We start from the raw sequence: 107,862 nt of genomic DNA on the forward strand, positions 1-107,862 counted from the left end.
TTTTGTGAATAGGACTTACGGTGTCATATCCAACAACACCATGCCTAGCTTTGTATCCTGGTTTCCTTGTAATATTATTTTCTTCTGGAAATTTTATAGATTTAGATTTTACATAACATTTTGAGTTACTTTTTTGCATAAGTGGTAAGTTTATATTCACTTTAAAAGACATATCAAAATCCAACTCTTCCAGCATTGTTTGTTGAAAAGCCTATCCTTTCCCCATTGATTGCTTTTGCATCTTCGTAAAAAGTGTCAGCTGGTTACATCTGTTGCACTGATCTATGTGTCTGTTCCTTCACCAATACCACACTGTCCTGGAATCTAGAAGAATGGTACAAATAACATTTTTGCGGGTCAGGAATAGAGATGCAGACGTAGAGGACAGATGTGTGGACGTGGGGGGGGGGGAGTGGAGTGCGGGATCCGGGTGTAAAACAGACGCTAGCGGGGCGCTGCAGGGCAGCTCCGGGAGCTCAGCTCGGCGCTCAGAAGGATGGGAGGGTGGGAGTGGGGTGCGGGGCGGTCCAAGAGGGCAGGTATGTGTGTGTATGTGGCTGATTCACTCCGCCCTACAGCAGAAACGAACACAGCATTGTAAAGCAACTAAATTCCAATTAAAAAAATACACTGTCCCAATCCCCGTAGATTCATAGGTCAAAATGGATATTGTGACTTTTCTAGCTTTTATTTTTCTGAGCCAAATTTGTTTTAGCTATTCTAGTGCCTTTACTTTTCACATAAATTTTAGAATCAGGTGGTTGATATCTACAGGAATTTTGATTGAGATCACGTTGAATTTAAAAGTCAATTTGGGGAGAGATGACGTCTTAATAAATATTGAATCTTCTAATTATGAATGTAACTCTTCACTTAGGTCTTTGATTTATCTCATCAGTGTTTTATAGCTTTCGGCATATTGATTTTGCATATATTTTGTTAGGATTTATACATATGTAGTTCACATTCTTGCTGCTATTATAAATGTGTGCTTACTTGCTCAGTTGTGTCTGACTCTTTGTGACCACATGAACTGTAGCCCGCCAGGCTCCTCTGTCCACGGGTGCTCCAGGCAAGAACACTGGAGAGTGTAGCCATTTCCTTCTTCAGGGGATCTTCCCAAACCAGGAATCTGCATTGCAGGCAGATTCTTTACCATCTGAGCCACCAGGGAAGCCGCCAATATAAATGGTGCTATTTTTTAAATTCAAAGTTTCAACAGTTTATTGCTAGCATATAAAAATAAAATTTGTGTTTGTAATTCTGTAGCTTGTAATAACATATAATGGAAAAGAATCTGAGAAAGAATATACATATATGTGTGTATTCATATATATGCATATATAACAGTCACATTGATGTACACCTTAAGCATAGTCAACTGTACTTTAATAAAACATAAATAAAATGAGTGTACATTATCATTGCACTCTGCAGGCTTGGTTAACTCGTATTAATTATAGTGGATTTTTGTGATATTCATTCAGAACTTACTGCCTTTTGCGCCATTCTTCTGTTCTGATCTGTGCACCTCCTTTTTCATTTCGCCTTACTGCCCTGGTCAGGAGCTCCACTATCTTGCTGAATAGGGGTGATGAGAGAGGGCATCCTTGTCTTGTGCCCAGTCTTAAGCGTTAAGTCTTCACTTTTTGCTGTTAAGTAGGATGCTAGCTTGGGCTTCCCAGGTGGTACTAGTGGTAAAGAACCCGCTCGCCAGTGCAGGAGACATAAGAAACGGGCTCGATCCCTGGATCGGGAAGAGCCCCTGGAGGAAAGCAAGGCAACCCACTCCAGTCCTGCCTGGAAAATTGCACGGACAGAGGAGCCTGGCGGGCTGCAGTCCATGGGGTCACAGAGAGTCAGACACGACTGAGTGAGCAGACACGCACACACACACACACACACACACACACACACGATGTGACCTACAGACTTAGTGTGGACACACTTTACCATGTTAAGGAAGTTATCCTCTACTTCAAGTTTTGATTAGCAAGAGATATTGGATTTTCATCAAATGCTTTTTCTGCGTCTATAGAGATGATAATGTGATTTCTCCTTTGTTAGCTTAATACAGTGAATTAGAATGATCAGCTCTTGAACCGTGCTTGCATTCCCAGGATAAACCCACCTAGGTCATGGGGCATCGGCCTTTCTGCGTACCCCTACATTCAACTTGGTGAGATGCAGTGTATGTTGCGTGCTACATGGCTTCGATTGTGTCTGCCTCTCTGTGACCCCATGGGCTGTAGCCTGCCGGGCTCCTCTGTCTATGGGGTTCTCCAGGCAGGAATACTGGAGTGAGTTGCCATGCCCTTGAAGTGAAGTGAAGTTGCTCAGTCATGTCCGACTCTTTGCGACCCATGGACTAATGTAGCCCACCAGGCTCTTCTGTCCATGGGGTTCTCCAGGCAAGAATACTGGAGTGAGTTGCTATGCCCTTAGTGAGATGTTATTGAGGGGATTTGTTTCTGTGTTGAAGAAGGACATTGGTCTATGGTTTCATGGAATGTCTTCATCCGGTTTGATTATGAGGTAACGCTGACCACGTGAAAGGACTTGAAGTTGCCTGGGCTGAGGGTGGAAGTACGCTGGGCTGGCGTACCTGAGGGCACCTGGAGCTGCTGAGACGGGTGCAGCCAGTGCTGAGGGAAGCAGGTGGATGCTCCCGCGATAAACACCACCTGGCACCTCCCACCCCTCAAGGCTCGCTCTCCCCTCTCTACCTGGCACTGGGAGGCGCGTGCTACCTCCAGACATGCTGGACAGCTGTCCCTGTGGCTAGTTAAGGCCCCAGCAAACAGAGCAACACATGAATAAAGCCGAGCAGGGGCCCATGGGTCTGGTGTTGCATAAAGAGCCATTTTATTTCTTAACTGGACAGAGCTTAAGTGCACACACATGGGCAGGAGCCAAGAGCCTAACACTCGGGTTCAGGACACCAGGGAACTAGTCGTTACATCAGGATGGCGGTCACGGTGCAGGGGCCACACAAGCACATATGTACAAGCCACGGGGGACTCGGGGGACGGCTGGCCGCAGGAGGCCTGGGTCTGGGGAGAGGCTGCAGCCTCGTGTCTGTCCCAGGGGATGAAGGAGAGGGCCTCTGGGGTTCCCGAGCTGGGGAGAGCTGACGGGGACCGGCATGGCAGCCCCATTCGGGCCATAACATCGGCGACGTTCAGGGACCCTCCTTGGGTGTCTTGCCTCATCCGGCCCAGGGGTGCCGAGGGGGTCCAGGACTGACGGGAGATCACCGCAGTCAGCGTGCTGGGTGTGTGTGCATGTGTGTGTGTGTGTATGCGTGTGTGTGTGTGCGTGCGCATTGTCAGAGAACGAAATGCTGGCATCTTAAGAACAGTCACTCCGAGCACAGAGGCCTTGAAACTGACAAGTCTCTCAACACCTGCCCCTGACACCCAGCCCACTCACCAGGACCCAGACTCTCCCGCCCGGGGCTCTGCCCAGGGCCGCCAGAGTGCCCCCAGGGGGGCCGAAGGCGTGCCCCCCTTCCTGGAGGGGACGCGGGGACACCCCCAAATTCACAGCAGCTGCAGCCCGAGCAGCCTCAAGCACCGAAACAAAGCCCGTCCGAGAGGTGGCTCCCTGCATCCTTCCCGCCCCTCGGGGATGCAGCACGACCCTGCACCCAACCTTCCCGTCTGCGCCCACCCCCGGGCCTCCAGACTGGCCCCCCATGTCACCAACGGGACAGGGTCCCGGACCCCCTGTGCTGGCTCCCACAGCACCCGGCCCGGGACAGCGGCTTTCCCGACACACAGACGGAGCTCTTGGGCCCAGGCCGAGAGGAGGAGGCGGAGATGGGCAGGGACACCCTGAGCACCACGTCCCCGCTGGGATGGCAGGACGCAGCAGCCGTGGTGGCCCCCGTGGCCGTGGGGGCCCCGGACGCGGGCAAGTCCCTCAGGCCCGCCCCGCGCAGCAGGGGCTCTGCAGGCTGGCTGGCCCCAGGCACCCTGCCCCCAGACAGGGCCTCGGACCCTGGCGAGGCCGCGGCCTCAGGCTGGCTGACCTGAGGGGCCATGGCCGGGCCCTGCGCCCCAGTCTCCCCGCAGGACAGCGGGGCACTCGGGACTGACCCCCAGAGCTCACCCGTGCGTCCTCCCCCTGCCCGCAAGGCCGGCTCAGTGTTGGTTCCGGAGCGGCCCTCAGCCTGCTCTCTGCTCTCCGCCTCCACGGACCCCGGGGCGCTCGGGCCTCCGGTTTCTGGACGGTGTTCGGTCCTCGTCTAGACCCTCCACCTCTGCCACCTGCTCTGGGTGCCGCAGAGTGGACGGGGCTTGTGCTGTGGCTGCTCTCCCCTGAGCTGAAGAGGGGCCGGGAGAAGGAACAGCTCCCCGAAGACCCCAGGCCAGTGGGTTCCCCGACCAGACCCTCAGCCCGGGCGACCCTCGGGCACAGAGTCTGAAGAGGGGACGAGATGGGTATCATCATGAGAGGCCAGACCAGACACGGTGACACCCTCGGGCACAAGAAAAGGCTCCTGGAAGACAGATGACCCAGCGCTGGCACTGGCCACCCGCACCGGCTGCCAGAGTCTCCCCCGGGACCCCCCGAACACTCCTCTCCTGGCAAGAGAGGGGCCCACGGCGACCTGGGGCTCACGCTGCCCACAGCCTCTCATAGACCCAGCCCCGCCCCCGGCTGGCCGGGACACCGGGCACCACCCTGACCCTCTCACCCCAGACCGGGCGCCTGGGCCCCCCCACCTGCTCCCAGGGATGCGCTGCAAGTGTCCCCCAGCGGTCACGGCTCAGGGGCTGCCGTCCAGGTAAGACACGCGTTCTACTCCTGGTGCAAGGACACACCTGTGCTGCTCGGCCTTCAGGCAGCACACCCCCGACACACACGCACACACGCACACACACACAGGCCCCGGGACCAGGCCGGCCCCGCGTGCGTGGGGACAGGCCTCAGCTGCGGCCGCGGCAGCACATCCCCGGGGCCATCTGTCCAGCTCCACGTCCCCGTGGCCCCCGGGGAGCCGCCCCGACACGTCTGTCCCCGAGAGGCTTGGGAGGTGTGTGTGGGAACAAGGGGGCGGGTCCATCTGAATCCTACAGGTCTACGTGAAGGCGTTAGAAATAAATACTTATAAATAGAACACAGTCTTATTGTTAATGTCTGAGAGAACTGTCTCAACGTCACTAACTAGCGTATATTAATTATAAGTCTGTCTATGCTTAAAAAAATATTAGAACGGCGGCGACGCCCCGTGACTGCTGCCCCCCCGCCTTTCTGGCGCCTCCCAGCTCCTCCCACCCGGGGCGCCTCCTGCAGAAAAAAAGGATGACACGTGCGGCCTCTGCTGGGACAGGTCGTGTGGCAGGTCCCCGGCGGGGCGGGCATCCCAGGAGGCGGGCGGGGCTGGGCGGCGCTGACACAGACGGTGACGATGACGGGACGCGGGGCCGGGCCTGTGGGAGGCTGGGCTCAGACCCGCATCTGGGCAGACCTCCTCCTGGACAGCTTGGACCTGCGGGGCCGACAGGAGCGGCGGTCAGAGGGCCGTGCCCGCCTGCAGGCTGGCATGAGGGGCATCACGGGCACACCCCTGCCTCCCTGACTGCCCGGGAGACGTACCCTCTGCCTCTTGCCCCTGGGACTCGGTGGGAGCAGCCCCCCACCCCCACAGCCTCCTTTAAAAGGTCCCCCGCCAGGGGCGAGGCTCGGCCACCCAGGGCCTGGTGGTCCCGACGCAGAGGTGCCCTCCCGCCGGCCGACCGTGGACCCTGGAGGCCTCGGGGACCCACACACGGGGCGGGCCGCAGGCGACGTACCGTATGGTCCCGGCCAGCAGGGGGTTGAAGGCGTACAACCAGTCGTGCATGTCCTTGTCGCTGCTGGCCTGCAGCAAGATGCCCCGGTGCTCCGTGCACACGGCGAACGTGTTGGGGGGTCTGCAGAGGGGGCCGCCGTGAGGGGCGCCAGGCCTCCCGCGCTCAGCCCGGGGCAGCCACTGCTCCTCGGGGGCCGGGGTGGGGGTGTCGGAGAAGGGGCAGCGGTGGAGTCCGCGGGAGGGTCGGGGCAAAGCTGGGGGCAGGAGGCTGCACCTCTGGGCCCAGCGCCCCGCTGGCCTGCAGGGCTCCTGACACCCTCTGTGGGTGTCTCTGGAGGAGGGACTGTGTCATGAGCCATCAAACGGGGCATCCTTGGGATCCACGCTCGCCCCACCCCTCACTGCTGGTCATCACCAGGACGGCGCGCCCCATGGCTGGGCAGAGTGACCCCAGAACACGAGAGGCTGAGGCCCCTACCCGTGCCGTCCAGTCACACGCCTCGGCCATGCGGTGAGGGGACGCGGCCCGCGGGGGACTGGGCCCTGCTCCCACCCTCCCCGCCAGCCCGTGGCGCGGCGCACCTTCAGCATGGCCTGCTGGTCCTCACTGTACTCCACCTGGGCGGTGGACAGGTTGAGCACGAACCGCTCCACGGCGTCCTTGTCGCTGTTGTACATGTAGGCGTAGGGCCGCCGCACCACCACGAAGCGCTTGGCCCAGCCAGCCGTGTGCGGCTCCAGGAAGTGCAGGTAGCCCTTCTTGGAGACGATGGGGCTGCAGGGTGGCGACGTGTCAAAACTACCTCCCCACGGCCTCCACCCGGCCCCCCGCAGCCTCCCACCGGGCCCCCCCCGCAGCCTCCCTCCAGGCTCCCCCCCCTCCCCCCGGCAGCCTCCCACCGGGCCCCACCCCGGTCCAGGCTCTGGGCCACCCACCCGTCCTCCACCTCAGCTCATTTTCCACCCCTGCCCTAGGTGTGGGGGGGCTTGGTCTTCTGACTACAGCACAGAGCTGCCCCTGCCCCACATCGAGGGGTGGTCTGCAGGCACCCAGCACTGTCCCAGGTCAGGGGGGCAGTGTTCTGACCCCCAGAACTGCCCCACATGGGGGTAGCAGTCTCCTGGCCTCCAGAACTGCCCCTAGTCAGGGGGCAGTCTCCCAACCCCCAGCACTGCCCCAGGTCTGGGAGCAGTGGTCTCCTGACCTCCTGCACTCACCCAGGTCAGGGGGTGGTCTCCTGGCCCCCAGCACTGCCCAGGTCGGGGTGGCTGCCGTCCCTGCAGAAGCAGAGCTGGGGTCCTCAGGAGCCGGCTGGGCGGGGCCCCCACACACCTGACGCGGATTTCCTGGATGTCGGGCACCAACAGGCGCTGGGGCTCCTTGTCGGCTTCCGCTGCCCGTGCAGGGGAGGGGGGCTTCTTGGCATCTGCCTCGGGCAGGGGCTCAGGCTCCGGGCTGGCCGGCCGGGAGCAGGGCTGTAGGGTCCTAGGGGAGCAGAGTGAAGCTGCTGCGGTGCCAGGACGCCCCTGGAGGGCCCGGGAACCTCGGTGGGCTCCTTGGGGCCAGCATCAACCCCCGGGGCCGTCGGGGCACCCGACTGGGTCCGCCCGCCACCGGCTCCTTCTCCAGGGGCGTCCTGGCCCCCCACCCCGGAAAAGCAGCTCCTGGTCTCGACCGAGGCTGACTCGGCTTCCTCAGGGACCATCTGCGTGGAGAGAGCGGGCGGTCTGCGACCTGGCCCGAGGGGCCGACGCGCTGGCGGAGGCGGCCTGTCTCAGGATGGGGCCCAGAGGGCTTCACGCCTTTCTCAGTCAGAGGAAAGAGACCCCGAGGAGCTACAAGATCTGGGGGTCAGACACGGGTGGTGTCAGCAGGGGGCCCCCACATCAGCAGAAGTCAGTGGACCCAAAGGGCCCCGAGTCTCTGCTTTGTCACCGCTTTTCCACTATTCCATTTGCCACTGGAAAGGCCTTTCGTTCAGTGTTTTGACCTGTTCCCAGCCTTATAGAAGAGCACAGTTTAAATTTACGCTTTAGCAGAAAGTGGCCCAGGACAAGCAGCATGAGCCCTGCCCCGCTGCATGCCGCCCCCAGACGCCCCCCACCACCCCCTACACCCTGCCATTCGCTCCTGTAGGCGCAGGCTGTGCCGGCCCGGCCCGGCGCGCACGTACCTTAGGTCAGAGGCCCCGTACCGGCCCTCGACCAGGGAGGGGCAGGTGGAGGAGGGGGTGAGCGTGGCGGCCCCCAGCGGGGACATGGACGGGTCCCGCAGCAGTGTGACCGACATCTCGGAGAGCTGCGGGGGAGACGGCATTCTCTGGGCCAGTGTGGGGCCCCCGTGGGGGGACACCCCCCACCCCTACTGCAGGCCAGACCCTCCCTGCCCGCCCCACCCAGGGCTTCGGGCTCTGCCTCGGGGGAACGGAGGACCCCTGGGAAAGGACTGAGGAAGGTGTAGCCTCTGAGCCCCGACATCAGCACGTGTGGCCCCACGGCCACAGCAAGAGGAGCTCTGGGCAGAGGGCAGAGGGCAGGTCGCCCGCAGGGCCGAGTGAGGGCGCGGGCAGGATCCCCTCCGGAGGCTGTTTGGAGGGCAGCACAGAGCTGGGGGACAGGCCCGAGGCTGCTGGCCCCGATGGGCCCTGGGTGAGGACGGAAACCAAGGAGGAGCTGGACTCGCCCAGGACAGGTGCAGCGGGGTAAGGCCAGGTGGGACGGGGCTGCTACTGGGGACAGTGGGCAGAGGAGGGCGCCTCGCTTCTGCCCTGCACGGGCCCTGGCCCCCAGCCCTGAGCTCGGAGGCATACCCCTGGGCTGGGAGAGGGTGCCCCTGCCCCGTGCCCACCTTGCTCTCGCTGGCGCTGACGCAGACATGGCTGTGGGTGTACTCCCTGTTGAAGGAGTGAGTGAGCAGCCGTAAGCACTGCGGGGAAAGCAAACGCCTGGTCAGGAGGCCCTGGACCCGGCTCGGACGCGGACGCGGGCGGCTAGACGGAGGGCCGGGCGCTGCAGGAGGACTCCCAGGGGAGGGGGCCATCTGAGGAATCCTGTGGCAGGCTGGGGCCTGGGCAAAGGAGGGGGTGGGGGCACACAAAGTGCAGGAGGCCTTCCCTGTGGCTCAACCAGTGGCAGAAAGGGCCGCCTCTGGTGGAGGTGGTGAGCTCCCTGTCACTGCAAGTATTCAAGGGGGGAGCAGGTCACCGCTTGGGGGAGGAGGCTGCAAACAGTGCCCGAGTCCCATTGTGGGTGGGATGGGGTGGGGACGGGGTCAAGGTGACTCTGGGACCCTCGTCCTCCCAGGTCCCAGTGGTTGCCGACACCGGGAAGGGCCGGGAGGGTGGCCACCCACCTTGACAGCCAGCTCCCGCTGCCTCTCACTGGGCGCCTCCAGGGATGCCGGCCGGGCCTCGGCCGTGAGCGGGGAGGAGGCGCTGGACGAGCCATGGGCCTCAGAGTCCTCGCTGGAGGCAGGGGATGGCGCCTCGGGGCCGGGCCGCTGGGCCGTCTCCAGCTTCTCCCGCAGCAGCAGATAGTGTCTCGTCTTCTCCACCTGCGAGGAGCGCGAGCACGGCCTCACTGCGCCAGCCGGGCGGGGAGGGCGCGGCCGCGCTGAGCCCCTGGCCCTCGGCAGGCCTGGGAGAGCCCGCCGCTCCGCCGGCCATGGTGGGCGACCTGGAGCCTGCAGACCTGCCCGCGCCCCAGTGCGAGCGGACGGGCAAGCTCCAGGGGTGCAGCCTCGGGAAGGGCCCAGAGCGTGGACGGATGTGGACCCCAATGCCCTCTTTCCACCCGCTGCCCTGGCCGGTGGTCAGTGCCCGCCGCTGGACACGGGCTGTCCTGACCGGAGCCACCAGAGGGCCTCGCCGCCACCCAGTTCTCCTCCCAGTGTCCTTCTCGTCTCCACTACACGCCCCCCAGTCTGAGGCTGGACCAAGGACGAACGTTCGCCGGAAGCCGGGGGCCATTGTGAGGCCCTGAGCCCCACGACAGGCGGGCGTGCGAGCGCGGTCAGGGCGGGGACAGGGGTCCGGGGGGCGCCGGGAGGGCCCGGCCCTCACCTCCTGCAGGAGACTCAGCTTCTCCAGCTCCCACTGGTGGTCCAGGATGAGGCTGTCGCTGCGCGGCCTCCAGCCTGCCAGGTTCTCCTCGCCGCGGACGTAGGCCACGGACGTGTCCAGCACCCTCCGGCGCCGCCGCTGCATGCCTGCACGGGCCGCGGACGTGGCGCACCCTGGGGGCCACGCCCGCCCCCACCGTCCCCGGCCCCCAGGGCCTCCGCGTGAGGGGCTCCCCGCACGGCAGCGTAGCCGGCATCACCCAATGTGCCCCGGCTCCCTTCTCCCTGCCCTCCGTCGGGGCCCCGCCACCCCGGGGCAGAGGGCGCAGGGCAGACGCCTACCTGGGCTTCCCGCGTCAGCCACGTGGCACAGGCTCAGCTCGTACACGCCCGTCACGCGGTTGCTGTGGAGAGGGGGGTTGTCACCCACGTGGCAACGGGCTGGGCGTTGTCACCCGCGTGGCGACGGCCGGGCGCCCGTTCACCATCACGTGCACTCTGGGCACAGTCACATGGCCCGCACGCCAGGCAGTGGGGGCTGGGGGGTCAGGGTCCCCGACCCAGGCCCCCGCTGGCCCCCTTTTTCTTGGGGCCGCTGACTCTGCCTAGGACACCCCACTAACCCGCTCATGGAGGGGGGCCCGTGGTCCCAAAGTGACCTCCTGGACGACAGGGTCACAGGGTCATGGCCATCCAGGACCCCCACGCTCTTTCCTCCTGGCTGTGCCCCCCGGGGCAGCCGCCCACAACACGGGGTGTGTGAGCATCACTGAAGGTGACCAGCAGGGTCCTGGCACCCTGGGTGTCCCCGCTCCTGGGGCAGGGTCCCTCCACTGCCTTCCTCCTCTCCCCCAAGAATGCAGAAGAGAACACTGGGCCTGGGGTCCAACCCCCTGGGTGCCGGGAGGCCTGGCTCTGCACATGTCCCTGGGGACGTGCCGTCCAGGGTCCCTCTGCCCCACCTCCCCCAGGGCCCAGCAACAGGGCCCCGCGGCTGCTGCGGAGGAAGGTCACCCGGGCCACCCACAGGGACCCCACAGTGGACACACAGGCCTTCCTGCTGCACCTGGCAGGCAGACCCCAGCTCTCTCCCGCCCCCCCAACACAACATCCGCATCCCCACAAGTGCGCAGAGGCCTCCTCCAGTGGTGCAAGCGAGACGGGCCGGAGAGCACTCCTGGCGGGCTCACCTCTCCGAGGCCCGCAGGCTCCCACTGCCGAATAGGTTGCGGATGGAGCGTGAGGCGGGCAGCTTGGCGTCGCGGGAGTAGAAGACCATGCAGAAGTCCTTGGTGACCACAGCCGGCTGCGTGCAGTTCTCCATCTGTGGGGGCGGGGCGGGTGGGCTCAGCCCAGGCACGCCCGGGCCAACCCAGCTGGGGGGCTGTCCTCTGTCCTCTGCAGGTAGGCCCAAGAGCCACACCGCCCGCAGCCGCAGACCCTCCCCCTCCCCCGTCCCCGGGGCAGCCCCAGTCCAGGAGAGTCTCTGCCCCCACCTTGAACCAACTTCTGTTGGAGCTGCCGGGGGCCAGGGGCCAGGTGTCCCTGCAGGACACCCCGACATCCCAGACATGGGCCTCAGCCTTCTCACCATGAAACTGGGATGACACACTCCCCAAAATGTTTGTGAGGATCTGACCGGACCCTGTCTATGCGCCCACGGGTCAACCCTAAAGGCCACAGGAGATCACTGCCCAACGAGCGAGCTGCTGACTTAAACAGCAGGTTCTTTGGTTTTCCTGAAGCTCCAGGCTGACAACTGACAAAGCGGATGTGTCCTGGGATCCTGGGCAACATCCTACCAGTGTTTGCTCAGCTGAGCAAACCTCATCCCGTGGGGCGGTCACACTGGTCCCCATGTCACAGCCACAATAATTAGACTCTGGGGGTAGGGAGCGAGGGAAGGTGGGTACTTCAGTCTCTACCACCCCGCTGGCTGTCACACCAGCAAGAAATGCCCACACCCCCAGCCTCCTCCTGGGCTTCCAAGCAAGTCACAGCCAGAAACCCTTGGGATGGGGAAAAGGAGGCTTCTGTTCTTGTGCTGTCTGGAACATAGATGCAATGTCTGCTGGTGCTGCAACCCCAAGGACAAACCCACACACTAAAGATAGAGGAATTGACTAATTCTGAGCACTCCCACTAAAAGCACACAGATTTAACTGAAGGACTCAAGAAGCCCTCTGAGAAGACAACAGGGTTGACCGTGGTTGTGTGGGACTAACAAGCATCCTTATTGTCCTCTGGCCAGCAATTCAGGCTGGGGAGATGGGTGATTTGGGGGAGGCTCTGGGCACAGGTTTCTTGCCTCGATATAAGCAGAGAGGGTCATGTAGATCTTCTCTCGGTAAGGGGTGACCCGGTTCAGCAAGAGGGAATTGTGCATGGAGCTGTCCCACGCAGCCTCAAACTGGTAAAAGGTTCTAGAAGGAAGCAGAGATGAGGGAGAAAGATGACGGAGCGTGGTGTGCTCTCGGCGGGGATGGGGACATGCAGACACACAAAGACATACGGACGTGTGGGCAACCTGCAGGGCGAGCCGCTGGGGCCGGAGTCCAGGGAGGACAGACCCCTCCTTACTCAGGACCGGCCTGGGCTGGGGGCTCTGGACGCCCCACCAGGAGGAGCCCTGGAGCGCTCTCAGCTCCACCCTGGGGGATGGGAGGTTTCAGCCGGGGACTCTGGAGCCGAGGTGGGGATGGGAGGGTGGAGGGGAGAGGGGCTGTGACCACTGGTGGGAGAGGAGAGGCGAGGGACCCCCTGAGCCTGAGTAAGGAGGCACACGGTCTCTCCCTGGACCCGAAGGGAGCCTGCGGGTCTGTAGAGCTCTCCGCGGCATCTCCTCCCCAACTGACGGCCCTGGGGAATGATGCTGGGGGTGGAAACCGGGGCAGCCCCCCAAAGACAGCACAGCCCCTGCGGCCACGGCTGGGCCCCACAGAGCACAGAGCAGGCGGCGGGTGCTTCTTTCTGTCCCCAGGCTCTAAGTCAGGAAGCAACGACCGGGGCATGAGCGCCGTGGCCAGGAACCCACGCTGCGGGCGGCTTGGGGCAGCCTCAGGGGCCAGACGAGTGGTGGCCGCCACTCTGGCCGGCTTTCCTGTTACTCGACAGTTTCTGCTCTCAATCGTTCTAACCCCTGCCTCAGTCCCGGGGTGAGTCGAGGACTGTCACTCATGAGATGGGAATTTGCCTCAAACCCTAGCGTGGCTGCTCTGCGAGCCCTGGCAGCCCCAGCTTCTCCGGTTTCCACCCAGCATCCCCACGAAGACGCGGCAGAGAACACGTCAGCGCAAGCGGGGCGCCGCACACGCACCCGCACGGCCAGCCCCGCCCAGGGGAGTGGACGGCAGGGCGGCGAAGGCGCCGCCCCGTCTCCACGGCATCTGGGCCACGGGAGAAGCAGCGGACAGGGCGGGGCCAGTGCCGGGCACGACAAGGAGGCAGACCCAAGGGGAGGAGGGGAGGACAGCAGGGACCGGAGGGCGGGTGGGGAGCGGGGCGGACATCAGACGGGAGAGGAGACTGGAAACCGGAGAGGGCGGGCCAGCGGGCGCGGAAGAGAAAAGTGAGCTGTACCTAGTGTCACTTCCAAACGAAACGCTAAAGGCGGAGGCAGCCAGGACACACGTACACACACAGAAGAGACCACATGTCAGAACGAGCACCATCACCCGGCCGGGTACAAGCTGACACGGAGCAGGCGGGCGCCGCACCACGCTGCCCACAGGGCTGTCGACCACCGGCCCGGGGCCCAGACACAACCCGGGGGGCCCACTCTGAGCACAGGAGGGTGGGGGGCCCACTCTGAGTCCACGAGGGTGGGGGGCCCACTCTGGGCCCCGGGGGGTGAAGGCCCACTCTGAGTCCACGAGCAGACACCCCATTCCCCGTGTCCTTGGGTCCGTCCCCAGCAGAACCAGCTGGGCATGCCTGGAGCTGCCATCCAGAACCAGAGGGATGCCCTCTGTCCCGGGGGCCCCCAGATGCTCCAGCTCTGAGGGTCCAGGCCCGTGGACAGAGCCAGAGGCCCACTGCAGCCCAGCTCAGAGCAAGATGCCACTTCACAGCACATGACCTCGGGCTGTCAGCAGACACGCCACACCCTGCCTCCTGGTCAGATGGTGGCGGTCACTGTCCTGCCTCACTGAGCCATCCTGCCGGCTACGTGAGCCGGTGTGGAGCAGAGGACAGTGCCTGGGCAGCATGGGTCAGGACTAGTCCTCACCCCAGACGCTCCCAGTGGCCAGCACCTGGCTCAGTGCTGCCCTGTCCGCCTGCCTCAAATTTCGCTGAAGGACACTGCTGGATTCCTGGCAAGTGCTGGGGTGCGAGGACTCAGCCCACCCCAGAAAGGCCAGAGAGCGGCCCATGCCCATGTGGGACCCAGGCAGTCAGGTGGGGGCCCCTGAGCTTGCTGGATGGGGCGTGGGGGCCACTGACTCGTGCCCCGTTGATGACATGGCAGGAAACTCAGACCCAGTGGGCTCAGAGGGAGCCACGGTGTACCCAGGCGGCAACTGGGAGGCGGGGGGCCCCCCGGGACCCCACACCCCAGTAGGCATCAGGTCACTCGGGAACTGCCCCCCCCAACCCCTGCAGCACCACTCCTTCTGAGCAACACTCAGCCAGACCCCGTGCCGCTTTTAAGGGGGACGGGTGGCCCAGACATGGGGACTCTAGAGCCACAGGGTCCGCTTCACTGAGAACTGGTCAAGAACGCAGATTCCAGGGCCCTCGCACCCACAGAAACAGAGATGCCGCGTGGGGCCACCTCGAGGGCAGAGAATCGGCAGTTCACAGTCAGCTTGGCCCCAGCATCCTGCGGACCCTCTGCACCCAGGCATCCTGGGGAAATGGGCCACAGTAGGGCCAGCCCAGCCGCTGCCCCGGCGAGGCCGTGGGGCCTAGTCTGTCCTGCCAGCCACGCGCCGTGCTCCGGACTCCACTTGAAAAGGGGCAGGCACCCAGGCTGCACCCACAGCAGAGCCCCCCAGGCTCCGGCAGGGGGAGCTGGCCTGCACACTCCCTGGCCGTGCGGAAACTCATCGGCACAGTCCTGCAGCCCTCACACTCCTCTGTCCACGTCCAGGAGGCTCGGCTGACTTCCTGACTCCAGGTGAGCCCTCCAGGCGGGGAGGAGGTCCTGGATGAGGGGCCCTGCCGAGTGGCCTAAGGGGTCGGGCAGCAGGGGCCTAGAGACAGGACCACCAAGGTTCAATTCCGGGACAAACAGTGTGAGGCTCAGACAAGCAAGGACCCACATGGGGAAGACTGGGAACTAGGGACTTCCCTGGTGGCCCGGTGGTTAAGGCTCTGAGCTTCCACTGGTTTGACCCTAGTCAGGAAACTAAGACCCCACATGCTATGTTGTAAGGCCAAAAAATAAAAATGATTAAAAAGAAAAAGTTAAAAAAAAAAAACAAAAAACTTTGTTGACAAAGAAAATGTCATGTGTTGCAAAACATCCTTCCCGTCTCATTTCTTGTTCAAACAGCGTGACCTTGTGGCCAGGCAGGGGTCCTGCCAGACAGGGATCCTTTCTCCCAGGTCTATGTCAGGGAAGCCAGCGTTAGTCCTGCCTCTGCACCCTCTCAGCATGTTAAAAAGCAGAGATATCACTTTGCCAACAAAGGTCCGTATAGTCAAAGCTATGGTTTTTCCAGTAGTCGTGTATGGATGTGAGAGTTGGACTATCAAGAAAGCTGAGCACCGAAGAATTGATGCTTTTAAACTGTCGTGTTGGAGAAGACTCTTGAGAGTCCCTTGAACAGCAAGGAGATCCAACCACTCCATCCTAAAGGAGATCAGTCCTGGGTGTTCATTGGAAGGACTGATGCTGAAGCTGAAACTCCAATACTTTGGCCACCTGATACAAATAGCTGAATCATTTGAAAAGCCCCTGATGCTGGGAAAGATTGAGGGCAGGAGGAGAAGGGGACGACAGAGGATGAGATGGTTGGATGGCATCACTGACTCAATGGACATGAGTTTGAGTAATAAACTCCGGGAGTTGGTGATGGACAGGGAGACCTGGAGGGCCTTCCATGGGGTCACAAAGAGTCGGACACAACTGAGCAACTGAACTGAACTGAACTGCACCCTCTCGGGGCTGCAGGAGGCCCTGGGGTGCTCAGAGGCCCAGGGGCTGCCCAGGGGGAGGTAAGAGAATCTCAAGGCTCCCAGCACGACCCCCTGGGCACTCTTTGAGTGTGACCACTTCCCCTGTTGCGACAGCCCGACAGGGCTCATTCAGACAACTTCTGAGAAGCGTCACAGCCGTGGGCGCCCATGGGCAGGCACAGTGGGCAGCCTGGTGCAAATGGGTCTGCTGAGAATCTGCAAATGAAGCCCCTCCCTTGAGGTATCAACCAGAAGTGCCTTAGACTCTGGGAAGTACGTTTCTTGACAATGTCACCTTTAGTAGAAGTGGCCTAGGAATTCAGGGAAGGTGATCTGAGCCCCCTGAATTGCAGCCAGGGCAGCCCTCCTATCCAGTGGGGACCAGGGTCACAGGGTGCAGCCACGCGGCTAAGAGCAGGAGAGCGACCTTGAACCTCACAGACTCAGCTCTTTGCACAGCCGAGCGGCGTCTCCTGCCACGCAGAGCAAGCACTCTGACCAGACGGATGGAGGGAAGGGAGGATGGAGGGGTGAGGGGACAAATGAACGCCTCACCGGCATCTGAGCTTCCTGGAGACAGACTCCTCCTGTTTAGTCTTTAATCCCCCTTTTGAACAATTGCAGAAGAAGGCTCACATGTGATGGATGAAAGAATGAATCAGTGGGGTTGTGTCCCATGTGATGAGTGAATGAATGAGTGAGTGGGGGTCAGATCCTGTGTGACGGATGAGTGAATGAGTGAGTGGGGGTTGTGCCCCGTGTGACGGGTGAATGAATGAGTTAGTGGGGTCCTGTCCATGTGAGGGATGAATGAATGAATGAGTGGGAGTCGTGCCCTGTGTGAAGGATGAATGGATGAGTGAGTGAGTGGGGGTCATGTCCTGTCGATGGTGCAGCAAACAGGACAGAGAGGAGACTCCACAAGTTCCCAACCCGGGCCTGTCCCAGGGAGGCTGGGGCAGCCCTTGGGGCACCTGAGCCACCTGTCTGGAGAAATCTGATCCTGTGCCTGGTGGGAAGGGTGAGGGTCACTGTGGACCACCGACCTCCCCAGCCTCAACGCCACCTTACTTTAGGGTCACTGTGGACCACCGTCCTCCCCAGCCTCACACTGCCTTACTTTATAGGGTCTCGTGGCCCCTTGCTGCCCCGGGCACTGGGAGCCCGGGGCAGGAGAGTGAGCTCAGGTAAGATGCACGGACAGGGTGGAAGGTGGAAGGTCTGACCTCACTCTTCGTGGGTCAGGCTGGGTCACCACCTCTCCTCGCTCCCCACTGTGAGAGTGAGACCCCTGCATCTCAGCAGGGCTCCTCTGGAAAATGGGTGTGGTTAGCTTTTTAAAAACTAGGCTCTTTGCTGAGGAGGTTTGTGCTTTAGGAGTACTTCAAATTAAATGCTAGGACTCTAGAGAGTCCCCTGGGTGTCAAGGAGATCAAGCCAGTCCATCTTAAAAGAGATCAGTCCTGAATATTCATTCAAGGGACTGATGCTGAAGCTGAAACTCCAGTCTGTGGCCACCCGATTTGAAGAACCAACTTACTGGAAAAGACCCTGATGCTGGGAAAGACCGAAGGCGGGAGGATAAGGGGACGACAGAGGATGAGATGGTGGGATGGCATCACCGACTCAATGGACGTGAGTTTGAACAAACTCTGGGAGATGGTGAAGGACAAGGAAGCCTGGCGTGCTGCAGTCCCTGGGGTCGCAAAGAGTCAGACACGACTGAGCGAGGGAACAACAATGCCGGACACAACTGAGCAACTGAACAACAATGTAGCAGTGAAAATAACCACACTACACACATTAATAAGTTCTGCGTGCAAGGCCCCTCCTTAGAGCTTGTCCCATTCATCTCATTTAGTCTCGCACACTGAGGCAGCCCTCAGAGTCCCGGGCCTAGGGGACAGACCACAGGCTCCAGAAGATCCTGCCACACGTGCACGTTCGCACAGCCAGCCCGGCCAGCCGGTGCAGCCCCCAGGCCCCACCCCACCCCAGACATCAAGACGGCACCCTCTGCTCATCCCCAGAACCTCCCAACACAGCAGTTTCCTGCTGCGTGAAGCAGGCCCTAGGCAAGGCTCGGGGCTCTGACCCCTCACCCTTCCCAGCACTCTGGGCCTCCTCTTGTAGGCCAAGGCCACTGGGGGCCAATGAGCCCAGCTCTGCACCTGGGGGCTGGGGTGAGGCCCTTCTGCAGCCTGGGGGCTGGTGCAGAGGTCCTGCTGAGTAGGAGCCCCACCCCCACCCCAACCCAAGGCCCTCTCCTTCTGGCCACAGGGAGTGTTTCTATTTCATGATGTATCTGCAGGGGGTGTACTGGACCAGCCTGAGCACACCTCTGTCACACCAGGCTGGTTGTGGACACGCAAACTGGAACAAAATGCCCATACCCCTGTGTGATCATACTGATGGACTTATCAGGGAAACAGGCCCGAAGTCGGGTCCCCTCCGGGGATGAACCCTAGAGCTCTCTGAGAACAGGCGGACTGCAGGCTGCAGCTGCCATGGTGGGCCCAGTTTGCTTCCAGGACCAGCTGGCAGGCTGCCACCTCCAGGAAGCCCTCCAGGCTACCCAAGAGGGGCAGGGCCCTGCTCTCTGGGCCCCGCAGGGATGTGACCCTCCTCTAGTGCAGCTTCACCGCAGGTCTTCCTTGACAGAGTCCCCCCCACAGCCAGCTGCCTGTTCCCAGGGAGGACCTGATCCTGCCTCGGGTGCGCATGCCCTGGGGACACGCTGATGGGAACTACAGCCTCTGGCCACCCCTTGAGGCCTCAGCTAGAGCTGCCCAGGGCACATTCAGAATGACCATCCGTCCCAACACATCGCACCAGACCTGACCCCGCCCTCTGCCCTGGGCCCCACCCTGAGAAGGGGCAGGCACTGCCCTGCGCCCTGCGCCCCCTCAAGGACCAGGCGTCCTCACTGGAGGCCTTCTGCTGCCCCCTTCCTCTTTCAGGGTGCCAGGGCGCCCAGCTCTGGCCACAGTCCACACAGGCCCAGAGCAGACCGCGGCCTCAAGGACAGCGTCCGTAACAGGGACTGCGAGGCCGTCCACCCCGGGGCCTCCAGGACCCTGCACCGGGTCGCCAAGGCCAGAGCTCAGGTGGGGAGGGATCTCCGTGCCCGGCCCAGGAGCCCGTGACTCGGGGGCTGGTCCTGGGACCAGCGAGTCTGGAGCCCGGGCCCTTCGCCCCTCACCACCCACCCCCTTCCAGAAGGGTGTGTGGTGGCCTCGCCAGGAGCCTGGCTGGGTGAGGGGCCCGCACCTGAGGCAGCGGGGCAGAGCGGGGAGGGCTGGGCTGGGCCGTGCCTATCTGCCCTCCGTCCTGTACCCACTATGCACCTTTGCTCTCTCACTGTGTGGGGAGGGGGCCGGCCAGCCTGCATGCGGGCGCCTGCTCCTGCTGGGGCAGGGTGGGGCACGGGCAAGGCTCGGGGGGCAGAGGGGAGCGGGAAGCCAGCCATCATCTACAAGGGCAGAAACTACCGAAGCAGCCAAGATCGAGAGTGGAGGGCGGGGGTGCTCAGCCACGGGTGAGGGGGGTGGGGGGGGGTGGAGGGCAATGGGGAGGAAGCGGTGTGACGGGGAGAGGAAAAAGGAAATAAAACGGGAGGAGAAGACAGCAGAGACAGACAGGGAGGTGAGCAAGTGTGGAGGGGCCCGAAAGCTGGAATGAAATCTCGGGGCTGTGGAGTGGGGGCAGGCTGAAAGAAACCAGGGGCACGGATGGTACCTAGGCATGTCCGAATCAAGAAACTGCCTGCAAAACACAAACAATCACAGGTTAGTTGGGGGGGGCTGGGGGCGGCAGCAGTGGAGCAGGCGGGGCAGCGCGCAGGTGGCCCAGCGGAGCCGGGAGGCCGCACAGCGTGGGACCCTGAGCGGGGGTCGGGGGGCCAGGGCTGCGGCGAAGCAGGCGGGCAGCCGAGGCGCGGGGCCCAAGGCTGGCCCGGGTCTCCGGGTGGGGAGAGGGCCTGCCCCGTCACCCGCAGAGCTCTGAGGACGTCAGCCAGGGTCCAAGGGACAGAGGGTCCTTGGGGGAGCTGCTGGTTGACCAGCCAAGCCTCTGCATGCCACCCACCTGGGGCTGCTCGCTGAGGGGGTCCCCGAGACTCTCCCCAGGGCGGGGCTCGGGTCAGGGCCGTGCTGGAATGAGACAGCAAGGAAGATGGGGAGCCAAGCAAGGGCTAAAGCAGCTGCGGGCAGGGACTCTGGTCTGGGGGCTTCCTGGAGCCCCGGGGGCCCTGACCTCCCGCACTTGAGTTGGCCTCTCGTCCCATGGTCCCCAGGGCACAGGCCGGGCCCGCCAGCGATGGATGCTCTGACTTCCAGGAGCAGGGTGAACCTTTTCAGCCAAAGCCCCACTGACCTGAGGTCCAGCCCCCTAAGCTCCCCAGGACGGAGCCCAGGACGGGGCTGGCCACGTGTCCCACAGCCACTGTGCCGGCTGGAGGTCAGGAGCCCAGAGACACGGTCCCAGAGGCACCCGCACCCCCCTCCTCTCCCCGGTCCACTCCCCTTCTAGCCCAAGAATGGAGGCGTTGCCAGGACAAAGGGAGGGTCAGAGATTGGGTGGACGCTGAGGTCAGCCTCCCTGGTGACACGGGTCCCCTCAGCCCCACCCTTGGTCTGGCCTCAGAGGCCTGTGTCCCCGCCGGCAGACCGTGAGAGGGTGCCAGGCCCTCCTGCTGGGTCCCCAGGATGTCCCCACGGCGACGGGCCTACCCGCACGTGCCGCACCTCCCTTCCCGTAAGCCCGGCCTGCCTGTCATGGTGCCCCCACCCTCGAGAGAACACCCCCCAGCATCCTCATCCAACCCTCCCTCCTCTGGACACAGTGCAGCCTGCGTTTCCTCCAGAAGGTTCCAGGGCAGGGCTGGAACAGAGCCACGCCTGCCCCTGCGGGGTCGCTGCCCCCTCTCTGGGGAGCCTGCGAGGAAGCCCAGCTCTGTCTGGACCAGGACCCTTTATCCTTATGGATCCCGCTCCCCTGGCAAGGGGGGCCCCACCTGCTCCAGCGCACCCAGCCCTCAAGATACTTTCTGCAAACACGGCTCAAGAGCCCATGGAGATGCCCATGGCTGGAGCTCGGGGTCAGCTCTTGGCTTCTGCCCTTTGGACCAGGTTGAGCCTTTGGGACTTGGGAGCCCCCTCCTCATGTCCCCACACCCCCAGGAAGCAGCGTCTCAGACAAAGCCAAGCTTACCAACATCCCCCCAGGAGGGTGGCTCTGGCAGGGAGCTGTCCACCCCAGCCTGGCCCCCAGAGGCCTCTCCCCCAAAACCCCCGAGCCCAGCAAACCCAGTGAGGAAGAGCGTGTGCCAAGCCATGCCGTTGGGCACACCCCCACCCCGGGATGCCAGACCACCGGCCGGCTCAACCCTGAGCTCCTCCAGGACCCTGGGCCGCAGGGAGGATGCCTGCCAAACAGGACATGTGCCTGCAGCAGCGTGGCTGGGAAATCCGGCCGGTTCATCTGCCCACTGCCCCATGCTGCCTCCCGCCCACGAGAGTCCTGAGGACAGGACCCGGCTCCTCCGCCAGCCACGCCCACGTGCCCCTCCATCAGGTGAGCGAGCTCGCCAGGGGACCACATGGCCACGGGTCCCTCCCTGCACCACCTCCTGGAGGGCCAGAAAGAAGGCCTGGAGAGCTCAGGGCCCTGCGCAGCCGGGCAGGCCAGGTGGGGGGCTGAGAACACACCCCGGGCCGACTCAGGCCCTCCTCCAGAGAGCACCGACCCCGAGCGGACTCACCGGTCGTCCTGGGCTGGGCAGATGTATCCGGACGAGAGGATGCTGAGTGACAAGATGTTAGGGTCTATCAGGGACTCGTCCGTTTCCGGGGTGTTTCGGATGCGACCTGCGGGAAGGGGGGTGGGCCGCTGGTCACTTCCCAGGAGGGCAGGTGGGCGCCAGGTCCCCGCTCTCCACCTCTGCCTGGGCAGGAGCTTCCGGCTACGAGGCCGTGCCATAGGGCTGCCCACATGGCCACAGGGGCACCCAGCTAAAGGCAACACTGAGAGGCGCAGGGAGGCCCATGCAGGCTCTGCAGTTGGAATCCAGACTGCTGAGAGAAATACCAACTACCTCAGATATGCAGGTGACACCACCCTAATGGCAGAAAGTGAAGAGGAACCAAAGAGCCTCTTGATGAGGGTGGAAGAGGAGAGTGAAAAAGCTGGCTTGAAACTCAGCATTCAAAAAACTCAAGATCATGGCAACTGGTTCCATCACTTCATGGCAAATAGATAAAGAAAAAGTGGAAACAATGCAGATTTTATTTTTCTGGGCTCCAAAATCACTGTGAATGGTGACTGCAACCACAAAATTAAAAGACGCTTGCTCCTTGGAAAAAAAGTTATGACAAACCTAGACAGCGTATTAAAAAGCAGAGACATCACTCCGCTGATAAAGGCCTATCCAGTCAAAGCTATGGTTTTCCCAGTAGTCATCTATGGACGTGACAGTTGAACCATAAAGAAGGCTGAGCACCAAAGAATCTATGCTTCTGAACTGTGGTGTTGGACAAGACTCCTGAGAGTCCCTTTGACAGCAAGGAGAACAAACCAGTCAATCCTAAAAGAAATGAACCCTGGATATTCATTGGAAGGACTGATACTGAAGCTGAAGCACCTGACATGAAGAGCCGACTCTTTGGAAAAGACCCTGATGCTAGGAAAGATTGAGGGCAAAAGGAGAAGTGGACGACAAAGGATGAGATGGTTGGATGGCATCACCAACTCAATGGACATGCATTTGAGCAAGCTCTAGGAGATGGTGAGGACAGGAAAGCCTGGCGTGCTGCAGTCCACGGGGTCACAAAGAGTCGGACACAATTTAGTGACTGCTGCCCATGGCGCTGCCTGTCAGTGGACGTCTTCTCGCAGCCCAAGTTCAGAGCTTCTCAGTTTCTCAGCCATAAATAACTTGCAATATCTCCCCACCCCAGTTGATAGGTTCCAATCACCCAGCCTGGAACCCACAGGCCCTCCTACTAGTTGGAAAAGGACATCTTAGCAAGATGAGAAGGAAACAATGTTTCCTCTCTTTTTATACTTAAGAAAAAGAAGAGAAACACTGAGTCAAAAATGTCTCCTTGCAAGGGCTATTTCCAGCAGAGCCCTCTAAGATGCCTGTACTTGTGGTGGGGGCACGGGGTGACTCTGTCTATAAAAGGCACCAGAACCGCCACGAGTCACGACTCCCTCCTGGTGCCTCCGTTACCCACTTCTCGCCCCTGAGTGCAAGTGCTTAGTCAGACAGGCGTGTCCGGCTCTGTGCAACCCCATGGGCTGTAGCCCGCCGGGCTCCTCTGTCCGTGGGATTCTCCAGGCAAGCATACTGGAGTGGGTTGCCATACCCTCCTCCAGGGGATCTTCTTACGCTTATAGTGATGGTTAATTTGATCACTCTGCCTCCTCAAGGAATAAACAAGTAGTACTGAGTTTTCTTTGTTAAGTCAGAAAGGAATCACTGGGCCTCTCCCCCAGACCACATCTGCAATAGGGGTGTGTGCGTTTGTTCTGCTGTTCTGATTTGTGTGGAAATAAGACACGGAACATCTCAAATGAAACGTTTGTCCTGGGGCCGTCAGAACCCCGCGATCTACGATCCTAACCGAGTGACGCAGGACTACGGGCCCCGTCACATCCTTGCTGCTACCCGCTCAGAGCCACTCCCCAGTCCCAGGGACACCGTGCTCGAGCTGATGCCCTTGGCCACAGCAACGCCCGGGGCGAGGCCTCGGAGGTCCCTTAGCTCCAGGGCAGTGGGGTGGGGAGGCGGCTTCACGCTAAGGACGGACAGTGGTCCATCCTGGGAGGGATGGTGGTCCCAGTCTTTGAACAGAACCTGGGAAAACAGATTCTTCGTAAAGAGTCAGCAAAGGGAACATTTCCAAGGTGGAAGAGTTCACGGCAGGAAGTTACAGATGGAAAGCATCTAAGACCTGGCACTCTCTGGGAGCTGAATTGGGTCCCCTCAAAACAACATGTTGTGGTCCTGACCCTCAGAACCTCAGAACGTGACCTCGTGTGCAAACAGGTGCTTGGCAGACGTGAGGAGGTGAGACGCTGTCATGCTGGACTGGTGGGCCCTCATCTAAGCATCCAGGCCCCGTGAAGACAGAAGTTTGGGGTGACGCGTCCACAAGCTAAGGGCTCCCCACAAACCACCAGAAGCTGGAGAGGCGGAGGAAGGACCTCCCCTGGGGCTTCAAGGAAGCATGGCCAAGCTGCTGACACCCTCATCACAGGCCTTATCCACAACCACGACAGGACCAAGTTCTGGGCTTTCAAGCCATCTGGAGTGCGGGACTTCCTTACAACAGCCCTAGGAAGCTAACGCGGTGATTAAATAGAAGTCTGGAATCATCGCCTGAGTCCCTGCGCTTCTCTTCAGGTGAGGGGTGAGGCACAGAGAGGTTAAGTGACTCAGCCAAAACCACACAGCAACAGGGGCAGGGCCGGGTCTGGGGCTGAGCCGGGCGCCTGCGCTGCTCCCACCTGTGTGAGCCCTCACTCACCCACCACCAGCTCCCGCACTTCCTTCCAGCGGATGTGGCTGCCCGTCTCGTGCAGCAGGGTCACCGTGATCCGTCTCTGGATGCCCTGCCGGGCACAGGCGGAGACCGCACGGTCAGACAGCGAAAGGCCAGGCGAGGGCGGGGCTCGGGGCGGGAAGGGGCATGGCAGGAAGGGGCGGGGCTCGGGGCGGGTCAGGGGCGGGCAGGGGAGGGGCATGGGCGGGGCAGGGGCAGGGGCAGGGTGGGCGGGGCAGGGGCAGCGAGGTCTCCGCACCTGGTGGAGCAGGAAGGTCCCCATGCACGGCATCCCGCCGCGGTGGTCCACCACTGCCGGGATGTAGCTGGAAGAGAGGCGGCAGGGCTGAGGGCGTGCCCAGCCCCGCCCCGCGCCCACAGCACAGACAGGGTCCCACAGACCCCGGTCCCGCCCCGCACGCACTGCACAGCCGGCCGGCCCCCCGGAGCAGAGCAGAGGGCAGGGGAACACCACCCGCTGCCCCAGGCCCCTCCTGGCCCCGCACTTCCCGCGGACCCCTGCCCCACCCCGCGCGGGCAGCACAGGCTCGGGACTCACTCGCCGTTGGCCTCCAGCTCGCAGATCTCGAAGTAGACCAGCAGGTCGTACTTGCAGTGGCAGGGCCCTGGGCAGGGCCGCGTCAGTGTGCTGAGCTTGGTGGCCGGCACTGGGGGGACAGAGAGGAGATGTGGGTGCAAACAGGCCACTCGTGGGTGAGGCTGCGCAGAGGAGGCAGGGAGCAGACCCCCAGCAGCGGCAAGGACACCGCCCTCCACGGGGAAGACTGGCGGGCTCCACCCCAGGGCACAGACAGGCCTCGGCCACCACCCCTGGGGGGGCGGGCGTGACTGCAGGCTTGTCTGTGCCAGGCGGGAGGAGCCCGAAGCCCCAGTGGCTGGAGCCACGCCTGCTCTGAGGCCCCACGACCTGCCCGGGACCCCTCGGCCACGCCAAGCACCTGCTTCCAGCACAGAGGCCCTGGACCCCACCGCCCTAGACGTGTGGCCACTCCCAACACACAGGCTCTGTGCCCCGTGTGCCCAGCCACCTCTGCCCACAGCCCCTCCGCTCTGGGTGCCAGGCGCAGCTGACCTCCCAGGGCCCTTCCTCCAGGGACCTCCTGGGCTCGCCCACCTCCAGCCTCCCCCCCAGGAAGCAGCTTCCGAGCCTGCCTCCTCTCAGACAGTGTCTGTCCTGCAGGTTCAGTTCACAGGGCCCAGCCCCCCAGGGAGCCCCCGGCCCTCATCCCCAGCCGCGGGCAGCCTCCCAGATGTCCCTCTGTGGCCCCTGCTCTGGAAGGGAGCCCTGACTCTGTGGGTGCCCCAGAGGGCCAGCGGGGGGGGGCAGGGAGGTGCCAGGAGGCTAGGGGGCAGGGACGCCCTTGCAGGACTACACTTGGCCAAGCAGGCCCGGCCCACACGGGCACCCTGCGCCAGGGAGAGCCCCGCCTACCTGGCTTGGAGAGCGGCATGACCCGTGGGAAGTGGCGGCGTGAGGGCCTCAGGGGGCTGTGGGGACAGAGATGGGGAGAGTGACCGTGAGTGACCAGAGGCCAGTGCCTCTCCCACGGGGCCTGGGAAAGGCCTGACCTCAGGCCTCCGCCAGCCGGGGAAGGGGCACCCTAGAACTCAGGACCCCCCGGGAGGCCCCACGAGGCCCCAGGAATCCAGGCAGGCCTCTCCCCTCCCCAGGACAGGTGAGCCCTGGAACCAGCCCCTCCGGCCTGCTCTGCCGACACTCGCCCTGGGTCCCGCACATCAGCACAGAGGGCGCCTGGAGGTGGCACTGCCCCCAATCCTCTGGGCTGCTGTCCCCACACGCGGGGGGCTCAGCGGGAACCCACCTTGAGAGCCCCAGGCAGGGGAGGGAGCAGGGCCAGTCACCCCCATCCTGCCTGGGGGGGCGGAGGACTCAGGAGCAGGGCAGGGGGTCGCCCCCGCCAGCCCCGCGTGGCTTCCCTGGGCTCTGGAACACGGCCAGGCCCAGGTTCTGACAGTGACCCTCTAAGACCCCTCCTCAGCCCCGCGGGGCCGTCTCTGACCGCTCCATGTCCGGCCTCAGACAGAAGGTGTCGGGGGGCCACAAGGCTCCACAGCCAGCACACCAGGCCCGTCCAGGGTGCAGGTCAAGCCTGCCGGCCCGGAGGCGAAAAGCCCCAGCCCGCTGACCTGAGCACGTCCTTGCAGAGGGGCGGGAACGGGTGCTGCTGGTAGTGCCCGAAGACCTCGAAGACGAGGGGCTGGCTCTTGATGTATTCGATGAAGGACCTGGTCACCTCCACTGCGATCTGGTCGGGGGGCGGCACAGGGAGTCAGGAGGGGAGAGCTCGGCCTCCACGGAGCACCCGGCACCCCAGGCCCAGACCGCAGAGCCCGGGGCTGACCTCGCCTGGGTCCACCCAGCCTGCTCCTCCACACACCCTGTGGACCAGCCACTGCGGGCCGGCCTGCGGGCTCTCCCACAGGACTGACGGGCTGAGGGCCCCTGGGCTCAGCTGCTCTTTCAGATGGCAGAGCTGCAGGACGGGCCTCTGCGACCCGGCCAGACCGCGCTTGGGCTCTCGTCCACTCGCCCGTCAGTGTGGGGTGAACTGTGTCCCCCACCACCCACATCCCACGTGTTGAAGCCTGACTGTCAGCACGTGTGTCAGAGAGGGGTCTCCACAGAGGCGATCGAGCTAGAATGAGGCCACTGGGGGCCCCACAGGCCCAGTGTTCTCGTAGGAAGGGGACACTTGGGCACAGGCCCGCACGGGACGTGACGTGAGGATACCGGGGAAGGTGGCCATCTATGAGCCAGGGAGAGAAGTGGCAACTGGTTCTCATCATGGCCTCAGAGGGAGCTTGGAGCCCACCGGGCTCTCGGACTTAAGCCTCAGGGGCTGAGAGGCAGGCAGCCCCTGGTTAAAGCCCCTGGGCTGAGGGGCCCTGCTGGGCTGCCAGGGAAGGAACCCACGCAGCGCCCTGGCAGAGCCGGCCCTGCCTCCCTGGCTTAGAGATGACCGGAGCCCCTCGTCCCCGAGGGGCAGGATGGGCCACAGTCCACAGGGCCCTGCTGAGCCAGGCCGGGGTGGCTGCTCAGGGCACAGCCACAGCTCAGATCCGACTCACACTTGCTGGGTCCCCGAGGTCTTGCGACCCAGCGGCTTCCGTCAGGGCCCTGTTTCCCCACCTCACAGCAGACAGTCCCCTGCTCTCCTGACAGCCTGGCTCGAGTTGTGGGTTGAACCGTGTCCCCGCCGTCTGCCAGTTCTTCCCGGGCTGGGGGTTCCCTGGCCTCTCCGACTTCTGCCTGGGCACCCCACGGCCCTCCGCACACCCTGCCCCACCTCATCCCCAGGACCAAGCTAGGGTGGCCTCCCTGGGCCCCCAGACCCTTCACATCCACATCCGACCGAGGCTTGCTGCAGGGGTCCTCGGTGGGGCTCTGGGCTGCTCCCACCCCCAGCCTTAAGCTCCCCAAAGCCCCTACTGCCCAGCAGGAGCACACTCACCCCCACCTGGTGCCCAAGGCCCTTGTCCTCACGCCCAGCCCAGGGCTGGTGCTCAGGAGAGGGAGAAGGTGTGACCGAGTGAAAGCACCTCGGGGGTTTCAGGGAGGCCAGCAGAGCTGGGGCCCCGGGAGGGGCGGGTCACGGCAGGGGGACGGGGGCCCTGAGGACGTACATTTTGGACGTGGTAGAAGCCCAGCGGGGGGCCCCTCCCTGTGTTCTTCAAGGGCTCTGTAGAGAAGGCCTCATCATGGCGATGGATGAAGCTGCGAACCGGGAGGAGATGCTTGGTGGGTGTGGGACCTGGGCACGGGCACCCCAGCCTCCAGGGGGCCACCAGGTGCCCTGCGCCCGCGCCTTGCCAAGGCCCACCCGCACAGCCTGGGTATGAGGCTCACTTGAACTGGCAGAAGATGTCGGCATATTCAGCAGAGATGCTGGACGCCTGCAGGACGGTCACGCGGAAGGTGAAGGTGCTGCCCAGGCCGAGGTGGTCCAGGGCGGCGTCCAGGGGCCCGTCCAGGGCGGCTTTCTCGGGGCTGTCCAGGAGGCCCTCCGGGGTCACCGCTGCTGGGAGCCAAAGGCAGAGGGGCGTGGAGGGACCCAAAGGGCTGAGTGTGGGCTCGGGGACTGGCCTGCAGCACGTGTGCCTGCCAAGAGGTGGGCAGCAGGGACCCACCTGAGCAGGTGTTGTTGTTGACCTCGTCGGCTGAGGGCCCAGAGTCTGCGGCCTGGCCCTGGCCTTCCACGATCCGCAGCTCCTCTTGGGAGGTCCCTGAGCGGGACATGCCCACCCCGGGGCAGGACTCGGCCTGGAACTGTGCAGGCGGGGGCGGGGTCGGACAGAGCACGGCCAGGGACCCTGAGCGCCCACCAGGCCCGCCCCTGCCGCGGGCGGACTCCTCCCTAGCCCTAGGTTCCCCAGGCTCTGAGTGCCTCTGTCAGTCTACGCAGCGGGAAAGGAAGGTGGGACACGACTCTGGGCTTCAGCTCCGCCCCCACCCCAGCCAGGACCCCTCTCTCAGCTCCGCCCCCTTCCTCAGCTCCGCCCCCTGCCCCGCCGTAGAGACTCTCCCAGCGGCTTTCAGGGCCCAGCCAGGCCCCCTCACCGCCCCCACCCCGGGCCCTCTCTGCTCTGCCGGACGCCCCGTGCCCCTCCTGTGAGGCCCAGCACTGACAGCCCCTCTGAGAGGGATGACTCGGGGGTCCTGGGCCCAAGGCCTCAGAGCACAACGGTTCAGGCAGAGCCTGGGAGCTCCCCGCTCAGGCCTGCCGCCCGAGAGCAGGAAGGGCGCCTGCGAGGAAGACGCCGTCCTCCCCCACCCCGAGGCCCTGCCTGGCTGGCGGCCCATCCGGTGGCATCCGTGGCCACCCCACTACCTTCTCGAAATGCTGGTCGTCAAAGGAGATTTTGGCTGTTCCAGACTGGCGGACGCCGGAGCCGTAGTCAGGGGCCTCCTCGTCGGCTGAAACAGGACGGAGCAGAGGGTCAGGCCCAGCGTGTCCCCAGGTGGGACAGGACGTCCACTCTGAGTGCTGGAGGGGGGGATGCGGGAACCAGGTGCGGCTCCAACCCGCCTGGGGGATCCCAGACATGGCCGAGCAGTCCTGAATGACCAGGGCATGTCCCGGGCACCCTGATCACCGGCCTCCGCTGCCCCATGGCCCAGCGGCAGCCATGTCGTCGGCACGGCCACGCCGATGGGGCCGTGAAAGCCACCTTGTCAGGGCTAAGCTTTCTACCTCTGCCCCCCCCCCCCCGCCATGTCCTGACCCCAGACTCAGCCGCTGCAGCAGAACCCAGGCGCCTCTGGACCCCCCCACCCCTCTCCCCTCCCCCCGTCACGCAGCTGGACACTCAACACCCCACATGCCCTCACACCCGCTTCTCCCCGGTGTCCAGGGTTGCCTACCATCTGGGACAAAACCCAAACCCTCTCCCGCCGCCTGAAGGCCCCCAGTTCTGCCCCCTCCAGGCCCCCAGCCCCCAACTCCAGCCACTCTGGCTAGGTGCCGCTGCAGGAGACTTCACAGATGCCACGTGGCTCTGACCCTCTGTTCTGGGGCCCTGTGGGGGTGCAAACACCACCAAGGCATCCACCCCGGCTGCCCGAGGGCCCAGGGCTCTACCCCACCACCGCTCAGGGCGGCCCAGGGCAAGTGCGCAGGAGGGCCCCTGCCATTGCGGGGGGACAGGGGCAGGGGTGGCCGTCTCCTCCAGCTCAGCCACCACACGGGGGACGTCGGGTCCGGCCCAAACAGACAGCACCAACCTGTCTGTCTATGAAGCGGCCGGCCAGGTGGGACCCGCTGTACAGGGGCCGAGGGGTCAGGAAGGGCCAGGAAGAGACCGGGGAGGACAAAGCACCCAGAGGGCTTGGGCCCCCCTCGGGGGAGGAAGGCAGCAGTGGATGCCCCAGCATCGCTGTCACCTGGCTCGTTCCTAAAGCCAGCCCACCCCAGCCTCCCCCTTCTCAGCCGCATCCCCAGGGGCCGAAGCACCATGGTCACACAGCTGGAGGAGCTGGGGAGAGTGCTTGGGATCATGGGGAAGCGAGAACCCGGCACAGGGGTCCAGACATCCAGAGTGCACACACACGGGCCACCCACTGGGAGAGCAGGCCACCTGCGCTGCTCACGCTCCGCACCTCCCTGTCCCAGCCTTGGCCCTCTGCAGCCGACACGGGGCACCCATGGTGCCCAGGCCAAGCCTCGGGAGCGGAGAAAGAGGCCCGAGGAGGCGCTGGGGGCTGGAGGTGGAGAAGGGAAGACTGGCTATTGCAGTAGAGGGACCCTCCAGCCCAGCAGTTCCCCATGAGTCCTTCAAGTATCTCTCCACACTCCTGTCTAAGAAGCTTCACAGAGGACCCACTTTCAGAGGGGCAAACCCAGCAAACCCGATGCCCTCCCTTGGGAGGCTGCCCCCAAACCAGAGGGGCGGACGGGAGGGGACTGGGCAGTGAGGGGCATCTGCCTCTCAGTGGGGGGCTGGACCAGCTGGCCAGCGGTAGGGAGGGGCTCACGGCCTCTGGGGACACAGGTCAGCACCCGAGCAGCCATGCGCTCCAGAGGGGGCCGTGCTAGGGACTCGGGAAGGCTGGGGGACCAAGGGCCGGAGTGTGCGCACCCCTCCTGGGGCTGAGACTACGGTGGGGGCTTGGGGCGCACTTCTGCACTAGGCTGCATCTGCAGGCCGCCTGGTGGGGGGCCCGAGCCAGAGGGGCCTCAGACAGCCCCCGGCTCGGCCTGCACGGCCCTGGAGGCCCCAGCCGACCAGGAGGAGCCCCGGGAGCCCGAGCTGAGCGCCGGGCAGCAGGGCTTCTCTTGCAGGGAGAGACGGAGGAGGCCGGGGCTGTGGGGGAGGCTGCCTGCACGCACCTGAGATGGCCTGCACGGCCACGCGCAGGAAGCCCTTCACCTCGCCCTTCTCGCTGACGATGGCCACGCGGTGCACCAGCGGCACGGGATACAGCAGGTTGCTGAGGTACACGAAGGCCCTGGGGGAGGAGAGGCCGTGGTCAGGGCCACCCGCCGGGCACCTGGCAGAGGCGGCAGGGCGGGCGCAAGACACGACACTGCAAAGCAGAGGGGGCGGGCAGCCAGGCGGGGGCAGCCAGGGCGGGGGGCAGGCAGGGGCTGCACAGGGCAGGGCGGGCAGCAGCGGACAGGGCAGAGGGGTGGGAGGACGCGGAGGACAGCGAGGAGGAGGGTTCAGCCTGCTTCAAGGATGACGACCGGGGACCGCCTCGCTGACCTACAACCCTCACACTGGTGCCGATGCCCCCCGTCTCCCCTGCCCGTTTCCCGGGGGCCCCTGACACTCGCAGACCCCACAGAGGGCCTCAGATGGCGAAAGACGGCTCAGGGCTCCCTGTGAGCCTCTCCAGGAACACAAGCGGTGACAGCTCCATGACGTCAGCCAGGGCCCGGGAGGAGGGCTGAACGGAGCCCCAAGGATGCCCCAGACACTGCAGTACTGCCTGGCACGGCCCCACCAGCCCCAGGGCCCAGAGCCCCCCTCTCCCGGCAGCTCAGCTGTGCGCCCAGCTAGTGCCAAGACAGGCGGGCCAGAGGCCACGTCACCCGTGGCACCCCCTCCCTGAGCCGGCCACCCTGCAGGATCTCACGGGCCGTGGAGGACGGAGCCTGTGCTGCTCCGCGGGTGGGCAGGCTGGCATGAGCACCACTCCCTTCTGTTCAGGAAGCCCTCCTTGGGGGTACACCCCCTCCTGGGGGAAACACCCTCCTTGGGGACGTGCCCTCTTTGGGGTATGTCCTCCTGGGGGGGGCCCTCTTTGAGGGATGCCCTCCTTGAGGTGTGTCCTCCTGGAGGGAGCACCCTGGTTTCCAGCCCTGCTCTGCCCTCCACTCCAGCCCAAAGGCACAGACCCGGCAACCCTGAGCTCCGGCATTGGGGGAGTTCTGGGTGTGGTCCTGGGGGAGGGGCAGGATTTGGAGCCGGATGGTGGGAGGTGCTGGGGAGGAAGTGCAGGGGGGTGAGGGGGCCCAGGTGGGGACAAGGTGTGGTCAGTTGAGGTGGCAGTCTGGGCACTGGTTGGGTGGGGTGGGGGCGCTGGGGGATAGGAGGAGAGGTGCGTTGTCCGTCGCCCCGCCCCTCATCCAGGCTGGAGTCCCTGCTCTGGATGCCCCATGGCCGCAGGTGGGGGCGGGGCTGTCCCCAGGGCCCTGACTCCAGGCCCTGTGTCCCCTCTCCGGTCGGCTCCCAGCCTGGCCACCGCCGGCCTTCCCCCGCTGCAAGGCAGAACTCTGCACGCCATCCTAGCCCGTCCCTCAGCTCTGCCTCGAGACTCTGAAACCCATCACCAGCCCATCAGCCCTGGCCTCCCGCCCTCTCCCCCTGCACCACCCCCACCCCGGCCTCCACGGCTGCCAGAGGGGACCTGAGACCCGAGCAGGCCCCACCCACCTCGGCCTCCAAGCTCTTTGCATCCAACAGGTGCCCCAGCCCCTGCCATGGGCCCCGCCCCGTTCTGGCCTCACGCCCCCGTCTGCTCCCATCTCTGTGCAAGGCTACCACGTCTCAGCCTCTGGGCTGCTGTCTGCACAGCTCTCCCCGTTGGCCCAAATTTACCAGTAGGCCCAACCTCTGTTGACTGGTTTTGCTTTCTGGGCCCCCGAAGGCTAAGCCAGGCCCCAGGAGCCCCAGGTGGGGCCTCCCAGGGCCTACCACCGCGGCCCCCTGCCCTCCGGCAGGCGGAAGCCCCTCCCCAGCAGAGCACCATCTCTGAGGGAGCCCCACGGCCCCTCCCTTCGGTGCTCTCTCCCCCGACGGGGGCGGGCGCCAAGGCCCACTGCCCCCGGCCACCACACAGGCGAGCAGAAGCCAGCAAGAGATGCTGGAGCCCGAACAGAAGGCCTCGCCCACATCGCAGAGGGCATCGGCCAGCACCCACCTCGGGCGGGACGGTGGGGGCCTCCCCTCCCCGGCACCTGGGCTGCTGGCCCAGCTTCTCTGATGGAAACTGGGGGTGGGAGGGGGCAACTGTGAAATGAACCAAGTCATGGGGTCCAGAAGGGGAAGTGCAGGGCCAGGACTCGAGCTATGGGGACAGGCACAGAGCCGGCTCCACTCCCCCGAGGCCCAGCTGCCCTCCCCTGCCCCAGAGGGCTGAGGGGGCTGGGTGAGGCAGCCCCCAGCTGCGGGGCCCAATCAGCGCTGCCCTCAGCCCTGCCAGCCCCTGGGCACCGCCTGCTGCAGAAAGCAGGGTCGGGAGACTTCTGGGAGCCCCAGGCGCCAGGGTGGGGGGCAGGCCTGCCCACCCCCTGCACCCTGCAGGGACCCACAGGAGGACCTACGGGGAGGCATGCCACCTGGGTGGTGGGCTACTGAGGGCACGATGCCTTCCCGAGGCAGAGTGTCAGGCTGTCCGAGGGCCACCAGCCAGGAGGGCCCGCCAGGCCCGGGGCTGCTTCCTGAAGGCTCAGGGGGCAGTCCCTGGGCGCTGGCTCCCGGCTCCAGTGGCTTCTCGCAGACCCCTGCAGGGGACCCAGGACCACCCCGAGGGGCGGTGAGAGGGGGAAGGAGGTCAGCCCTCCTCCTTCCTGCGCCCACGGAGGCCAGGCCCTAGGCAGTCCGAGGCACGGGGCCGGGCCAACCCAGTCACAGCAGGCCCGTGGCAGGCGAGTGTCCCCGCTCCCCCAGGGCCCCGCGGCTGCACATGCCCACTGCGGTCTCCCGGGGCGCCTCCTGCCACGGGGCCCACGCATCGAAGGGGGCCGCACCCCATGAGTCCTAAGGCTCAAACCACCCCGCTGGCAGTCTGCCACTGAAAGCTCCAGGGGAGAAACTGCATGACAGCCCTTGCGAGCCCACCAGGGCTGGCGCTGGAGCCCTCAGCACCATGCGGCAGGCAGCCGGGGTCTCCTCTCCTCACACCTCAACACGGACGCTGGGGCTCCCTCCCCAGCGGCATGCCTCAGCTGGACCAACGGCTGGAACTAGGGGCTCAAACACAGCGCCGGAGGTCTAAGCGGGGGTGCTAAGGCTGGCGAACCACGGCTTCCGTGCCCCATCTCACAGGCGGAGACGGAGGCCCGAGGACAGCAAGGCTGGGAGCAGACGCTCGGCTGGGGCGGGACCCCAGGCTGGCTCCAGGACAGCTCCCAGCTGTGGGCACGGCGCCCCATCGCCCAGCGGCTTATTTAAGGTTCGTTAGGTAAATCAAGTCTTTCCCGATCTCACGGGATTTCCTCATGTCGGAAAGGAAAGAAAACCCACATGCTTAGGGTATCGTAAACAGCAGGGCTGGGGGCTTTGAGGGCCCCCGTGGTTGGAGGTTGGGGTTTTACAAAGAAAAAGACGCCTGGAGTCCACGGCCACACTCGCCGCCCTCTCTGAACCTCACTGCCGGCCGTGGGAGGGCTGGTCCCCACACCCCCAGGGGCACCAGGCGGGTTCGCACACAGATCAGATGCAGCCCTGGGCGAGGGCTTCCAGAGGGCATGGCGGCCTTGCGGGACCCTCTGTCCTCCTCACTGCCCCTCGCCCTGTGATGATGACACCGCCTTCACCCCGAAGGGACCCCCGACCTGGCAGCCACTGCCCCTGGTGGCAGCACCAGCCTCGAGGGCAGGGGGCGGGAAGACCCCAGGCCCACCCCGAGTGACGGGGACGGGAGAGGGTGGGTCCAAGGGGTAGAGGCTGGGCCCTCCACACGCCCAAGCGGACAGCAGCTCCCACCACCCCGGGGGCCGGAGCAGCCCAGCCCTGTCAGGAGGCCCCGCCGGCCATGGCACGCCCACCCTCACACGGTGGCCCAGTGCCTTGCTGGAGACGATTTGTGCTGAGCGGCTTGGCCCGCAGAGCACACCCGGATGGGGGCTGGGAGCTCGGCCTCGCCGGCCCAGACAGCGCAGAGCGACACGGCGGGTCAGTGCTTTTCCACCCAGCGTCCTGGATCCTACACTCGGGGGGCACCTGTCCTCCTTCCCCGGGACCATCCATCCCAGATGGTCAGCCCCTCACCCTCCTCTCTCTGCGGCTCCCCTGCCCAGCCCCCTTCTGAGAGCCAAGGTCCAGGCGGGGAGGACCATGGGGGAGACTGAGCCCACAGGCCCACCTCCTCCCCCTGGGCCGGCCCACCCCACCCCCCAGCGCAACGGCACACAGGCTGACCCTGGACTCGGGGGAGGCCCCTGCCGGGACTCTGTGCTCGGGAGCGAGGGCACCTTGAAGCAGGCTGAGACCCGCCGGAGACAGAGGGGGCGGCAGAGGTGGGGGCCGGGGCGGAGCGTGGGGGAGCGGAGGAGGCAGCGCTAACCACGAGATTGGTGAGGTGCAGACGCATGCTGGGGCCACGGAAGCCTTTCCGGAGGGAGGCAAGAGTGGGAGCCCCAATTTCGCTTAAGCTTTGGAGAGAGAGCCAGCGGCTACCAGAAGGATAAAGGGAACCACACACGGGTCCTCCTCGGGGCTGGGCCTGCACAGCTGCTGCGCGGGAAAAGCCAATTCTTGCCAAACCAGAAAAATCAGGACGTTTCCAAATGAAGCCCCTCGCAGACGGCCGCGTGGGGAGCTGGACTCTCGCGCGGCTTTGGTTTTGGTTGTTTTCGTAACATCCCAGATCACAGGGGGAGTGTCGGAAGGACCCAGCTCTTTCTGGCTGAGACTGCAAGAGCCCACCCCCGTTTCTCCCAGTGACCCCACGTCTGCCTGACACCCGGCAGCCCTGGCCTGCGTGGCCGGGCTTTCTGAGAGGCCTGTGTGGAGCCAGCCCCAGGGGTCACACCTTCCCTTAGGTCGTTGGGGCAGGAAGCTGGACTGGGGCATCTCAGGAGAGAGCCAGGGGGCCAACAGCCCCCGCTCAGGGAGACTGAGTCAGAATAAACCCACGATCCCCTCGAGAGAGCCTGCTTCCTTCCCAGAGGAACCAGAGGGGCTTCCACTCCAGCAGCTGCACCCAAGGGCTCCCAGAACAAACCCCGTTATCTGGGGGCCAGCCTCGGCACAGCTTCCAGCACTGGTGCTCCAAGGTTAAGACTTCCAAAACCTTCCCTCGGCCTAGCCCAGGAAGCAATCCCAGGCTCCTACAAAGGTTGCCGTTAAAGCTCACTTCCACCTTTGCAGACAGAATGTGTAAATTCAGTCTCTGTGAGCCAAGGTTTCTACTTCTACAGCTAGGTTTCTAGGTCTTTCTCTCTCATCTCTGTCCCACGGTGATAAAAACAGACAGACTATACTTGGCCCATCTGCCTGCAGGGCGAGCCCCGCGCCCCCTCCTGGACCTGGTCTGCCTCCTGTCTAAAACCGTTAATCACTGCCTCCCCTCCACAGAGGACACCTCCCTGGAGGGCACAAGGCCAGGGGCGCTGTCTCCAGTGTTGATGGCTTGAAGGCCAGGACGAATGAGGTGTTCTCTATCTTAGATGGAGACTGGCTCGGAGAGAAGCCAGGCTGCCCAGGGCTTCAGAGGGAGGCCCTCCCACTGCCAGGCTCTGCCCTTCCTTCGTCCCCCCTGCTGTCCCCCAACGGCTTCCTCCAGGTTCTGCTCCTCTTCCCACGATGGGGGACGGGGGCGGCACTGGGAGCACATCCAGACCCTCCATCTCTTTTGGAAAACAGCAGAAGGAGGGACAGCGGCCTCGGCTAGTGGGCGAGGGGGTGCAAGGATGCCTGCCACCACTTTTCCAAATCATCCTGAGGCCCCTGCATGGGGGTGGGGGCTCTCCTTGGGGTTCCGGAGGCCTCTTGGCAGAGACAGGCCCCCCTGTGTGGAGCCTGTGCCCCGGGGCGTCCTGCCTCCTCTGTCACTGGGCCCCCACCCTCCCGGGCTGGGCCTCCCCAGGACGGCCAGGGGCGCTCTCGCTGCCTCACTCGCTCCCCGGGGGAGGCCAGCCCCTGCCTGCCCCCTGCGCCAGGGCGGCGCCCTGCCGGTGGTCCACCGTGCCCACAGCAGTGCTCCTGTGCAAAAGAGCTGGTTCCTTCCCAGCATGCCGTCCTCAACCTCACCAACCTTCCTACTAAACTGAACAGGGGGGGCCGGTCGTAAAACGGGTCCCGGCCGTCGCACAGCACGTGCTCCGGAAAGACGTCGTCCTCCAGGTCCTCCTCCTCCTCCTCCTCCTCCTCCTCCTCCTCCTCCCCCACGCTCTGCTCCTCGGCAGGCTCGGTGGCGTCGGAGTCGGGGCTCGAGAAGGTGGGGGAGGGGGTGAGAGCAGCCATGCGCTCGCTCATGCATGTGTTGAGAAGAGGGTAGCTGTTGCAGCCAGAGACGACTGAACTGGGGTTAGTGCGACAAGACAGAGAGAAGTTAACACCGGCTCCTCAGGGGCGGCGGGGCGGGCGGCCGACACACAGACCTCCACGGGCACCGCCTCCAAAGCCGAGGTGGCCCAGGGCGTGCCGTCCCCAGGCGTGGACACACACGCACGCCCGCCCATGGGGCCAGTGTGCAGCCCCGGAAGGTTCTGGAAGGTCCCGGCAGGTGTGGTCCTGGCCGGGTGTGGCCGAGGCCGTGGTCATGTTGAAGCCTCAGAATCCACGCCCCGTGGGGGGCAGGGGCTGGGTGCAGCCCCCCAGCCCAGGAGCCAGGGGACAGCAGGCACAGACTCTGGGCTCTGGGAGCACTCTGCCCTGCCTCCCGCTCACGCCCCACCAGTGGCCCAGAAGGCCTGACCAAGCCTCACACTCTCACCCGTGGACAGGTGTCGCCTGAGGGCTACAGCCCCGAAGCGGAGGTGGGTGGCAATGTGGAGACCCCCTCCCCATCAGGGCCCGCTGGTGTGTGGAGAGGATGACGGGGGGACTCAGCCCAGAGAGGACCAAGGCAGGGGATTCGGGATGGAAGAGGGTCAGCACCCGCCTCGGGTCAGGGCCAGGGCCCAGGCCCTCGCCACCCACCAGCCTCCCAGTCACCCACCAGTCTTCTCCCAGCCTCTCAGCCCGGTCCGGAGGCAGACACCCACCTGCCCACCAGCCGGAACCAGGGGAAGCGGTCATAGAAGGGGTCTCCTCCGGTCACCACGTTGTCACAGTCCTCGATGACGCTGGAGGGCACCTCGGCCGCCCGGTCATACATCTCCCGCATCAGGTCCAGCCGCTGTCTGCAAGGCAGAGGTCAGCATGGGCCCGGGCAGAGCGTCCTGCTCAGGGCTGCCCTCAGCTCAAGTGGGTTTGCTGGACATTCCCTCCATGGTCCTTAGAATCGGCTGACCATGAGCAAGGGGCTTGCAGTGCAACACACATTCACCACACACTTCTCTTAACCCCAGGGACAGCTGCAGGGTGTCAGCAGGGGACAGGGCTGGGACCAGCCAGGGTGGGGGGGACCCGGATTCAGGCACGGAGCCCTGGGAGCTGGTGAGCGAAGGGCAAGTTGTGACAGGACACAAGGAAGAAGGCATTTCCGAAGTTATCACCCTGGAAAACCAGCAAGCTGTGAGAGAAACACCTCCGAGGGAAATATCCCTCGGGGGCCCAGGTGCAACAGGAAGGACCTGGGGGGACATTCATCTCCCAGGAGGGGCCGCAGCCTGGAGGACAGGGAAGGGGCAGGTGTGCCTGGGAACATACATGGTTGGTATGTGAGTGCCAGTGGGCCTGTGTTTGAAGATGAGCGGGATCACGTGTGTGAACATGCGTGGCTGCACATGTGAGTGCGTCTGCGTTCTTCATTTTCTGTGTCTCACAGTGTTCTGACATCTTTGGGGCCTCACTACCTGAGGAGACCCTTCCCCCACAGTGAAGACTCCCTTACCCAGCCCAAGCCCACTCAACCAGCCAGCTCCCCTGCCCTAACCTCAGGTGCGGGGCCAGGCCACCAGGCAGCCCCTGCCCCAAGTCTCCAGTGCTGTTCTAACCGGCCAGTCGTCCCTGTTCGCCTTGTCCAGCTGTGCCCACGAACGCCTCGAAGAGGCCGTAGTGAGACCCCTGCTTCGTCCCTGAAGGCCCTGCACCTCCCCTGCGTGCAGGTGTCCCTCCTTCCAGGGGAAGCTGAGCAACAGTAAACTTTTCTCCCATGGCAAAGCCCTGCCCAGTCACCTTCACCCAGGAAAAGTCAGGCCCACGCACGGCAGGGTGGGCACGTGGAACCCTGGAGGCAGAGCAGAAGGCAGACCGGCAGTCCTCCAGGGGCCCCCGCCCTGCTCCGCCACCCCCAGGCTCCGCCCAAGGCAGAGGAGCCCCTGCCTTCCTCCCCCCAGCACCTCACCCGCCAACTTCAGCCTGGCTTTGCCAGAGCAGAACACAGATTCTTTAATAAGGCTGGATCCTATGTACTTTCTTCTGACTTAAAAAGAAACTGAAACAGGAAAACTAGCTGCCTGATATCCCGCGTTCACTCCGCTTCCCATGCACCTGAGTTTCTCCAGCGTCCAGTAGTGGGTGGCCCCGTTCTTCTGGTCTTGGACCTCCACGGCCACGATGGTGCGCGGGAAGGGGCGAGTCTCTCGGTCCTTGGCAGCCTCCGGGGGCAGTAGGTCAGGTGGCAGTGGGGAGTAGAGTGTGTCCGTGAGGAGGACAAACTGGAATTGGACCTGTGCTCGGTGAAGATGACGCCGTTAGCCCCTTGGAGGTGGAGCCCGGCCTCGGAATAGCCTCTTTCCCGCGGCTGGAGAGGAAGCTCCACTTCGCCCGCGCTCCGGCCTGCCTACGCGCCGGCCTTGGTCAGTGCAGGCTTCCCTTCAGCCACCCAGCCTCCTAGGGGTACAGGTCAGGGGCGTTTCGCCCCCCTGGTAGAGAGGCAGAGCCGCTCAGCTGGGAGTCCTACTGGGCTGGAAGAGTGCCCTCGAGGTGCAGACGGCGTGGTGGGGGCGTGGCGTGGTGTGGTGGGGGCGTGGCATGGGCGTGCCGTGGGGGCGTAGCGTGGAAGGGGCGTGGCGTGGTGTGGCATGGCCTGCTAGGGGCTGTGGCGTGCGTGGCGAAGGCGTGGCACGAGCGGGGCGTGCATAGGTGGGGAATGGGCGGGGCGGGGGTGCAGCATGAGGGAGCGTGTCAGGCCTGTTGCGTGGGCGTGGTGTGGTGGGGGCGTGGCATCGGCGTGGCTGCGTGGGCGTGGCGTGTGTGCCGTGGGGTAGTGCGAAAGGGGCGTGGTGTGGGAGGGCGTGGCAGGGGCGTGGCGTGCACGGGCGGGGAAATGCGTGTGGCGAGGGCGTGGCTGCATGGGCGTGGGCGTGGCGTGCATGGGCGGGGAATGGGCGTAACGGGGGCATGGCGCGGCTGGCCCACCTTCTTCTTGAGCTCCACGCTGATGGCGTTGGCCTCCTTGAGGAAGATGGCGTTGCCCCACAGCAGGTCCCGCAGCGACGTGAACTGGTACCACTTCCACTTCCGGAAGGCCCACAGCGCCAGCTCGCACTCCCGCTCCGTCCACTGGACTGTGCGGAGAGGCGGGCCCAGTCGATGCGGGGCGGGGGCTCAGGCCCCCAGGGTAGCACCAACTCTCTAGGGTGCTCGGAAAGGGGTCGGACAGGGAGACCGGCCTCAGGGAGCAGCCCTCAGGCCCCACGGCGGCCGCCGCGCCCCCGGCGTGAGTGCGAGGGGCCTGAGAGTCAGGCCGGAGCTCAGCGAGGGCTCGGAGCAGCGGTGGGGCTGGGGCAGGAGGACGGGCTGCGGCCTGGCACCCTCCACCCCCAGATAGACGAGTCCAGACAAGGGCGGCCAGGTCTCATCCGCCCAAGGGGCCAACCAGCTGACCGGAGGCCGAGCGGGACGTGAACCCTGCCTGCGGGTGGTCCTCCGCCCGGCAGCTGCGGTCAGCGGTGGGCTACCCAAGGAAACGCTCTGAAACGGCGCAGAGACCTTGTCCAGGGACGAGCACTAGCGCCGCTACAGCAGCACAGGCTAGGTGGATGCAAGGTGCCCGCAGGGGACCCTGCACTATCCTCCGCGTGCTCCAGGCTGCCTGCCCCAGAACTGCACGTGTGTGCACAGGTGCCTTCCTGCTGCAGCACAGCCTCCCAAATCCTGCCTGCAGACCAGGGACCCCGGGGCAAAGGCCCGGGCCAGCCGACCTGCGGGGAGGCCCCTCCCCAGCCCCAGGCCGGCCCGGCCCGCCTCCTCACCTTCGTCCTCCGGCTCCTCCTCCTCCTCGTTCACCTCGGGGTAGTACCTGGAGTCCATCTGCTTCTGCAGGGCCTCCAGCTTGCTCTCGTAGTCCTAGGCACAGAAGTGCGCCTGTGGCTCCACGCGGAGACCAGGCCCCTGGGGCCCTCCCCTCCGGACGCGGCCCCACCCAGCGCCAGCTCCGGCGGGGCAGCGGGGACCTGAGTGGGGGCGCCTCACCAGTCGCTGCTGCTCCAGCAGGTAGGTGGCCTCCTCGCGCTCCCGACGGTACTGGTCCTCCAGCTCCTGGAGCCTGCAAGAGCCGAGGGTGAATGTGGGCTGGCGGATGGCGGCGGGGGACCCGGAGGGGCAGCCCCGCCCACCTCTGCTCCATCTCCTGCTTCATGTCGATGCCCTGCTTCTCCAGCAGCTCGCGCTGGGCGAAGGCCCAGTCCACGGGCTCGGCCGGCGTCTCCGCGCAGGGCGTGCGCTCGCGCTCCTGCCGCGCCTGCTCCGGGTGGTTGAACCGGAACACGTGGCTCTTGCCCATGATGATGCGGTTTCCTGGGGGAGGGGGCCGAGGCAGGAGCTGGAGAACCTTTGGTCTGAGGGGCCTCGGGGGAGGGGAGGGGAAAGGAGAGGAATCCCCCCCGGCGTCCCAGCGTCACCCTCCCCGGGGCGCCCCCAGTTGTCCGGAGCCAGCCCACTGCCGCCTGCACCAAGCGTCCCCCTCCCACCAGGACCTGAACACGCCTCCTCAGGCTCCCCGGATCCTCCCTGGGCCCCGCCCCTCCCAGCAGCAGTGACGTTTCCGCACAGTCGTGGGGCGTCTCCACCATCCCATCCTCTCCACAACCCCGTACGTGCCACTCCCAGGCCAGCCTGGCCTCCTGCCCCGTGCCCTGGGCCTGGCACCCCCCATCTGAGGGCTGGGCTTGGCCCCTCTGCCAGGCACTTCCCTTCCCGGCCGTCCCCTGGATGGCAGCAGAGCAGGGGCCAGCAGGTTTCCAGAGCCAAGCTCCACCCTGCCGGCAGGACCCTCCCGGGCACACAAGTGCCCCCAGGGCTGTGCCAGCTGTCCAGGGACTATCCTGCCTGGAGGCAGGGTTCTCTGTGAACCGCCTAGTTTCCTTCTGACTTTATCCAGGAATCACAGCTCTCCTCTGGGGCCTGCAAACCCGGCTCAATCCCACTCCCCAGGAGGCCCCCAGCCTGCAGGCGGCTCCTCCAGCCCCCAAGTTCCGTTCCCCTCCCAGCCCAGGCCCTGCCCCGAGCCTTCGGGCACCGATCCTGAAGCAACAAGGGAGACAGAAACTGCTCTCTGGACCTGCCCTTGCCTGGCTCAACCATGCGAGGACGCCGGCCATGGGTGGCCTCACGAGGCCCCTGAGTCCAGATGTGTGGTGCGTACCCCCTCAAAGCATCCCAGGACCACAAAGGCAGGGAGGGCTGTTTGGAGCAGCCAGGGAGGTCTGGACGTCAGGCTGGGGGTGTCCCGTCTGCAACCCCAGCTGGGGCAGAGGGAGAGTCCCTTCGTTCTTAGCAGAGTCATGAGACACAGTGACACGACAGTGTGTCCATGTGTCAGCTTGGCCGGGGAGTGGAGCCAGGGAGAGTGCCCTCATTCTTAGCAAAGTCACTCAGACACAGTGATATGACAGTCCGTCTCATGTGTCAGCTCGTCTAGGGAGCGGAGCCCAGCGGTGCTCTTGGGCACTGATGTAGGCACTGCCAGGAAACGTCTGTAGCTGGGGGTGGCACCTCCAGTCACGTGACCTTAGGACAGGAGACCATCCACAGGATGTGGTGGGCCTCACCCCTTGGGAAAAGGCCTTAAGAGCTAAACAGAGATGTCCCTGAGGAGAAAGTTCCACCTGCAGATTTCAGACCCATCTGTCTAGCCCCCACCACCTCCCGAGCCAATTCCATTGAGTAAGTCCCTCGGTAGATGGACAGACAGATACATCAGTATATACACGTGTGTGTGTACATACATCTTCCTCCTGCTTGTTTTATAACACCAGAGCACAAGGCCCAGCCAGGGGGCCAGGGTGCGGGGGTTGTGCAGCCCACGCCCCGCTGGCTGCTCTGCCAAGGCCCCCCTCTGTCCCGCCGGAGCTCTGGGACAGGGCCCCTCATGGAGTTCCACCGTGAACAGCCTTCACCCCACCACCTCCGAGCCTACGGTGCAGCCAGGGCACCTGCAGGCTGGCCAGGGGCCTGCAGCCCCACAGCCTGGGAGCAGGGGTGCACAGGCATGGGGAGTGCGGCAACCCCCGCCCCCACTGTACCTGACCGCAGGACGCTGGGCTCTGTGACTTTCTTGCCATTGACATAGGTGTCCGCCCCTTCACAGGGCTCTAGGGTCACCACAGCTACAGGACAGGGCAGAGAGGAGGACCGTGAGGGGCTATCACCCTGGCTGTTTCCCTGTCTGAGTCCATTGAACTGGACTCACTGCAAGTCCAGCAAGCACTCAGGGTTGGGGGGGGGGCTCGACCCACCTGGCCACCTGGCATCCAGGTGAGGCGCCCCCCAGGCACCTCCTCCCTGCAGCACCTTAAAGAAAGTGCTTAAAGGCCTTAAGGCCTTAAAGATTAGGCCTTAAAGAAGCCGGAGGGGCATCTCAGCCCCTCACAGGCAAGGGAGGTGATACCCAGTAGGGAGCCTCTTGTGCCCCAAGTCAGAGCCAGGGTGGCCGCGCCAGGCACCCATCCCGCCCTACGGGGTCTCCAGGAGTGACAGTCCTGGAGCCCCAGAGCCCCTGCTGGCTTTGTGTCCACCCCCCGAGGGCAGGGAGAGCTTTGGGGACAGAATTCTGAGAGAACCAGTGTCCTCAGCACAGCTTAAGGCCACTACCCTGCGGTGGCCCTGTCACAGAGAGGGCATTGGTCTGCAGCCCCGAGGCTGGCCAGAGCCCACCAGGGAGCGTGCGCTGAGCTTGGGGGCCGTGGCCGCTGGGACAGCAGGTACCTCCCCAAAAAGGAAGGATCGTGCTCGAGACTGGCAGCGGTGACGGACACCCAAGGACAGCCCGGCCGGGGAGAGGGACAGATGGCCGCTCCCAGCCCGCAGCAAGCTGCGGCCTGAGAACAGTTGTCCCTGGACCTGGGCTCACTGCCCTCCCGCCTGTGACTGCCCCAACCGGCCCCCTCTGAGGAGGGAGTCCCAGTCCCCAGCCCAACTGTCTAAGCCCCCTTAGAATCGGGGTTCCCAGGACTGACTAGGAAGATGGGGGTGGGGGCGCTGACCCAGCAGACCCTCAGGGCTGATGCCCGGCAGCTCCGGGTGGAGCGGGGCAGGGTGGTACCTTCACTTCCCCCGCGAGAGTCGCTCCGGAAGACACAGTGCTCCTCCTTGATGAAGTGCCCGCTCAGAACAATGTCCTGCCGCTTCTCCGCATCCTCCCGGCCCACCCTGCGTGCAGCAGGCCGTCAGGACCACAGGCCCAGCGCACCCGCGATGCCACCCGCGACACCACCCACCGACCCACCCCACCCCCCCTGCAGCCTCCTGGATGCCCAGCCCTTACAGAGAACGGCTGGAGAGCACATGAGTAGGGGCACAGGGGACACCCCTGACACGGCCTGCCGGCGGGGAGCCGCCCCGCCCAGAGGGGCCGCAGCATCGCCCCTCCCTGCGCCCCGCCCCTCCCCGCGCCCTGCCCCTCGCCCCGCCCCGCCGATCCCCACCTGGTGATCCCATCCTTGATGTAGTACAGCAGGCACTCAGACATGAGCGGGTCCTCGTTCAGGTTGACCAGATGTGGCGTCTGGGGAGACAGGGGGTCACCTCTCTTGGAGGGGGGCAGGAGCCTGGCCCTGGCCACCCGCTGCCCTCTCTCTCCCCGGGACCAGACCACTGCCAGCCCTAGGCCTGGCCTCGCGGGGACACAGTGTCCCCCATCCTGGCCGAGAGGACGGGAGGAGACTCTGATGGGGACCCCGGAGCCTTGGGAGCAGCATTCAGGGGCGCTGGACCTCCGGAGGGGCTGGGAGTCCAGCTCTGAGCACTTGGACGTGCAGGGCAAGCCTGGAATCCGTGGCGCCTGGGCCTGGTCCTCCACTGAAACAGGACCGCAGGCCCCCTTCCCAACCCAGGGGCTGAGGCCCCAGGGGACCCAGGAGCCAGGAAGGGGGTGAGGGTGCAGGCGGGGGGGCTCGGGCCCTGGAGGTCGAGGAGCAGAGAGGCTGTGAGCCAGCCGGGTCGGACGCCCCCCGCTTTCCAGCCAAGGGGACTGCTTCCCCCGCAGCCCTGTCTAAGCACTGCCCACCCCGCCCAGAGCAGCCGGGACAGGCTCCGCCCCACCTTCCTCTCCTCCTCTGCTCTCCCTCAGGGTCTCTGGGCCCCAACTCTTCCTGACCTCCAGCTTCCCAACCTCCAGCCCGTCCTGGCAAGGACTCTGCAGCAAGGTGAGGCTGGACAGCTTCCTGCTTCCCACCTGGCTCTTTGGGGCCAGCTGTCCACACCCTCACAACAGACCCCATGGGGCCCCCAACACTCAGCGCAGGGCCAGGGAGGCCTGGTCATCAGACACAGGACAGACCATCTCCAACCACCCCGTTCCCAGGAGGCTGTCTGCATCTCCAGAGGAGATGTCTGTGGGGGTCTCCAGGGCCAGCCCCCTCCTGGGCAGAGTCCAGGCCTAGGCCACCAGCAAATCCCTCTGCACCAATGAAGCCAAAAGACTGTGCAGGTGGTGCCCCGAGGGCATTGCACCCCAGCTCTGCACACTTCCCAGGGCATCCCCCCAGGGACAGGACGCCCCTCTCATGGACAGGCGCCCCCCCCTCCACAGGCAATGAATCCCAAACAAAACTAAAGGCCTACCGGACAGATGTGAAGCACCCCCAGGGTGCCACTGCCCCCCTCCCAGGTCCCTAGGCACCCTCCCTCCTGCCTCTGGGCGTCCACACATGCTGTACCCCAGGCTAGTGGGTGGGGCGCAGACGCAGCCTGAGGGGCCCGGCCCTGTTCCCAGGGAGCAGCCACCCTGAGGGATAAGCCCCTCACACGGGCGCCCCGTTCTCCTCTTCCCTTGGGGCCCCAACGGCACAGCACTGGCTTCATGTGCCACCAGCTCCAAGACAGGCAAACACAGAAGCCCTTTTGTGGGATAAAAAGTCAGCCAGGCACTCCCTCGCTAGCAAAGTGGCAGGGCCAGGGCCTGAGGAATCCTGTGCTGGGACCAGAGCGCTCTGCCACTGCCTCCAGGAGGGCTTCTGAGCTTGAAGCATGGCTCCTAAGGGCTCTAAGGGTCTGGCAGTCTTTGGCAGGGGAGGGTAGGTCTGCGTCCTAGAACCACAGAGACTTTTCCCCAGTGCTCATGCTCTGCCCCACCTGAGCTATGGAACAGGGGGCGGGGCTCGGTTCCATGTGAGGTCCTGGGCCATGGGCAAGCTGGACTAGGTGCTGAAGAGGAGTGTCTGCTGGGACAGTGGACTTACTTTAGCTAACCTCCAAGAGGATGGCTGGCTCCTGGCTCGTGTCCCCCAGCCCTGCCCTGCAGGCTCCTGAGGGGGTGCTGGCTCCCTGTTTCAGGAACCCGGTCTCACCCCAACCTAAGGGGCCCAGTCCACTCCTCAGGCAGCTAAGTGACCTCTCGGATGTCCTTAGACCACAGAGACATCCCACGGTGAGCAGGGGTGGGGGGGTGGCGAGGGGCCACTCAGGGAAGGAATAGCTGCTGGTGAGCGTGGCCGGGTCCCCGGAGCCTGCTTCCCCACCCCCAGGAGCTGACAGCTGCCGAGGGCTGCAGGTCCTCCATCCCTGGCCACGCTGGGGCAGCCCAGGGAACGGACCAGCTCCTACCTTTTTGGGAGAGAACACCCCCAGGGTGCCGCCATCCTCCCGCATGGCCACTCCCATCTCGGCCAGCAGCGCTTCCCTGGGGGACAGAGTGGGGGTCAGCACCCACACAGGGCTGCATCTGGCCTGTGAGTCCAGCTGCCCCTCGGAGGGACTGGTCCCCTGACTGGGGATCAGGTCAGTGGGGCCGTCGGTGAGCGGTGTGGGGTCACTGGATGAGAGGGGACAGGTATGTCCTGCACTGGACACGAGCACCCTTGGGTGCAAGACCCCAGAGCTGGGCAGAGGCCTGGTGCCCTCTCCATCAGATGGTCATGTTCCCAGCCCCCTCCTCTCCATCAGATAGCCTGGTCCCCAGCACCAACCTCCCACCTCTCCATCTGATGGTATTGACCCCAGCCCCCACCTCCCACCTCTAGATCAGATGCCTGGTCCCCAGCACCCACCTCTCCATCAGATGCCTGGTCCCCAGCACCCACCTCCCACCTCTCCATCAGATGGCCTCGTCCCCAGCCCCCACCTCTCCATAAGATGGCCTGGTCCCCAGCACCCACCTCCCACCTCTCCATCAGATGGCCTAGTCCCCAGCCCCCACCTCTCCATAAGATGGCCTGGTCCCCAGCCCCAACCTCCCACCTCTCCATCAGACGGCCTGGTCCCCAGCCCCGGCCTCCCACCTCTCCATCAGATGGCCTCGTCCCCAGCCCCCACCTCTCCATAAGATGGCCTTGTCCCCAGCACCCACCTCCCACCTCTCCATCAGACAGCCTGGTGCCCAGCCCTCACCTCCCACCTCTCCATCAGACGGCCTGGTCCCCAGCCCCCGCCTCCCACCTCTCCATCAGATGGCCTCGTCCCCAGCCCCCACCTCTCCATAAGACAGCTTTGTCCCCAGCCCCCACCTGCCACCTCTCCATCAGATGGTCTGGTCCCCACCTCCCACCTCTCCATCAGATGGCCTGGTCCCCAGCACCCACCTCTCCATCCGGATGGCTTCTGTCCGCCGCAGCTTCTCCTCCCAGGTCTCGTTGAGCTCAGCGATGATCTTTTCTGTCTCCTGGGGAGGGAGACAGAAAAGAGTGAGGTCAGGGTGGGGGGCAGGCAGTGCACAGAGGCTTGGGTGCCAGGCAAAGGGGAGATGAGTAGCCAGGTCTGCAGGGCCCGACACCCCAATTCCAGTCCATCTAGGCAGCATGAAGTCTGAAAGATCAAGGTGAAGGGCTGAGGGTCAACGTGTGCAAATGAGGCATGTCTGTTCTGTGGACAGAGAACAGAGGGGAAAACCAATTACACCTGGAAGAGAAACAAGCCCGTCGAGATGCCGAGACGCTGGTTCCGAGGCTCAGGTGTCCCCTGACGGCAGTGAGACGGACGACGCATCCCATTTCTGTGCCGTCTCCCCGCTCCCTTCCTGGCCCCCCAGCCCCGGTGGGACCCCCACGTCCTTGGTGGAATCCCACACCCCAGGTGGAACCCACACTCTGCTGGGTCCCCACAGCACAAGGAGGCCTACGCCCTAGGGTGACCACACGCCCCCTGGTCAGCCCGGGTCTGGCCCCTGTGCCTTTCTCCCTTCAGTCCCCTCAGACTCCAAGTCTGGGCTCACTGTCCACTGCTCACAGCCGGCAACGAGTACCCATCTGCTGAAGGAAGCCAGTAACCAGAACCCTGCAAGCAGCTTGCCTGTGGCCAGCCGGTGGGGGTGGGCAGCCATGCCGGGGCGAGTGTGAGCACAGAGACCTGGGAGGAGGCGCAGAGGCCCTGGGACGCCTGCCCGCCCCCGTCAGCAGATGGGCCCCACGATCCTGGACAGGGAGCACTGGGTCCCTGGGCGGGCACCAGCAGGTCTGGGGCCAGGATACAGCTGCATCCCCTGGCCCTGCTCACGCCGCCTCCAACCCTCTGCCTGTGACGGTCTGAGAGCAGGCGTCTCGGCCCCCTGCCCACCGCCCAAGCCCGGCCCTGCCTCACCTTCAGCCTTTCGATGGCCTCCTCGCTGCCCGGGGCAAACAAGATGCGCTCGTGCAGGCTGGACACGGAGGCAGCGCGGCTGGACAGGGCCGAGAGCGAGGACGAGGGGCTCATGCCCACCAGGGCGTTGGTCACTGTGGAGAGATTGTCAGGGGCTGGGTTCAGCTCCACCCCGCCACGGTTACGGTTATTGTTCTCAAGGTCGGACACGTCTATGGGAGGAAGGGGGGCAGACAGATGGGAGGAGAGAAAAGAAAGACCAAGTTGGGAAAAAGCAGGAGATGGGTGAGAGGAGGGCAGCAGACAAGGACCAGGAGCCGGGCGCCTGGGCGAGCGCATGCAAGGCTGCCCCCGCCCCACCCCCACCTGGGGCCTCCGTTCCCCTACCCGCTCAGCAAGCCCCCCTGCCCTCCTGCCCACCGCCCTCTGCTGTCCCCACCCGGCGGCCCCCCGAACCCAGGCCCTGACGCTCATCCTCACCCTCTCCACCACCCACCGCGACCCCGAGCTGTGGGGCCGGGCTGCACTGTCCACCCCACTGAGTGCCCTGGCAGAGAGTGAGCTGTGGGACCTCCGAGGGGGCTCCCACTCCTCCACCCCACACACTGCTCTGAGACCCCCACGGCTGGGAGGCGGGGGCTTGACACCCCCTGGGGCGGGAGGTGCCCAGGCCCCTCCCGGCAGAAGCAGACACACAGCAGAGTAGCGGCGAACGCAGGGCAGCACGGGGGGCCGGGAAGCCAAGGGCGGCCTGCGGCTCCTGGGTGGGGAGGGGGCACCCAGCTCCTGCCCCTGCCCAGGGCCAGTGGGAGACGCAGGCCAGAGGGCCCTGGCAGCGGTCAAACTCCTGGCATTTCCAAGGGAGGGGCTTGGGCTGGATGAGGTCAAGGGAGGCCGAAGCCGGGAGGCAGGAACAGAGCCAGCCACCGAGCTGTCCTGGCCTCTGTGCTGATGTTCAGCATTTCCCAGGCCTCTAGAAACATGGGGGTCAGAGCCTGACCTCAGCCACACTCGGCCTCAAGAGGCCTTGGCTGCCCTGGGCCTCCCCGTTGCCTCAGTTGCCCAGTAGACACGGGGGTGAGCCAGGAGCACGGCCTGCAGGGCACATGAGCAAGAGGACGCTGGTCGTCCAGCCCCAGGGAGGGGACGGCCGCGGAGGGGGTGCACCCGCCCGTGCTGCCCTACACCCGCGGGCCGGCGGAAGCGGGGTGCGCAGCGAGCGGGGGATACACACATCTGGGTCCTCCGGGCACAGTGCCGGCTACGGGGCAGGCTTGGGAGAGAGAGAAACGGAAGAGCAGGTTTGTCTCCGGAGGGCACGTCCCGAGCCGGGCCTCAGGCTGGGTGGTGGTCCTCGGCAGGCACGGGGACGGCCCGGCACCTCCTGACCACGCGGCTTCCAGGAAAGCCGTTGCTGGCCTGCTCGGGCCAGCTGCAAACCCAAACACGCAGCCCCCCAGGCCCCACCAGGACCCCCTAAACCCCACGAAGAGGCCACTCAGCCCTAGAACCCGCAGCAGAGTCTGGGCCTCAGGCCATCAGGGCCACCGTCAGCGGGTGGTGGTCCCACGAAGGAGCCGGGGCCCGCAGCCCCCTTGCCCGGCGGGGACAGGCGGGCACAGACACTCACTGTCAGTGATGTCGCCGAGACCCTGGGCGTAGAGCAGGTCCCGCAGGCGCGTCACCTCGTCCTTCAGCTCTCGGATCAGCTTGTTGTTGGGGTCCTCGTTGATGACGGCGTTGCAGCGGATCTGCTTGGCCCGGTCGGCGTACCTGGGGGGCAAGGGGGGCTGGGGGCTGTGCACCTGGCAGCTGAGGGCACCTGGAGCCCAGCCTGCACCCACCTGCGGGGGCACCGACCTACAGTGGCTCAGCACTTGGGGAAACCAAGGCCCCAGGAGGGGAAGGGATGGGGGGTATCTTCTCCCCATGGGGAGCCTTGCCCACTTGGCCCTGTGGCCCCAGGGTGCACGGGGCAGTCTGACCTGCACCCCAGCCCCATGTGTTCCTGGCCCGGAGGCGAGAGCGCCCAGCCAGACCACTGAGCAGCACCCGGGCCAGCGGGACCTGCAGACACGCCTGTCCCCGGGGGCTCATTAAAGACCCCCCGCTGGCTCCATGGCCTGTGGGTCGGGGTGAACCACTCAGCCCAGAGCACTGCTCTCCTGGCCTAGTTTCAGGGGCCTGGGGCCACTCGAGGCCACAAGCGGTGGGACACGGGAAGAGGCCCGTGAAGTCCTGGGGGCCCTGCGAGCCACTGGGAGCCTCGAGGGGCCCAGTGGAACCGGCCCCCCATGGAGGCTCCTGGAGGGTCCGCTCCTGCCCACCTCCAGCCCCCTTGGGACACACCTCAGGGTGCTCAGCGTCTCATCATAGTTGATGTCCGCGGGGCTCAGCGCCGCCACCATCGCGGTCCTGGAGTTCCCACCTGTGGGAAGAGACCCGGTGGTCCCCACCGAGGGTCAGCCCTGCCCACCCGTCCCATCCCCAACCCTCCCCATGCCCTGCCCACGGGCCATTGGGAGGGAGCAGACGGCAGGGGGCCGGCCTCCCTCTCAGAGTCAGGCACCTGGCTTGCTTGTCTTCTACATAAACAAATGTTTTTCTCATGTTTGGGGTCATGTTACAACAAGCAGCCACATCCCCCCATGATAAAGAGGCACGTTGTGGGGGGTTTACGGCATTTACTAGTGGATAAGGACCCTTTCTGTCCAATAAAGATTTCACTCTGGTCCCTGTCATCTGGGATGTGTTTCCCATCAGACTCCTGGCCAGGGTCTCCCAGATGCAGCGTCAGGACACGCAGGGCGTGAGGAGACCAGCCATCTGACTCCGTCCTCCTCTGGGCAGCGGGTCCTGTTGGGCCAGGGCTGGGGCAGCCCCAGGACTGCTGTTTGTCCTGCCCTTGCTGGGACTCTGGACATACCAACCTCAGGGACCTGTGTCCCGGGGCCGCATTCTCAGGGTGCGCCCCCCCCCGCCCAGGGACTGTGGGTTGACAGTGTGAAGGCCTAGGGGTGCAATGCCCACCCTGGGGCGGGGCCCGGGTGTGGCCCTGGGGGAGAGGCCGGGTGAAGGGACACACACTCCTGCGACTCTTGTGTTCCCCGCCGGGGGGCACTTTCCCCCCCATCTCCCACTGCCCTCTTCTCTACCGGGAGGCTTGGCGCTGCACCCAATGTGGCCCACACCAGAGACCAGTCGGGCTGCTTCTGGGGGTCAGGGTCATGCCCCTGGGTGTGCAGCCGAGGAAGGCCCCAGAGCCCCAGCTGTCCACAACTACCGGAAGTCAGTTTACCCTTCTGGACATCAGTCCCCCCAGCTCCCGCACCCTTCTGTAAGGGTAGGCAGCGAGGACCCCAAGGCCATTTTGGGCCGAACACATGGGTATTGGGGTGTTTCAGGCTCCATCTCCCTCTCACTGGCTCAGAGCTCAGCTGGAGGGGAGGGCAGGGAAGCAAGGCAGCTCCGGACAGCCAGCAGGGCTCCCAGGGGTCACCAGATGGGGGGAAGCAAGTCCCTGTGACGGGTAGGGCGCCACCGCCCCAAGCCGGGGGCACCGACGCAAGGGCTGCAGATCTGTGGCCCCGAGGGCCACCTGCCCCCAGCCTGGTGGCGTAAACCCACCGCTGACACCACCCTGGTCCCCCGGGAGGAGCCCCTGGGCCCGCCGCTCAGCCGGGGAAGGATAGGCGCCCTCTGGGACAGAGCAGGGGCGAAGGTGGCACCCGTGGTGGGTGTCAGATCCCAGGCCGGGTGAGCCCTCACCTAGGTTTTCCCGGAGGAGCCAGGTCAGCACCGAGTCTCTGTAGGGAATGAAGTCTGTCTTCTTCTTCTTCTTGTTCTGTGGGACACAGACATCCAAGGTCAGCCCCGAGCCCACCTGAGGTGGGGTCAGGGGGGCAGGCACAGGGCGCATGGGCTGGCTGCCCAGGGCTCAGGGCTGGGCCTGCCCTCAGCCTCTCCCCCCAGACCCTGGGTGCCCCTGCTGGGACTGGAATTGGGGACCTGCCAGCACATTCCTCAGCCTCCCCCTTGTCTGTCCCAGGCCCCTCAGGAGCCACACAGACACGGGCTGCTGCTCTTCAGGCCCCAAGCCTGCAGGACCGAGAGTCCTGGAAGTCCCCGAGACCAGCCGTGGGGTAGGGTTACTGAGCAGCTTTGAGAGCGTCCAATCCCCGCAGCTCCTCCTCGGCCCAGGGAGGCTTTCCTTTGCAAACTTGGTGGTGACAGACTCGATGTCCACCTTGTGTTTCTATTACTTAACCCTCAAGGGTGACTCTCTGCTGCCTTTGTCAGACCTGTTCCCACAGTAAATGCCCCGTGGTCATGCAGTCACTGCACAAGGGGGCCTAGCTGGCACCTCCCTCACAGGTCTTCCCTCTGCTCCGTCGGCTTGGCCCAAGCACCTCAGCCCCGGGACCTTTGCCCCTGTGACCCTTGCTGCCCTGCCTGCCACCCGGCCACCCCCGCCAGCTGCTCCCTACACAGCAGCCCGAGGGCGCATCCAGATGCCGCCAGTCTTCACCAGCCCACAGCTGACCCATGGCGACCTCCCACCACACCCCAGCCAGCTGCTTCCTGACGCCGCTGGAGAGCAGGTCATGCCTGGCCATCAGGCCTCGTCACCTGCAGTCACCCACGCTCCTGCATCCAGGGCTGACCCTCAACTGGCTCCTCAAAACCATCTTGCTCAGATCCTGTGAGTCACCACAGGGCCTGACAGTCCCCTCCTCGGTCCTTCACATGGTTCCCCACATGGTTCCTCCCGCTCTGCTGGTTGAGCTACTGGCACGGCTCATCACGCCATCCTTCAGTTTCTCACCTGAGTTCCTGCACCGCCTCACACAGTTTCTCGTGTTTCCCCAGATTGTCCCCGTTTGTCACAGGATCCCTCACAGCTCCTCACAGCTCCCACAGGTCACTCACACGCGTCCCCACACACCTCCCACAGTTTCTCTCATCATTCACCACAAGCTACACACACACGTCCCTCACGCTCCTCACACCATCTCACACACTTCTCTGGTCCCCACACAACTCCTCACACAGTTCGTCTCATCATTCACCACGAGCTCCACACACACGTCCCTCACGCTCCTCACACCATCTCACACACTTCTCTGGTCCCCACACAACTCCTCACACAGTTCCTCTCATCATTCACCACAAGCTCCACACACATGTCCCTCACACTCCTCACACCATCTCACACACTTCTCTGGTCCCCACACAACTCCTCACACAGTTCCTCTCATCATTCACCACAAGCTCCACACACACGTCCCTCATGCTCCTCACACCATCTCACACACTTCTCTGATCCCCACACAACTCCTCACACAGTTCCTCTCATAATTCACCACAATTCTTCACAACATGCAGATACAGTTCTTCACAAGCTCCACGCACACACTTTGTCTCACATTTCCTCAGCTCCCCAGAGTCCACACGATTCCTCACAATTTTGCACACAGTTCCCACACACTCCTCACACCTTCTTACACAGCCCTCCTCCCAGGCCTTTGCGCAGCTCCCAGCACTGTCCCACACTGTTGCTAGTGGTCTAACGGTCTAACGGTTCCTCACAGCTCTCTCGCGTCTCACACAATGACTCACACCTCCTCACACAGCGGGTCCTTATCTACTTCCTCTCAAGGGCACTCCATGATCCTCAGAGACCCTCCCCAAGGTTCCCGCTGAGCCGCAGCTTCACACGCTTCTTCACACAGCTCCACACACACTGTCAGACTTCCAGCTCTGCACACAATTCCCGCACCTTCCACACAGAGTTTCTCGGTCTTCACACAGCTCCTTAGAATTCCCAGAGACCCTCCGTCTCCTCACAGGGTCATGTGCTGACCTCCCCCGACACGGTCCACACTCACCCACAGTTCTTCAACAGTTGCACTTGCCTTTCCTCACACTTCTCCACAGGCCCTGACACCTGCCCCAGAGCTTCTCACGGTTCCTCACGGTCGTACACACAGTGTCCCGTTTCCTGCGCTCTCTCACCTCCCAGAGCTCCTCACAACCCACTTCTGGATCCCCTGCCATGGCAACACGCCTCCTCTCACAGCTGCTCACACACATCCACACGGCACCTTCACAGTTGGGCTAGCTCCTCTCAGATGCGCGTGTGGTCCCTCTCCTGCCTTCTCACGAGTCCTAACGCCCGTGTCCTCCCACTGCCCCCCACACTGACCAAGCTCTTCCCACCTCAAGCCTCAGGACTCAGGGCTGCACAGCTGCACGGGGGCACTGCCTGCCCGCTCGGCTCCTCCACGCCCCCCAGGCGCCCTGGGGCCACCTCTCCCGTGACGCCCCCCCAGGCCATGCTGACAATAGGCGCCCACTCGGGTCACCCTCATAGCCCGGCCCTGTCCTTTACGAGGCTCATCCCTGTGCTCATCCCTGTTAGTTCACGATTATCTCCTAGTCTCCTGCCGTCTCTCATCCACCCGGCAGCCTGCTCTCCGCTCACGGGCCCAGCCCAGCTCCGAGCAGGGCTGCTGTGTCCTGGGCTCCCACCGCCTCCCCCTTCCCCACCAAGGGCTGAGACCTTCCTCCAGAAGAGAGGAAGCGCTGCTTACCTTGTTGGGCCCAGAATCCTGCAAAAGCAAACACAGAGTCTGAGGACAGAGCTCTGGGCCTGGGGCGAAGGCCCCAGCTCTGCCCACACCCCCCTGCACCCCACTGCTGCCCGTCACGGCCGCCGGCCCTTGCTCTGCCCTCAGCCCTCAGAGTAGGATGGAGCGGCATCTGAGTTCACACACCCCACATCCTCCACCAGGCCGAGCCCTCACTCGAGAGTCTCAGCTCCTCCTGACGGGCGGCCTGGGGGGCACCCAGGGTCACAGCACCCGGAGCCCAAGGCCACCCTCAGGGCCTGTGAGGGAGATGGCACATCCCGGTCTCAACAGGCTCTGAGGAATGATGGGGTCCTGGCTCCGCCTCCAGCCGGGGACTCCCTCCCCACACTCTGCGGCTTTCCCGCGAGCCCAGCCCACAGCATGGACAGGGCCTGGGCAAGGGGCCGCTCCCAGTGTCCCCCACCCCCGCCCTGCCCCCGGGTGGTAGCCCGGGCCTGCTCACCATCTCGGCCAGTGCGGAGATGACCTTGCCCAGGGTGGTCAGGGACTTATTGATGTTGGCTCCCTCCTGCAGGGGATGACGCAGCTGGTGTCAGGTAGCCTCGGAGCCCCTCCTCCCATGGGACCCCGACCTGAGCTCGGCTGCCCTGATGGAGGCCCAGCGCCCAGCCCCCTCCCGCCCTCCCCATCCCATGATGGCAGGACCAAAGGGGGTGTAGGAAATCAACTCCCCTTCCCACCACCCCACTGGGTGTCAGTCCATTTTCCCCTGAGCTGCGCTGTCCCCCTTCCCTCAGACCACCCGGGCATCAGGCCCCGCTGAGCAGTCGGTGGTAGTAGATGCAGACCCTCCTGGGGGCAGCCCTACCTTCAGGCGTGTGCCCTTGGCCCCTGTGGAGTCGGCCCGCTCACTCCCGGCCAGGTCCACCAGGCTGATTTTGCTCACCTGTGAGGACACAGCCGTCACACACAGGAACTGGATGCCCAGTGGGGCCCGTCCCCCGGGGTGCGGCCTGCAGGGCCCACCCTCCCGGGCCAATGTCATCCACCGTCAGCTCTTGCTGCTCAGCCGTGCGAGCCCATCGCCCCTGGGAGGCTGCATCCCGCCCCCTGCACCCAGCGCCCCGCTGCCCCCTGCATGCTGGCTGCTCTTCACCCACACGTCACCATCACTGAAACCCACTCCACAGACCAGGTTCACTGTACGGTGGGATTTGAACCCAGTTCCAGGAGCCCCTCCGCCACTGGTCAGCTGGCCTGTGGGGGTGCAGCTGCCTGCAGAGCTGCCCCAGCAATGGGGAGGGACCCCTGCACTCGCTCAGCCTGGGCGGGCTGCCACATGCTCCTGGGGGAGGTCTACACTCTTCAGAGCCATGGAGGCTGCACACAGGACCCCCCCAGTGCCCAGAGCCTGAGGTGTAGCAGCGGCAGGCAGCCCGCAGCCAGGCCGGCTCAGGCCCAGTTCTGCGCTCCCACCCTCCCAGGCCCCCGGGAGGACGCTGCCAGGCCAAGGCGACCCCGGCATCATCAGGGACCGAGGAGCCTCTGTGCAGAGCCCAGGGAGCTGCCTGAGAGAACCCTGTCCACGGGAGGCAGCCGAGCTGTCCCGAGAACAGGGCCTGGATGGCAGGGTGGGCGTGGGGGCTGTCAGAGAAAATAGGATGCTTAGGGTCAGGGCCACGGAGGGCGCCCGCCCCCCTGCCCCATCCGGCACCCTCGGTCAGTGTGTCTGGTAAAGGCCCCAGGAGACGAGGCCCCTGTCCTGGTCCTCTCACAAGGCCAGGGTGCGTGGGAGCGGCATCTGGGGTGGGGGGCACGGCAGGGTGCTCAGCACAAGCTCTCCTTTGTGCTCACAGATGCCGGCACCCACAGTCGGGGGGGTGTCCCCAGCCTGCACTGCGGCCACAGTCAGCCGGTGATGGGCACTCACTCAACCCGAGGCCCTCAACTCCGCCCTGTGAGGGCCCCGAGGCGTCCCCGGGCAGCGGGGCTGTCCTGCGGTGCAGCCCAGGGGACACCCTTCCCGGGCCCCAGAGTCTCTACCACAACTGCCTGGCGGGAAGCTGATCTAAGGTCACGGCCCCTCAGCTGAGTCCCGGCCACACCCAGGTGGCACCAAAGGCCGAGATGAGGCGGCCTCTCAGGCCTGGCCAGCCTCTCACCGAGGCCCAAGCTGGGTAGTGGGCGGTCAGCGCCTCATGAAGGCGCCGCCTGCACCTTGCAGTTAATATCCAGCTTGGCCTCCTCGCCCCACCTGACCGCCGCCCTGCCCCACCCGACCCTCACAGCCGGCTCACTTTCTCCGTGGTGATGTTGGTTTCCGCATCATGGCGCTTCTGCGTGAAGATGATGTTGAAGACGGCGTGGGAGCGGCTGCTGGTCTCGTTCATGTTCGTGGCCGCCACCGTCCTGGGGAACAGAAGCCACACACGGTCAGCTGGCATCCCACGGTCGGACGTGAGGGCCGCAGGTGAGAACATGAGACGGCTGCCAGGGCCGTCTTGTCAGAGCTCAGGCAGGGCCCACGCCACCTGCCCACCGCATCCACTGTGGCTCCTGCAGCCCCCAGCTTGAGCCTGGCACTTGGGGTGCTGTGACTGGGGAGTCTCTCGGCTTCCAGGGGTTCAGCAGAGCCCAGCTATTGCTCACTCAATGCCTGGGGCAGTGGTCTGTGGGCAGTGACATGGAAAGGTCCCCCAGGAAGGGAAAGAGGGGTCCACTGTCACATCCCATGCCAGTTACTCCAGGAGAAGGCCTGAGGCTGCCTGACCAGAGGCCAGTGTTGGACCCAATGCCACCGACATGCAGAGGCCCCGGGGAAGCCCCCAGGCTGGGCTCACTGCCTGACAGCTCCCTGTAGAGAGGCCCCCGTGGGGCTACAACCTATTGTCAGGTGTCGGCTGCCCACCCAGTCTTCCTCACCCTCCCAGGAGCCCCTAGGTAGCAGACGGGCAGCTGTTGCCATGACAACCAGGGCAGATCCTCCTGGGCTGGGAGGTCCAGGGCATTGCAGCCACGGAGACCAATAGCTTGTGGCTGGCAGTGCCTTGAGGCTGACCCTCTCCACACGCCCCAAGCAGGCAGAGCTGGGCCTCACAGCCTGGCCCCACGCAGGGCAGCCATAGCCAGAGCCTCTAGGAGGAGCAGGCCCTGTGTAGGTGATGGTATCTCCTGTACTGGGCGAGCTGGAGGTCCCTCGCAGGCAGGTATGTGCCCTAAAAGGCCTTAGGCCCAATGAGGGCCCTGGACAAGCCCCATGAGAACACCAACAGGCACCCCAAGGCCCGGTCTTCCTTGGAGAGACTCAAGGCTGCACTTGTGTTGGGGTGGGCAGGGAGGGTGGGCACATCACTCGCACACACCGGGCCTTGTTCCCTGAGTCCATGAGGTCTTGGATGTCATTATAGGAGGTGACCGCCAGCTTGGACAGGTCCTCCACGTAGGGACCCAGCAGCGGGTGCTCCCGCACACGCAGGTTGCCCTTGTTCTTGGGGTTCAGGAGGTCACGGACACGCTCGCAGTAAATCTCCATGTAGCTGACCTGCAGGACAGAGTTGACATCAGGGACCCCCAAAGTGGGGGAAATAGGGTACAACATGTGCCCAAGTCACCCACTGGGACCAGGGCCCCTGCTGGAATGTGTAAGTAGAGGTATCAGCCCACCCCCGCCTGCCTGGCCTTGCCCACCCATAGCCATGCTGCCGGCTGGCCCAAGGAGGTCACACTGGGGCCACCTCGGCCACAGCCCAGCCCAAACGATGCAGCTCAGAGTAGCTGCTCAATAAACACCATGGAGATAACACTGCCCCTTCCAGTGTCCAGCGTGGGGCAGGCACATTTGCAACATACATGCAAGAATGACAAGATAAGGGCACGGACCAGTGGGGGGATTGGCTTTAGGTCAGAAAAGCCACGCTCCAAGGGACAGGCGGTGGGGAGACCTACCTCCACGGAGTAGGACATGTTATCGTTGGTAGTGTCGTTGATGCGGGAGAAGAGATCCTCGCAGAGCTGTCGGGATAGAGGACACGGTCAGATGTGAGGCTGGGCTGTCCCCAGAGCCCTGCTTCTCAAGGTGCTGGGCTCCTGCACCCCAGCAAGGATTCTGCTCCCCAAGCCCCTCCCACACCCTCACGGTCCACCTTAAAGGCACCGAGAAGGCCTGCAGCCAAGGAGTCACTGTCTTCTGATAACTCAGGGGCCCCCAGCTGACATCTGATCCTCTCCTGCTCCTCCCACCATCCTCACCTGCATGAGGTGGAGGATCTACCATGCTGCAGACCACCTGACATTCTCCCCTCCCTGACCAAGTCCAGTACTGACCAGCTCAGATTTGGAGACCTGCCTAGCGGGCATCCTCTGTCCTGAGCACCTCTCCCTGCCTGGACCACCAGCCCTCACAGCTCTCCCCAGGAAAGGTGGGGACAGCTCCCCACCAGCAGCTGTCCCAGCCTTCCTGTCATGGGTGTGACCGCGGTGGTCGCTGGCCGGGCCTGGGCCCCTCCCGCAGCTCCCCATCCATGGACCTGGGTCTCCAGCCTCTTCACAGCCAGTCTGCCCCATGCTGCCTCCTGCCCAGGCCCCAACCTCCTCCTGGTTTACCTTCCCTCCTGGTCCCTGCTCTCCGGGGGGCCTGTTCCGCCCTTCCCAGGCCCCGCCCCACCCTGCCTCAGACCACACTCCATCTGCACAGCCTTCTTCAGGCCCCGCCCCAGCCAGCTTCAGACCACATCCCATCCGCGCAGCCCTCCGCAGGCCCCGCCCCTCTCGCCGCGTGCCTGCGGGATGATGCCCTGCTGGTCCTTCTCCTGCTTGCCCATCATGGTGTAGGACTTGCCAGCCCCAGTCTGTCCGTAGGCGAAGATGCAGACGTTGTAGCCTTCGAAGGCGTGCTGCAGCATCTCCTCGCCGATGTCGCGGTACACCTGCTTCTGAGAGGCGTAGTTGATGTCTTCCGGCTGCAGGACAAGAGGGGAGCAGCTGCAAGAGGCTGGGGTGCCGCGACCTCCGCCCGCCAAGTTCTCTGAGCACCCGCATCGCACCATGGGCTTCTGGGGACCAGGGCCAGTGCTGTGGAGCAGACGCCTGCCTGCCCACCCCGTCACAGCACATCTGGAGAGGGGAAATAAAGGGGGGGGGGGGCTTCCGGTGCGAGCAGTAGGAGAAGCCGTCAGGCTAGGGCCTCACAGAGTGAAGGGCATTTCTGCAGAGGGAACAGCATGTGCAAAGGCTGGGAGGTGGGAGTACATAACGTGGTGCCTGAAACCAAGCTTGGTGTGGCGGCCGTGGAGTGACAAGGTGGGACTGGAGAGGCGGCAGGGTAGGGGTCCATAGGCTGGGCTATCACCCCTGGACACTGTCCTAAAGACAGCGGTCACCTTAGGCAGGACCGGGGTACCCTGACTGTGGGAGAGGAGGGGCTGGAAGGTGAAATGGGGAGCCCTGGGACCAGGCTCTCAGAGATGTGACTCAAGGTGGGCCCTGGCCCAGGGGCAGAGGGCCTGGACACCTTCTAGGATGCAGGGGGCTGGGGGATGGCAGGACTGGGTGTGGACTGGATGGAAGAGGTGGGGGGTGAAAAGCCCAGGGTTCTCCCAGGCTCCCAGGGGAAGTGGAGTGGAGGAGGGCATGGGCAGGCTGGTGTCAGGTGGGCAGGATCAGCTTCGGACACTGAGCCTGGGATGTCTGGGGAAGAGGAGAGGCTTGTGGGCAAGTGGACGTACAACTCAGACCCTTGGAAACTGCCCCTGGTGCGCTGGCAGCCCCTTGGTCCCTGTCACAGCAGGGGATAGTGCATGTAGCACCTGCACTATGACCTTTCACGCACAAGGCAACTGAGGAAAGCAGGCCCCTCCCCATGGGCCTCCACCTAGGCCCACACCTCCCGCATCGGTCCTGCAGGGGAGTGGGTGGGTCCCTCACCCCAGTGGCTCAGAGAGGTCAAGGGACTGGCGGAAGATCATACAGTGAGCAGGGCAGAGCTGGCTTCTACCCCCACCCCCGCCAGAACCCCAGCCCTGGGCTTACGGAGGTGTGTGACCAGTAGGAGTAGTCGAAGCTGAAGCTTTTGGGTGTCTCCTTGGGCTGTTTGGGGTTAACGATGGCTGCAGGGAGGGAGACAGGCATAATGGTTAGTGCTGCCCTGCAGGGACACACCTCCTCAGGAACTCGGGCTGTCCCAGTGTGAGAGGGTTCCAGGCCACTCCCCACCACGGCATCCCATTTGAGGAGCGCGGCACCCTCCTCCCCGTACTTGGAGATGCAGGCCATGCTGCCCACCCCTTGGACCGGCTTTCCTCAACTGCCGGGAGCTGGGGCCCTCGCCTTCCTGAGCTCTAGGACCCCACACCCTGCCCTGCCAGCCGTGTCCTGGGTGACCTGTAACTCTCACTGAGAGCAGACCCCACCCCTGCAGCAGGCTGAGTTACGGCCCTCAGAATTCACACATCACTGAGTCCTGACCCCTGTCAGAATTCACGCATGGAGTCCTGACCCCAGGACTCGGGATGTGACCTTATTTGGAGACAGGGTCTGGCAGGTGGGCCTGGTAAGGAGGAGGGGGCACTGGAGTGGATGGCCCTGACACCACGGGACTGGTGTTCTTATAAAGGGATGTGCCACGGACACACACGTGGGGAAGGCCGAATGAAGATGGAGGTGGAGACCGCGACTGCGCTTCTGCAGGCCAGGAGATGCCAGCATCTCCAGAAACCACTAAAGGCAAGAGCCATAGAGAAGGCTGAGTGCCAAAGAACTGACGCTTTCAAACTGTGGTGCTGGACAAGACTCTTGAGAGTCCCCTGGACTCCAAGGAGATCAAACCAGTCAATCCTAAAGGAAATCTACCCTGAATATTCCCTGGAAGGACTGATGCTGAAGCTCCAATACTTTGGCCACCTGATGTGAAGAGCTGACTCATTCGAAAACATCCTGATGCTGGGAAAGACTGCAGGCAGGAGGAGAAGGGGCCGACAAGAGGATGAGATGGCTGGATGGCATCACTGACTCAATGGACATGAGTTTGAGTAAACTCTGGGAGATGGTGAAGGATGGGGGAGGCTGGTGTGCTGCAGTCCATGGGGTCACAAAGAGTTGGACACAACTGAGCGACTGAGCAACAAGAAAAAGAGGTGAGAGAGGTGGGGAGTAGATTCTCCTCCCCCTCAGAAGGAACACCTTGATGTCACAGCCGGTGACACCTTGATCCAGGACTCAACAGCCTCGGGACCTGTTGTCTAAGCGGCCCCGTCTGCGGCACTCTGCTCTGGAGCCCTGGGACACTGGGACCTGCACCCCAACCCTGGCCACCCTGGCCTTGACCTGCTCGGCAGGCAGGGCCCTCGCTGTGTGCTCCAGAAGGTCTTGCTCATGGCCCAGGAGTTACCAGAAGCCCAGTCCTCAGGGCTGACCCGGCTCCAGGCCCCATGCCCCAGGTTTGAGGAGTTCTAGCTGATGACTCAGCACCCCTGGGAGGCCGGCAGGAGGGAGCGGGTGACTGACCATCACAGCCCTTTCTTTGGAGCCAAAAGGGGGTCACGTCATCCATGCTGCCTCCAGGAGCGAGGCTGAGAGGAGACCTAGCTGCCCGGGTTTCAACTCCCGCGGGACATGGGGATGTGGCTGCCGGAACCTCGGCACAGATAATGCCGGCGCCATGGAAACGACAATCACAGCGCCCCCCGAGCGCACACAGGCCCCGGCACCCACCAGCGCCGCAGCTCTGCCCACCCTGTCGCCCCACCCCACCTAGCCCCCTCTCCTTCGCTGGCTGCAACCCCTGCCGCCCCCCCAGTGCTGACGCTGTCCAGGCACTGGGGTGTCTGCCTGCACTGGAGCCCCCCTAGGGACAGGGCACAGACGTGCTCAAGGAACCTTGAGTGGGCAGGGGACAGCCCGCTGCCAGGGTCAGTGAGTGGGGAGTGGCCTCAAGGAGAGCCCACAGGGAGACCGGCAGGTGGAGTCACTCTGGCTCCGGACCTGCTGTCACCTGCCCCCTCTCCCACTGGCGCAGGGTCCGTGGTGTGACTATGACCCCACCGTGTTCTAACCCCGGGGTCCTGTGGTGTCCCCATCACAGACGGTCCTGAGCTCCAGAGGGGACGGCCCTCCCCAGGGTCCAGCCCAGGCCTTCTCTCCACCGATGCCTGTGAGCCCTCACCAGGGCAATCTCCCTGGGCCAGGGGGACAGGGCAGAACCCACCCCCCAGCACCGAGGCGATCTGGTGGAGGGGGGCTTCCGGTGTAGCCTTGTGTCTCCTCCTCCTGAGGGTCTGAGGAGGGGCCAGGACCCTGGGCTTGTCAGGGACTCAGTGCCTCCGCCCCAGCCGCGGGCACACAGGGGACAAAGACAGGCACCGTGGGGCGGGAACAGCAGGGCAGGGGCTGAACCAGGATGAGCCGCTTTCTCAGAGTCTGAAGGCCCCACATGCTGGGAGCCCCCTCCACTCCTTCCAGGAGCGTGTGCTCAACGCTGAGGAATTCCGTGGGTCTGGGGTTGAACCCCAGGGGGCTTGGAACTGATGCAAGGACAGTATTTACACCATGGAAATGGGCAAACAGAGGGTGTGTGTGTGTGTGCCAGAGCAAGTGAGGGGCTAGTTTAGTGACAGGCCACTGCTGACCACCTGTGAGATTTAGGAAGCGGCCTCGCTGAGACGGAGACAGAAACATCAGTGTCAGGGGTCTAGGGGACATTCTCTCGGCATCGGGCTCATGTCAGGAGGGCCCTCCGGGTAGCAGGAGGAGTCGTCCTGCCCAGCAAGGCCCCCACGCCCCCAGCAAGGCCCTTGCAATGTTCCGCCAGGCATGGTCCTTGTCCCTGGCCCGTCTAGTTCAATGTCTGAGTTCCCATGGGAATGTCACCCCCAGGTCAGTGGGGGCCTCAGTCCTGCTCCCCAGGCCTGATGCTGGGAATGGAGCCCAGTGCAGGCTAGGGCTCAGTGATGTCCCCTCCGACATGGGTATGAAGGGACCCCCCACCTTCTTCTCCCAGGTTCTGAAGGGTGTTGACCTGACCCCACCCAGCCTCCTTTCCCCTGTGCTACGGGAGCATCCTCGGCCCTGAGGGGCTCAAGGCAGAAAAGGAAGCCGTGTGGCCCCTGCAAGTGGACAGCCCGTCTCGACCCTCACAGGTAGGCCCCGGGGAGAGGCAGCTCAAGGCAGGGAGCGCCCAGGGCATCTTGGCCTGGGGCCCGCCGGTGATAGCGGGCCCCCAGCCCCTCGCCACGGCTGCTAACCAGGGCCCCGTCTTTGATACCACGTGTCTGAGCCATTCCTCCAATACACAAGCCCACAGCCAGGTCACCACCTCCTGGCCACACCCATGCTCCCTTCTGTGGTCTCCCAGGCCCAGGGTCACTCTGTTTGGAGCCCAGAACATTCTAGAACAGTGATGGCATGTGGGGCCAACTTCTCTGAGGACTTGGGTGTTGAGAACACACACGAGCTGCTGGTCAACAAGGGCCTTTGTGCAACTAACAGGGTCTGTGTGGGCAGAGGAGACCGTCAGGGGGTCCCGACAGACCTTCCAGAATGGCAGTCCGTTCCCTGAAACACACAGCAGGCCCAGCTGGCCAGGGTCCAGCCTTGCAGGCAGGGAGGCCAGGCTGGGCAAGGGCCTGTGGGGCCTGGCGGGGCTGGAGAGCCTGACCTTGAAGGCGTCCACCCCGCCACAGGCACTCATCTAGGCTGAACAGCGTCCTCCCCAAGTTCATGTCCACCAGAACCTCAGAATGTGACCTATGACCTTACAGAAATAGAGTCCCTGCTGTAACACCTTCTGCAGCCTCAAGGGGGCCAGGCTGGACAGACCCCCACCCACATGGGGGCCAGGCTGGAGATTTAACAGAGCCAGGCCCTGGACAGGCCCTCTGCCTGCATGGGGGCAGTAGCTGGACAAGATCCCAGCTTCCTGGGGAGGTCACCCAGAGGTGCGTCCTGTACCAGGAATAGCTGGGCCCTATTCCTGCTGCCCGTGGTGGCCCCCTGCTCACCAACGCCCTTTCGCAGCTTCTGTGCCCCCACAGTGAGACCAGGGCACCTGAACCCTCATCTCAGGTCTGCTGCCGGGCACCCAGTGGAGACAACACCATTGATGAGAGTCACTATGAGCCCCCGATGTACCTGGGTGCCGTGCTCAACGGTCCCCCTCACAGGCTCCTCCCGGAGCCTCTACAACATGCCCCGGGGCTCCTGCAAAGACCCCCAGCCCAGACCCCTTTCCACAGATCCCAGTGGTGCCCCAGGACACCCCAGGACATGACACCCCCAGGACAGGACACCCCCCAGCCATGCCCGAATCCTCAGCCCTCACAGCACTGGGAGGCAGCCAGCATCCGCCCCGAGTGCCCCTCCCCTGAGGCAGACCCTCCCTCCAACCCTGTGGACAATGGAAGTTGCCTCCCACCCCACCTCCCACCCCCAGGGCTCCCCGTCGTCCTCCTACAACCTGAGGACCACTGGGTGCAGGTTCCACCAAGGAGCCCACGGGCAACAGCTTCAGGTGCAAAGCTGCCTGCCAAGCCACGCCAACCACACAGCTGGGAGAAGAAGAATTCCCGCCTGACACTAAGCGTGGGGCTGGGCTCCTGATCAGCAGGAGGTGATCCAAATGCTGGTTCCACTTCTGGGGCCCCAAACAAGCCCGCTGGCCCCCAGTGTGAGAAGCAAAGATGCCTGCTCTAGTGTGGGTGAGGGTGGGTGGGGGTGGGCGGGCCTCCAGGTGTCAGCAACACCCTGCTTCTTGGTCTGGGAATGGCTCAATGCTCCCTAGGAGCACGCTCTCTGTTCACTTTCCCCGGAAGCACGCGCTCTGTCCCCTCTCCCCGGGAGCACACGCCCTTTCCACTCTCCCTGGGATCACACGTCCTGTCCACTCTTCTGACAACACGCCCCAAGTCAACAGAGAGGCCCCAAAGTGCGCGGGTGCAGGGCTGAGTCTCTGAGGCTCCGGCAGCCAGGTGTGTGCCCTAGAGGGGCCTGCAGGCCACACTGACCCTCTCAGAGCCATCCTTTCTCTCACTATGTCTTCCTGTCGACCTCCTACTTCTCAGAAAGGTTTGAGATGACTTACAGTTAGAAATAAAGAGCACACAAGATGAGAAATCAAGAACCTTGTGTCCTGGGTTGAAAAGTTCCCCCCCCAAATTCACGTCTCCCCCAAACCTCAGAATGGGAGAAGCAGGGTCTCTGAAGATGAACGTAGCTGTTGAAATGAGGTCACACTGGATCAGGGTTGCTCCTAAGTCCAGTGGTCAGTGTCCGTACAAGGCCACACAGGGACCCAGACACGCAGGGGAGAAGCCCCGTGACGATGGAGCAGGGGGAGGGGTGTGCAGGCGTGGCCGTCGCCGGAGGCCACGAGAGGCAGGAAGAGTCCTCCTCCGGCACCACCACCCGGAGGCCCCCCGTCAGCACCTCGGGTTTGAACTCTGGCCCCCATGACTGCGAGAGAATATACTACTGCGGTTTTAAGCCGCCCGATTTGTGGCCTCTGTTCCTGCAGCCCCAGGAAACCACGCATGGTGTGGACGAGGGGGCCCTGGGGCCGCGCACGGTACTCACTGGTGGTGCTCCCCGACATCTGGATGATACACTTGGACTCGCGGCTCATCTCCCGAGAGTTGAAGGGGCGGACGCGCACCGCCACCTTCACCGAGGCCCCGGCCATCTCTGCGGCCTCTGTGGGTCACTCCTAGCAGCAGTGGGAGCCCCAGCGAGCAGGGGAGACACCTTGGGGAGAAGGGAGACATGAGTTAGAGACAGTACCCAGAAAGGCAGGGCAGGCATTTCTGGCCATGGAACCCTCTCTGGTCCAGCCCCGGCGACACCCACTCGGATGACCAGTTCATGAGGAGGAGGGACGGAGCGGGTGGCTGTGGGCGAGAAAGGCCTCGCGTTTTAGGGAAGACAGTCAACGGGATGAGAGGAGCCTGAGAAAGCAGCAGCCTGACAAGAAGCAGCTAATTCACTCCAGGACGGGAAAGACGGCAGGTGCCTCTGGAGTCACAGGCTGAGTGGGGCTGCCCAAGGCTACTTAGAGAAATGCACATGGGGTAGCCCCATGTGAAGAAAAGACGGGGCCGGCCAGCTGAGGACCGGGCGAAAACCACCGAAAGGCAGGGCTTCACCGGCGGCTCAGGTGCAGGAGACTGCAGCTGCCAGGGCAGGAGACACGGGTTTGACCACTGGTCCAGGATCCCACACGGCAGAGCAACTAAGCCTCCGCACCACCTCCAGTGAGCTCGCGCGCCCTAGAGCCTGTGCCCTGCAGAAAGAGAAGCCCGCACAACGCAGCTAGAGTGTAACCCTGCTCGCCACAACTAGAGAAAAGCCCACACAGCAACAGAGACACAGCGCAACCAAAAATAAGTCAAGAAACATTTTTTTTTTTGAAGGCAGGAGACCATAGGCAATGTTCTCACCCACAGCCTCAGAGGGAACCAGCCTGCTGAACCCTTGGTCCGGGACATCCAGCCTCCAGACTCGGAGACAATACACTCCTGTTGTCTAAGCCCTCGGTCTGTGCTACTTTGTGACAGCAGCTGTTAGCTCCGGCAGAGCAATGAAGACCCTGAGACCCCCACCCCTACCAGTGAACTCCAGGACGTGCCCCCCCAACCCCACCACCACCACCCGGCAGGAGGCTAGGGGATACCCTCGGGGAGACTGAGGCTCTGCAGCCTCGCGCTCTGAGGCCCAGCTGAGGGTGGATGTGTGAAGAGCCCAGTGAGGTGGCTGGCAGGGGGGCCCCAGCCTCCCGCTCCTGCTGCGGGGCCCCTAGCGTGCTGGCTGCCAGGGAGACTGAGCAGGATCACACCCTCTAGCGAGACACAGAGAGACTAAAATGAAGAGGGGAGCACAAGAGGAAGAGACGGAGCAGGAAAGTGTCAGTCGTGTCCGACTCTCCATGGGCCGCAGCCCACCAGGCAGGGACACTGGAGCGGGTTGCCATTTCCTCCTCCAGGGGATCGTCCCGACCCAGGGATGGAACCCAGGTCTCCTGCACTGCAGGCAGATTCTTTACCTTCTGAGCCACAAATGTTAAACGCTTTGTAATTCACATCCTCAGAAAGAAAAGTCACTCATTCATGAGCAAGTGAAGGATACTATTGTTAAAAGAAACTTTTAATGAGTAAGAAAAAGTTCTTGGAAATTAAGAATACAAAAACAGAACCTTTAAAAGTAAACAAAAAGCTTGGAAATTAAGTAATTTTCCACGCTAGAAAAGAAATAAAATTTGAGGATCAATGAAAAGAAACTATTAAAGAAATAATTCAAGAAAACTTCCCAGCATTGCCAGTCATGAGTTTCCAAATTCAGAGGTCTACCTACCCCATCTGCTATAAAAGGTCATAAACCACAGCAAATGGTGAACTTTCAAGAGTTCCAGGCTAAAGGGAAGATTCCAGAGAGAAAGGCAGGCCACAGAGGAGGGAGACTCAGAATGGTACTGTCCTCTCATGGACAGTGGAGGAAGAAACACTTTCAGATTGCTGAGGAACGGTGGCAACACTCAGCCTAGAACTCTGAGCTCAGGCAAACCACAGCCGGGGGTAGGGTGAAAGGGAGAACCAGGAAGACTCTGGAAGAGGCGGGAACCTGTGCTCCACACGTGAGGAAGACGTGGGTGGGGTCCCAGCCAGAGGACGGTAAAGGGTTCCCAGGAGGGCCCTGGGGCTGCCTGGAGGGGGACACCCCCAATCTGATGGCAGTGGAGGGGACCCACCCAGGGGCGAGACGGTGCTGCAAGGCCAGAGGTGGTCTCCCATGCAGAGAAACGTCCATCCAAAGGTTTAATCAGAGATCAGTGATGAACCCAGGCATCAGCTGTCAGTTATTTCTGATAAAATCTTCTACAAGAAGGAAAATATAGGGACTTCCTTGATGGTCCAGAGGGAAAGAATCCACTTTCCAGTGCAGGGGATGAGGGCTTGATCCCTGGTCAGAGAACTAAGATCTCACACGCCACATGGCATCTAAGCCCAAGCACCACAACTAGAGGCTCTGTGAGCCCCAACGAAAGATCTGCGTGGTAAACAACAATCCACATACAGCAACCAAGACCCGACTCAGCCAGATTAATAAATATTAAAAAAACAACAACACAGAAGCAGAGTGCACTCGAGCAGCAGGAGAGACTATTCACCAGTCCTGCTGTTGTAAACAACACGCTAATCAACACACAGGAAGCAGGGCAGGAAGTGTCAAGTGCCGAGGTGTCGTTGATGGCGCGACGGTGCGGACAAGCTGACTGTCGCGGGGGGAGCTAAATGGAGCAGACAAACCAGGACACGGGGACTCTAGGCTCGGGGGCACGGCGGGGCTGCTTCTCAGCGAGACCCTCCCAGCCCCGACGGACCTCGATGCCACGTCCACAATGTATTACCTTCGGTGATATTTTAGGAACAAACAGAAGAGAAAAGCCAGAAAAGAAACTGAGGCTTGGAGGCCCACAGTGAGACCCAGCTCTGGGCCCGTGCCTGAGGAAGGAGGGAGGGGAAGCAGCCAGTGTCGGCCGTCCCCCCAGGTGTGAAGGTGAAGCTGGCCGTCACATCCACTTGCGGGTCACACTCACACGGAGCAGGCAGTCCTGCTGGGGACGCGGGCCCCGGACAGCCTCCGAGCTAGGTCTGTGCCAGCTCAACAGAACTGACCTCCCTGGGCTGGAAGCCCTCAGACAGGAGGTGAGTGGATGGAGCAGCACCCGAGATTCAGATGAGGGCAGGCAAGAGGGGCTTGGTTTCCAGGCTGAAGAGGTGGGGACTCAGGCAGAAGCAAGGCCTCTATGTGGCAGAGGGGCCCACCTGATGCCCCATCCTTCCCATTTAGGAGGGTGGCCCCCAGACTCCCAGGAGGGGAACCCGGGGACAGGCAGGACCTGGCACATAGGGCACCTGCTTTCTCCTGTCCCTCCCCCTCCCAGGGGGCCCTGGAGACCCAGCAAGGACAAGCGAGCTCTGTCCAGTACAGCAGGCTGTGGCCCACTCCCCCACGGGCCACGGTCAGGGTGGAGTATGTCCAGGGGGAGCGGCCCGGGGCCCTGAAAGGCCAGGCGGTGCGAGGTGTGGTGAGGTGTCACCCCCGGTTCCAAAGCGGCGGCACACGGGGCCGAGTGTCCCTGTGGACAGCAGTCCAGTCACTGGCACGGGGCCAGCCCGTGACACTGGGCACACAGAGTCTCAGCCCCACCTAGCAGAAAGACAAAATCCACGGGAACCAAGTGTGCCCCGAGCCTCGGCCTCTGCAGAGCTGTTTCATGTCCTCCTCCTCCTCAAGCCCCGACAGTAACCCTGTGCTGGGAGCCCCCGAGGGAGGCCAGTGCCCGGAGCTGCCCCCAGGCAGCCTCAGCAGCACAGAAGGAAGAGGGTCAGGCAGCCCCGGGACATCAGGCACCACAGGGGGCCGGTCCTAGGGGGCTCAGCCCAGCTGGGAGCCTCCCTGTGACTCCTCCCCAGAGCCCGGGTCCAGCCACCAGCCCTCATGAGAACCAGCACAGGCGTCCTCACCTGCGACAGGGGCAGTGACCAGCTGGGCTCTCTGCAAGTGAAAACACGACCCCCACGTGGCTGGACCTTTAAGTCACCAACATGCCAAGGGCATTCACAGCAGGGTGTCCATGCACACCCTCCCCTGGGCTCCCGCTGGCGGCCACGACTTGGTGTGGTCTCCAAGCCAGTAGAAAAGGGGGTGATTTACTCAGCCAAGCAAAAGGGTGGGGGTAGACTGCCCTAACCAATAGGACAGACATCTGCACAATGCTGCCTGTCCTAACTCGGGGGAGGTGGGGGGTAGATCCTGGGTTGAGTCCTGAGGCCACGCCCAGGGTGGAATCACGTCACAGCAATTCGGTGCAGGCCTGGGGGCGGGGCCAGTCCCAGTCCTGCCTTTATCTCAGCTGTGTGACTCAATGGGCCTCGGTTTACCCATCTGCACCATGACCGGGTTGAGGAGGTTGACGCCGAAGTGATTCCACTCTGGGGTCCCAGACCTCCAGGAAGAGTGACTTCCCCAGGGCTGCAGGGAGAGGCTGTGGCCAAGTTACTAGGAATAGGCCAAATGGGGAACAGCTTCCCTAGTGGGAAAAAAAAAGGAGTAATATCTAGTTACCTTGCATGATTTTTCATGCATTATTAAAACAAAATGTAGATAAATCACTTAGCACAAGGCCCAGCATATGGAAGGAATGAAATAGAAAGCTGGTAAAAATTTCTAGTAAGTAGAAGCTTTTCCTTCCCCAGGGCTGCAGGGCAGTGACTGATGCTATTGCTGCTCCCCCATGGAGACTCAGGGCTGAGGAGGGGCTCCCGGGAAAGGGGAGGGGGCAGGCTAGGGACAGCGAGCTGCTGGTCACGGCAACAGCCAGGAGCTCCAGGAAACAGGTAGCCCAGGGTTCTGGGGGCCCCTCCTCATCATTGTTGTTCAGTCGTTCAGTTGCCGGGGCTCTGCTACTACTGTCTGAAATGAACTCGATGCCCGTTAAGTCCTGAGCCTCCTGTCACCAGAGGCATCCAAGCAGAGCAGAGGCCTGGGGTCTCTTTGAGACCCTCCTACACTGAGGGTCCATGACACCTCCACTTCTGAAAAGATCTGCTTCAGCCTCCCCTGTAATCATCACCCTCTGGACGGTCTGACCAAAAGAACCCCTTCCAGGATGGGGGGGTTGCCTCTGTGCATAGACCCAGGACCAAGGGCAGGAGGGGCTGCAGAGACCCAGGTGCCCCTCTCTCTACAGACAGGGGAGGGCATGGGCAGGGCTGGGGTCAATCCTGCAAACTCCCAGGGCCAGCTCCTCAGTGCCCCAGGACTCCCCAGAACAGGCTGGACAGGAGCAGGACTGTCCTCTCAGGAGACAAAGCTCATCCAGGGCTACAGGGAGACGAGAAAGTACCAGGCCGGCCAACTACCAAGGCCAAAAGCTCAGGACACGAGCGAAAGCCCAGGCGGTGGGGGCCAAATTCAGGACTGGACCCACGGCAGCTCCACCCCGCAGCCCCTTCCAGCCACCTGCGCGCCTCCATCCACACACCACAGATGTGTTTTCAACACTCTTTCACCTTCTTACGTCCATGAATGGCCATCCAGCATGGACTGGAGGGCGTATCTCTCTGAGAATGCATGTTGCCTTATGCGGGAAAATCTTTGCACTTTTGAAACTGAGAAAAGTCTTAGGACATTCTGGCTGGAGTGGGAAGAGTAGAACAATGTGTTGAATTCCTAGTGAGAATGCAAACTAGGATGAGAATTCTAATACACCTTCAGCAACAGGCCCCATGCCTTAAACGTAAAGGCTGGGTCCTGTGAATACGTCATCCCAAGTCCTGAAACAGGTGATAATTAGAAACAAAGAAAATAGTTAAGAAAGATGTTCAATTTGACATTGCAAAATGTTCAGTTCTCCCAGATTTAGCTATATTCATTCAGTGCAATTCCAATAAGCAAGATAGTCCAACAGGATTTTCAGTGAAATTTGGCAAGAGTTTGGAAGAGAGTTTTTGAAAAAGAAGAAGAAAGAGGGGAGCACACCCTACCAACTATTGTATTTACTCTAAAGCTGCAGTAGCTCCCAAAGTCTAGTGGTGATGTGAGAACGGAGGAAAGTGGAAAACATGAAGCTGGGCCACAGACACACACAAACAGACAAACCCAGACCCAGCGGTGATAAAGCAGTGTTGCAGGATGGGATAAGCTTGGTATTGGACAACTGGCTAAAGACAGAAGAGCTAGATCTTAGTCTGGGAAAGCATTTACAAGAACACACAGGAGACTCTGCTCATGGCCCTGGGGGGAGACAGTGCACTGATACCAAACAGGAAAAACAAAGGAGGGCTTGTGCGTCCAGGTGGGGGAACGCTGGCGCTGGCGGAAGACGCTTGTTCCCTCCTCCCCTCACCCATCCCGGCGTTCACAATGGGAGGAGCTGCACACGGTTTTTTAAATCTGCTTGAAGGAATCTAAGAGCTATGGAAGCCATGAGGACTGGCGGGCGGAGATTCCAGGGATGGGGCTGCTCCAAGGCAGGGGACGACTTCCCCAGCACATTCTCCCCCAGTGCTTTGCATTCCGGTCACAGGCACGAGGCTGGGAGTCCAGAGTCTTCCCACGCAGAGAGCTGTTGCTGAGGGATGGAGAACCTGCAGAGCTCTTTGGTTGAGAAAAACAACACTTAAGAGGCCAAGATCCCAGGAGAAAGAAGCAGAGACTTAAATGGAACAAATAGTCAGTCCTCCCCTTAAGACATTTGCCAAACTCCAAAGGCAGGAAGGGCGGAAGTTTGAAACTCAGACAGAAAGCCTCTGGAAATCAAAGAGAATTCTCCCATGGTCTCAGGTGCCAAGGAGACAGAGGTCAGAGTTCAGGTCCCCTGGGAGAAGGGGCCTCAGCAACCACGCCGGGACCTGATCTGAAAACCCTGGAAGGCAGAGCCTGTAAAAGCAGGGCACAAACACAGCTGGGGCTGTTGCTGTTGTTCAGTTGCTAGCCTGTGTCCACCTCCACGAGGCCCGTGGACTGCCGTGCACCAGGCTTCCCTGTCCTCCACCGCTTTCCGGAGCTTGCTCAAACTCATGTCCATTCAGTTGGTGATGCCATCCAACCATCTCATCCTCTGTCGTCCCCTTCTCCTCCTGCCTTCAATCTTTCCCAGCATCAGGGTCTTTTCCAATGAGTCATTTCTTCACATCAGGTGGCCAGAGTACTGGAGCTTCAACGTCAGCAACAAGCCTTCCAATGAATATTCAGGTTTGATTTCCTTTAGGATTGACTGGTTTGATCTCTTTGCTGTCCAAGGGACTCTCAAGAGTCTTGTCCAGCACCACGATTAGGAAGCATCAATTCTTCAGCACTCAACCTTCTTTATGGTCCAGCTCTCACACCCATACATGACTACTGGAAAAACCATAGTTTTGACTAGATGGACCTTTGTCAGCAAAGTAATATCTCCACTTTTTTTTTTTTTTTTTTTGGTCTCTACTTTTTAATATGCTGTCTAAGTTGGTCATAGCTTTTCTTTCAAGGAGCAAGCTTCTTTTAATTTCATGGCTGCAGTCACCATCCTCAGTGGTTTTGGAGCCCAAGAGAATAAAATCTGTCACTGTTTCCATGCTTTCTCCATCTATTTGCTATTAAGTGATGGGACTGGATGCCATGATCTTAGTTTATTGAATGTTGAGTTTTAAGCCAGCTTTTTCACTCTCCTCTTCCAGCCTCACCAAGAGGCTCTTTAGTTCCTCTTCACTTTCTGCCATAAGGGTAGTGTCATCTGCATATCTGAAGTTGTTGATGTTTCTCCTGGCAATCTTGATTTCAGTTTGTGATTCATTCAGCCTGACATTTCCTGTGCTGTAGTCTGCATAGACATTAAATAAGCAAGGTGACAATATACATCCTTGATGTACTCCTCTCCCAATTGAGAACCAGTCCGTTGTTCCACGGTGGGTTCTAATTGCTGCTTCTTGACCTGCATACAGGTTTCTCAGGAGGCAGGTAAGGTGGTCTGGTATTCCCAACTCTTTAAGAATTTTGCAATTTGTTGTGATCCACACAGTCAAAGGCTTTAGTGTAGTCAATAAAACAGAAATAGACGTTTTCCTAAAATTCCCTTGCTTTTTCTATGAACCATCAGATGTTGTTCATTTGATCTCTATTTCCTCTGCCTTTTCTAAATCCAGCTTGTACATCTGGAAGTTCTCAGTTCAAGAACTGTTGAAGCCTAGCTTGAAGGATTTTGAGCATTACCTTGCTAGCATTGAAATGAGCACAATTGTACAATAGTTTGAATATTCTTTGGCATTCATTGCCTTTTTTTGGGATTGGAATGAAAACTGACCTTTTCCAGTCCTGTGGCCACTGCCGAGTTTTCCAAATATGCTGGCATTCTGAGTGCAGCACTTTCACAGCATCATGTTTTAGGATTTGAAATAGCTCAGCTGGAGTTCCATCACCTCCCTAGCTTTGTTTGTACTAATGCTTCCTAAGGCCCACTTGACTCACACTCTAGGATGTCTGACTCTAGGTGAGTGACCACACCATTGTGGTTATTCAGGTTATTAAGATCTTTTTTGTACAGTTCTTCTGTGTATTCTTGCCACCTCTTCTTATCTCTTCTGCTTCTGTTAGGTCTTTGCCATTTCTGTCCTTCATTGTGCCTGTCTTTGCATGAAATCTTCCTTGGTATTTCCAATTTTCTTGAAGAGGTCTCTAGTTTTTCCCATTCTATTGTTTTCCTCTATTTTTTTTTTTTTAATTTTTTTGCACTGTTCACTTAAGAAGGCTTTCTTATCTTTCCTTGCTATTCTCTGGAACTCTGCATTCAGTTGGGTATATCTTTCTCTTTTCTCTTTTGCATTTGCTTCTCTTCTCTTCTCAACTATTTGTAAGGCCTCCTCAGATAACATTTAGCATTGTTACATTTCTTTTTCTTTGGGATGGTTTTGGTCACTGCCTCCTGTACAATGTTGCTAACCTCCTTCCATAGTTCTTCCTAGTTTACCTCTAGACGGCCTATTAAAAAGCAAAGACATCCCTTTGCTGACAAAGTTCCATGTAGCCAAAGCTATGTTTTTTTTTCCAGTAGTCATGTACAGATGTGAGAACTAAACCAACCATAAAGAAGCCTGAGCACCGAAGAATTGATGCTTTTGAATTGTGGTGCTGGAGAAGACCCTTGAGAGTCCCCTGGACTGCAAGAAGATCAAACCAATCAATCCTAAAAGAAATCAACCTTGAATATTCATTGGAAGGACTGATGCTGAAGCTAAAGCTCCAATGTTTCAGCACCTGATGAGAGGAACTGACTCATCGGGAAAGACTCTGATGCTGGGAAAGATTGAAGGCAAAAGGGGAAGCGGGTGGCAGAGGATGAGATGGTTAGATTGCATCAACAACTCGATGGACATGAAGCTGGGCAAACTCAGGAGATGGTGGAGGACAGGGGAGCCTTGCGTGCTGCAGTCCATGGGGTCACAAAGAGTCAGACACGACTTAGTGACTGAACAACAATAGTTATTTCACTGGCATTTCAGGAGGGAGAGAAGATAAATTAGAAATGACAAACCAAACACTAAATTCTATTTCTGTAACTTCTAAAACAGGCCAAAAATGAGCAGAATAAGAACATTATTTAGCAATACAGAGCTAAATAACAATAGTAACAACAAAACAGCTAAAAGGAGTTGAAAGTGGTTGGGCATAGAGTGAAAACTGCTGATTTTCTAAATGAATCTTGTTGCTATATTTGACTCTTCTAAATGATGTTCATATTTAACCTAAAAATTATTTTTAAAATAATTATCAAGTGATTCAGGGAAAGTGGGAGAGACAGAAAGCTAGCTCACCTCAGTTGAAGTGCCGTGTGCATGAAAACAAAAATCGGTTTTGCTCATTAAGATTATTATTTCAAAACTGATGGGGGAAAAGGTGAATGAAAGACTTCCATTTCTGGCAGTACAATGGATGAGATATCCTCCCATTAGAACTCACCATGAAATTTGGGATATATAACAAGCATCAGAATAAAAGAAGGGAATTCTGGAAAAGGAAAAAAAGGAAAGGAGCTGAAATGAAAGTGGGGAGCCCATTCCACCAGCCCACCCAGGAGGAAACTACACCAGAAATGCAGAGAAGTGGGTTTCACCTGCTGAGTGGGGGATGGGAGGCGTGACCTCAAAGACAGGCAGTCAGAAGTGGAACCAAGTGTCACAAAAATCTGGATCCTCTGGAAGTGGGGGAAAGCCACTGGCCATCAAAGGGACATGGGAACTGGTCTGAACGGCCCTCAGCTCCTTGTGGTGAGAAAGCCAGTGCTTCTGAGAATCTGAGGCCACAGACCTGACCTCACACAGGTTTGGGTCTAAAATTCACAAAGCCCATGTGATCAGGGAAGCCCAAGGTTGAGACATTAGCTCAGAGTAGCCTCAGGTGTTTGCACCCAAAGTATCTCACAAAAGCAGACACAAACCCCCTTGAGAAGAGCTTCCTTGCCTAGGCTCCCCAGTATTCCCAGAGATGAAGATCAGTTAAATGCGTGCTCATGGTGACACACTACCCAACACCCGAGATGAAACTCACCATGGGAGTCAGGGGGAAAATGTAAAGAAAACCGGAATTAGATCCTCAAGAACCTCAGATGCTGCAGTTGTCAGATTTGGACTACAAAATGAGTGCACTTAAATAAACAGAAACAAGCAGGAATGGAAAAGAATGCAGTAAAATATGGGGGCAAACCATGCAGAACTTTAAAAAATATAATCCTTTAAATTTTAAAGTTTAGCTGACATTAATCAGCAAATTAAATGGAGCTGAACAGGGAATTAATGAACTGGAAAATGTCAGGAAAAAAATTACCCAGAATGGTCCCAAAGAGACAAAATGATGAAACCAGAAAACCAAGGTTAGGGGCCATGCCACATGAATTCATTAATTCATCATGGCAGGAGGTTTAATGCACCTCTCACTAACTGACAGACCAAGCAGACACATAATTAACAAGGATGGAGACGATTTGAACAACATAACCATCATGAACTGATGAACACATGTGCTCTATCTTGCCCTCAAAAATTAGAGAAACACATTCTTTTCTAAAACATAGGGAACATTTACAATATTTTACCATGCAGACTATACCAAATGGATCATGTAATTTGAATACAAGTAAATAAAAAAATCAATGAACGATCATTAAAAATCCATGTTTAGAAATTTTTAAAAATAAACTTCTTTTTAAAATATGTTTCTGGCCATGACACAAGACACGCCAGATCTTAGTTTACTGACCAGGAGTCAAACCCACGCCTCCTGCAGTGGAAGCGTCAAGTCTTAGCCAGTGAACCACCAGGGAAGTCCCAACATCCAAATAACCAACACACAAAAGAAAAAACCACTGCAGAGTTACAAATAAACTCAGTCGTAAATGATCATGAAGATACTACAAGCAAAACTGACAGCACTTCCACACCCAGCCATGAAGGAGTTATCAGGAGCATGCTCAACCTCCCACTGTAAACGACTAGCAAACTGGACAAAGCAGATGCAAATAACTGTTTTTAGACATGGCAGAAGGGCACCGAGAGCATGGAAACACATGGGGATGAGCCCTACCATTGCCAGATCTGCCCAGAGGCAATTTACAGACCTCAGGCACTGGCAGGGGGCACTTGAACAGCTCGGCAACTTTGATGAGTTGAGGAGATGAAGGTCAGAGTTTGGGTAGGTGGCAGCAGCTGGAATGGGTGGCTCAGAGTCTGGAAAGGAAAGCATTACTTGGTAACAGAGCTCCAGAAATCCACTAGGGATTCACTTGTCTTACTACTGTTCTTGTTTAGTTGCTCAGTCCTTTGCTGAGTCGCTCATGACTCTTTGCGACCCATGGACCATAGCCTGCCAGGCTGCTCTGTCCATGGGATTTCCCAGGAAAGGGTTGCCATTTCCTTCTCCAGGGGATCTTTCCAACCCAGGGATTGAACCTACATCTCCTGCATTGGCAGGCAGATTTATTACTGCTGAGTCACAAGGGAAACTTGTAGACAACTTAGTCCATGCCCATGTGGTCCAGGGAAAGAAGACTGAATAATTCCCAAAGCTCAAAGTCAGCAGACATCTGTGCTTCCACCAGTCAGAATACAATTCTTTTGATCCCGCCATCCCAGATTCCCAGCCACTCAGTAGACCCCAAATAAATCAAGTTTACTGTGGGCTTAACTATCCCTGGAGTGACATCTACCCTAAAGTAATTCTAGAAAAGCTGAAAATCAGGCCTTGAAGGATCAAATAAGTCTTCAAACAATTTAACTGCCTAACAAAACAAAGCCAACATTCTTCATAGAAGAAAGCATAACTCAGATGCTCCACAATGTAGAAATGGCTCAAATTCAATTTTAAAAATGAGTACACATGTGCCAAGTTGCAGGAGATGACTACACACACCAAGATGCAGGAGAAGATGATCTATAACTAGGAGAAAAATTCAGTAGGAATTTGAATTTTCCTGTAACCATTAAAGAAACAGATTCAATAGTTTAAAATTCTAACCACCAAAAGAATATCAGAAGACTCAGATACTTTTATAAGGGAGTTCTCCCATACATAGCAAAAAACCCAGATATTTCCAATCTTATACAAACTATGTAAGAGAATAAGAAAAAAAGAGGGAAACAGAAGGAGAAAGATTGTATCTCAAACTCATTCACTGAAGCTAAAATGACCTTGGTATCAAATCAAATAAAGAAAATTTGAGAAATTAAGATTTAGACCAATGTCCCTGATGAACATGAGATACAAAAGTTCAAAATCTAGCAAGAAAGTCAAACAGAAAATAAAAAGGATAATGTGATAGGTTTATTTCAGGAATACCAGTATGGTGCTATAATGGCTTAACATTAGGATAGCTATTAATAAAATTCACCACATGTCAGCTTAAAAGGAAAAATAGGTCAAGTGAAGTTCTCCATAGATACTGAAGAAGCACTCAATAATTTTCAAAACCCATTTATGATAAAACTCTTGGCAGTGTGAGGATAAAAGGAAACTTTAATTCTATAATGCGTGAGTGCTAAGTCGCTTCAGTTGTGTTTGACTATGTGACCCCATGGACTGTAGCCCACCAGGCTCCTCTGTCCAAGGGATTCTCCAGGCAAGAATACTGGAGTGGGTTGACATGCCCTCCTCCAGGGGATCTTCCTGACCCAGGGATTGAACTTGGGTCTCCTGTCTTGGCAAGTGGGTTCTTTACCACTGAGCCACTGGGGAAGCCAATCTCATAATACATATCTACTAAAAATCTACCCAAATACCATACTTAACCCTGAAATATTGGGGACATTTTCTTTAAATTCAGGAACAAGTTCAGGATACCTACTATCACCACTTTTGTTTAACATTGTAGCAGAGGTTCTTGCCAGAGTGATAAGGCAGGAAGACAGAATAACAGTGGCAAAAGATGGGCTAGAACAGAATAAAACAAACTGCCATTATATGCAGACCATCTGCTTATCTACACAGAAATCAAAAGGATCCATAGAAAAATTATTTGAATTAGTGGGGAGGGTCAGCAAAATTGCTAGGAACCAATCATGTTGGTATGCACTAGAGACAAAGAGTTTAAAAAGTATTTTTTAAGGTACCATTTAATGAAAAACCAAAAGTACAAAGTACGTTTATGGGAATAAATGTAACAAAGGATACATCATATAGTATAGAAATTCTAAATAAGTGAAGAACTATAATCTGTTCATAAAAAAGAAATTTCAATATCTTAAAAATGTGTTCTTTTCACCAAATGAATCAAAGCATTCAGATGTAACTTCAAACAAAATCAGGTGAGTTTTTGTGTATGTGTGAAACTGGACAGATTGCTTCTAAGAATTTCTAAATAGTAAGATACTACAAATACCAATAACAAGCTTGAAGAAACGCAGAAGGTAGAGAGCAACAGGTCCCACTGATAACAAGACTTAATATAAAACTGAAGTAATTAACACAAGGTGGTTGGGACAAGTAAGTCACCACAACTGTAACAGAAGGGACACCAGAAACAGACCTGCACGCACAGCCTTCTAACATCAGATAAAGGAGGCTTTGCAGGCTGATGAGAAGAGAAAGGGGCGCCGAGAAAACTGGTGTCATGGACTGAATGCCTGTGTCCCCCAAAAGTCCTATGTCGAAACCCTACCCTCCAGGGTGACAGCGTTAGGAGGAGGGGTACTTGGGAAGCTCGTGACCTTAGAAAGTTCCAAGGGGACTTGCTTCCTGTCTCTGCTCTCAGCCCTGTGAAGACAGAGTCAGCCATCTGCAGCCCAGAAGAGGGCTCTCCCCAGAACCTGGCCAGGCTGCACCCTGACTGCACTGGTGCCCTGATCCTGGACTCCCAGCCTCAGAACTGTGAGCAAGTAGATTCTGAGGTTTGTAAGCCCCCAGTCTGTGCTACTGTTCTGTTATTGCAGCCTGGACAGACTAAGACAACGGGCCAGTCATACGGAAAAACACACAATGAGATCCCCTTTCATACCCGAACAGATTCCACGTGGACTGAAGATCTAAACGTGAATAATACAGTTTCGGAAGAAAACGAAAAGCGTTCTCTCCCTGCTCGCCTTTAAGAAGGATCTCTAAGCCCATGGAAGATGCCAAAAGGAAAAGTCCAGGCATCAAGATACCATTAAAAGGAGAGGAGAAGTCCACCCACCCAGCCACACGATCAACAAGGACTCACGAGCAGAACATGCAGAGAACAGACAAAGTCAAAGAAAAGAGACACAAAAGGAAAAAATGGGCAAAAAGATATGAACAGGCAAGACACTTATCTTGCCTTACAGGACAAGATACTCAACCACAACAGTAATTAAGAAAGTGTTGCTTAAAACCACACCTATCAGGTCAACATTAAAACGTCTGCAACCCCAGCTGTTATGAGGATAGAACAATAGGAACTTAGGGATCATGGGGGAAAAGTTTGTTGGTTCAACCACTTTCAGAACAACAAGGCAATTTCTAGTAAGGCTGCAGACCCTGTGGCCAGCAGCTGCACAACTGGAGATGTTGTGACGAGCCCAGGAGGCGGGAGGGAGGGAACAGAGGCCCCTAACTGTCCCCGGACGGAGACCGCTCAGTCACACAGGAGCGCTGTCCAGACGTGAAAGTGGATGAAGTGTGCTGGGGAATCCGACAACTCGATTCAGAGGGGAGCAGACAAATGTGCGCAGAGAGGTCAGCCCACAGAGCCTCATGCCCTGGCACACTGCTGAGAGCAGGGGAAACAACGGAGCTCCGAGAATGCTGACACCAAATTCAGGGTGGTGGGGACGCCCCAGGTCAGGCATCCAACCGACTGATGCTGAGGCCTCGGCGTGAAGCCCCAGCATGTCAGCGCTGGGGACGGAGCCCTGCCGCCTCTGTGGGCCCGTCTGCAGGGCGGCTAGGACAAGCCCCTCTTCTCCCCCCATGAGGATTAGGGGTGTGGGCCTCTGTGGCACAGCAGTGGGGAGACCCTCACCCCCCTCCCTGCCCCCACCCACAGAAGCCCTGGCTGCCAACACCTGGGGCGACAGTGGCGGGCTCTCCTCTGCAGAAACAGGAGCAAACACACAGGAAGCATGAGGCCCTCTGTGGGGGTGCAGCCCTCCAGATTCTGGCACTGGGGGCACAGCCTGGCTCACAGCTGCCTCCCCTTCACCTAAAGCAAACCTGCCAGCGGCACCCCCACTCCCCCCGCAAGACGGTCGGACACATCCACTCCCCAACAGGGCCCCTAACATGAATGGACCAAGGCCTTTTCACATGCACGAGGGGAATAACAGCTTCAGCATAAAATAAACCAGCAGAAAATAGGCCCTGTGAGAAAGAGAAAACAACTAAACAAACAAAAAACCTCTCTAAACTTACTCATAATGTTTTGAGAAGACACTGCATTTTCAAAACAAGAATAGGATGCTATGAAACGGGAGCACATAGAGACAAGGAAGATGGTGCTGTTAGTGATAAACACTGTAAATGCTGAAACACAAAATTCCCCCAGAGAACTCCAAAATGAAGTCCAAAAACTGTCCAGAAAATAGGACATAAAACACAGAGACAGAATGAGAGAAAAGACCAGAACACCGAAGACCAATGCATGAATTCAAGGAAGAAAACAGAAAAAATGAAAGGGGAGAAATGTGAAGAGACAGAAGAATAAAGCCTGTCTTCCACTGAAAGGCCGCACTGAACACTAATAAACACAAAAACCCACACCGAACCCATCCACGTGGCTGGTCAGGAATCCACAGATGAAGAGAGGATGCGAAGAGATCCAGGGAGGGAAGTCAAGTTGCTGACAAAGACTTCTCTTGAGTGACTGGATGCAGGTGACGATGACAAAGCATGAATTACTGACAAGAAGGGCCCCAGATGGAGCAGCAACCCAATGTGAGGACAGAGTGAAGACACTCTCAGGCAGCCAAGGACTCACCACCCTTTTCAGGAAGTCACACAAGGATGTGCTCCAGCAAAAGCAATACAGGAAGCCAAGAAAGCAGCCACTCTGGGGCCCATCAAATAGACTCCAGCCCAGGGGATGCAGAGAACAGCAGGAAGGAGGCGGTTTCCGGGGCGAGGATGCCAGGAAAGAGGGCACTCAGCAGAAGAGAGGGAGTGACTGAGAAGCTGGGGGAGGGAGAGGACAAAGGAAATGCATTCAGTAACTAGGGAGAGCTGAGCTCTGCCCTGATGTGGGCCTGGCCCCACATCACCGCTCAGCCTGGAGCTGCCGCCCTCCTGGGCAGCAGGGCCTTGGCCAGGGTACAGCCCTGGCCCCAGAAGCAGGTGGACGTGAGGACCAGTGACATGAGCTGCTGAGAAACCCTGTGCTCCAGCCCAACGGCCCCCCAGAAGCATGGCCCCCACTGACCCACAGATCTTGGGCCTCAATGGTCAAGCCCTGCCCCTCACCCTCCTGGCTTGAGCTAATGACAGATGGAGAAGGGAGCTGAGGCCCCCTGAGCGTTACTGGCAGGGCTGGGACTGGAGGAGGGCACAGGACTCCTGACACCCTGTGCATCATCACCCCCTCCCAGGACAGGACAAGGGCTGGGCGGGGCGGGGGGCTGCAGGGGGCTGGGCCTGGGTGATGCCCCACCCCCCTATCCTGGAGCAGCATCTCAGAACCTCAGGCTGGCCCGAAGGGGAGACACACAGACACACAGACAACCCCCACCACCCACAGAGCTGTGGCCGCTGCCCTGGGCCCACAGGAAATGGATCCTCTGGCTGCAGCACCTGGCCCAGCTGCTGGTGAGGCTCCGTGCTGGCACCGCGCTGGCTCGGGGCAGGTGGCACTAAAAGAGCCCTGTCTTTGGAGTCAGAGGCAGATGGGGTGGTGTCCCAGGTCCTCTGTGACAGGTCACTGGCCTTCCCAGGAGCCTCAGCCTCCAAATCTGAAAAATGGGGGCCACACTGCCTGCCCGTCTGGGCGTTGGGAGCACAGGACGAGGGGGCACGCAGGGGTGCAGTCCGCACCCCATCCGCGCTCACGTCCTCCTCCCTGGTCCATGTGACCTACTCACAGGGGCTCGGGTGGCCCTCCTGGTGCTTACCACAGGCTTTAGGGGGCTGGAGCCCGGGAACGGGGTAGTGGGGGGAGCCGGTGTGGGTGTGGAGGCTCCTGGGGAGAAAGAGGACCAGGCAGGCACAAGCCGGGTAAGGACTACAGTCTGCGTGTGTGCGAGTGTGTGTGAGGATGCGTGTGAGTGTGTGTGTGTGTGTGAGAGGGTTTGTATGTATGAGTGTGTGAGAGAGAGTGTGAGTGTGAGGTGTGTGTGCCAGAGTACGTGTGTGAGTGGGGGTGTGTGTCAGAGTGTGTGTAAGAGAGGGTGTGTGTGTGTGGGCACACAAGTGTGTATGTGTGAAGGGTTTGTGTCAGAGTGTGTGTGAGAGGGGGTGTGTGAGTGTGTGTGTGAATGTGTAACGTATGAGGGGGTGTTTCTGTCAGAGAGAATGTATGTGTGGGGGAGTGTGTGTGTATGTGACTATGTATGTGTGAGAGAGAATGTGAGTGTGGAAGAGAGTGTGTGTGTGTGAGGGGGTGTGTATATGTGAGGGGGTGTTTGTGTGAGAGAGAATGTGGGTGTGAGAGTGTGTGTGGAAGAAAGAGAGAGTGTGTGTGTGTGACCGTGTGAAAATGACTGTGAGTGTGTCTCCGGGTAGCCCTCCCTGACAGGCGTGGAGCAGCAGGGGTGCCGCCCCGCCCACCGGCGCCCTGTGGGGGCGGGGCGTGAGGCGGGTTGGGGGCGGGGCGTAAGGCGGGGCGGGGGCGGGGCGTGAGGCTGCGGGGCGGGGCGGGGCTTGGCCCAGAGCTGAGCCGGGATTAGGAGAGTAAATCCCGGGGATAGAAAGGAGCGGACGGTGTGTCCCGCTCCGTCCGGTGGCACCTACGAGGCTGCCAGGGGGCCCGGCAAGGGTGGGGAGCCAGCTCGGGTGGTGTGGGTCGGGGAGCCAAAGCCCGCAGCGGGGCTGGGGAAAACGCAGAGGGCTCAGGAGGCTCAGTCTCCGCTGACCGCTGACCTTGAGTGTGCCCTCCCCCTCCAATGTCTCCAACACGGCGACCCCTTCACCGAGGCCCTGAGGCTCTAGGCCGGGGGTGCTGGGGGAGCCTGGGGTCAACCCTGGACCAGAAGCCAGGGTCCTGGCGGTGCTCCGGAGTTAAAACGCAAACCTGCTAGAGCAGGTGGAGCAGGAAGCACGCGCCTGCCAGCCACCCCATCTGCCATCTCGCCGCCCCCCAGACTGGGCTGCATCTGCGGGTGATGCCAGGTGGGAAGGGTGCCATCAGCGAAGGGGACAGGCCCAGCGGCCTGCCCGTGTCCCTGGGCACCTCAGCCGCGCGGAAAGCTTGGAGGAGGGCATGGCCCTCAGAGGTCCTGGAGCGGCACCTGGTTGCGGGCGGGGAGACGGTGCAGGGGGCACATCGGGTGGGGGTGGGGCGCCCGGCCTTTGGGCTAAGAATACTGAGTGGAGAGCCCCCTAGGGAGCACCTGGGGCTGGGCCCCGGGGAGACCCCAGCCAGCCGCTCTCCTTCCCAGGGGAGGCGGCCCAGGCCCTTCCAGGCTGGGAAGGCTCTCAGGCCTGAAGGACTGGTCAGTCAGTCCTAAAGGTCCAGGGTGCGGTTCCCGGTCCCCTGACAGCAGGACCCACTCCCTGCTCACCCACCTCGGCTGGCCTATTTGAGCTGAAGGGGCCTGCTCCTGAGGCTGGGCACCCCCATCTCCACCTCCCACACAGGTCTGTCCCCCATTCCTGGTCCCTCCCCCAAGCCCATCCCACCTCCGCAGGGCCCACTTCCCTGCTCTGCTTCCAAAGGATGCGGTCAGCCCTGGGTCAGCAGCGGTGACACCCAGGGGCTGAAGGGGGCCAAGGTTGGTGGCTGGGGCCCCTCTGCCCGGTGTGATTCCCAGCTTGGCTGCGCACCAGCCTCCACCTGGCTGTGTGTGGCCGGCCCGCGGGAGAACGCAGGAGGGCAGTCTGTGCGCCACTCCAGCGGGGGTGGGCGGAAGGGAGGACACGCAGGAGGGGCAGCGCCCGTGGCGGGCACCCGAAAGCCCTCCTCAGGACTCTGACTCCACACCGGACGCTCTGTCTCCCTGTGGACCACACCCCGCGGACAGCCCTCTGCCACCCTCAGCTCCAGGCCCAGCACGGGATGAACTCCGAGTCCCCGCCTTGGCTGGGACCCTGCCCCCTCAGCAGCCTTCACAGCCCGGGAAACTCCCTCTCCGGCTCCCAGTCAGTGGCCTCTTTGCAACGGTCAGCCCCAGAAGGTTCCTGAGCCTTGACCGCAGTCGAGTGCAGACCTGAGACCTGACCCGGCCCGCAGCATCCTCCACCCTACACAGCAGACGCTGCAGGCGCCGCCCCCGCCTCACTCCCGACCCCCGCGCCCCGCGGCCTCAGCAGGGGCGGGTGGCCAACCACACCTGCAAAATGGCCGCCGCAGGTACGGCCCCCGCCCCCACTCCAGACCCCAGCGGCTCGCTCAGGGGGATGGGCACGCGTTCCGGGAAAGGCCCCCCTTACAGCCCGAGAGCTGGGGGCGGGGCAGGGACGGAGGCGGCGGTGCTGCAGAAGCGCGCGGGGCGTCGCGCCGACTCCCCGGGGTTAGGACGCAGACGGCCCTGCGCGCACGGGCCTCCCCGCAGCCGCCGGGGCCAGCCAGCCCTTGGCCCTAACGGGCTTCTACCCCAGCAACGCTGACACCCGGAAGGGGCGGCCGCCTGGGGCGGGGTCCGCGGGTCTCGGCGGGAGAGCCCCCATCCCCGGGAACGTGGGCGCGCTTCGCGCCCGCGCCCGGCGGGCCCCATGACTCGGCATTCCGTCCTTCCCTCCCCCTCCCCGCCCTGCGGCCCGCTGTCCCCCCGCCCACCCAGCGCCGGGCAGACAGCGGACCCTCCCTCCCCGCCGGGATGCTGTCCCGGCCCCTCCCCAAGCGCGAGAGATGCCTGCTGGGTTTGCGAGAGAACTAGGGCGGGAGGCGGCTTAAAGGACAAGCCAAAGGGGCTGCGCGGCGGCGCCCCTGTCACCCGAGCCCCGGCGCCGGGAGAGCGCCTCCAGCCGAGACGTCGCGGCCCCGCAGCCCCCTCCCCTCCTACCGCCGGGCCACACCTGTTACTGGGGCGCCGCCTGCGTGGATGCAAGCCGTGTCCGCAGGCGGGCCCTCCCAAACCGTGGGGCTTTCTGGAAGGGAGAAGGGGTCTCTTGGGAGAAGGACGCGACCTGGGCTGGGCGCTGGGCAGTCCCGGCGGCGCGCACCAAGCCGGCAGCCAGCCCTCCCACCGCAGCCCCCGCCGCCAGCCCGCCCGTTTTGCTCTCGATTCCAGCATCCGCCCTCCCCCACCCCGGGGACCAGGGCCCCTGCCTGCGCCCCGCCGCCGGGGACACCCTCCCCTCCGGCCGGGCCGCGCCAGCCGCGCCCCCTCCCGGGTGCCCCTTCCGCCTTTCTCTTCTTTGCTCCATCCCTCCCCTCCCCCGCCGGTGCAGCCCCAGTCCGGGCTGCATCCCGGGTGTCGGCTCCAGCCCGGGCGAGTGGAAGATCGCGGAAACGGGGAGGGTTTATCGAGATGCTGCCAGCTGCCTGCGTCCTCCCCGCAGCGACCCCGCCTGCGCCAGACCAGCGTCCCCCTGCAGCCGGGGCCGCAACCAAAGTGCCTCTCCAGAAGGCTGTGCCTCGCTGCGCAAGAAGGGCGGACACCCCTGAATTTGCCCCATTGTTCTCCGCAGGGACGGGGGAGGGTCGGGGGAAGTGAAGGGGCCGCGCCAAGGGCTCCGGGCGCGAGCTCCCCGCCCGGGGAGCGCTGGACGCAGGTGCGGGATGCGGCCCCGGGGCCCGGCGAGCCGCGGCCCTACCTCTCCGGCGTCACTGGCGGCGGCGGCGCGGCATGAGCATCGGGAGGGGCGCGGGTCCCGAGCGAGCGCAGAGCGGCTGCTGCTCCCCGGCTGCGCTGGGCGCTCTGACGGCGGCACCGCGTGACGGCTGCGGGCCCCCGGCCCGGCCCGCCCCGCGCCCCTCCCGCCGCGCTGGTTGGCTGCGCGCGGCGCCCGAGCCCCAGCCGCCAGCTGGTTTGTCGCGCGGGGAGAGGGACGGGCGTCGCGGCCGCCGCGGGGCCGGAGGGGGCTGGGGCCGGAGGGGGCTGGGGCCTCGGTGTGACATCACCGCTGACGGGCGGTGCCCTGGTGGGGAGGTGGGGGCCCGGCAGCGCAGCCGGGACGCACCGCCCCCTCCTCTAGCGCAACCCCAGCTCACGGGGCAACCCCGTGTCCCCGCGACCACCCACCTGCATTTGCCCGCGTACCCAGCGCGCCTGGCCCTCCCCAGCTCGGAGCCCTTTCGCGTGAAACCACTAAATCCCCACCTGCCCCACCCGCGATGCCGGCAGCACAAACGCGTCGACGCAGAGAGACAAACTCGGGTGGACTCCTTGCTTGGGGAGGGGGCGTGGGGGTGTAAGGGGTGTGGGGACACGGGCTCCGAGGTGTAACAGGTGGGTTTTTCGATCTCGCCTGGCATTTGGCCAGAGCATCGCAGACAGCCCTCAGCGCGGGGATGATGCAACCGGCCGGCCAGCGGACCTGCCGCCTCTCCTCCCGGCATGCCTCGGGGGGAGACCCCCCACCATCCTCTCGCCCCCACGCCCCGGTCCCCACACCCTGTTTCTCCAGCTCAGCTCCCTGAGACCAAGTCACTGGCGGCCCTCGGTCCACACCGGCAAACCCCAGCCTTCGTCAGCCCCCCAGCCGGAAAGCAGGTCACCAGGGACGGCTGGCATCTCTGCGTGCCACCGACCTCCATCCGCAGCCCCACCGCTGGGCAGTTTTGACAAAGCCTCCGGCCAGCTCACCCACCGGAACTGCGGTGACGTCATGCCGCCCCTGCCCACGCAGCCCCTGGCGCCTGCACCCTTCATCCCCAGGGCCAAGCCTCTGCGGCGTCCAGCAGGTGCCAGGCGCTACCCCAAGGGTTTGCTCGGTTAACCATTTAATCCTCACCCGGCGTGTAAGGGAAATGCTTCACCTCCACGTGCAGCGTCCATGGGGCCTGGGCCTTGAAAGTGGCGAGGGCTCAGCCACATACAACCACCCTACCCTCCAAAGCCCCAGAGAGCCTCTGTTTTCTGGAACTACCTGCATAAAAGAGGAATTATTGTTCTTCCAAATTTTTGGTGGAAACAGCAGAACTATGTGGGCCCCAAGGAGGTGAATCTTTTATCGTTCTGTTTCATACTTATCCCTCTGGTCAAGTGCTCTATTTCTTGAGCTAAATCTGGCATGTTTCTAGGAATTAATCCATTTCACTGAAATTTTAGAATATTCTTATATCTACTGCTTTGAACCTTTAAACCATAGCCTTGTAAACCTTCTAAATTTCTGACCTTTTTAAACCACAGAATTCCTTCTACAGCACTGCCTTAGCTGGGTCTCACAAAATTTGGATGAGCAATGTTTTCATTTCCTTCAGATCTGAATTTTTTTTTTTTTAATATTTATTCATTTGGCTGCACCAGATAAATTTGACAGGTTTAGAATAAAGGTCAAGGAGTCTGCCTGTTTCTGGCTGGAGGTTGCTGCTCTTCTTCCTTCCTGCAGACAGGTTTTGAAATGATCAGACCCGTGTATCAGAAATGTCCACAGCAGAACAAATCCTTGCTTTCACCTCATTGCATTGTGGAAAGGAGGCCACCCTCAGAGACTGGGAGCCACACTCAGCTTGCAATCTAAATAACAGTAAAATGATCCTATACCTTGACTAAATTTTCTGGAATGCAAGGATGGTTCACTATTAAGGACTCCGTCAGTATAACCTACCATTCTAGTAAGTCAAAGGATAAAAAGAAATAGGATTATTTTAGTAAATGTTGAAAGGCTTTTGACCAAAGGGCCACCCACTTTTTGGTTAAAAAGCAAGTAATTACACCCTTTGGGGAAAAGATGCCTTCTTCTTTCACTTGAGGAAAAGCAGCCCTTCAGGGTCTTGGAGGATAAGAGTCTGGCCAGGATTAGTGTCTGGCTTCATCCTTCATCAGCTGTGTGACTCCAGGCAAGTTCACCAGCACCTGTGTCTGTCACCTCTCCTGCAGGTGGGATAAGAACAGTGCCAACCTCAAAAGGCAGTGGTGAGGATTCATGTGTGCAGGGCTGGGTCTGGGGCTGGGCACATAGCAAGCCCAGTACAAACAATAGCTGTAATGGTGAAGCAGCAAGAGCATTCCCATTTAAAGAAGGATGTGCACTGTTGTCTCTGGTTTTTTAGAAGCATCAGCCAATGCAATTATAAAGGAGGAAAAAAGGTTAAAACATTGAAGCAAAAAAAGAAACAAAATTATCAATATTTGCAGATGATGTAATTCTCTACCAAGAAAACTTCAGGGATGAGTGAAAAGCTATGGGAAACAGTATGTTAATGGGATGGTAAGAAAAATTATCACCAAGAAGACAAGTTTCCATAAAAACAAACCATAACCAGTTAGAGCTTATAATGGAGGAATCCAATCACAACAGTACTAAGGAAGGTAAAATGCCCAGAAATAACAGGAAATGTGCAGACTTCTTGTTTATAAAGAAAGTATATAGGAAAACTTTGAAAATCCATGAAAAGAGATCAATTAATGGAAAAGCATTGTATACTCTTGGAAAGGAAGAATTATATTGTTTAAGGTCCAGTTTTCCATAAATTATGAGACTGCTGCACTGCCTACTGTGCTAAGAGGGCAGGTCAGCTTTCCTAAATTAAAACTACGCATCTGTTGCCATCTCAAGCTAAATAAAAAGCAAATGTGAAAGACTAGTGAGGAAGGTTGTTAGAAAGAAAAAGAATGAAGAGGATTTGCCCAATTAGGCATTAAGACATATCATGAAATTCTAATAATTACAAAGATGACAGTATTAAAGGAAATAGATCAAAAGTTTATGATAAGGGCATCATTTCAAAAAACTTGAAGAAAATAGATGATTTTTATAACTGGTGCAGGATAATATGGGAAATATATAAAATTGGATCCCTCTTGACACAACATCAAGATAAATTTCCAATGAGGTAAACATTTATCTGTAACAATGACATTTTAGGAGACTAGAATGCAGTGTGAATGGATGCACTCAGCATCTTGATGTGCAGAAATCAGGATACATACGCTGATTGCTCCAAAGAAGACAGAAGGACTATATAAAAATTAAGCATCAACTAATAAAAACAATAATTTAAAAAAACAAATATCTACATGGCCCAAACATCGTAAACAAAGCCAAGAGACCAACCCCACCCTGGAAAAATATTTCAGAACATATGACAATGAAAGGAACTTCCTAAAGGAGTAAAAAGCTTTTATAAACTAATAGCAAAAATTGTAAGTAACCACCAGAGAAATGGCCAGGAACTATGAGAGGATGAAGGGACGCTACAGAAAGAAAATCGTTCAATAAGCGAAGAGAGTCATACTCAAAGAAATGCAGGTCAAAACAGTGCGATATTTTTTCTGACCTGGTGCACTGTCCCAAACGTAAATGTTGGGTGACACTTGTGTGGTGAGGGACTGGGGAGATGAGCCCTCTGCGCTATGGCTGTGGTTGGCACCAGCTGTGTAATTTCCCTGAATGTGTCTGTATTTAAGGTGCCCCTCTCCTTGATTCAGTAATCCCATGGCTAGAAATTTGCCTACAGTATCTACATATGAAAATTTCCCCCAAGAAACAAGATAAGCAAGGGGTTCACCCATGGGCATGGCTAAATGCATCAGGGTGAACAGGAGAGATTTCTCTGATGCTACTGAAAAGAATGAGTCTTAAAAGTTATGCGCTGAAGTGGAAAGATCAGCAAGATGTTTGCTAAATTATTTAAAAGGAGCACAGGAGAGTGTGCATAATATACCCCACCAATCATAAGAAACTGTTAGCAGTGTTTGCCATGGCAGAGGCTACTGTTGGGGAGGGAAGCCAAGGATACATTCACATATATATTCCTGTATGTGTAGTTTGAATGCTCTCATCATATTCAGGTATATTTTTGTAGGTCAATGGCACTACCTAAGAGTAGACATTAAGACCCATTTTCATTTTTCACTTTTTTGGGTGCCATTTGCAATACTAATAAATACTACATTAAATTGTTCAGGTTTTAAAAATCTTATCAAAGCTGTAGACTTCCATAAGGCTGAGAAACATAGAAAGACCCCAGTCCATCAAAATACTACATTAAGTTATATAAAATTGCTGATGCTCAACTATTTTTGATCATGAAAAATAGTCATTTTAAATGGTTTAGCCTCACAAGAATGTTGTAGAAAAAAAGAAATCACAAAATTCAAAATACACAAACCAAGTCCTTGCAAAGAGGAAAGAAAACCCAGGTGTCACAAACCAAAAGGGAACTACAAACTGTGGTGATGGCTACACCAAGGTGAGCTGCTACAGTGGGCAGGGATGGTAATGTGTGGACAGCAACTGGGCAGGTGCAGAGGGGACCAGGTGAGGCCCCTCAGGTGGATGAGGCGTCCAGCTGAAGGGGCTCTGTGGGCAGGATGGAAGGTCAGGAAAACGACTGTCCAACACGGGTCATCCATGGGGCCTGAACCTACGTGAGTCTTCTGAGCAAAGTTGGGAAGAAAAGGGTTGGGCCGGGGCTCCTGCCTGGTGAGTAACCAAAATCTAGGTGAAGTCATGGCTCAGCAGAAAAGCCAAGAGTCGGTAGTGGGGCTGTGGAAGCCGGGAGCTAGGTGGAGCCTGTGACCTGTGCTTGAGAAGGATCCCTGAAATTTCAGAAGGAGGAATAGAGTACTGAAACAATATTTGCAGAAGTACTGGCTTAGACTTTTCCAGAACTGTAGATAGAAGTGCTTAGTGAGGAATCAGTATGATCCCAAATAGGAAAAAGAAGACCAAATCTGCAGAAACCAGAGACAATGAATGAATGAATGATGGAGTCAAAAGGCAAGTTGCCTGAAAAGAAGCCACAGTAGGGGCGGCTGGTGGGATGTGCGGCTGTGGAGCTAGGTGGGAGCCCTTGGAGGAGTTTGAGAGGACACGTGGAATTTGAACTGCTGCACTGTCTTAACCCAGCCCTCGTCTACCCAAGCCCTCTGCCCCGCGAGGACCACAGAGCATCATCTGCTGTTCTTAAGGTCCAGGCCCTCGAGACCCCGCCCCACTGGAGGCCCTGCTCACTGGAGGCCAGCCCATTGGAGGTGCTGTCTGGTTGCCTTGGCAACCCCCCCGCGGCCGAGTTCCGGGCTTTGCGTGCCGCAGGGGAACGCGGTTGCCACAGCAACGGTGGGGCGTGTCGGGCCTGACACTGGGAGCGGAGCAGGCATCCCCGCGGATGCAGATGCTGTTGCTCCTGAGACGAGAGGGCCCTCGGGGTACCGAGCCAGACGCGGAAGTGAGGCCAGTTCGCGGGGGGCTCTGTGGGCTCCACCTGCGTCGCGGTGGGGTTCCAGATCCAACACAGCAAGGCCCTTAGCGGCATTTTCAGTTCAGTTCAGTCGCTCAGTCGTGTCCGACTCTTTGTTACCCCATGGACTGCAGCACGCCAGGCCTCCCTGTCCATCACGAACTCTCGGAGTTTACCCAAACTCATGTCCATGGAGTCAGTGAGAGGTAAACTGAGGCCAGAAAGGGAAAGACTTGCTCCAAGTCAACAGGCTGGTGTCCAGGCAGGATCCTGCCTGTCCAGCCAGGACCGTTTTCTTCCCAGCCTTGGCTCCAGCGTGTCCGGCCCCAAGGTGACCTGTGTGTCGGTTTCCCAGATCTGGACCGTGCATCCTGTGTCCACAGAGCGCTCCTATCCGGCGGAAGCCCACCTGGCCGCCTTTGATCCCCTGGAGACCTCTGCTCCGCTCCACCATGGCCCACCCGAAGTCACGCCCTCTCTTCAGTTTCTGCAGCCTTCCGATCCTCCAGGGTCCCATCTGAAAGCCCCTCCACGCAGCCTTCCACCATCCCCACTCTGGGATGGAACGTCTCCCCCCTCAGAGCTCTCACTTACTTCATCCTCAGAGGGTCTCATGTAGTTGTGTTTAAAGTGGACCCATTGCCCTCCTTGGGGTTCAGGGAAGAGCAAGCCAGCGTGTCCACACTCGTGTGTAACCGTCTGAGAACCAGGCTGTCTGGTGCATCCCAGGCAGGAGAACACGACAGACTCCCCAGGCTACACCCGTGCCAGCACCCAGGGACCTCAGCGACAGTGCAGACAGGACTCCCACGTGACCCGCGGGGCTGCTGGGACGGGGTAGAGTCCAGACACCGGCCACTGGCCTGGGTGCCGGGAGAGGCCCTGCAGAGACCCTGTCACACACTCAGCACAGGCAGGGTGCTGGGGTCCAGAACTGGCGGAGACTGCAGTCCCAGGGCTGGACTCTCCAGCAGGCTGACCCCAGGGCGGCCCGAGGCTGAGCACACGCAGACACAGCCTGGCAGCCAGGCAGAGTATCAGGCCCACATTCCAACACCACTCCGGGCACGGGTGACCTGGGCCCGGCCAGCCTTTGTGTCACGATGCAGAACTTGCAAAGTGCGTCTGTGAATATCTGTGAATGTCTGAGCTCCTTCCACACAGGCCCCTTTGCACAGGGAGGCACAATTGTCAACCCCATTTTGCAGATGAAGAAACTGAGGTTGAGAGACTTGGAAAGGCCCTGAGGGTTCCGGGTGCCTGTGGTCAGCCTGAGCCAGACCCCTGACTGAACACTCTTTCCACGACTGCAGTAGCTTCTTGGGGGCCAGGCAGCCCCTGAGCAGGTGGGAGGAAGCAGGCTCATAGGATGACCGCCCATGCCCGGCATTGTTAATGGAGGCTCTGCTTAGCTGGCCCCATGAGCTCCTCCCCAGGAACGGGGGCAGGGCTGAGGTGCGGCCCAGGAGCCTGAATCTGCAGGAACGCCCCTGCACCCTGCATCCTCAACCCCGCGTCACCGTCGATCATGGGCTTGGTGTCATCAGACTTTATGAAGAAGGGAACCGAGCTGCAAGAGAGAGGCAGTGCTGAGTCCCAGGCCTTGAACCCAGAGCAGAGCTGGGGGACCCGCACCCCGTGGGAGAGGAGGCTGGCGGGGCCCCTGGGCTTTGGGCTTGAGAGGCCCGGGGGGGACCTGCCCTGCGTGTGGCAGCTCTGTGGGCGCTATGCATGGTGCACTGATGGCAAGCTGCTGACTCAGTGTCTGGCCTGCAGCAGCTGGCAGCCGGGCGGCTAGGCTGGGCCAGAGCCCATTGTGGGGGACCACGTCCACAGGCCAGCTGCTGCCAGCCACTCCCTCCGTGACCCGGAGCAGAAGGAAATGCTGACCTTTTAAAGGTCAATCAAAAGCCCCAACACCCCCCTTCTGGCCCCTCCACTGCTTCCCCTCCTCTCCACATCTGCAAAGACCCCACAGGCTCTGAGCTATGTCTGGGCTTTTGGGGCCAGGGCGCAGGAAGGGGATCCCTCTCTGTGTCCTGGACATGTGGCTCGTTAGGAGGACTGGTCATCAGGGTCTCCTGCTGCCCACCGCAGGTCAGGGTTGGGAAGGTTGGGACTCCCCAGAGGCACTGCAGGGATTCTGTCAGCCTGCTCCTAAAGCCAGGGAGGGGCTGGGGGCTAGAGCAGGTGCTCTGGGGTTCAGACGATCAGGTGTCCCGCCTGCTGCTAGATGGGGGGGGGGGGGAGGCACTGTCCTGCCCAGGGCAACTTTGCAGTCTTAGAGAAGACAGAGCCGTCCCCAGCAACTTTCTGCCAAGTGGGAAGGGGTGCCGTGGCCATGTCTAGGGGTGTACAGGGCACCCTGAACCCCGGCTTCCCCACTGTGTCCCTGGAGGCTGATGGCTCTGGGCTCTGCTTCAGTTCCGGCCAGTGGGAGGGTCCCGCAGGAGGTGACAGGGCAGGAGGAGAGGGTGGGCTGAGTGGCGGCGGGTTTCCCTAGCGTCTCCTTTTCAGAACCCCCACCTGGGACTGCCACCCGTGCCGAGGACTCTGGTTCCCTCGCCAGGTTCTGGTGTGGAATCTCCCTGTGCCCTTGGGACTGGCAAAGATTCCCAAGACAACTGACTCCTGGGGCTCCCTCCCTCGGGGGGTCGCTGGCCCTGCCCCCCACCGGAATAAACAGCCCTTCGTGAACTGTCTGCTGCAGCCGCCCCAGAGAGCTTCCTGCTGGAACCCTCACCAGTCCCAGCTGTGCTGCGCTGTGCTCAGTCGCTGAGCCGTGTCTGGCTCTCTGACCCCGCAGACTATAGCCTGCCAGGATCCTCTGTCCGCGGAGTTCTCCAGGCAAGAATGCTAGAGTGCCTTACCATTTCCTTCTCCAGGAGATCCTCCTGACCCAGGATCAAAGCTGCATCTCCTGCATTGCAGGTGAATTTGTTTACCACCGAGTCACGGGGGAAGCCCAGATAATGAGTAACAACAACAAAATTCAACAGAGAGTACAAACAAGAAGTTAAGGCAAAACCTGAAGTTATGAAATAGAAAATAAATAATTTTTAGAAAAAAATGGTTGGTTCCTTGAAAATGAGAAGAGAATATAACTACAGAAAAAATGTTTAAAATGCAACATTGATATAAAAAGTGAAAATCTAAATAAAATTGATAGTTTTCTAAGAAAATATTACCAAGACTTTCTCATAAGGCATTATAGGCAGGATCTTTATGCCCAACAAATTCATATGTTGAAATTGTAAACACCGCATGTGGTGGTGTTAGGAGGTGGGGCCTTGGGCAAGTGATTGTGTCCAGAAGGTGCAGCCCTCACAAAGGGGGTTAGTGCCCTTAGGACAGAGACTCCGGGGGCCCCCTTCCACCTCCCAGCACGTGAGGACACGGGAGCGGTCGGGCGTCTGTGAACCAGAGACAGACCTCACCAGACAGCAGATCTGCTGGCACTTTGGCCGTGGACTTCTAGCTTCCACAAGCATGGGAAGTAAGTGCCTGTTGTTTACAAGCCTCCGGCCTACGGTGCTCTGTTATAGCAGCAAGAGCAGATGAGACACAGGGAGGGAAGCCCTGAGTGGTCCAGTCACACGGGGGGAGCACAGATGCAGTAAACGATCTGACTTCCCTCACACAGGCTCGGGCATCAGGGGCTGTTCCAGGGGCAAGTCCTCCCGGCTCCCTCAGGAACATCATATGTGTTGTTTAAAATGATCTAAAGCAGGAAAAAACAGGGCACGATCCCTGGTTTGTTCTCTGAAGGTAGCATAGTCCTGAGATTGATGCTGACAGTGCGGAAGGGAAACTGAAGACCAATATCGCTTCTAATGTAAATGCAGAACTCCTAAGTGGGGTTGAATAGTACAGCTGTCTTGACCACGTGGAATTTGTTCCAAGAATGAAGGATGGTTCAACATTCGGAAATCTTACAGTGAAATTCATTGCGTTAATAGTATAGGAAAAATCATGTTACATTGATCAATGCTAAAAATACATTTGATATAATTCAACAGTTACTCCTGACATACACTCTTAAACTCAGAATAGCATGAATCTTCCTAACCTCAAAAAGAAATAAATAAAATCTTAACATCAAATATAGCCTCCATAGCTCTCACACATGATACATGCGTGCTCGGTTACTTGGCCGCGTCCACCTCTCTGTGACCCCGTGGACTGTTAGCCCACCAGGCTCCTCTGTCCGCAGGATTCCCCAGGCAAGAATACTGGAGTGGGATGCCATTTCCTACTCCTGGGGATCTCTCCAACCCAGGGATCAAACCCATGTCTCTTGCATCTCCAGCATTAGCAAGGAGATTCTCTACCATTGGGTCACCTGGGAAGCACCTCAAACATGGTACCCTACTCTATTTTCAATGTGATATTTACTTGTCCATGAACTTGTTTTATTTTTTTCTTTTTTAAATTATGCAGATATGATAACATGTTTACAGGAGACTTGGAAAATACAGAACAAAGTCACATATAGTTCTACTGTATATTGCAATTGTTTGTTTTATTTTTTTGTTTACTTCCTCTCTTCTTCCATGGTCAAGAATCTCATTTGCCTTGTTCATGATTGTGCACCCAGAATCAAGAACAGTACCTGGCAGGAAGTACAGGCCAAAAAAAATTTGATGAATGGCTGAACAAATAAATATTGGGAGGAACAACTCAACATATTTTCAAAAAGGTTAAAAATCAAACAAGGATGGATGGTGTTGCTGTTGAAGTTCAGTATTATTATGATTCTTCTATTCCATGTGAGGACAAGAGAAAACGAATGCCAGATCTAAGTGTGGAAAACAAGAAAGTTACACTTTTCAAATGAGCTATTTTTACTACTTAGAAAATTTAAGAAAACAGACAAGGAATTTAGTAAGGTAGCCAAATGGCAAATCAACCAGAAAAATTTCCAGCTGTAAATGTGAGCAAACGCAGGGGTGAGGAGTCTCATGGAGAATACCAGATGACCAGCAGACACAGCAAACACTTGAAAAGGTGCTCAACCAAAAGTCACAGTTACGGCAGTAATAACAGCACCCACCTTCAGATCTACGAGCACCCAGTCTGGGCACCCCCAGGGGGCCAGGCCACCTGCCACCCTGCTCAGGGGCCATGGTTCGGAAGGTGAGTGATGACACTCAGGGTGTTACCCCAGCACAAGGCCAGAGGACACACACAAGGACAGTCATCACAGAATTGCTCAACACCCCAAACTGAGAAGCCCCTGAGTCCACCAGTGGACGAGTGGATAAGTGACGTGTGCTGTGCTCCCGTACTAAGTGCTGCCGCGGTCAGGATGAATGGACCGGATCTATGTACAGTTGCATGGCTCAACCCCCAAACACGCTGGGTCAAAGAGGCAAACGGCCAGTGTTTACCAAGTGCGTTTGTCTACTCGAGACTTTTAACTATTGTTTACCATCCATACAGGTATAGTAAAATTATGGAGGCATGCATTTAGTTTTACTGACCTTGGAGTTGAGTTTCTCTGGGGAGGGAGGAAGGAGAATGGGGTTAGGGAAGGGTCATTAGAAGCTTCGACTGTCTGTGAGATATTCATGGCTTTGGTCATTAATGAGGTGTGAATTACACACAGTGAATGCTCAGATGTGTGCCAGTTGATTTCAGTTTCGACTCAGCAAGCCAGGCCCCTTCCCGCCACTCCCAGGGGTTCTCACGTGTCCCTCCCCAGTCCATTCCCTGCCCCAGATGCGACCTCGGAGCTGGTATCTACTGTCAGAGGTTCCTTTGCTGATTCGAGAATCTCAGTAAATAGAATCGTACTCTTCCGTGTCTGGATGGTTCTAGCACAGTATTTCTGAGCTTCACCCACGCTGTTAAGATATCAGCAGGCTCTCTCTTGTCACGGTTGAGTAGGGATCCCGTCCATAGCTATGCGGAAGTTTGTTTGCCAGAGTCATGCTGACGAACATCTGAGTTTCTAGTCTCTGACTATTATTAATAAAGCCTGAACATTCTTGTACAAGGCTTTGGAGAGGACATATATTTTTAGTTTCTCTTGAATCTAAAGGGGAAATGCTGAGTCATAGAAAAAAAAAATATGTGTGTGTGTGTATATATATACACTTTCCAAGAAACTGCAGTAAAAATTTTCATTCCCGTCAGTAGGAGGTTCCACTTACTTCACAGCCTTGCCGACATTTGGTAGTGTCAGCCTTTTTAATTTTAGCCATCCTATGTTCCTTGATAGTTCCTAGATGACTAATGATAAGAACTTTTCATGTGTTTATTGACCACTTGTATATTTTCATGTGTGTGTGAGAAGTTGGTTCAAGTCTTTGCTCATTAAGAAACAGTTGGATATTTCTCTATTATTAAGTTGCAGGATTCTTTACATAACATGGATGCAACTCGCTTGTCAACCGTGTGCGCCTCAAATATTTTCTACCAGTTTGTGATTGGCCTATTTTCTTGAGGATGTTTTTGACGAGAAGTGTTTAGTCTTTATGAAGTTCTGTTTATCTTTGTGTGTGTGTAGTCAGTCTATGACGTCTGTGAGTGTTTCCTCCTGTGTTCCTGTGTTTGCTTGGAGCTTTTACCTATTTGTTGTTTTTGCTTTTACCTTTAGGTTCATGCTGCAGCTTGAAATGATATCCGGTGGTCCGAGCACCACTCACTGACCCTTCCTCTCCCTGGCGAGCCACACTGGCCCTCGACAGAAACCACTGACCGTGTGTTTTGGGTCTGTTTTTACACACTCTGTTGTGTTGCATTGATTAATTGGTCTTTTCTTTTTCCAGTACCACACTTTCTTGATTACTGTAGGCATCAGTACATTTTATTGTTTTAAAAAACAGAATCTGAGGCAAAAGGAGGAAAATGTTAACATTTGTTAAATCTAGTGGTGGGCACAAGGGTTTTGAAGCCTCTCAAAACATTTAAAAACATAAACATGTAATGGAAGACAGGTTCCAGTCACAACAGCAACAAAAACTTATCAGTTCCTAAGAATATATTAATACATGGACAAGTTCTTTACTTAAAAAAAACAAAAGTTTATTGAAGATACTAAATTTATATGAGTAATTGAAAGATAGAATACTTTCCTAAAAGGAAAGACTGGGTATTATAAATTTAATGTAATTTCTATAAAAATCATAGGAGTATTTTAGGAAGGTAAAATCATCCTCAAGTTAATCTAGGCAAAGTCAATAAGAGTGAATAGCAAGAAAAAATTGAAATAAGCAAAAGAAAAACTGCTAAGGGAAATTGATCTACGTTATGGGAACTCAACAGCTATAATAATGATAATTCAACACTGGCAAAAGATAAATCAAACAGCTGACAAGCAGATAAATGAAACAAAACAGATATAAATGAATTTAGCTTGTGATCAGGTCGCACGTCAAACAGGGAACAGCTGGTCTGTCTTCTGAACCTCGTTTGTTGAGTAAAGGGTCCATTCGGGGAGAAAATAAGGTGTCTTCCTGCCTGCACATACACACAGAGTCCCAGATGGACTCAAAACCTAAAATAAGAACCACAACTTCTGGTTATTTTTATCCCACAAAAAAATACAAATGCTATTTTTCATTTCTTTGGGCTATGGAAGACCTTTCCAGAATGTAAGGAATCCACAGACCATAGAAGACAAACCTGACAGATGGGGCCACTTCAAAATCTAGAGCTTGAATGGCACAAAATTAGCCATACTCGGAGTTAAATTTAAAAAAAAAAAAAAGATTCAACTAGGAGAAAATGCTTATGACAAACACAAAGGATTGTGTGTGTGCATCCACAATGTTGCTATTGTTTAGTCGCTCAGTCCTGTCTGACTCTTTGCGACCCCAAGGACTGCAGCCCACCAGGCTCCCCTGTCCATGGGATTCTCCAGGCAAGAATACTGGAGTGGGTTGCCATTTCCTTCTCCAGGGCATCTTCCTGACTCAGGGATCGGACCCTCATCTCCCGCGCTGCAGGCAGATTACCGTCTGAGCCACCAGGAAAGCCCAGCAGTGTAACCCTTGCTGTGATGTAAGTTCTGCCAACCCTGTGAGCTCACGAGGGTTTTGAAGGCAGAGACTGCCGTGGCTGGTGGCCCTTCCTGGGTGGCCCAGGTCAGCCACATGGCTTTGGGTCATTCCTGGAAATTCGAGAAGGTCCTGATGGTCAGGAACAGTGACCAGCACCCCGTGATACACCCCTTTCTGCTCGAGCCAGCCGCAGTGAGTCCCCACTGAGCCCTTGCTGGGGTGACCCACAGGGTGTGGCTCTGCTGGTGTCTGGCACTCTGTGGTGACACCCTACGATCATGGACCTCACCCATGCCTGCATTTAGAGCCCCCAGGAGCCGGCCCGAGACTCACAGAGCTGGCTGGATCAGCGTGGCTGTGAAGGCGTCCACCCCAGGCTGGTTGACAGGCTCGCCCAGCTGACTGCCGGGTGCAGCCAGGCTGAGAACCACGCTTTGGGCGGCTGCATCTGCAGCGGCTTCTGTCCCGCTGAAGTATGGTTTACACCATCCTACACCACTTCCTCCATCGGCTCCACGGCCGCAGCGGTCACCGCCAGAACGTCCCCGAGCTCGTCCAGACGACCTTCTGCCAGTGGCTGTCCAGTGGTCCATTCGCACTCCACACTGGCTCCCAGGAGCCCCTGCCCTAATTAGGCGCTTCTACAGACCCCTTCAGTTAAGTTCCCAGAGTTTCTGTACTCAGAGGTCTTTCATCTCCGCACTTTTTGGAGTTGGTATCTTCCTGTCTGTTTTTTTTTCCCCTTAAATTTGTGTTTCTCTTCATATGAAGATGTGCTTCTTATTTTTCTAGAGAATCCATCAATCATCCGGGACCCCTTTGGTGCAGACGACCCTGTAGAGGGGATTCTGGCGACGGGGCGTGGGTGTCTCCAGCAGAGGGGCTTCAGCCCGAGAAATCGCGGCTCGCAGAGGGTTTCCTCCCGCCCGGAGGTCAGAAGATGACATCGCAGAAACAAAATTGGCAGCAAAGTGGCTGAAATGAGATCTTTTCTTAGATCTTGGCAGGAGAGAGGCTGACCTTGGAGGAAAGAGTTTGGGGATCGGTCCCTTGCTCATCTGTTTTTCAGGAGCAGAAGGGAGGGAGCCAGAGGCTAGCCTGCACCCCCGAGGCTGCTGCTTGCTGAGCGCTCACCAGGAGTGGCCTGCAGCCGGGGTCCCTCCACCCTGAGCCTTGGCATCTCCGGTCCACTCAGGCCTGCTCGTGGAGCGGCCATGGGCTCCCAGTTGCCCCCCACCTGAGGGGCACTCTCTGGGAAACTGGGTGACCTGGAGGGGGCCCTGTGCAGGGGGTCTCGGGCAGCAGTGAGCGAGGCAGCCGAGCATCTGGCATCTCCTGGAGGACAGCGCGCTCCATGGGACGGGGCAGCAGGGAGCGAGAGGCCAGCGGCCTCGTGGTCTGAGCCACATTCTGGGCGCAGGGCAGGGAGAGGAAGAAGCAGACGGCACCTAGAAATGGCAGGGAGGTCAGCAGAGTGCCCCAGGGCCAGTCGTCCACAAGCCGCAGCACCCAGTCCCGCCTGCCGGGGTTGGGGGCGGGGTGCAGGGGAGCCGCCCTGGCCTGGCCCAGCACACCCCCTACATGAGGACCAGGGCCTTGGCAGAGCTGGGGATGCCAGAGGAGGGCCTGCCCGCCTCCAGGGGAGATCCAGGCCGCGGCCCTGATGGCAAGCCCTCCCCTAGAATGCCCCAGCGTTTGCCTCCTCGCAGGCCCACCTGGCTGCCTGCCTCCCCATCCCTGCACCCTTCCCCACTGTAATGGAACTGCCTTGGGGAGGTCAGGTCCCTGCTCCGAGCCTCAGGATCCTAATTCATTAACAGCCTGCTTTCCTCGAGGGGTGCCAGCCTCACTGAGTGAAGTGCTGAGAAGTGAGGACAGGCAACCCCAGAGCCCATCCCCCACGCCTGGGCTTCAGGTTTCAGCCCTTCCATCCGGGAGGAGCCCCATCCCCCCAGGCCCCCCTCCCACCTCTGCTCCTGGAGGGACCGTGAGCGTGGGCAGCCTCTCGGGGTCCCACTGCTGCCCCGACACCTCCCCCAGCCTGGTCTGCAGCCTCCCAGGCCAGGGCAGGAGTCCCAGGAGCTTGGCCGCCCCACACCCACCTCTGGCGGGGAGCAGGAGCGCGGAGGGAGGTCAGCAGAAGGCTGGCACCTCAGTCTTCCTTCCTGCCACCCTCCCGGTCTAGGGGGTCTAGGGCTGGGTAGCCCAGAGGGCATTGCTGGCCTTCCCAGAAGCCCCAGGGCCGGGCAGAGGAAGGGGGTGTCCAGGTTGGGAGCTGGACCCTAGTGTTTCCCCAAGACTGGGTGAAGGTCTGAGCTGGGGTCCCAGGGAAGGAACCCGAGGAAGGGACCACTGCTGACCTGGAGCACAGGGCAGTCTCAGCCTTCCCACCAGGAAACCAGGTGACCCCGCGCCTCACGGGGTGAAACCTCAGACCCTGGGGAAAGGTGAGCCTCCTGCCTGGCCCCCTTGGTCCCTCCCCTCTGCCCAGAGGCTCCTGGAGCAGGAAGTCCATGCCCTGGGCGTCTGGGGTGCGTGTGAGTGAGAAGGATTCAGGCAGTGGAGGCTGCCAGGTCGCCCAGGGACAGGGGGTGACCCGCCAAGGCCTGGGGATGCAGAACTCTTCCCCAAACAGAGTTCTCATGCATGAGGAGTGTCGGGCCCCACCCCGGCCCCCTGAGTCAGGATCCGCTTGTAGACAAGCTTCCCACTGAGGCCTTTTCCACCGGCTTGAGAGACGCTCAGCCATCAAAACAGACTTGAACCAGTAGCATGCGACACCGGGACCCAGTCTCAATCCCAGCTCGAACAAACCACCTTTGAAAAGTCCTCTATGGACAGTAGGTTAAATTCGTCTCCAGACAGGTGACATTAAATATAATAATGGCATCAAGCTCAGTAGGAAAATGTCCATTTTTTAGGTGCACATTGGGAGAGTTGGGTGAAATCACAAAAGGTCTGGGATTTGCTTTGACACAGGGAAAATTCGATGAGAGAACATGGGGGCTGGGGGGCCCAGATCAAAGAAATGATGCCGCAAAGATGTGGACAGCGGGGGCGGTGCTCATGGGAGCCAGGTTCCAGGAGCCTAATTTCAGGGTCAGTTTGCCGGGTTTCCGCCGTGACTCAGGTTGGAGATATTTAAATTTGTGACCGTCCTGCGCGTCTCTGTCGCAGCCTGCGCACGGCCCGCAGACCGCACGGATGCAGCTGTCCAGGAGGGTGGGCGTCCAGCCCCTACACAGGGCTCGCCCCCTCGCCAACAGATCTGTCCCTGGGCGGGATTTGGGCAAGGGGCCCATCCTCTTTAGACCTTCCTGCAGTCTCCTCCCCTCCATCCTGGTGTCGCTGTTCCCTGCGGGCCAGGCCTGCCGCCTCACCTCCGCTGTCCCAGCCCCAGGCTGGAGGCTCGCAGGACGTTGCCCAAGCGCAGGCGTTCACAGCCAGGTGACCTCTGACCTCGGCCCACCCGCTCTGAGCCTCCCTGTCCTGCAGGTCCTCTGGGGCTGCTGGCCGCCTTGGGCTCGCCGTGGAGCGTCTCAGGCCAGAAATGCAGGTTCCCGGCCTCAGAAAGTCTGAGGGTCCTGAAGCTCACTCACATGGGGACCCGCTGCCCTGCAGACACAGGAAGTCACGGGGAGCACCTCTCCCCTGGCTGGCTCTCAGAGCACCTTCTTTGCCACGGAGCCAGAGCTGCAGGTGACTTCTGCGAGTCCGCAGTGCTTTCAGGATAAACCCTAAGGTGCCCTCCTTTGCTGGCGGTGCCGGCTCCCGGGGCTGCCCTCTCCGCCTTCCATCCTCCTGCCCTGGTTAACCTTTCTCTCCACCAGGTTCAGAGAGCTGCCGGCCCCCCCTGTCCTCACCTTGGACCTGCTCCCTGCCACCCCCTGGACTTCCCCAAGGCCACAGCCCACTGCCCCTGCCCTGGGCCAGCACACTGGAGCCATGAGCCCCGGGGTTTCCTCACCATCTCATTCATAGGTGTTTATTCTCATCCGACTGACACAGAGAAGACTCTCAGTCGAGGACGGTGAACACACAAAAACACGAATTGAAGGCTCAAAATGTCAGGACCTCTCCCAGGACTGGAAAGAAATGAGGCTGAAGTTTGCCCAACAGAGGACAGAAACACAGATCTAATCACAGAGTTGTCAGCGTTAAACACTCAACTCCCTGAGGTTAAAGAAGTCAATATGACTCTGTCAGGGTCCCCAAGACCACCCCCATGTGTGCTAAGGGGCCCCCAGAACTCAGCAGAGATTCAGGACACAGAAAAAGATGCAAAGCGATGTCAGTGAGAGGAAGAGGCAGGCGGGGACAGGTCAGGGACCAGGCATGAGCTTCCAGAGCCACGCCCCACACCCACATGCCAAGCTCCCCCACACACCCATCCCCACCACCAGGCAGCAGGTGCCATCTCCCCAGGAGCCCAGTAGACACGCAGTGCCCAGAGTTTTTACTAGGAGGCTGGTTCAAGGGCACCTGTGCCTGGGGAAGGTTCCAGACCCCCAGAGGAAGTGGTGCTTGGATGGCAGGAGCCTCATTCTGCAAAGATGTTTAGGGGCGGCGAGGCCCTCTCCTCCCCGAGGGCACTGGGGACCCTCGGGAACTCCAGCCCCGGGCCAGCCTCACAAGTGGCCCTCGGGAGCAGGCTGGCGGCTCTCCCGGGGGGGCGGGGGGGCAGGCAGGCCTGTCTGTTAACCCTTTACTGCACAGCAGGTGGAAAACAGCTCCCGTCAAGGAGAGAAGCGAAAAGACTTCATGCTAGAAACACCGAGTAAATGATTTTAGCTGCCAAACCACACACACCTGCTCACTGGACACACGCTCAGAGGATCCACTCTCTGCCCGTTTCGTGTCTATGAAATGACTTAAGTTTCTTCTCCCGTTCATTAAGAAAAAACGTGGAACAGGAGAGACTGACACTCTGAACGCCCAGATGGTTTCGGGAGTGAGACACAGCGGCGGCTCTGAGCTGCTCTGTATTCTTCCATCAGGGACCCACGAGCTCTCCGCGTTAATTCCACTCACACACCCACGTATAGTAAATGACCTCAGTGATGTAGAAAAAAGCCTGGCAAGATGAATATGAGAGGATAAAAGTGGTCTGGTGTCAATGGAGTGTTTCCAGGGCATTTCATTTGCTTTCAGTTCAGTTCAGTCATGTCTGACTCTTTGCAACCCCATGGACTGCAGCACACCAGGCTTCATTTAAAGGGAAGCTTCATTTGCTTTAAATTTATTTTATCCTTTTAAAAAATTGTTTACAGTGAGCACACAATGCTTTTATCTTTTAAAATTCAATTTCAAAGGTGACTAGGGCTTTGCTTGTTGGCCCAGTGTTAAAGAATCTGCCTGCCAATGGAGGGACACGGGTTCGATCTCTGGTCCAGGAAGATCCCCCATGCTGCGGGACAGCAAGGCCCGTGGGCCACCACCACTAAGCCTGCGTGCCTAGAGCCCATGCTCGACAATAAGAGAAGCCACCACCGTGAGATGCCGGAGTGCTGCGACTGGAGAGTAGCCCCTGCTCTCCGCAACTAGGGAGCGTCTCCACAAAGCAAG

General features: G+C 59.8%; 2 protein-coding genes across 22 annotated transcripts; one reads left to right on the plus strand and one right to left on the minus strand.

Annotated features, from left to right (window-relative positions):
• Positions 1 to 2,841: 2,841 nt before the first annotated feature.
• On the minus strand, positions 2,842 to 89,784 carry KIF1A (kinesin family member 1A). Of its 21 annotated transcripts, none has more exons than XM_043877605.1 (51): positions 89,696 to 89,784; positions 67,456 to 67,623; positions 61,921 to 61,997; positions 60,672 to 60,851; positions 59,839 to 59,904; positions 59,256 to 59,434; positions 58,191 to 58,302; positions 56,762 to 56,839; positions 56,396 to 56,461; positions 55,894 to 55,911; positions 53,069 to 53,144; positions 51,650 to 51,728; positions 50,931 to 51,073; positions 50,535 to 50,561; positions 49,301 to 49,512; positions 48,307 to 48,386; positions 47,333 to 47,408; positions 45,214 to 45,293; positions 44,832 to 44,938; positions 43,813 to 43,896; positions 41,905 to 42,085; positions 41,762 to 41,834; positions 41,542 to 41,635; positions 40,706 to 40,854; positions 39,836 to 40,014; positions 38,446 to 38,583; positions 37,494 to 37,760; positions 31,399 to 31,517; positions 29,401 to 29,486; positions 28,700 to 28,838; positions 28,419 to 28,587; positions 28,196 to 28,286; positions 26,699 to 26,817; positions 25,983 to 26,038; positions 25,089 to 25,197; positions 24,789 to 24,855; positions 24,515 to 24,599; positions 21,745 to 21,850; positions 19,722 to 19,748; positions 13,440 to 13,463; positions 12,169 to 12,283; positions 11,051 to 11,184; positions 10,203 to 10,264; positions 9,862 to 10,007; positions 9,153 to 9,353; positions 8,649 to 8,726; positions 7,975 to 8,099; positions 7,134 to 7,286; positions 6,383 to 6,575; positions 5,802 to 5,921; positions 2,842 to 5,497 (listed from the first exon to the last, which is right to left on the minus strand). In XM_043877605.1, the coding sequence occupies exons 2-51, from the start codon at positions 67,559 to 67,561 to the stop codon at positions 5,216 to 5,218; spliced, it is 5,733 nt and encodes a 1,910-aa protein (XP_043733540.1). In that variant the 5' UTR covers positions 67,562 to 67,623; positions 89,696 to 89,784; the 3' UTR covers positions 2,842 to 5,215. The 21 variants fall into 21 exon arrangements, with proteins under 21 accessions (XP_043733540.1, XP_043733544.1, XP_043733539.1 ...); XM_043877609.1 differs by lacking the exon at positions 89,696 to 89,784 and adding an exon at positions 88,759 to 88,987 and having other exon boundaries at positions 49,301 to 49,434; XM_043877604.1 differs by lacking the exon at positions 89,696 to 89,784 and adding an exon at positions 88,759 to 88,987.
• Positions 87,715 to 88,794, plus strand: LOC122676843 (basic salivary proline-rich protein 2-like). Its single transcript, XM_043876395.1, has one exon. It carries the CDS (start codon positions 87,715 to 87,717, stop codon positions 88,792 to 88,794), a length of 1,080 nt encoding a protein of 359 aa, XP_043732330.1.
• Positions 89,785 to 107,862: the final 18,078 nt, after the last annotated feature.

This window comes from Cervus elaphus, chromosome 20 (assembly GCF_910594005.1).
Source record: "Cervus elaphus chromosome 20, mCerEla1.1, whole genome shotgun sequence".
NCBI classification, from domain to species: Eukaryota; Metazoa; Chordata; class Mammalia; order Artiodactyla; family Cervidae; genus Cervus; species Cervus elaphus.

Bases quoted from the DNA above. Each gene is read 5' to 3' on its own strand.
- LOC122676843 (XM_043876395.1), top strand. From the start codon at position 87,715: ATGACTCGGCATTCCGTCCTTCCCTCCCCCTCCCCGCCCTGCGGCCCG.
- KIF1A (XM_043877605.1), bottom strand. From the start codon at position 67,561: ATGGCCGGGGCCTCGGTGAAGGTGGCGGTGCGCGTCCGCCCCTTCAAC. The intron at 60,852-61,920 runs GTAAGCCCAGGG...CTTGTCCTGCAG, and splicing joins CCTACTGGTCACACACCTCC to CCGGAAGACATCAACTACGC. The intron at 29,487-31,398 runs GTGCGTGCAGGC...GTCCTGTTTCAG, and splicing joins GGCCGTGCAGGCCATCTCAG to CCGACGAGGAGGCCCCTGAC.